Below are 139,631 nucleotides of genomic sequence, written 5' to 3'. Positions count from 1 at the left end.
ACCCTCCGTCTGCCACGGGACAGTTCCCGGCTGCGGGGACCCTGCCTCCCCTCCCGGCCTCCGTCCACCAGCGGCGAGTGAGAGAGACAGCAAGGCCTCCTGCCTCCTCCTGCCTCCTCCTGCCTCCTCCTGCCTCCCTTTGTCACCAGACAGTGAACCCCAGGAAGCCTGACAGACAACTGTGTCCGGGTCATGCTCCCTGAGCATGTAAACATGGGGGTCTGCACAGGGGTCCCAGGGCTGCCGTGACCGCGCCCCTCCCACCGGGGAGCTCTGGACAGCAGGAACACGCTCTCGGGCTGGAGGCCGGAGGTCTGAGAGCAGGTATCGGGGGCGTGACCCCTGTGAGGCCTCTGGGGAGACCCCTTCCTTCCCTCTCCAGCTTCTGGTGCCTCAGCCTGCCCCAGCGGGCTGCCCCGTCCCTCCAGACTGTCGCCGTCCTCCAACGGACGTCTCACCAGGGGTCCCTCTGCCTCTCCCCTCCTTGTAAGGGCGTCTCCCTGGGTCAAAAGTCCTCCCTAAATCTAGGGGTCTCCCCTCGAGAGCTCGTACTGAGGACACCCGCAAAGCTCCCACTGAGTATCAGATCACACTCCGAGGTTCAGGGAGACATGGGTTTCGGGAGGGGCCCATCCAACCCCCCGCGGCACAGCCTTCAAAGCCGACGGCATCCTTCACCACCCCTCTCCTGGCCACCGAAGCCATCCTGAGGGCAGCGCTCGGCCACGGCACCCTCCGTGCACGCCTGGGGGTTGTGGGGGAGAGGGGGGCGTCCGCAGGGGAGAGCAGGCCCCTCTCCCACCTTTCCCTCCCATGGCCAAAGGGCCACACCCGGGGGAGCGTAGCCTGGGCCACGAGGAGTCTGCGGACACTCTCACGAACAAGCCGAGGCTCTGGCACGTGTGGCTGCAGGGGTGACGTCTGGGCTGTGGGGCAGCAAAGCCCTGAGGGAACGGTCTGCAAATGCGTCCAGATGCGGGGTGGCTGGAACCCCGCAGGGGCCGCAGGGGCCGGGTCTGCAGGGACACAGCGCCTGAAGAGCCTGCCAAAGGCGTGGCGTCCTCCTCACCACCCGCCCGGCGCAGCCCCGACTCCCACTGAGCAGCGGGGGGCCCCGCACGGCCTGGAGGCCGCAGATGTGTCTGGAAGCTCCCCCTCGTCTTTCCTGAGCTCCGGGGTCTGCCGGTCGCTGGGTGCAGGAGATCTCCCCAGCAGGCTCACGGGGACTGTCCACCCACTCCTCCCTCCATGGCCGCTACCACCCCGGCCACACGGGCCCTTGCCCTCCCCGGAGACCCGGCTTTCTCAGCCTCCCCACGGAGAGCACGGCGGGGCCGGGGAGTTCCTCGTCGTGGGCGTCTGTCTGGCGAGCAGTGGGCTGTTTGCCTCCACCGCGAGATGCCAGGAGCGCCCACAATCCCACACCTGCGTCATGATAACCAAAAATGTCTCGAGATATGCCCACGTCCCCGGGACCCAAACTGCCGTCAGGGAGGCGCCCGCAGGCCCCAGACACAGCAAAGCAGCACCCGCAGCCCCGCTCCCTCCTGGCCACGGCGCAGTCCCTCCCACCTGCCCTGTTTGCATTCTCTCCACCCCCTTCCCCAAATCCAGCCCAAACTCTCTGTGTCGGGGTTCAGGGCCTCCCCCTCCACCCAGACCCTCAGAACAGTGCCCTCAGCATCCCCCCGAGGCCAGTCGGGCTGGCTTGCCTCCGACCTACTGACGAGCAGAACTTCTCCAAGGCCTGACCGGCTCCTCGCGCCAGCCAGCTGGAGCTCGAGATGGGCCGGTCCCGTCCGCTAGAGCTTTCTGAGATGATGGCGGTGCTGCGCGTGGTCTGCGCCGTCCAGGACGGCGGTCGCCAGCCACGTGTGGCCACTGACCGCTTGACGTGGGCCCGTGGGACTGAGGAGCTGGATTCTTACTCTCACGGGAAGTTAATGAACCGTCCAACGCAAGCCCCATATACGGAACGCAGCTCGCACTTTCTTGGATGCCCTCCCAGGTCACTGGGTGTCCATGTGGCGTTAGAACCTAACGAAATCGTTCAAAAATCCCATCATCCAGGCAGTCGGGATCTCGGGGGTGGCGCCCAGCCTTAGCCCTCTTACATCACCGCTTACACCCCACATGCGTGTAGGGTCGGGAACGGCGTGCTGGGCCTTGCTTACCTCCCCGCCCCCCCACACACCCCCAGCCCCAAACAACTCAGCCCATGCCTGTGGGTCCAAGGCCATCTCACCTTCTGCACCCTGACCCACGTCCCAGCTCCTCTGCCTGGAAGGCTCTCATCCACGGAATCTCGTGGCTGAGGCCTGGCTGGTGGTCTCAGGAAGCCATCTATGGGATGAGGGCAAGGAACAGGTGTGGATGGGGAGCCGTCCTGGGCCGGGAAGGGTTGAGTCCCTCAGAAAAGCCGGGTGGGGGCTCCTTGTCTCCAGACAGGCCGGGGGTGTGAGTGCTCACGGCAGGGCGAGCTGAGGGACGGCTCACGCAGGGTGGCGGCTTGCGATGCGGGCTCGGGCTCCTGGTAACGTCACGGTGCGCCCCACTCTGCCACCCACCTCCACACCTGCTCTTCCGACAGGCAAGACACAGATGACAGCCCCTCCCTCTGCAGGTTGTCGAGGGGTGAACACCCGGAAAACGCTTGGAACAGCACCTTGCCGTGGTACGCACTTGATCAATGTTATAATCATGCATCGTGTGATTCATAAAGCTCCATCGTGGGCAGAGCGCAGTCCCTGGTGTCTCCCACCTTCGCTCCTGCCTCTGATGTGAGCCCCGTCATCTCGGCCCCATTCTACAGATGAGGGCTGTGGGACCTGCCCCGAGGTCACACCGCCAACAGGTGACGTTCCGGAACTGAACTCAGGCAGCCGGGCTCCGGGGTGCCCCCTCCCTCCCCACGCATCCCCTGGCTGAGTCCTCGGGAGCTCGGCCCACCGGGATTTCTCCCCCATCTTACAGATGGAGAAAGAGGCCCAGGGATGTGCGGGGAAGCCGCCCAAGACGGCGCAGCGGGAGACGGGCAGGCCGGGCTCGGCGTCAAGGGCCGAGGAGGGCCCCTTGTGTCTTCTCGAAGCCGACGGTTTCGACAACACAGCTCACCAAATGGACAAAGGTTTCTGACTTGATCACCCAACCCTGTTGCCACGGTCTCTGGGCTCTTGCCTATTAATGACCGTTATTAATGTCCACTATCGCACGGATCATCGGATTTCTTCTTTTCTACCGGCCCTGGGTCCAAGCTGCAGTTCAGAGAAGGGACGGCGGACCCACCGCAACAGTGCGTCCCAGCGCGCTCACCCGCCTGCCCGGCTCGGTGTCCGAGGAGCCAGCCCGAGGCCCTGGCCCTGGAGCGGCAGCCAAGGCGGGGGTGGGCCTGATGGTTCTCCAGAAAGAGCCTGCTGTCGGCCCCTTGGAACACTTAGTGCCCCGGCGAGTGCCAGAGGCACTGGACGGGGATTAGGGACCTTGCTCCGGTCCCCACTGCCAATGATTGTCTGTCCCCTACTCACACCTGCAGGGTGAGGGAGCTCCAGGCCTGCCTTGGGATTCGGCACCTGCTCCCGCCAGCTTTGGGGTGGGGGGCGGGCAGGGAAGCCAGCTGAACATGTTTGCACCTGCACAGAGGGCTCACCTGGAGGCCCGCCACACCGCGTCAGTACGCCCTGAGAAGCAGGTGCTTTGTTGGGAACCCATGTATGAGCCCAAGGACAGCCCCCGGCTAAGTGTGACTGTCAGGCTCGGCCCTCCAGGGGAAATGCGGCCTCCGTACCCAGCCCCACCGCTCTGCCAACCCCCCCGTGCGGCTGGACGAGTGCGCACCACAGGTGCTAGCGGGGCAGAGCACATTCCGGGGTCCACATGCCCCGGGTCAGAAGAGCTGAGGGAGAGGCAGGAAGGGACAGTGCTGTCCGGCCTCAGGCCGACCTGAGTGAAGGGAAAATCCCAGCACCGAAGACAGTGCGGGGCCAGTGGCCACTGTGTCCTCGTCCACCCCACGGGGCCCTGGGGGCTCAGGTCAAGGTGGGGCTTGGGGGAGGGGCGTGCAAGGCTATGGCAACCACAGCCAAAAGGCCAAGGAAGGAACACGGGGAGCGTCCCAGGACAGAGAGGTCCCCTCTCCCCGAGGGTGGTGTCTGGGGACGCAGAGACATCCCCACCTGACTCCAGAAGGGACTGCTGGGACATCCGGCCGGTGAAGGGACTGGGGACACCTGGGGCGGCAGCCAGCCGCCCTCCCAGAAGAGCTAGGAAGAACAACGCACCCAACCAAAACGGGGATCTGAAAGCCAAACCCCAGGCCCGTGGGCAGATCCAGGTGGGGCCTGGGGCTCCGGGCTCTGAGGTCAGTGCGACACCAGGAATGACTCAGTCGGGGACAGCCAGATGGGGTCCAGCGGTCTCTTGTGCCAATTGGCTCAGAAATGCAGCCTCCTCCAGGAGCTGGGGGACCTTCCCTCCCGGACACGATGGCCCTCTGCACAAGGACAGGAGGGTCGGCAGGGACGGGCCCGACAGAAGCACCCCCAGCCCCGTGGACCCGTGTGCACCTGGCGTGGAGGTGGCCAGCGGAGCTCTGGGACCCGGAGAGCAGCAGGAACCCATCCGGGGTCATCCAGCCGGTAAGCAGCAGGCAGAGGCCAGACACCTGTGATGCCACGGGACGGAGAACGCACCCTCGCTCACACCCTCACGCTCCCCCGCCGGCCTCACACGCAGCCTTTCCCCGTCATGCGGCTCATGGCCTGTCTTCGGAGCACTGGCGTTACTGCTCAGCACCTGGGGCACCCTACAGGCTCGATCTCACAGAATGGAGTCCTCTTTCAGTTATAGGAAGGATTTGGAATCCCTCTCCTACAGGTAAGGGAGCGGAGGCTCAGAGAGCTTCGGTAACTCACTCGAGGTCACGCAGCCAGTTGACGGCAGAGCCGGGATTCGACCCCTTTGCTGAGACAACGCCCCTCCCACCCCCAGAACAAGTCTGCATCTCCACACACCTTCCCCGGCAGTGAGAGCCTGTGGGTGTCTGTCCTCTCTGGTCCCGGCCTGGAAGGACACACAACCAGGACACAGGCTTTCAACCTCCCCTTGTAAAATTCCCTGACTTCAGCGGTCAGGTGCAAATGCCCCAATGCCCACCCGAGGGAACCCCGAAAATCCAGGGGGGAAGGGTACTATCGCTCCAGACCTTCATCCGGGTTCAAATAAACATCCACATTCATCTGTCGACATGGGCACTAGATCAATGAGGTCACAACATCCCAAGAGTCTCCTTCATACAAGAACACCAACTGCAAGCAGGTTAATCAGACACAAACTGTGAAGTTTTAAAGTGGGAATATAGAGACAGAGACCCGTCAGCAGATGGACCCAGCAGAGCCTCGACCCACCTGTGCCCGGGGCAGGGGGCGGGGGACAGGCCGCCGGGAGCCACGGGGAGCAGCTGTGACTCAGTCTGACCGCTGACCCAGTCAGGCCGGGGAAGGCAGGCAGGAAATGTCAGGAGCCCGTCAGGGGAATGTGGCTCATCGATGTGGCATCCGCGCCTGCCTCTGGGGAGCTCCGAGAAGTGCTCTGAACGGAGCTGACAGGTCCGTGCATCGCCCGCTCTGACCACATCTCCCAGACGGGGCAGCCCGGCCCACAGCCGCTGGGACCCACGCCCCGGTATACATGGGACCCTGCGGGAGCAACGGGACACGGTACCTTCGCCAGATGATCACCGTCAATGCCCATCACCAAGCACCAACACGAGCCGGGCACCGTTCGACAGAGCCCCACTTAACCCCACGACAGCCCTGCAAGGTGTCTATCGCCGACCCCACTCAGAGACCGGGAACTGAGGCTGGGAGGAGGGAAGGCACCCCCCCAAGGTCATCCCGACCGGGAGAAAGTCGCATTCTGCTCCCACGTCCTGCAGTCAGACCTCACACGGGATGGACCTTCCACACCACGCCTTCAAGAAGATGCTTACCTCCCCACTAGACAGATGGGAAGACTGAGACCCAGAGGAGTCAAAATCCACAAAATCCCTTCCTTCCTCCTGAGTCCCAGGGCGGGGGCAGCACTGAGGAAATTCAGAGAAGGATATAGGTTGCATAACATCCCTCGTTCCCCGCCAGAAGCTGCCAACGCCCACCTTCCCCATTCACGAATCTGGGCGATGAGTGGTGGGAGTCGGGGAAGGATATTTAAAAAAAAAAAAAAAAAGTGTCTTCAGTCAGGGAATTTCACAGGATAATTATATAGTGAGGACACCAAATTAGCAGAGAGGGGCCTATCAGCCGCGGCAGCCACACGCCACCGCCTGTGTCCCCACGCGCACAGCCGCTCACGGCCTCCGGCGGAGCTCGGCCCCTGGAGCCTGGGTACACGCCGCTCTCCCACTCGCGGACACACGCTGTCGGGAGGGTCCTCTGAGGCCGGGACCCTCACGCCCATGCCCCACGGTTAGGGACCCGGAGGCCCCAGAAGAGAAGTTTTCCGTTTGAAGTCACACAACCACGGGCCCCGGTGTGTCCCCCAGCCCCGGCCCCGTGCCTCCCCGAAGCCCAGAGACAGAAATAGACCGGGCTCGGGCTTCCAGAGTCCAAAATAAAGGCACGCACAGTGCTGTGCGTTGTTGCCATGGTTAGAGATGAGAAGGGCTCTGTCACAGCACGGCAAATTAGCTAATAACGAGAGAGCAGCTCCCGGCAGGGGCACACGCCACGCGAGCAAATGGCTTTCCTAACGCGGTGGCAGGCTGGACCGCAGCGGCAGGGCGAGTGCCGGTAGTAAGTGGGGGCGGGGGGCTGGTAACGGTGGTGCTGGTGAGAGCCGGCACCGCGTGCTCTTCCCAGGCTGTCCCCACTGCTCCCGACTCCCGCCATCGCCAGACACAGTGTGGAAAAGGGCAGGCTCTCCACTGTCAGTCTTGCTTCGCGGGCCAGCGGGGAAGGGGTGGGCTCTCTCCGGGACCCACAGGGCGGCGGCATCTGGCCCTTTGTGGGATGTGCAGTCAGGCCTGGGGAAGTCCGGGGTGAAGCCGAAGGCAAGCGTCCCGTGAGATGTGGGGTGACTGGTCGGGGGGGGATCCACTCCGTGTCCTCAAGCTCCCGAGGTACCTGGTTCCCGCCCTTGCTGGGGCGGTGCCCCCATCCTCGTCCTCTGCAACACGGCTTCCTGGACCCTCCCAGCAGGAGGGGGAGAGCGACTCGCTTTGAATGCATTACTGGGCCATGAGGGTACGGAGGTCCATTGTCTCTGACCCATGAGACTTGTGTCTCCCGGCAGCATCCGTGAGACAGGCTAACTACGTCCGAGGAAACTGGGTAAAATCCCATCCCAGATCTAACACAACCAGGCCCGCGCCTCAGGACGCGCGGCAGCCTCTGTTCCCTCAGCCTGAAACGTTTCCCCTTGGCAGTCCGCACGGCTCCGTCTCTAACCGCTTCGGATCTGTGTCACCCCTGGTCCTGCAACTATCGAAGACGGATTAGCTACGCGAGGGTTTTGTCAGGGGAAACGTCTTCATGAAAGGAAATAAGGGTGAGCAGGGGAGGCCAGGGTGACCAAAGTCTGACCCTACAGAAGGAGAGAAGAGAGAAGACCTCATGGAAATGTTCGAGTTCTGGACAGGCTAAGGAAGTTTTGGCAAAATCCTGGAGCCCAAACTTGCTGACAAGGGGCCCCAGTCTCTCGGGAGAGGTCGGAAGCTGGCAGGAAGCCGCCTGGGGGAGACGCCTCTCCGAGCCACCTCTTCTCCCCTAGCAGCCTTCCCCCCGCCCTGCTTTGTGCCTTTTTGACTCCACCCGCCTGTCGCTGATTGTACGGTTACTCGCGTACTTGCCGGTTTTCTTTTCTTGCCACCAAAAGGCAAGCTTCACGGTGCGGGTATCTCCGCCCCCCAGACATGAAGAGCTTTCGTCGTCAGGCCACCCAGACCACACGTCATGGCAAATTCGACAAGAACCAAGAGGAAGTGAAATAGACACGAGGGGGGAGGCGGCAAAGAGGGAAGCGAGAAGGAACCGTGCCTGCGGGGTGGGGGCGGGGGGAGGGCTCCACCGCCCCGGAGACCTGTCGTCACAAAGGGACAGGAGCGGTCCACAAAGGGACAAACGGACGTCGTCACAAAGGGACAGGAGCGGTCTGCACCAGCTTCAGGCAGCTCAGAAGCCGGAAGGACGCCCCGCGTGGGAATCACCGTCACTGCTGTGTCCTCGGGTTGTGGAGTAGTGCCTGGCGCTTGCAAACATCGTTACATGAATGAATGAGTGAATGAGTGAACGAAGGAAATAAGAATGCTTCCTGGTAAGTACTAAAGGGCCACTTCCCGCTTCTTCCCCATGTCATGGACTAAACATCCGTGGCCACCCCAAATCCACAGTCAGAGCCCCTGAACATGATGGCATGTGCAGGTGTGGCCCCTGGGAGGGAAGGGGGTGGGATGGGGTCATGAAGGCGGGGACCCCGTGATGGCAACAGCGCCCTTATGCGAAGAGACACGGAGCGCTTCCTTCCTCCTGCACACCACGGAGGAAAGGCCATGTGACCGCAGGGCGCCAGGAGCCCATCCAGAAGCCAGGGGCCTCGCAGGAAACCGAATCAGCCAGCACCCGGAGCCTGGACGTTCGACCCCCAGAACTCTGGGAAACAAGTGTTGGTGTCTAAGCCACGCAGACCGCGGTATTCTGTCACGCAGCCCGGGATGGCCAAGAACCCAAGCCCATGGTCTGCTCACGCCGAAGAATGCTCCGGAACGAACGTCGTGTTCTCTGCAGGTCCGTGTATCCGCGTTTCTGGCTGCTGCTGATTCACGAGGGGACGGGAATGGCCTGTTTGTGGCTGGCGGTAGCAGGTATATAGGAGGGAGGGCAGGCGGACAACACCCTTTGGTCAAACCTCTACTATCCCACCCACTTCAATTCCGTCTCGGAAATCCCGGGACGCTCTCGCCCGCAGAGCCCTGATGACAGGGAAAGCGGGCTAGTCCCGTGGCCGAATCAGGCCGTGAGCTCCGGGGCAGTGTTCCCTACCTCGCTGCTACGGCAACAGAAGGCAGCTGCAGGTGCCCCCGGTCCCTGACACCAGGGCTGCACTCCCACTGCATCTGAACGAGGCTGTCGGGCTGGGGACCGGAGAAGCAAACACGGAGTGGCCCTCTGGAGCCCCAGGGGACGGCACGTGACTCTCCCTGGGGATGCCGCCCCCTGCCCTGGGGTGTGTGCTCGACCCCTTCGGGTGCTGGGGCAGCTGGGCACCCCAGAGCTCCCGTGACTCCCGTATGGGCAAGCACCGGGGGTTGGGATTCAAGCCGGACGCTTCCTGCAGACTCCGCTCCGCACCCCGCCGCCACCAGAAACTCAGGACTAGCCTCGACCGGGGGCCCAGCGCCCAGGCCCGGTACTTGCTCCACGTCCGCCTCTACGTCAAGGATGGAAGTCAGGCTGTCCCGCGCCCCCGTCTGCTGGCCCTGGGCCGCCCCTCAGGCCCCACTCTGGGCCCAGCCCCGGGGCGTCTCCGGGACCGCAAGGGTGGGCTGAGAGCACCACTCCCCGACCCCCGGCACAGCTTCTAGGCCCTGCGGTCACTCTCCGGGCTGAGGCCTGCGGTGGGCGCTTCTCCCTCCTGCCCCCCTCCAGCCCCCTCCCACCCTGTGGCCCCCGTCCCGGGCTGGGCCGCTTTCTCCTCTCCATTTGGCTTGTCACAGCCGCGTCCCCAACAGCCCCTGCCGCCTCATGGTCCTCCTAATGGGCCGGGTCATGGTTTGGGCTCAGGGATCCCACCTCGTTCCGCAGTCGGGACTCTTCCGACTCCCGGCCCCACCCTCCCCTGGCAAGACTCACCACTGATTCCTCAGAGCAGATCAAGAGTGGGGATGGTGGGAGGGGAGGCGGAGGGGCACTGCGGCCTGCCCGCATTCTCCTGGCTTCCCCATGCCCGCCCCCACCCCGAACCCTCCCTCCTCTAGGCCCACACAACAAGCCCCATACCCGTTAGCGCCAGTAAACGAATCCTTGCAGAACCAGCTGTCCCTCCTCCCAGGTGTGTCCCCGAGGCAGCTCTGCCCGGGCCAGGCCACCTGTCACGCCGGTAGAGGCGTCCTGGTGTGGTCAGCAGTGGGACCACCTGTGGCCACAAGCAGCAGAAACCCCGACCAGAACGTGTCACCCGCCTGTGACCCCAGCAGGGCCAGGTAGGGCAGTCCCGGCTGTGATCCGCTCGGCGGTTCAGCATTGTCATGGGCCCAGGTTCTGCCTGCTCTCGTCGCCGTCACGAGCTCGCGGTGGATCCCGCCCTGTCCCCGCGGCAGCCGTCGCGCGCACACCTGCCAGCACACAGCCGCGAGCCGGGGTTCTCACCTGTCACCCTCGGGGGCCGAACCCCCGCCGCCTTCCCGCCGCGCCTCACTGGCCGGACGGCCCGCGCGCATTCCTAAGCCGAGCCCTAAAGGGGCGTGGACACAGGTGATTGGCTGACGCAATGAGGGGTCACGCCCCCGGGGCGGGAGCAGGGCCCTGGGGTCTGCAGGTGGTGGGGGGGTGGCTGTGGGCGGTCACCCTCTCTGCCCGGGTGTCTGGGCTTAAAAGCCTCGGAGCAGGTGTGGCCGGTTCCCCTCGGAGGACAGGCCGGCGCGGAGGGCTAGGGTCGGGGAGCAGGGACGCGAGAAAAGGCACGGTGGCCCCAGACACGGGAGGCGTTATGTTGAGCCAAGAAAGGATGAACGCGGAACAATGGCGTTGGGGGTGGAAATGAAGAGGACACGTGCAGGAGAAATTGTAGCCTTAGACTCGGGAGCCCTGGTCTCTGCTTGGACGCAGAGGATGTGGGGCGAGGGGGTGAGTCATGGCTGGGAGTGGGCCAGCCAGGGCGCTTGGAGGGCAGGGGGGCCATTGGTGTACCTGGTGCTGTTCATGCTTATTCTGGATGACTGAGAGGGGGGCCGGCATGCATACGGGACCAGACGGTCTCCGAGGCTTTCCCTGCTCATCGGTCTGGTTTGTTCCACACAGCGACCCAGAGAGGCAGGCAAGGGGGCCGGCAGTGGGGTTCCCCTTTTACAGATGAAGACGCCGGTCCCTCCTGGCTGCATGGGACTCGGGTCCTCAGGGTGACAGAGGCTGGAGCTGGGACAACATCTGGGCCCCAGGACTGGGGGAAGTCAGGCTGATCTGGCCTGGGATCACCAAACTGATTTCCTGGTCCACGAGCCGTGGCAACTCTGAATTCTGAAGTCCTCTGCATGGACGGGTCCTGCGCTCACAGGCCTCGCTCCGGGCCCTGCACACAGTAGGCACCCCATAAGCCTCCAGCCTGACTTCCACTGAGTCAGGGCTCAGCCCTGGCCCCAGGAAATAACCGATTCCCTGAACAAGTGGACAAGGACCCTAGGGCCCCCCAGCCCCAGTGGTGAATCCCATCCCCCCAATGTTAAATTCAGCAGGAGCTCCAGATGAAAAGCTGGCATTGCCCCAGCCCGGGAGACCATCGTCAGGCAGCGGGTCCAAGGCAGCCGCCACACGTGGGGCCCTCTGGCCCCACAGTCAGGGTCCGGCACCTGGCATGGCAGCCTCACAGCTCTGCGTGGGGATGGACAGGGGGTGGCCAGGCATGAGGGTCAGTGTCAGTGTCCTGTGTCTCCTCCCCATCCCCCAGCCGGGCATCCGCCAGCCGGGCAGGTGAGCCTCATCAGCCCTGGATTCTTCCTCTGACCAAACACAGATGGAGCTCGCCAAGCTCCAAATTTATGCCAAAATTAGCAGCGGACTCAGGGAAACCGGTGCCCCGACCCGCACCGCCGGTGAGTGGCAGGCTGGGAAGTTGCTGTACTATCTCCCCTGCTCCTAGGCCGTCCTCCTGCCCAGGAGCCCCCTGCTGACTCAGCAGGGGCCACAGGCAGGCAGGACCCATGCCTTACAGACCCTCCTCTGAAAGCCATTGCCAGCTGGGGGAAGGAAATGGGGTGGGGGATGACACCTCCTAAGGGGGTCTCAGTTCCCAGGGCGTGACCCGTGCCCCCCTCAGCCACATCAGTGCCTGACTCTGCAGCCCCCCTGGGCAGAGCCAAGTCCCACCTGGCCCTACGTAGGGATCCTTGGGCCACCCCACTCCATCTTGGTGGCCTTGGACTGACCGGTGTCCTGGGGTGGGCAATGATGACCCCTTCCCCTTCATCCACCCGAGACAGCTTTTCACTCAAGAGTGAGTGCCGTGCATCAGCACAACGCTTGAATCGCAGATTGTGACTGGGCTCCCCAAGCCCTTGGATAGCCTCCCTGAATCCTTGCAAAAACAGTGTGAAGTAGGTACTACCCACTTTTAACCCATTTTGCATATTGGAAAACTGAGGCTTGTAGAGGTTAACTCACAGGATGGTGTGTGTCTGCGTCTGCACGATACCAGACCCCTGCTCTGAAAGGGCTTCAGGGCCTCCCCACCCCGGGGACCTGAGGCTGGTGCTACCACTGACCTCCCATGGTCTGTGCAGTAGAGCCTGGGATGAGCTCAGACTGTCACTGAGTGACCCTTGCTGGCTATGTGGGCCTGCGCACGTTCATCAGCCTCTCTGAGGCTCAGTTTCCCCATCTGTAGGGGAAGAAGGGCGGCTTTGTGATGTGTCCACTTGGCTAGGCTGCATGACATTTCCCAGGATCCACTTCCTTGTGTGTCTCCAATTAGGGTGGGCCACAGGAGACAGGTCCCAGCTGGGTCTTGCTACCCCCTATTTCCCCTCCTTCCAGCTCTCTCCCCTGCAGCCTGCTCTGTGGGATTCAAGGCCCAGCACCTGATGTAAATAAAGAGCCTTCCAGAGACTGCTTTACCTGCCCCACATTGTGAAGGTTAAAACCTGTAAGATAGATAGATGATTAGATAGATGGATGATAGAGAGACAGAGACAGATCGATGGATGATGGGTAGAAGATTAAACGGATAAATGGGTTGGAAGGGTGGGTGGATTGGTAAATTGATAGATTGATGGTGGATGGTGGATGGATGGATGGTGGATGGATGGATGGATGAATGGTGGATGGATGGTGGATGGATGGTGGATGGATGGTGGATGGGTGGATGGATGGTGGATGGATGGATGGGTGGGGGATGGTAGACGGATGGATAGATGGATGGATGGTTGGTGGATGGACGGTGGATGGATGATGGATGGTGGATGGTGGATGGTGGATGGTTGGTGGACGGATGGTGGATGGATGGATAGATGGATGGATGGTTGGTGGATGGATGGTGGATGGATGATGGATGGTGGATGGTGGATGGTTGGTGGATGGATGGTGGTTGGATGGATGGATGGATGGGGGATGGTAGATGGATGGTTGGTGGATGGTGGATGGTTGGTGGATGGATGGTGGATGGATGGATGGGGGATGGTAGATGGATGGATGGTGGATGGATGGTGGATGGATGGTGGATGGATGGTGGATGGATGGTGGATGGATGGATGGTGGATGGATGATGGATGGTGGATGGTGGATGGTGGATGGTTGGTGGATGGATGGTGGATGGATGGATGGGTGGGGGATGGTAGACGGATGGATAGATGGATGGATGGTTGATGGATGGATGGTGGATGGATGGTGGATGGATGATGGATGGTGGATGGTGGATGGTTGGTGGATGGATGGTGGTTGGATGGATGGATGGATGGATGGGGGATGGTAGATGGATGGATGGTGGATGGTGGATGGTTGGTGGATGGATGGTGGATGGATGATGGATGGTGGATGGATGGATGGATGGTAGATGGATGGATGGATGGGGGATGGATGGGGGATGGTGGGTGGATGGTGGATGGATGATGGATGGATGGTGGATGGATGGTGGATGGATGGTGGATGGATGGATGGTGGATGGATGATGGATGGATGGTGGATGGGTGGATGGATGGTGGATGGATGATGGATGGATGGTGGATGGATGGTGGATGGTGGATGGATGATGGATGGATGGTGGATGGATGGTGGATGGATGGTGGATGGATGGATGGTGGATGGATGATGGATGGATGGTGGATGGGTGGTGGATGGTGGATGGTGGATGGATGGTGGATGGGTGGTGGATGGATGGTGGATGGTGGATGGTGGATGGGTGGTGGATGGATGGTGGATGGATGGATGGATGGTGGATGGATGGATGGTGGATGGTGGATGGATGGTGGATGGATGGATGGATGGATGGATGGTGGATGGATGGTGGATGGGTGGATGGATGGATGGTGGATGGTGGATGGTGGATGGGTAGATGGATGGACGGTGGATGGATGGATGGATGGTGGATGGATGGATGGTGGATGGTGGATGGATGGTGGATGGATGGATGGATGGATGGATGGTGGATGGATGGTGGATGGGTGGATGGATGGATGGTGGATGGTGGATGGATGGTGGATGGATGGTGGATGGTGGATGGATGGTGGATGGATGGTGGATGGGTGGATGGATGGATGGTGGATGGTGGATGGATGGATGGATGGATGGTGGATGGATGGATGGATGGATGGATGGGTATATATACAGGTGAGTGACCCAAAGCCCTGCTGAGTGGAAAGGTAAGGAATATAGGAGTGTAAGTCCATATCAGGAAGATGAATTGGGAGAGTTTGTGTATTTTTTTTCCCCGCTCGTTTGCATTTTCTAATTTTTTTACTATATACAATAAAAAAAAAACTACAGAAATTTTAAACTAGAAAAGGCACGATTTTCAAAGCTCTTCTTCTCTCCGTAGGAAGGGGTGACTGCGTTCTGGATCCGGGGCCCCATTCAGCGTAACCCTGCAGTCCTGAATGAAGGCCGAGTAGGCAGTCAGCGCACCTGCAGCACGCGCGGGGACTGCGACGGCCCCGCGGCCACGCGTCTGATTTCAGCGCCGAGGATCAGAAAGCAGCCTTGGCTGGAGGCAGGGAGACCAGCCAGCAGGCTCTGGAAACGAAAGCGCTATTAGACCCTGTTGCCGTAGCAACCGCACAGCAAGCTCTTGTGTTGTTACCTCCTGAGAGAAAAGGCAGGACAAGAATTAAGGTAAAGTTACAGTACAATTTGGACTGTGGGTATTACCCTCCCTCCCCCACACCCCTGGAGCGCGCCCGGCGGGCTCCCAGAGAGCTCCGACGACGCCCTCTCTCCGCTAGTCCAGACACTAAACTTGAACTGGCAGGAGTGCGGTATTTGGGAACGGTCCTTACAGCGGTGCTTGCAAACCCGGCGAAGGACACCCTGGGCACTTTGCGGAAATGCAGAGTCTGCCTCAAAGGCAGGCCTGCGGACCACACTGAGTAGCACAGCCCTTGCCTGGACGGTCGAGCCTTTGTGGAGGAAGAATCCAGAACTCTCGTGCTTTGTTTCCGGCCGTCTCCTCGGGGTCCGGCCTGACACCTGACACGGGTCGGGAGGGGAAAAGGCAGGAGGAGGCTCAGGACGTGCTAGTGGGTCACACAAGCACGTGGGTGACTGGGTGAGTGCGGGGCTCTCACAGATCGGCCCTGTCGTCTTAGCTGAACTGGTACAGCGCTGAAACATGAGGAAAGAACGAGGCTTTCTTCTTGTCGGAACTCCTGGTTTTTACCTACTTTATCCTCCAGAGATCATTGTTAATACAGCCCTATTTTCCTGGTGTAACTGGGAGCATACTATGGGCATTGCTCAGTGTCTTGTGGGTTTAATCCTAATATTGGACTTTCTTCCCTATCTGCACTTAGAGATTCCTTTAAACAGCCCTATCGCATTCCATTCTGAACATACATCATCATCCCCTCCTGCTGGACATTCCTCATTTTACGAGTCTTGTTGTTTCAAAGCAGGCTGCCGTCAACAGCCTTGTAAACCCGTGTTTGTGCACATGAGAGTTAGCTGTTGGGTAAACACCTCCAGGGGTCTAGATGTGGCCGGTCAAAGAGTGGGATCGTGTCTATGGTGCTAGAGAGTGTTCAGCTGCCCCCAAAAGAAGTTGCACAGATTTTATTCTAACGATGTCTGTCTCCCTGTGCGTTTAACTGCTGTCCGTGTTCGGACCTTCTGCGTCTGGCCAGTGAACAGAGAGTACCTGATTCATTAGGTAGGAATGAGATTGTGCAACTTTCCCCATGTTTCTGTGCATTATATTAACCAGTGAAGTGCTATTTTATTTCAGAAAGTTACCGATTTTTTAATACTGATTGGAAATCAGCAGCCCCCCTGGATTCTTACCGCTGCTAGGAGCTCTTCTCCGTTGATTCCTTGGGTTTTCCAGTGACATAAGCGTAGCACTTGGAAAATGATCATTTTGCCTCTTTCTTTATGACCTTCACACCTTCGTGTCTTGTCATATTGTTGAGTGATACAGAAAGACTATCCGGTGGCAATGCTGATGGCCGCCGTTCGTGGTTGTTCTGGACCTCACGCGTGTCGATCTGTTTGTCATTAAGAATAACGCTACTTCTGGCTCGAGATGGAGTTTTGTCCTATTGAGGAAATATCTGTGCTTTTAGCTTTTTCCTCAATTCCTAGTTCATTAAAACATTGTTTAAAGCAGGCTCCACCCCAGCACAAAGCCCAACATGGGGCTCGAACTCACAACCGTGAGATCAGACCTGAGCTGAGATTGAAATTGCCCTTTTCCCAGAAAGTGATCCATTTTTCTCATATTTACCTGCATAAAGACAAATAAACACTCCCTTAAAACTTGTCTAATTTCCTCTGTCTGTGACTATTTTTCCATTCTCGCTTCTAATTTGGCGTATTTGTGCTTTGCGCCTTTCTGCTTGCGAGGCTTGCTGGCGCTTTACCTTCCTTGTTCTGAGCGCATTTTCCTCTTAATCTCCCCGCTTTTGGACTTACCTGCCAGTGCCCTGTTTTCTGAGCCGGTGCCTTGCGCTCCTGCTTCCGTTAACCCTTCCACGTCTTCTCCTTCCCGCTGCTTTCCTGGTGTGTTTCCAACCTCTTGGGTTGCGAGAACCAACTTCCAGCCCTTCGCGTTCCGCCGTGGAAGGCTCCGAGGACGGCGTCCGCTGTGACCCCCCAATCAGTGCCGGCCCACACGGCTCCACCTAAACTAACTTCCTCCGTGTGAGTTAGGATGAGACGAAGCTCAGAGCTCGGTTCCCCGGTGTGTTGGACACACGCTGACCATTCAGCAGCCCCAGGCGGCCAGCGGCGGCCGTGTCGCACGTCCCACGGGCAGAACCGTTCCTTCGCGGGACTCCTCCCGTGGCGCTGTGAGCCCCAGGTCTCCGCTCACGCCTGACACAGCTCCGCGTGGGCTCATTCAGAGCCCCGACGGGCAAACAGTGGCGCTGGGGCCCTGCACACCCTGTGGGCGGCTGGCGCCCGTGCTTCGTTTCTCAGCACATCTCAGCTTCCTCACATCCCAGCCCCGTCCTTCTCTCCATCGCGCTTTCCTCTGCTCGGCTCAGTAAGGCGGTGTCGCTACCAAGTCCTTGCTGCACCGTGGAGGCGAGTGATCGCGTACAGAAGCTCTCTGTGTCTCGATCTCCTCCTTTCTCAGATCGGGGTACGCGAAAAGCGGTCTCATCCCGTCGGTGCCTAGATTAAACAGATGAGGCGTCACAGTGTCTAGAACAGTGCCTGGTGCTCACTAAGTGCTCAGCAGACCACAGCTGACCCAGCTGTGGGCCACGTTGTCCCGGGTGGCGGGCCGCATGGCCACAGGCACCTGCGGGCTCACGCCACCCACGCCTCGCAGGACAGAGACGGCCTTCTGCAGGAGCTGAAACACCTCAGCGAGGACTCGGACAGCCCGATATGGGGCAGGTGCTCACCTTTGAAACAACCATGTGGTCCGGAACTTGCTCACTCGTCATTGCACTGGCCTGGCTCACGCACCCCAATTCTGCGGCCGGATAATACCAGCCACCATCGTTCGGAATAAGAACCCATCAAAACAACGGCATTTGAGGCAGGATGGTTTCCCAAAGAAAAAGAGGGTTACTCTCCCCAGAGGAAGGATCTGGAACCGCGGCGGAGTCGGCTACATGCCAGCCCTTGAACACCCACCGTGTGTACACACACGGGCACCCACTTCTTCCCACACACGTCATTTCTCAGGGCCCGCCAAACACAGCGCGACGGTCCTGCACGCACGAAATACGCACACACATGTCTGTCGGCTCCGGGCACGGCCCACGAGGACCACGCAACCCGTGATTACAGGATACACTGAACCAGCGCAAACACACGCAGTGTGCAGTGCCGGGGGGATGATGGTGCAGACACACGCACGCACACACGCCTGCTGGAAAAAGTGCACACGGGGAGATCAGCAAATGGTCTTCCTTGAGGAGTGTGAGCCACGCGCCACTCCCTGAGGGTCACGAGGACTCCATTCTCTGGTCTGTCCTAACGGGCGCCCCAACGTCTGCAAACTCCCCTTGTCCGTTATTCCCCACGGCCATGTGCTCGAGGGGCTTGGGGGACGGCTCCCGTTCTGAAGCATGTGTTGCCCTAAAGCCTGCGTCCTGTTGGCATAACTAAGAGGTCCTTGACGTTTCCTTTGGGTTTCAGCAAACACAGACCCACTTTGCCAGTTCTAAGGTATTAGACCACATAAACTCATTGAAAATGCTGATATTCAGCCTGAAAAAAAAAAAATGTTCTGTCGTCTTCTTTGAGCAGGAAATTCCACAATAGAAACCCTGCCGAGTTATGGTCTTTGAACTCAAACCCCTCTCTTGTCATTTCTGTCACTTAGAAAGAAACCCTCTAGAAATGTTAGACTCACCCGGCTGTGGGTACATAGAGTTTTCCTGCATTCTCATACTGAATCCGAGTTTCTTTGGAAATTTTTACAGAACGACTTGATTTAAGTACACTTGAAAATGATACAATGAAAACATTTCCAGGGATCTCCAACCCTTAGTTCCTTCATAACCTCACGCAAGCTGGAAAACCCACCTGTTCTCCAAAAGTTCAATGGGGACTAGACACCTACTTTTTGTACCGTACAAGGTGACGGAGGGGCGCAATCATCATTACGTTGTCAGACATCCCTGCCTCCGTAGCTCAGAGTCAACGTCAGCTAGCATTCTTTTTGAAAACCGAAGAAAATGCCAGTGTACCGACGCCAGGGCTCTGTCCGAGACCGCAGCTGGACTTCACTCATGCTACAGATGGGTCTCCCCACCCACGCTTCCTCGGGGGGGGGGGGGTGCTGTATAGAACGAATAAATGCGCTGCTTACGACGTACATTCGCCGTGCTTCTGTCGCACGGGTGCGCGCTGGCTGGACGGAGCAGGCTCGCAGTTACCCGGCTCTTCTGGTCAGCACCGACCACTGTGTCCATCAGGACTCCAGACTGATGGCACAGCAAAGGGGTTCATAGGGTCAGGGCCCTGCTCTCTGAGTGGTTGAGAAAGCCAAGACTTGAGTCTAAGGTTCTTAGATCGGGGACCAAAGCCGCACCACAGAACCCTCTTCCGCTGCCCCCTCTTGAGGCCACCTCACGCCAACAGTCAGATGCCTGGACGGCACCTGCCCCAGCAGACGGGGTGCACCGGGGGCTTCTCCCCACCTTGCTCTCTCTCACGTCAGAGCCTCAGGAGACAAGTCTGGTAGGTAGATATGAGGTCACGTGCCCGTGTCCTAGAAGCCAAGCTAGCTAGGAAGTGGGTCCCCAAGGGCCTTCCTTGGGAAAGCATGGGACTTGGAAGTCTGCAAGTTCTCTGAACTCGAAATGTTCTAAGCACCCATAAAATGTGGCCAATGTCTACTACAACCAGCAGAAGATATTTTCCAGCCAAGAAATCCACATGTGGAAACTTATACTACATAGGGCCCAAGTTCCAGATCTGTGGGAGGGACAGAGGTCGGCTCCCGCGTCCAGCAGACTGGCTGGTGGGTAAGTGCGATTGGGACCAAGAACCCTGCCTCAGCCTCCTTCCCCTCAAGTCTCATCAAGTCTTCCCTGAATGACCACTGTTGGATGGACGCGCTCGGCTCAGAAGGATGTTCTGCTCTCTACACGACGACAAGGAGACCCCGCTCCCGGCAGGGAATGCGGGACTTTCCTCGGCATTCTGAGCCCCCAGTCTCCCCCCGGCACACCGGGTCGGCTGTTCTCAATGTGACCAGTTGCTGGACTTGGGATCTGCAGGTTCGGGTTAATGGGTCGTCTCAGAGGCCCCTTTCTTTGCGCTCCTTCCCCCCTGCCGTTCAGGAGGTGTGGGGCTACAGTAGAGCCTGGATCTGGATTCCCGGGCTTCATCGGATGAACCGCGTTGTCCTTAGGTCCCGGGCCGCTCCCCCCCGGCGCCCCCCAAGACGGCGGCAGAGCAGCGAGCGAGACTCTCCCGGGAGACTCTCGCAGTGACGGGCACCGCGGAAGCCGCTGCGAGAGGGAACGCTGTCTTCTGTCCCATCCCACCCCGGCGACCAGCACCCCCACAGCCCTGCACCGACAGAATGCTGAGTTGGGGCCGATAACAGGGAACATTTGCCAGCCCTCCCACGGAGATCAGACTCAATAAGAAAGAAGGATGTTGTTTGAAAAAGAGTGGGTCTGCATTTGCATACCGTGATCCTGAAGGCTCCCCGGGAGCGTTCCGATCCAACTCTGATACGGAGGTTGGAAGAGAACAGGCCGGATTCTGATTCCGCCCTCCCCAGCGCGACACCGTCGAACAAGGCATAACGACGCCGAGCCGGTCTGACGGTGGACGCCGGTGGCCTGACCACATGATTCTATTTTCCTTTGTGTCTCTGAAATTAACTTTAAAGCACACGTTCGATACAAGCCGCAACCTCCCGCCTTTCCTCGTCCACTTCTGGCTCATCCGGCACTCACCTCCCCGGCACGGAGGAGCAGGCTCCCACCATCATTTCTTGATTTATCCGTTTACGGAGGTTGGAATCCTGCTGTGCTGGGTAGGGAAGGGGCTGTCCAAAGCCTCCCCCCTCCACCCTTCTCCAGCGTCCTGCTCTCCTTCCTCCTTTCTCTGGGCTACGACCTGAGCCGGCCACTAGCAACCAGGGCACCCACTTCCTTCCTCCCTGGGCCTCGGAGATCAGAGGTCGACACACACAATCAGCTCCCAGCTTTCGCCAAGGGGGGCCTGGAGCGCTCTCCGTCCCTCAGGGGGCACGGCTGAGCACGGCCCCGGCTTCCTCGTAGTGACCAGAACCAAGCGCTCTGGGGTTTCAGAGTGTGCTCCTGCCATACGGTCTCGAAAACGAGTCGCTTCTCAGAAGGAAGGCTAGTTTGGGGAGAAGTGAAGGTTTAAAATTCCCCCACAATATTACAGCTTCTCCAAGTTCTTTTCTTTCTAATAAGAGCTTCAGACAACCTACGTCTCCTGCTTGGTGATGAATTCGATCCTTTATGCTCAAAACATTCCGAGCCCCCTCTGGTCCTTGGGCAGGCTGGTACCTCGGGGTCCGGCCGGGAGGATGTCAGCCCAGGTGCTCCCCGCTGCCCTCAGGGGCCCGGGGCCTGGCTAGAGCGGCTTTTATTAGCTTCATTTTGACCCTAACTCTCACTTCTAGTGGGATTGAAATCCCAGCAGCATGGACTAGTGTCCCTGTTTCTGGAACCTTCTCTGTCTTCCTTCTGAATGCCAGTGACAGGGCAGCTTGGGTCTCGATGGCCCTTGGTAAGGACCTCATTGGTTTGAGTTTCTGGTGCCATCATGTTTCCCACAGGCTGGGAGAAGGTGCTTCGACCAGGGGACATTCAGAAAGTGGGAAGTGCGACTCCGAGATTAGGTTTTGTTTCAAAGATTCAAAATAACTTTGTTCCGTGGGTATAAAGTCAGAATGGGCCAGCATCTCCTTACGGAAGGGCTCCTTCCGCAGATACTGAGGAGTGGCAGGCCAGGCGGCGGGAAGGCAGCTGGGCTTGGAAATCCGTCAGTCGACACGAAGAGGCGGGAAGAATTCTTGGGAGACTCGGGGGTTTTCTGTCCGGACCTGCCTCCCAGGCTTCCTCGGGCCGTAGACGGTTCCAGGTCACCCGCACTCGGGTTTTCTGGAAGAGACTCTGCCAGGGACACAGGCCCACGGCTGCGACTCACGGAGGCACGGACCACACATTCCTGGGCCGTCGTCCACACAGGACCCCCCAGACTTGCGGCAGGCCCCCGTGCCCTAACCTGTGGGAAGTGTTGTTCCGCTGGGTCTGAGCAGAGTCTGGAAAATCGGGTGATTTTTGGTTTTTCTAAAAAGGCAAAAAAAATCCCAAACAAACAAACAAAAACCCCTACAACATTATCTGGTCAGAAACTCCTGTGTCCCTCAAGGCTGACGTCAGGAGACCCCTTCCAAGGCTGATCCCGAATGGGAGCCTCGTCTCCTCCGGCGGGCAGCAAGCGACGGGAGAACGAGACACACTCCTTCTCCGGCTCTAACCTCCCAGCGCCCCTTCCTCCGGGCGCTGAACAGAGTCTCCTCCTGATACCCTCCGCGAGCGCTGCTGTCAAATGTGTGCTTCTGGTGGGCGCTGGGGAAGCGTTACTAAAAACAAGTCTCCTCCCAACCAGGAAGCCGCCCCACAAAGGTAGAAGAGAAAGAAAATCTTATTATCGAGTAAGCATTAAAGCAGAATGTGGTCCGCATCTCGGGCAACCCGCCGAAACGCAGACCCAGAAGGAGCCGCACGCTCCACGAGGCCGCGCGTACGCCCCCGACGGCATCCCTGTCCTCGAGAGAAACGCAAGCCAGTCCTCCCGAACAAAAGGACGGAGACTGGGGGGTGGGCGACCAACTGTACCGGCCAACGGGCTTCACCGGAAGGGAAGACGAACGGCTCGCGTCCTAGGGCCCGGGATGGTTTTACAACGTGGCAGCTCCTGCTGTCCCCCAGAAACGGGGACCGGAGAGCACCGCCTGCCCAGACCATGACCTCTCAGAGACCACGACCTCCGGGTTCTCCACCAAGACAGGCCTGGACCCTGAAACTAGCAAGAGGATTATCTCGCTTCTAGAAAAGGTCTGCAAACACTTCAAAGAGGCAGAGAAGCACCCTACAAGTCTTCGAAGCGAAAGCTCCCAGAAACGGGAAGGGGAGAGATGCTCCTCTCGTGTTGAGAACCAAGTGTCCTGGTTTCGGTGTGTACTGACGGACCCCTCCACGGGCACGAAGAAACCACAGGCAAAACTTTCTTTTACAGTTGTTCTTTTAAAAAAGTAGATTCTGAGGTGCTCCTAGGTGGGGAGGGCAGGGAGAATTCCTTACAGCGGCGGCAGCGGGCGCGGAAGCCCCCACCGTTGGCGATGTCAGGCACTTCACGTGAACGGTTTGCCCATGTTCGAGCAGCTTCAAAAGTCAGCGACTGCGTCACCACCGGCAGTTGCCACGGAAGCCACGTTGGTGTTGTCTGATGCGGTGGGTGACGGCCGGTCGGGAGCTCCGGGTGCGGGAAGCGCATCTCTGCGTGGAGCGGCTCGCTGCCGGGCCACGTGCGGGCAGACCTCGGCTGAGCCGACCGCGTGGAATCCGGGTGTGAAAGTCAGGCGGGCGCAACCCGAGCCCTGACCAGCCGAGAGTCAGAAAACAGAGAAACGTTGAAAATTAGGGGGGCTTGGGCGTCTCCTCTCCCACGAGTCCTTACGGAGGGCCGGGCCGGGATCGGACCAGGCCGGCACGGAAAGGAGCGGTCACCGTGCGCTGCGCAGAGTTCCGGTGCCTGCGCCCACACCGTGTGCCCCGAGCCCTCCCTGCGCCGTGGTGCCATTTTGTGCGAGAACATGGAGGTTACGGAGGCAGAAGAGGCGCATCCAAGGTCGTGCCGGAGAAGGATCTAGGCTCTCAGCTCCCCCGTGGGAGACGATGTCAGATCCAAACGCACTGGCTTCCCTGGAGGGGGGTGGTGGGTGTCCAGCGAGAGGAGGGACTGGAAGAAGCATTACTGGTAAGTTTGGGTTCACCTTATCTGGTGAGATCCCAAGCAGGGGGGCGGCTGGTGGCACAGAGGGCAGCAGGGTGAGGACCGAGTCCGTTTCACTTACATTCTACCTCCAGGCCCTGGGACAGGGCTGTCCCTGAGACCCCACGTCCGTGTGCGGCACCCCCCACCGCGTCCCCGCTCAGCCTCACGTTGCAAGAATTCATTCAACAACCACTCAACAACTTTCCTCTGAGGACCTCCTGAGCGTCCGGCGCCCACGTCTGGTGGGACCTGGATCTGGAGGCCCGCTCCCCGTCTCCCGCCGCCCGCGCTGGGCCGCCTGTGGTCACGAACACATGCACTGGACGGGCCCCCTGATCTGTCCAGCTTTCTTCCCGGAATCCCGCCGAGTTAACTGTCCACCCTCGAAGTCTGATCTCCCAGCTGCATGGGAAGCAGCCTCTCGTGGGACGGGGTGGGAGCTTACAACGAAGGAAGCCCGGCTTTCATAAGGGCATCCCTGGGAGCCACGGTGACAGGGGCTGAGCCGGCTTCCCAGACCCGTGTCTTGTAGGTCCTGGCAGCACGGTCCACTGACTGCTCATGGGCTCGGGGTGCAGGTCGCATCCCGGAGCCTGGCCCCCCGTCCTGGGGGTGGGGTCCCAGAGCCCGCACCTTAGCTGAGACTCCCCAGGTCATTGTGGTGCTTCCTGAGGCCGGCTCCTTCCAGCCGATGGGTACGCGGGAGGCCCCCCGCCGTGTGCCACCTCGGCTGCCTTATTCTAGAACGGGGTCCCTCGCCTCGAGGTGCAGTAGGGGGACGACCGGTGCTGACGGAGCGCGGGCAGCCAAGGCAAGCGGCCTCTGCAGGAGCTAGGAATGTGGACAGAACAGACTGCTCCCTCATTAGGAGGGAAGGGGGTCTCCCTTAATCAGCTGTGACTGCCGGCAGCTGCCCTCACACAGGGGTGCCTTACCGGGGGCTCACTCAGGCCCGCCTCTATGCTCACTGGTCCGTGGCAATTCTCAATGTACTGACGACACTCACGAGTCGCCATGTGTGTCACAAATATGTTCCCCGGTTTTACATCACCTTTAAGCTTCCTTCCTGATGGGTTTGTAGATACAGAAGTACCTAACTTCTGGTTTTGGTGAAATCCATCCATACTTTACGGTTTTTGCCTTTGTGCTTATAAAACTTTTCTCAATCTGAGGTTAAATGAAAGTTTCACCCGTGGTCTCCAGTCTGCTGGTGACTCTCCTGCTCTAAACATTCAGGTAGTTCGTGCGTTTGGTGTGAGGGAGGGATCTGGCTCCCCCGGCAATGAGGGAGCTGTCCTGCCGGCCTGGGGCGCTGCCTTCCCAGTCCTGCGTCGCTGGTTTGAGGCGCTGCTGCCTCCGGCACTCGGCTCTTCGGGGCTCCTGGTCCGTGTTGCCATTTTCTCTTCCGTCCCAGTCATCCATCAACCCCTGTGCTGGAACAAAACTATTTCAGTTGTCATAGCGTAACACACTTTAGTACCTGCTTGGGGACACTCCCTTCTTTACTAACCATGCCTAAAATGTTCCTGGCTGTTCTCCTACATCCTTCGACGGGAGGCTTCCTTGGGAGTCAGAGGGAGCTGTCCTGCAGCATCACAGAGGACAGAGGACAGAGGATGCGCTTCCCGGTTCCGGGACCGGCGGGAAGAATATGAGAGTTAAGACCTGAGGGGACTGTGGTCCAAGCACACACGGCTTGTCTTGGTCTAGAATCGGAGACGACCTTGTTGCCGCGGGGGCGGGGGTGGTCTGCCGCCATCAGGCGAACGGACTCTGACCCAGAGGGAGGGTCTCCGCGTGCACACTGAGAAGCACTGACAAAACCACACCTGGGGTTACTCGGTCTGCCAGCAACGCGGAGGGCTCGGGAGGCTCTGGAAAGCGGGGTCTGCCCACGTCTGTACGGCCCGCTCGCTGAGGTGACCAGGGAACGTCCACAGGCTCCCATCCAGGCCAGGCTCCCAGTGCGGAGCTGCTAGATCTGAACAGGCTCGTGGACCATGAATGTCAGGGCCTGGAAAAAGAAGGCAAGAGGAAAGCCCGTCCTCCGGAGCTGTCGGGCGTGTGGACAGGGAAGGGAAATTCAGACTGTCCGAGGTACAGCTTCCCACGGGGACGGCGAGCAGGAGACAGCCGGTGCATCCGTGGACGCATCCGACCTCCTCCCTCTCAAGCAGGAGTTATAGCCGAGAAGAGGAGCAGGAGTGGCTGCCGATCAGCGGGCTGTGAGCAGGGCCGGATGCCCGCAGACGAGGGCCCGTGCATCCCTGGGCCCCGCGACTCAGTGGCCCCCCTCCCACAAATCGTAACCCTGCTCGGCTGCAGAAACGCACCGTACAAACCTCGGGGGCGTTTCCCAGAAATGTGTGTTTAAGTGGGTACAACAGATTCACTTTTCTTTCTTTCTTTTTTTTTTTTTTTAAGATTTTACTTATTTATTTGACAGAGAGAGAGAGAGCACAAGCAGGGGGAGCAGCACAGGGAGAAGCAGGCTCCCCGCTGAGCAGGGAGCCCGATGCGGGGCTCGATCCCAGAACCCTGAGATCATGACCTGAGCCGAAGGCAGACGCTTTACGGACTGAGCCACCCAGGTGCCCCCAGATTCAATTTTTTTTAATGTGCTTTTTCATTAACGGGGTATGTTCTGATCAGAAAATAATTTGTTTCTGAAATTATCCTGTTTTCAAAGGTTCCATGTTAACTGTTTGAGCTCTTTGAGCATTTTCATTATTAAAACAAAGAATTTAAGAAATCTAAATTCAGCTTCATAAATCTCCTTATTCACTGGATTTTTTTTTTTTTTGCATGAAACTGAGAGGCCTGTGTGGACATATACCGTGGTTTGTGAACAAAATGAATGGACATTTTTTTTGTCGGGTCTGCAAGGGGTCAGGAACAAGGATGTGCAGTACGGCGTTGGGGGCATCGGCCCGGGGTTGGAGGCCATCGGGGGTCCGTCCCTGGCAGAGCTGACAGCTGTGGGAGAAGCCCATCCAGAATGTTCTACAGCAGTTACCGTCAATAGGTTAGATAATAGTCTTTGAGCTACAAAGATAGATCTTGAAACAGAGGGCCGAGCGGAGAACCAGCAAGGAACGGTGGGACTTAGGCCAACACCGATAACACAATGACAAAATACACATCCACAAGATAGCCGTGCACGTGGACAAGCAGACACAGAGGACAACGACCAGGAAACACACGGGGACGCTCTCCCGTGGGGAGGATGGTAACGAGATCGGGGAACCCAGATCAAAAGGAAATAGAAGAATAAAAGACTATTTTAAAACACGTTTCCCGTGTCTTTTTCTTTTATGAGGGCTTCATATTTAAATTGTGGTTTTTTTCCTCTTCTAAATCAGGAAGAAAGGCTTACACCCACAGTATTCTGGAGAGAGATGAATATTCACCATCTAACTTCTGAAATTGACATTTATTTTGTGATTCAAGAAGAAAAGTTGGTGGGAACAAGTACACAACTAGGGAATTCAGCCCAGGAAACTGGGAGACCAAATTAGGTTTTATTAATCGAATGTGAAGAGGGAGAAATTTTAATTAGTGACTTTGCTTATTTTTATGGGAATTCATTTTGTGCCCTGCAGCTGGGCTGTGCATTCACCCCTGAATCGAAAAGCCTGTCGCCCAGACCTGACATTTTCACCCCGCGATGACTTTCGCCCACAGACGGCCGTGGGACCCACTGAGAAACCCCACGGACGGCCAGTCCCCGACAGCGCGCTCTGCTTCTGCTGGTACGAGGCGCTGGGACTCCCGCGCGGCCGTGTTTTCTGAGCCGCTTCTTCGCCGCCGAGACGAAACGGTTGGCAGCACCCGTCAGCCTCCTGATGAGGCCTCCCAGCTCCGAGGGGCCGGGGAGGGCCCTGAGCGGCCCATGGATTACTCCGAGCTCCCTGCGGCCTCCCGCGGCCCCGTCCGCGGAGCAGGGTTCACTGTTCTTGCTCTTGGGGGAGGACTCAGAAGTCCACTGCCCAGCGGGGAGCCGCCGCACTCCTTGCCGAGGCGTCCGGTGGCTCTGGTGGGGCACGGACCTCTCCGCCACTCCCGTCAAGCCCCGAAACAGAGAGGCGGCATGTCTCGCCCCGACTCCCCACTTCCTCCAACTGGGTCTGGGACAGACAGAGGAGGGGCCACAGCGGTGCTCACGGCCCGTGAGGAGGCAAGGCCCGGGGCGCTGGCCGGGCTATCCGGGGCTGCGTCTCTACCCCAAACAGCGGCTTCAGGCAGGAACCATTTTCCTTTGCTGCCGACGCCAAGAGTCAGGAGCGCAGACAGGTGGCAGGTGGGGTGGTCCTTGTGTCCGGGCGCTGCCCCTGCCTCCCGCTGGGGACTGGGCTCCAGGGGAGGTCCGGGTAGGCCACGGTCACCCATCCACTGGCTCGAGGCTTCTCGGTGTGGTCGGCCTCTCCCGCATGTGTCCCTCCAGCAGGACGCCGTGGGCTTCTTTACAGTCCGGTGGCTGGGTCCTGAGAGCAGAAACTGAGGCACCTCGCAAACCTCTGCTCGCAGCCCACTGGCTCACGTCCCCTTGGCCAAAGCGCATCACAGGGCCAACCTCAGAGTCGCTGTGGTAGTGACAGCAGGGGGACGTCCATCCTGGGAGGCACAGTTCCTTGGCAGCCACCAAAGGGACAGGCTAGCACGAGCCACAGTCACAGCTCTCACCGCCAGAGGACGCCGCTGGGTTGTGGGAGGCAGGGGCGGGGTGGGGGTGTGCGGGCAGCCCAGGGACCCAGGCAGGGGAGCCAGGGTGGCCCTGAGAAAGTCCGCAGCTGGATCGGCTCCAGGGGTCCTGGGACCACTGGCAGTGTGGCCGCTGCGGCCCAGAGACCATGGTGATGAGAGGCCCCCAGAAGTGGAAGTGAATTAGGGTGTCCTGGACAAGCCTCCCAAAACCCTCCCATGAGCTCCCTGCATCTGGGATGGGACCTGTGTGCCAAGGGGGGGATGGCCGCCAGCCCCCCTGCCCCTTGAGCGGGGGGTTCATGCCACCGTCAGAAGCCTCCAGCAAGGCTGCTCATGTCATGGTTCCCGCCCTCCTCTGTCCAGCCTCCCTCCCCGATAAGCCATGGACACCCAAACAGGACCTCCAGGTCTGCTTCCGAGGAAAACCAGGTTAGACGCTGCGGGTTTGGGGCCCACAGAGGACGGCAAGAGTCCCTCCCAGGACCTGACCCATGGTGCCCCGATCCTGGGTGCAAGGTCTGAGGTGGCTGCCAGCCGTCCCTGTTCTCCGGGGCCAGTGTGCCATTCCTGTCCTGGGAGATGAAGCCGGTCCCTGCTGTCCTTGATGCCATGCTGGCCCCAGGGCTGGCTTAGGCCAGGAGAAACGTCCTGTTCCAACTCCTGAACCCAGCCCTGGGTGAGCTCGTAGCTTCCCCTCCTCTACCTCTTGGAAACCAGTCTGGCTGGGGAGACCCAGCCAGTCCCCGAGGTCCTGCCAGCCCCGGAGGCCCCGGAGACGTCCAGGGGGAGAGGCTCAGAGGGCAGTGACACACAGACAGCTCCCTGAGTCTCTCTGGGTAAGAACCAGGCCCTCCTTCAGCCCCTGGGCAAGAGTCGTGTGCTGCCCTCCGAGGAGGTCCCCGCGTCAATGGTACGCGTGTGCGGCGTGGGGGCCGGGGGCTCGGAACAGCCTGTGCAGGCCCCGTGCCCCCCTGGCCTGCCGCCCACAGAGCAGGCCTCAGCCACACTGGCCCAGGCTGCTGAGTCACCCGCCTCCACTCGGCTGACCCCCGCCCCCGCCATGCCACGTCCAGCGCCACCACGGGCCGCCGGGGAAGCCACTGCGTGGGGCTCGGCTCAGCGGCCTCACTGGCTCCAGGGGGCGCCTTCCTCCTGGTGCACAGACCCCGCCCCGAGGGCGGGAAGCAGGGCCACCGTCCCCCTGTCCCCGCTGGCTGTGGACGAGGCAACCTGCCCTGCTCTGGACGCTGGGTGCAGTCAGAGCCATTGGGGGGCTTCTGGAGTCTGGCCAGCGGCTGGGAGGAGCCCGCCCGCCCTCTGTGGCTCCGGGGGTCCGGAAAGGCGACGGTGGGAAGAACAGTGCTCGCCGCCTCCGGGCTGGTGGGCTGGGGGGAGCCCTGGGACGCCGCCACCATCCTGCCGTCCCTGGGGGCCGCGTGTTCAGAAGAAGCTGGGGCAGATGCATGGACGGGCCCCTGGTGATATTTGATGGGGGCTCTGCCGACCTGAAGGTTCTAGCTCGGAGCTTCCTAACCCTGAGAGCCCTCTGCAGGTCGGTCAAAAGTCTGTCCGTCCTCGGTAGTCACGGTAGTCTGATTGTCTGCCTAGGCGGGCCTGGGTTCCTCTCGGCTCCTGAGGCCTCTCCCCGGAACCCTCCCCTGTGTATCCCAGCAGCACCCCTGGGGAGCCCATGGCTCTCCCTCCAAAAGTCCCAGACCCGGCGGCTGAGGTCACCCGTGGACATGCTGCCGCGCACGGAGGTCTGAGACTCCTGTCCCAGCTCCAGCCCCTGCCCTCTCTGTGGGACTCGGATTTGACAGCGCGCTCCGAGTCCCCTTGACGCCATCATCCGAAGTGAAGTCCGTCTCCCAGCCAGTCCCGACCAGCTCCAGCCAGCCCCGGCCTCCGGACCGCAGCCTCGGAGATGGGCTCGCTCAGTATCCCTTCTAGTAACAGCACCAGTCACAGGGGCCGGACGGCCAGCCCCTTCCTCCAGATGAGCCGTGGACGGAGGCGTTTTAACACCCGGACCACAGGCGGGGTGTCCCCTGGCTCCACACAGAAAGCAGTCGCCGCCCCCGCCTGTGCCGCACTCCAGCGTATCACGCTCAGACTCACAGACACTGTCCCTTACGGACATTTACTGAGCGGGCCCTGTGCTCGCAGCCACTGTGCAGAGCAGAGATCACCGTGTCTGCTCCAGGAGCGGGAACAGAGCCTGGGCCGGATGCAAGGCACCCAAACTCCCGGTCCTGGGGCTGGGGCGAGCCCAGGTGTCCGGCTGCCCCGCCCCCGCTCTGCCGGCAGCACCACGTCGTCTCGGCCTTTTCTTGGCCTTCTTGGGTCCTAGCAGGCCCAGCGGGTGCCTGACCCCTTTGAGACCCAGGAAAGGCTGTGCCAAGTGTCCCCAGGGCCCCTGCACTCTGTCCCCTGCGTCCATGCCGACCTGGTCCCCTTCTGTGATGCCTCCTTCTTAGTCTGGCCTTTTCCCTGATGAGACATCAGCTGTCTGGAGCCCTCACGCTGGAGCCTGCCTGGGGCCTCCTGCAGAGCTCTGTGTGCCCATCACCCCCCCCCCCAGCGCCCCGTCCTTCCACCCCCCTGCCCCCAGAACGGGCTCCCGCATTGGGCATGACCTGCCCCACCCTTTGAACGCAGGGGCTCAGCCCGCCCTTCTGTCCTGATTAAAGTCCAGAACGCCCCCTTCAGAATATCCCCCCTTTACTGAACATCCAGCCTGCAGGAGTAAAGGCAGGACTTATCGCCCCGAGGGGCTCAACAAGAAATAACGCTTGCCTAGACTGGTACGAGAAGGGTCACCCCCACGCTGCAGAGGGGAGCCTGAGGCCCAGAGGTGGAGGGAGGACAGGTCTGCCAGCCATTGGTGATTAGTACCTGGGATGGTTTCTGGGAGATGATGCGATAAAAATGTGGGGCTACGGTCCTATGGCTACAGCAGAGCTCACCTACATTTTTCACCACCAGAAAAAGGTATCCCTTCCTTGGACAGACCCCACTCTTCACCAGGGTGAAGGCTTGGCCAGCAGACTAAAGGCTAGATTTCAGGTCCCACTTGCCTCTTCAGCGAAGCATATTTGTGCAGTGAAACACCTGAGCAACTGTACGTGGCAGCCCCGCACATAGAACCCTGAAATTATTTGCTTAAGTGTCTGCTTCTTCAACCAGACTTAGGGCTCCTTGAGAGTGGGAGTCCTGCTTTATTAATCTTTGTACCTCTCCCAGTCCTGGCAAAAAGCCTGGCAACATAGGGGCTCACGGAAGCCTGTTGAATAAGTGAATGCATCAATGCATGAATGAGTGATTCTTTCTTCCACTTCACTACTTTCCTGGCATCTATTCGTCCCAGCGGTCCTGCCTGGATACAGCTTAATTTTCTTGAAGGTGTAATGACTGTGCTGTGCCTCAGTTGTCCCCATCTGTGACCTGACAGCACTAACTTCTACGTACTCTCCTCCTCGCAGGGGCGCTGAAGCAGCCGCGCGCTCTTACCTCCTTGGAGAAAGGTACAAGCTTTGGCTGGGCTCTGTGGACGAGATCCCCACGGTCCCCATAAATCCGCGTCTGCGCTCCTCTCTCCCGCGCGCCCCGCTGGCTGGCTGGAGTTATTCTGGGCTTTTCCTCAGGTGTCGCGGGTAACGCAGCCCTCACCGGTGACAAGCTGGCAGATTCACTTACAGAAAGCCGCTCCTGAAAGCTCCTAATGATGCCGTGAAGAGACAGGAGGCAGGAACCGGCCGTATCTGGTCTTCGGTTTAAGGCATAAATATCTGAAAATGAGTGATTCCTTGGAGTCCGCCTCCCAGACGGAACACTTAGTGCCTGGTTACATAAAGTGCTCCCAGAGGCGGGAGGTCGGGGCGGCGCGGCAGCGAGGGGAGCGAGGCCCCGTGGGGGTGTGCGTGGGGGCAGGCATGGGGGCGCCCGGGGGACCAGAGTGGGAACGCCAACTTCCGCTCACTCCACTGGGCACCTCCCTTGTGTCAGCACATCCCCGGGAGCTGCAGACGTGGCTGGAAGGGAAAGTTGCAAGCCCAGAAGGAGAGGGACCTCCCTCTCCTCTCCAGAGAGCCAGCCAGCCTCGGGAGAGCTGCCCCAGGGCAACGAGGGCAGGCGCGGGTTTTCTCCAGTCTGGGCTCTGGACCCAAAGCGCTTGTTGTGCATGGAAAGGGGGCCTGGGAGGCCGGGCAGAGGCTCAGCACCCCACCCCACCCCGGAGACAGGGAGCAGGGGCGGTGGGAGGGGCGCTGGGAATAGCTAGCCGCCTGCTCTCAGCTGCGGGGCGGGTCCTGACTTGCAGGGTGTACCGGTTTCTGTGCTGTGAGGACTTGAACCGAGCATGGTTTCAGGCACCAAGTAGAAGTTGGGAACGGGGTGCCGACAGCCGGCTCTCGTAAGCCGCTACAACACAGCACACCAGGGACACAGTAGCGTGCATCCCGTCCGTGCGGCACGTGGGGTGCATAGCAGCGGGACCTTCCACTGGGCGGCCCGTGGGCGCCGGGGACCGAAACCCAGGCTGCCGCAAACGGTCTCAGAGCCTGGCTCGGCGCGGAGGCAGAGAAGCCGCCACCACCCCGGGAATCAGCCACTTGGGCTGGAGCATAAGGCTGCGGGAGTGACCATATGGGACAGAAGAACACAAGTTCTGCTGACGTTTCTGGCCTGTGCAAACCGCCCTTCTCACCCCAACCAGGGGCTGCTCCAGGCAACCACAGTGACTGGGAGCTCATACCCATTTTTAATTTGGTTGACAAAAATAAAATCCTGGTTGTTCTTACACAAGCCTGCTGGGATGTGAATTCACAGCGCTGCAAAGAATGGGCGAGCCTTCTGATTTACGGGGGGGCGGGGGGTCACACCTCCAGGCTTCTCAGTCCAGGAGGGAAAAGGACACTAGCATTCACATGCACCCCACGGAACGTGATGCGGACCATGGGAAGGAGAGTGAGCACAGCACACGTTTCCGTGACTTCAGATCTGCAAGGAGTTTTCAGGTGCGAGAGCTGTCACTGTCCTCGGGACCTCACCAGGGTGACCTGAGTCCCATTTCACAGATTTGGATGCAGAGGCTCAGAGAGGCCCAAGGCCATTTGGTCCTTCCGTGCATTCTCCTGCCGCTCTCCTGTCTGCCACGCTCCGTGCTCTTGCCTTTACTGCCAAGAACTCTGCAAAAATAATTTCCGGGACTCCTGGGCAGCTCAGTCATTGAGCGTCTGCCTTCAGCTCAGGTCATGATCCCAGGGTCCTGGGATCAAGTCCCACATCGGGCTCCCTGCTCAGTGCGGATCTGCTTGTCCCTCTCTCTCTGTCCTCCCCCTCTCCAACCCCCCTCGTGCTTGCTCTCTCAAATAAATAAAATTTTTTTAAAAGAAAATCATTTGCAACCAAGAAGTCTCTTCCCAGCCAAATTATCAACAGAGGAATGGCAGATTAAAGGCATTTTCAGGCATCCCGAACCTCAAATTTCATATTTCCTACACACCGTTTCTTTGGGTATCGAATGTAAAACAAGAAAGAAAAACGCAGGATCCAGAAAGTAGAAGTTCCACCCCAAACTGCCTCCCTCCCACGCACAAACCTGGCCACACCCCTCTGTCTCCCACCTGCGTCGTTCTGTCACCGTGAGGACGCTCTGCACGCTCTCTGTTGGAACCTTCCAGGACACGACTCAGCCCCGAGCTGCTCTCATCCGGCTGAGTGCCCACGACATCCGTCCGGGTCGTCGGGTGAATTAACAGCTTGTTGCTCGCACCGTGACAGACTCCCATGGCGGGACCACATCACCGTTAGTGGGGTCGCAGTCACCAAGGGACGTTCTGGTCGTTTCCTGTTTGGACTATGGCAAGAAAGCTGCTGTAAGCATTTCTGGGCAGAGGTTTATGTGCACTAAGGTTTTCATTTCTCCGGGATGAAGGTCCAGAAGTGTGGTGTCTGGGTCACGTGGCGAGCACACGCATGGTCTTGTAAGAAGCTGCCAAACTCTCTTCCCGAGTACCTGCACCACTCCCCGTTCCCACCAGCAATGCAGGAGAGAGCCTGCCTTTCCCTGTCCCAGCCACCATTTGGTACTGTCACTATTTGTTGTTGGAACCGTGCCAGTGGCGCGGGATGATAACTCTCCACGGTAGTTTGCACCCCCACCATGAGCCATCCCCCCCAGCCATGCCACGCGCCATCCACACATGTGCCACACGCCATCCACACACCATCCACAGGCCGTGCCACACGCCATCCACATGCCATCCACACGTGTGCCACACGCCCTCTTCAGCTCATTGTCCCCTCACAGTCCTTGTCCACTTCCCACTTGTGTTGTCCCGACTCCTGTCATATGCTCGATGTGAGTCCTTCGTCGGGCGCGTGATTTGCAACTATTTTCTCCCCGTTTGGAACTTGCCCTTTTCTCCTCTCGACACAGTCATCTGTGACTTTAATGCCGTCCAAAGTACTGATTTTTCTCTAATAGACGGTCTTTTGGTTGTCAAACCTGAGAACTGTTCACCAAACCTGTGTCCTGTTTCCTCCTGAAAGTTTAACCCTTCTCGGGTTATTTTTCTACCTATGATCCATTTTTTTGAGTTAATCGTTTTGCACACAACATGAGGTTTAACTCAAAATCCACATTTTTGCCTACGGCTACCGACGGCCCAGCACCTCGGCCGAAAGTGTCGCCTTCTTCTGCTGTATTGCTTCTGCAGTTTTCTCAAAAATCGGTCGACTGAACTCGTTTGGGTCCATTTCTGGATTCTTCTGTCCCGCTCGTCTATGTGGCTCTCCCTCCGCCAACATCACACACCCATATAACATCTTAAATTGGGGGGGACTGACTTCCCCCACTTTCTTCTTCTTTGTAAAATCGTTTCGGGTATTCCGGGCCCTTCACGCTTCTGTGTGAATTTTACGGTTACCTTGTCTGTGCTGCAGAAAGTCTTGCTGGAACGCTGATAGGGACTGCATGACACCGGCCCATTCCAGGCCGTGCGCCCCACGGCCGCTGCTCTGAGAGTCCAGATCCCCATCTTTGGCCTCTGCTTTTAAAGGTACAATCCTTTGCGGATCTTGCGAGACTTGTAATGAACTGACAGTTACCCATAGCTAACTTTCTAGGCTTATAGGCTTAGAGTTCGTTTGGGGGACACCCAGACAGCAGGTAAAGCATTATTTCCGGGTGTGTCTGTGCCCGTGTTTCTGGAAAAGAAGAGCACTTGAGTGGGTGGCCCAAGTGAAGGTGATCACGCCGGCCGGTGGGGGTGGGGCGGCCTCCGACCCACGGAGGGTCTAACCAGGAACACGAAGGTGGAGGAAGGGGGACTTTGTTCTCTGCCCAAGCCTGGCCCTCTACCTCCTCCCGCCTCGGACGCTGATGCTCCTTCCTGGTTCCCGGGCCTTCGGACGTGGACCGGGACTTACACCACCCCCTCCCTGGTTCTCCAAACGAATACACCTCCCCTCCCCCTCCTCTAGCAAGTGTAAATGGTACCATATTTTCAATTTTGTGTTTCATGTACTTAATGCTATTTTATAGAAATATAATTACTTCTTACAGGTTCGTCTTGGATCCTGCGATCTCCACGAACGTACTTCTTGCTTCTAGGGTTATTTTTTCTTTATAGGTTCCTTGGGATTTTCTATGCGGACCCCCCATGTTGTCTGCAAGCAGGTGTGGTTTTCTGCCTTCCTTTCCGATCTGTGTGACTTCCACCTCCTTTTCTGGCCTTACTGGGCTCTCTAGAACTTCCAGCACCATGTGGATTTGCTAAGAATGAACATCAGTGCTACACAATCTGTTCCAGAAAATAAGAGAGGACGCTATACAAGACCAATATTATCCCGATAACAAAATCAGACGATTACACGTCAGAGCAGGAAAACCACAGGTCCGTCTCCTTCATGAATGTAGACGCAAAAATCCTTAATAAAATATTAACAGCTGGGGACCAGAAGTGTATAAAGAGAATTACACCCCAGGACCAGATGGGGTGCCCCCAGGGACATAGGTTGGATCAATACTTGAAAGCCCATCATCTGTATTAGCAACCTACCGCGCTAATAATGCACCCTAGTAACAGACTAGGAGAAAAATCACATTTTATTATCAACCCATATGGAAGACTATTTGAAGACATTCTCAGCACTTTGGCACTGCATGACAAAATCCCTCTGAAAACCAGGAATAAAGAGGAACTTCCTCAACCTAATAAAGAACATCCATATAAAAAACAAAACCCACGGCTAATATTAGACTTCAACGGTGAAAGCCTGACTGCTTTCCCCCAGGTTCAGGAACATGGCGAGAGCAGCTATTATTGAAGCTAGTGTACATCTGGGAATATTTTTTCCCGTTATGTAATCCCTGGGCTGGACGACGGGGAGAATCCAGAGGCAATCAGGAGAGTCAAAAAAGGGAGTGGGTCCCCGAGACGGTGGGCATGAGCCCCCCCACCCCACTCCTGGCTCGTGAGCCCTCAAAGATGACACGGGTGGGCTTTGGGGAGATGCCTCCCTCCGGGAGTTGTATCCCCGCCCAGCGTGGGGCCAGGGCAGCAGCAAGGGGCTGACTCTGTAGGGTCTCTAGGCAACCATCCAAGGAAGCTCGGGGTTCCCCACTCCCCCAGAGCAAAGCAGGGAGGGGTAAGCCAGACCAGTGTCTCCTGCCCGCGGTGGTACGGAGCTGCTGGCAGAAAGAAAGATCTGAAAACCCCAGGTACCGGGGATCGCGGTGCAAACCCTACAAACAGCATCTCACTGTCGATGACTTCCCACCCTCGGGGTCCCCCCACCCCCCGCCCAGCACTCACACACGGCACTGAAGAAAAGGAAGTGCGACTCCATGAGCTGAAAAGGCCGAACCACCTGGGCGTCCTGTCTGCCTCCCGTCAGAATCAGGCTCAAACTGGAAATGAAGTTTAGTTCCAGGAAAACACCTGCTTGCCCGTGAGCGCGGGCGGCCTGAGCGCCGGACAGCTGTGCGCACGGGAATGCCCCTCTGCCGTCACCTCTTGGCAACCTGGTGGAGAATGTCCAAGAAGGAAACCTAGAAAGCTCGATTTTGAGAAGTCGGATTCCTCCGATCCACTTAATGGGACCCTGGAATGGAGGAAGGAGTCCGAGGAGGGAAGGGAAAACCCTCGGGCTGAAGGAAAGCCGTGACGATGGGAAGACACGTTCCGGGCATCACAAGAACCGAGTGGCGTTCAGGAGAGGACCCCAGGGGCCCACAAAGCTGGGACGACAGTGTCGGCCCCGCAAGGGAGCACAAGGCTCCCCTCCTCCTGCCCTTCCACACTCAGCACCCGGAAATGTGGGGTCCAGTCCTTCCCTTAGAAGAGAAAGTCCATGCTTGCGGTTAAAAGGCCGCGCTCCGGAACTCTTATCCGCAAACGTCACGAGGATTCAGAGGGTTGGAAGAAGCAGAAACCAATGCTTCTTGCCTCCTGTCTGGACCCGTGACAGACTGAGTATGTGGTTAAGGACCGTCGGGCCCCGGCGCCGGCGAATGTCCCCTCACCCCAGCAAATCAGAACCCCTGGCAGAGTCGACCTTCCTCCTCGACAGAGAGCAGGTGGCGGCCGGGGACCCAAGCTGTTTGTTTCTGCCCGGCTCTGGGTTCTGCCCTCGGCTTCCTGCACACCCAGGCCCCTCACACAGGGCCTCGTGTCTGTCATCAGATGCTAGACGGAGCGTCCCACCGCCGGGCCCTGAAATCCTTCCCCAGGAGCTGAGGGCACTTTCCCCACCCTATGCCACACCGACCGGGTGAGGGGCAGGGACGCAGCCGGGCGGCCACCGGCACCCGGCACCTGACCCTGAGCACACACCGAGGCTGCTGTGCGTGGACACGGGAGCCGTTCTGAGTCTGTCCCCCTTCCCGGACTCCTCTGGGCTCAGCGGGGGGAAGGGGCTCCTAGATGAGACTAGACTTCAGCGCTTGCTGTCTCCAGATCGAGCCGCACAGCGAGCCCAGAAGGCAGAGCCGCCCTGCACGTTCGCTTTCAGCTGCCGATGGCTCTGATGGAGGCGAGTGCCAGGAACCCAACGGGTCTAGAGGGAGAAAAAAGGGAGGGGGGAGTTTGCTGGCTAATTTAACTGAAGAACAGATTCGGCTCCAGCTGGATGCATGCGGTTACACAACACTACCCAGACCCGGTCTCTTCCCTTCCGTCCACCATCTCTGCTTTTCTCACGTGGGCTTCAGTCTCACTCATGGGGGCAAGACAGCTGCCGCTGCGCCGGGGCTCGCATCACATGGTCTCAGCCTTCCCGGCACGTGGCTCGGGTCACATGACCTTCCCTGGTCCACTCACGAAGGCCAAGAGGGATGAAGCATTCTGATCGGCCAGGCCTGGAGCTGGGGGTGAAGTCACTCTTCCTCCCAACCAGGTGGACCGAGACGTGGGGAAGCGTTGCTGCTGCTGCTACTGTTACCAGAGGAGGAGATGCGCGGTAGGAGGGAGAACAGACGTCCCTTCGTCCATTCCGCTGGCCTTCGCTCCACACGAGGATGAAGCCCGGACCTGGGGCCCTGCCCTCTCCGTCGGCTGAAGCCCAGCAGTGAATGCTACCTGCCCTGGACGTGTCCCAGGCACCGTGTCCGGGATGCTGAGCCCTGTGTCCCCACGTGCAAACAGGGCGAGAGTTGCCAGTGACCGCCTCCCCCCGTGGGCAGCCAGTGGAGACCCGGCCGCCTGCCTCCCCACCGCATCAGCACCAGAGCAAGGCCAGAGCGGCTGAGGACCCGCGGGCTGGACCAAGGGCGGGGTCGGAGGGAGACGGTGCCCAGCCCCTGCTCGAGCCTCTCAGCAGCCTCTCCCCTGCGCCTGGCACCTTCAGCTCTGGCCAGGGACACATCACCACTGTGGGACTCCAAAAGGGTGGCCTTCCCTGGGCTCCCCACTCACCCCAGACCTCGGAGTCTGAGCTCCCCGTGCAGGCGTGCTCTCACTGGAGGGCCGGCACGCGCGGCTGCTGCTGGACCACCTGCCCCTGCTCCCCCACACCCTCCCCTGCCGCCTTTCCCCACCTGCCTCTGCATCTCCAAAGCTGGCCTCAGGGACCTCACTGGCGGGCTCCCAGCCCTCTGCCTCCCGGCTGGGTGTAGCCAATAGGAAGTAAAGCCGCAGATCCCGAGGGAGGGAGAAATGGGGTGTCACTCGGCCCCATCTCGGGGGCTGTCTGTGTCCCTGTACGGAAGGCTGCAGCTCCTATCCCCTGGCCCTGTCTCTGGCTCCAGCCCCGGCCCCTTCCCGCCAGTGTGGAAACAGTGTCCCACGGCTGCTGGGCCCAGGACGCCGCCCCACCCCTTGTGGCTTCCCCATACCCCGACCCCACTGTGTAAATGGCGCTCTTACTGACCTCTCCTGCTACCCGGAACGGGTCATCTGCTGCCCCCCAGCATCCTGTCCGAGGGGCCGGAGGCTGATGAGGCCCAGGCGGCACCCTGAGCCTCAGAGAGAATCATGGCCCTGGACACCCCTGGAGGAGCGGGGAGCAGCCCACGGCCCCTGGCGGGGGGGAGGCAGGCCCAGTCAGGGCCACGCAGGAAGTCGAGCAGGAACCGCTCGGGGCCAGCGTTTGGCTGAATGGGAAGCGGCTCCGTGTCCGGCCCTTGGACTTCAGCCTCCGGGACCACGCGGGGTGAGTGTCTGCTGTCGGTGAGCGGCACCCGGCTGCTGGAAGACCAGACCGAAGCCAGGAGAGCCGCCCTGCACCGTCGGACGAGCACGAACCCGGCCGCTGCGGAACCAGAGCCGCCGTCTTCGGGGTCCCTCATTACGGACCTGGTCTACGCCAGCCAAGACCCTGAAGCGACTGGGGGCGGGGGGGGGGGGGTGGGTTTCACGCAGCGCTTCTGGGCTCCTTCCCGACGTGCTCGAGGAGCCGGGCCAAGCGTAAGGCTCCGGAGGGCGCGGGCAGGCTGAGAAGTTACTTACTAAGCCACTGCCCGCTGCGGGCACCTCAATCATGAGAAAAAATTCCTTCGTTGATTTTCCTTTCTGACTGAAAAGAGCAAATCAGCCTGATGAGAATAGATTCATCTTAAAATCCCTCTGAATCCACTTTCTTCAACGCCTCTCTCATCTCAGCCCCCAGAGAATCAATACCCGGCCCGGGAACGGTTCCTCCCCTAGCGACTCAGGAAGCCCTCTCCCCCAGAATGTTCTGGAACTCTCTGTGACCGTGCCACGGGCGGGGGGCGGGGCGAGCTCTGGTAACAGCCCAAGGTGTGCCTTCTCTTGTAAACACCAGAGATTTTGACTGTGAGCGTCTCAGAAGTCTGCACGCATCCCTGTCCGATCTGTTCACTGTAGTAACTTTTTGTTACGAAAAGTAAAAAAAAAATAAGGATGGGGGAAAAAAAGAAAAATATTGAGTTAAAATGAGATGCAGAACACATATGCCTACTCCCCTCCCACTCCCCTAAAATGACTCAAAAGATCAGATTAGCTGGGCCTGGTTCCAGGGAAGGGGGGTAAATCTTTGACTTATTTTTCATGTTCTTGCCTGCTTATAAGTCAATTCTAGCTGTATAAATGTAACAAAACTTGATCCAGAGAGAGTGGAGCGGCGGGAATGGCGAGTCAAGACCCCAGAGACCTGAACTCTGCTTCCGGCTGGCCGCGACCCTCCTGGGTGACTCCGAGCGCGGCACTTCCCGACGGAAAGATGAGGAGGTGGGACTGACTTCTCCCTGTTTCCTACCGGCTCTGCATCTGTTAGGGTCCAGGAAGCAGAGAGAACATTCAAACTGGATCATTTGAGAGAGAAGTATCATAAAGGGACTATTCCCAAGTGCCTGGGCTGGGAGTAGGAAAGTCACCAGTCCTGAGGAGCAGAGGAGGGCGTCCGGCCACTGGGACCTGGAGACCGAGCCGGGCAGAGGGGAGGCGACAGCCACCTCACTCGCTCTCCCTCCAGGGAAGCGTGTCTCTAGGGCCAAACGCAGCCAGAAGCCCTTGATGGAGCTGGGACCAGGGACGGCTACGTCTGCCCCCAGCCCCCACCCCAGGGCATGGAGTTGGCAGAGAGGGACCGGGACGTGCCCGGCTCAGACTCGTACACAGGTGGCCGGGCTGCGGTCCTCTGTGCTCTGCTCAGGGAGGACGGACGGCTGCTTCTGGTCACTCGCTGTCAACCCCATACTCGGCAAGCTCACCCCTGAACCTTTCCCCTCCCAATTCTCAATGGGCCAGGAAGCCCAATACCCAAGTGCGCTAAGGTGAAGGGCAGTGCCCACGCGCATGCCGGTGTTGATTCATGGGGATGGGAGGTGCAGCACGGGCCACTGGCTGTCCTTCTGGCCACTCAGAGGCCCTTTATGTTTGCTGCTGCTAAGGTTTAGCGAGTCCCCGGGGGGGTGGACTGCACGGGGACACGGTGAACACTGGCCTCCTCAGCCCTGGTGCTCATGACCAGGCAGGTCGCATCTCCCAAGCACAGCTACCAGCTCCCCCGATCACAGACCAGAGATTCGTCCCCGGGGAATACGACTGAGTGAACTGACCTGCTAGACAGTCCTCGAACGGAGTGCGCGCCCTCTTTCCCAGGACCCGTGTTACAGTCACAAGACTGACCACGCAGGACACGAGAAAAACAGCAACGCATTTCAAATGTAGGAAGAGTACAAACCATGTATAATTATATATTATACTTAATATATTTAAATATGTTATGTATTTTATACAGTGCATATATTATGTATAATATGTAGAAAAAATATATTTTATATATGTAACTATATAGCAATGCCATTGAATCTGGGAAAAAATCTGCACTTAAAGGAAAGGGCATAGTCTTAAATACTAACCAGAAATAGTAAAAATGAATAAATTAGGCATTCAAGAAGTTGAAGGAAACAACAAACAGATCGAAAGAAAGCGGGAGAAAGAGTTTAGTAAAGACACAGGTGTGTGCGTTAACCAACTACAAAAATAGAGTTAATAAATAAATTTAAAGCCTTCACAACAAGAAGAATGAAATTAAAACCTTTGCAAAGAAAGACAGATCATTTAAAACAGAAAATCAGTACCTAAGAAAGGGAAAACAGATGGAGATAAATCAGAAAACTTGGTAAGTCAGTGTTCAGTCTATATAACAAATTGGAAAATGTAAACAAATGATCTTTGAAATTATAAATCACCAGGATTGACTCAAGAAGAGATAAACAAACAAAACAAAACAACGATCATGTAAAAAACCCCCAGGGTTAGATGGGAGTTATCTATTGGGAAATGTACTCCAACTGTCCAACTGGCAAGCCCAACACATAAATTAAAATTTTAAAAACGGGAAGAATTACGGATAGTAGTGGCTTACAAAATACATACAGGAATGGTAATAGTTTTCTTATATACTAATCATGTCCAGCTTTTTAAAAATAGGAAATGATCATATTTTTATTAGAAACAATCAAATGTAATACCCAGAAATAAATTAAACAGGAAATGTATAAGACAAATGTAAAGAAATGCATATAATTCTATCACAAAAATTTAAAGGACAAAATTTGGAGTGACACATTCTTTTCTTGAGTAAGAAGACAAAATGTCATAAGGTATTAATTATTCCTAAATTAATAAATGTTTTCAATGTCATTCCAGTAAAAATCTCAATGAGACTTTTCTGGAACTTGATAAAATTAGTAATGAATTAGCCTCTTTTAGTCAGGTGTAATTGACATGTAATGAATTAATCTTGAAGAATGAATGCAAGCGATATCTAGAACACTTACAAATGTAAAGCGATGGGAATGGTCCTGTTCTACCAGGTCTCAAGGTGGGTATTAAAGCAGGAAGAAAGAAAACCAGGTGTCGCTGGTGTAAGACAGACAGACAAAACAACAGGACAAAAATAGCATCTGAAATTGTCCCAAATACAGTTTACAGTGAGGGTACTACTTCACATCACTGGTGGAATTTGGATTATGCAAATGAGTGCTTTGGGGACAACTTACCAGACATTTGGGAAATTAGGAAAAATTAATAAGGAACCAGATCCCAGCCTCACTCTCAAAAATAAACTCCAGGGCATCTGGGTGGCTCAGTGGGTTAAAGCCTCTGCCTTCAGCTCGGGTCATGATCTCGGGGTCCTGGGATAGAGCCCCGCATCGGGCTCTCTGCTCAGCGGGGAGCCTGCTTCCTCCTCTCTCTGTCTGCCTCTCTGCCTGCTTGTGATCTCTGTCTGTCAAATAAATAAATAAAATCTTTAAAAAAAATAAAAAAATAAACTTCAAGGTAAAATTATGTGTGGAAAAATGAAATATAAATATCAAGAAATTTTCTATTTTTTAAAATATTTTATTTACTTATTTGACAGAGATCACAAGTTCGCAGAGAGGCAGGCAGAGAGAGAGGGGGAAGCAGTCTCCCCGCTGAGCAGAGAGCCCGATGCGGGGCTCGATCCCAGGACCCTGGGGTCATGACCTGAGCCGAAGGCAGAGGCTCAACCCACTGAGCCACCCAGGCACCCCAAAACCAAGAAATTTTCTTGAAGGAGCTGGGACACGGTTGGCGGGAGGGTGCAGGGAGAGTTCAAAGTCAGAAGCCATAAGGAAAAAGATTTGTCTACAATCTAAACCGTGATTAAAGGCAACAGACTGTGGAAATTATCTGCAACGTGCACGATGGCGATGGCAAGTATCCCTCGTGTCTGGAGCACAGTGACAATTCTACAAGAAAAATATTAACACGTCTGAAGAGAGGCGTTAACAAGAAACTCACAAAAGAAGGAACGCAAATGATCATAAACATTTAAAAAATGTCTAACCTCTCAAGCAATCAAAGAAGTACAACTTAATACAAGAAGGGGATATCATTTTGCCCTCTCCAAATGGGGAATTCTCAAGAGGCAGAGACCGTGGAGATCCAGGAGGGACAGGTGGCTGAAGTGGACGGCTCGTGCCCCCGTGACAGCCACGCACGGAGTAAAAGAGCTCCCTGGAAATCCGGTATACCACGTACCCGTGTTTCACACGCACACGGCTTAACCTCGAAACACCCCTTTCAGGAATTCGGCCCGAGGGAGGGAAGTGCGTCCACGAAGACGCGGAGCACGGTGTTATTCCCGAAAACCGTGACTCGGAAACAGCCTAAATGCCCAACCGTGAGAAAGCGACTCCTCAAATTCTCGGTCATACAAAGACACGGCCCCACGCGCGCTAAGCGAAGGGAGCCAGGGGGAGATGTCAAAGAGCCTGTGTTGCAAGAGGCCCGTTGGGTAAACAGATGAGCATTGAATTAGGGTTAGCATTACAGTGGAAGGTCAGACAGCAAAAAATAGAGGGGGGGAGAGAGAGGAACTACGCTCTTATTTTCTAGATTATGTTAATCTTTACAAAGACCCTTATTCCACTTACCCTCGGAATAATACAGCTGTTTTCACTGGCTGGGAGGTCGCGGTGCAAAGCCCTAGCGTCTGCCCGAGGAGGCGGTGTGGGCGGTGGCTGACGGAGCTGGCCCAGAAACCTCCGTTTCCAAAAACGCTTCTGACTCCACACTCTTAATTCTTCATTTTTTTTAGGTGACGAGAAGGTTATGTATATTTTTAATATGGTGTCCAAAGAGCAAATTTCCCTGACTGTGACACCTGCCACCCCACGGCACACACAGCCTTCCCGTATCCACAGTGCATGGCTGCGCATCTCCCGCACACACGGCGTGTCCCCACCAGGACTCAGCAGGACTTGCTATTTCTAAGGGGATCAAACCCACCAAAATACTCCTTAATTCTCCTCCTTGTTTCCTTATCTACAGACACCTGTTCCTCAAACTCAGGGGAAGACGGTCTTCCTCCTGCGGGAAAGGCACCTTGCGCCGGCCTGCGTTCCACACAGCGGAGACTGTGTTCTGCTCGTCACTGGGGCCCCGGTGGCCCAGCCCAAGGCCTGGCACAGACAAGAGGCCCAATGAACCCTGGGGGGACAGCTGTGTGTGAATGAATGAAGGAATGAATGAATGAACACATCCCATCTCCTCCCACCTCCCCAGCGCTCTAAATCCCGCAAAGCCGGTCCGTGGGGGCACAAGGCCACATCACAGGCGTTGGTGCCAAAGTGCCCTCAGACCCCGCCGGCGAGGAGAATCTGCTCCCGACCAACGAGACCCCCAGTGATACGCGGGTATAGACAGAGTCACGGGTTCTGTGACACGCTCCACGTTCCCCAACTTTGCTGCACATGAAAATCACCCATGAAAATGGACAACCCGCTCCAGCACTGCTGTGGGTGCTTGTCAAACGTCCCAGGGTGATTCCGAGGCGCAGTCCAGGTTCAAAAGGCAGGTACCATCATGGGTCTCTCCGTCACAGCAGCTGCCACAGGCCCAGCCTGGGCTCCCGCACCCCGGAGAGGTCCTGCCACCACTCCACCCCCGAAACCCGAGGAGCGCCCACTCAGCTGTACACAGACCCTGGGGACACACCGCCCAGCTCAAAACCCACCTCTGCCACGTCTGGGCAAGCCCCAACCCCTGGCACCTCCTTTTCCCCCACCTGCGCAGTGGAGCTGCGGGGGTGTGGCTAGCCAGCCTCCCGCGGGGGTCCAGGCAAGAGAGCCCCTGCCCCAAAGCGTTCTCTGCCTCTGTATCCGGCTGCCTAATAAAAGCTTTCCCACGAAGAACCTCACTCCTGGAAACTGCTTCCAATAAAGAGGACAAAAGAGAAGGAAAGGTGGTCGCAGTGTAGGGTCCCCCTGGGGACAACCCTGGCTGAATGTAGAGGCTTAGCCATCTCCCCACTTTGTTTTCATTACTCGCGGAGAACCATCAGCCTCGCTTGCTCCTTGCACTCAGTCCCCCCACCCCACCCCGCCCGGAGCCTGGGCACCGAGAGGACAGGCTAAGGTTGACACCGTTTCTCCCCAGCGCGCTCCCCCGGGAGGAACGCAGGCCCAAGCCACCGCGCCCGGACCGGGGGCCGCTCCGAACCCTCCCCACCGCGGGGTGTCTTCTCTTCGTGGATTCCGCGGGCCTACCCAGGACTACGTGATTCCCTTCCCTTGCGCCACACCAGGCTGTGTGTGTGCGTGTGAGTGTGTGTGCGCGCGCGCGCGTGAGCGTGTGTGTGAGTGTGCGCGCGCGCGCCGGGGAGGGAGCCTGCGGCTTCGCCGCTGAAACATGGTGTCGTTGCTCCCTTCCTCTCCGGGGCCGCGCGGCCGCCCTCCGCCCCTGCAGACCGGCTGGGCCAGGCCGGGCGCCACGCGGGGTCCCAGCGAGGCCGCTGCCCTCTGCGGCAGCCGGCGGTGCGCGCTCCCCGCCCCGGCGCCCAGGCTCGCCCGGAGGCCCGCGCGCCCTCCCGGTGCAGCATGCGGGCGCTGTGACGTTCTCGGATAAACGCCGCGCAACTGTGTAGGCGAGTGGGAGCTAAAAATAAGAACGGAAAGTCTATCGTTACGGTGTCATTGCGCCAGAGCGGCTATTTGAAGGCTCCCGTGGTCCCTGGCGCCTGCGTTTGAAGCCCGCCTGTAGGCTCGGGGGTATTTGCAGAGAACTCCCGGCAGCGGCTCGCCAGCCAGACCTCAGGGTGCAGGGGGCGGCGCGCGTCATGATGGCAACACTCAAAATAAAATAAAAAGAAATAAAATAAGCGCTCACCTAACCCTCCCCCCTCTCACCCCCGGTGCGTCCTCGGGCCGCTGGGAAGCCGCGGGGAGTGCGGCCGGACCCCGAAATGAATGTGACCCAGCGATTACGCAAAGAATAGGACCGAAAGCTGTTTCGGATCCATGTCGCCGACCGCCCTCCTCGGATTAGAAAAATAAAGTACCGGGGGGGCCGCCTTTGGGAGAGAAAATGACAACCGGGACTTCCCCCCCCACCCCGGTCCACAGTGCGCCGCGGCGGGGCGCAAAGACGCCGAGTCCCAGGGTGGCGCGCCTCCGGGGTGCCCCGGGGTTAAACGGACATTGATCTCATCTCGTTCTTAACACCCGAGGGGAACAGCGGACACCGGGGCAGAGGGGCAGCGCTCGCGCGTGTGCGTGTGCGCGCGTGTGCGTCCGGGGCGGGGGGAGGGCGCCGAGGGGCAGCCTGCGCGCCGCTCTGCGCCGGGCGGGCTGCGTGCGTGTCTCTGTCCGCGCGGCTGAGACCGGCTCTTCGAGGGATCCGCGTCACATGACTCCGCCTGCCCCCCGCCCGCGCGCCGCTCGCCAGTCCCTCCGTTCGCCCCGCGCCGGGGGAGGGTCGGCCGGCCTCTCCGGAGCCCCGGGGCGCTGAGGCGCGGAGAAGAGGTTCCGGCGGGGAACGGCACAGCTCGCTGCCAGAAGCCCCGGCTCCGCGCCGGATCCCGAGTGTAGATATTTGGGGGGAGGGGAGAGCGACCAGGAGCGAGCGGGCGAGCGAGCGCCGGAGAGAGGCAGCGCGCCGCGCGCACGGAAGGGGGCTGCCGGGGGCCGCCGGAGAAGATGTAAGCGCGTGGGGTCCAGCTGGCCTCCGAGCACCATGCAGAAGGGGATCCGGCTGAACGACGGCCACGTCGCGTCCCTGGGGCTGCTGGCGCGCAAGGACGGCACGCGCAAAGGCTACCTGAGCAAGCGGAGCTCGGACAACACAAAATGGCAAACCAAGTGGTTCGCGCTGCTGCAGAACCTGCTCTTCTACTTCGAGAGCGACTCGAGCTCGCGGCCCTCCGGGCTCTACCTGCTGGAGGGCTGCGTCTGCGACCGCGCGCCCTCCCCCAAGCCTGCGCTCTCGGCCAAGGAGCCGCTGGAGAAACAGGTGAGGCCAGCGCCGCGTCCGACCTCCCAGCCCCCCGGCCGCGGCCCCGGGCACCCCGGGCCCTCCGCCGGCAGATGGTGCCCGAACTTTGGTCCCTCCACTCTGGGCTCCCTCGGCGCGAGAGGAGGCTAGGCTCAAGCGGGCGGGTGACCCCGCCGTGGGCAGAGGGGCAGGGACTGCGGGCAGGAAGTAGGCGCCGGCTGCGGCTGCCCTTCACCGGGCGAGCTCCGTGGGAGGCAGGGACGCAGGGGCCGAGACGCGGGGGTGCTGAGAGCGGCGGGGTGCGGGAAGAAGAGGGGCTCCAGGAGACCAGACATGGGCTGGGCATGCGGACCCACATCCAGCCAGACATGGTGCCTCCCACCCCGCGACCCTCTCGGCCTCAGACAGCCCTGATCGTCTGCCCCCGGCCGGGGCAGGGCGGGACGGAGGCGTCTGAGCGCCGGGGCCCCTGCCCCGCCGCCGCCGGGAGTGGAGGAGAGGCTGCGCCGGGCAGCCAGGGTCGCCGGGGTGCCGTGGAGCAGCGACGGGCTCCCGGCGGGCCCCAGTCCCCAGCACCAGACCGACGCGTTCCAAGGACCCCTCTGGCGCACGGAGGCCAGGGCCCGGGGCTGCCGCGGAGGCCGCGGGACAGGCGGGCGCTGCTCTCCTCCCCCTCCCCCCTGCGCCGCCGCCGCCGCCGCCGCCGCCGCAGTCGCGGCCAACGCGCTGCCCTCGCGTTTCTGGAGCTGCAGGGCTCAGGGGCGGGCCTGGATCTGCCCCGGGGGCCCAGGTGGGGTGGAGGGAAGGAGGAGGACCAAGAGGGAGAGCGATGTTTAAGCTTGATGCGCTCCCCAAAGGCATCTGGTCATTCTCCTTGCCTCCAGGAAAGGAAAGTCAAAGATAGTAGGTCCTAAAATGTCATGGCTGGAAGGGACCTGAGATCCATGGTGGGGGGGGGGGGGTGCAACTAGCTGGTTATTGTCTGAAGAAGGATGCTGAGACCCACAGAGATGGTACTGCCCAGTGTCATACCAGGTGGCCGCTTCGGGTTTCCAAAAGACAGCTGAGATCTCAAAGCCCCTGCTGCATGCAGACTGGCCGGGTTGGAATTGGCCGGACTGGAAGCCCGGCTTGAAGTTGGCCACCTTGTTGTCAAGACCGGCCTGAGCCCGGCCTCTGCAGTCCACCTTTGCCTTCCCTGCCCTTGTCTGGTGGGTGCTGGGGGATGATTTCTGGGGACTGGCATATTTGGGGGTGGACCTCTGGGGACGCCAGGACACAGGGCAGGGAGAGGCTCCCAGCCGGCAAAACTGAGCAAAGAGCAGGCAGGTCCTTCGGCTCAACGGGGAGGAGGACTGACCCAAGAGAGCCAGACCCCGGCCAGGCCAGAGTTCTGCTTTCAGCCCTTGACAAACTGCCCTCACCAGCCTTCCAGAACTTCGCCAACCTTTGCCGGCCCAAGTCCACCTGTACCTCCCGGTGCCCCCCAGCCCCAGCCCTCCTGGAGCCCCCCTCCACCGTCAGTCCCCAACTCCAGAGCCCAGAGCTGAGTGCCCAGGGAATGCAGGGAGAGAGGGGTGCAGGAAGCTGAGTTGCCGCGGGGCTCACGGCACCTGTTCTCAGCCCTTCGGGAGCCAGAGCCAGGCCTGAGACTCCGTCTCAGCCCCGTGACCTCCTGGCTCTCTCTGCGACCTTAGCAAACGCCCTCAACTTCTCTGAGCCTCTGTGTTGTCATCTACAGAATGGGGATAAAAACGCCTACTGCCCCGAGATTTCCAGAGCACAGTTAGATAACGTACGTGAAAGTGTGCTCGGAACGCATTCGAGCTGGGTCTCGAGAAGCCGTAGCTGATCTGAAGAGCTGGGAACAGAGGCCACACGGAGAACGTTTCAGCTGAAGGGAAGCTCCGGGAGACCCGACAGCCCATCCTCCCCAGTGCGCAGACAGACAGAGAGAAGGCCAGAGGGCAGGTTTGCTGCCCGTGAGCAAAGTAAGTCAGGAGCAGACTCGGACCCAGCATTCACGCAGTGTCTAAGAATTCCTGAAAAGGGGATCCTACGTTCATTTCAAATGAGTCCTGGCCCGGGTATCAAACCGCACCAGCAGCAGATTTTAGAAGGGACAGGACTGCAGAGCCCACTGGTGGTGTGCGCACGTCCTCCCAGCTGTCGCCCCAGAACAGCCCGGGAGCCCCAGAGGAGAGCAGGACAGGGTGGAGAGGAGCAGGTGACAGCCGGATGCTGCCTGGCTCACGTGCCTATTGAGTGAGACATCTGCTCTGACATAGACCTTCCTTCCGTTTGAGTCCAGAGCCTGCTTCCTCGGCCCGTGGGCATCTATAAGAATCTGTAACATTTCCATTCTGTATCTTAGAGGAAAACCGGTCGTCCCAGCAGCTGCCCGATATGTCTCATGGGGTGAGGCGCCCCCCGACAGCCAGGCAGCCCTGGCGTTAGAACCATCCTGTCCCTGGGTCTGCCCTGCGTCTGGGCCCACAGGAAGCCTCGACTGCAGACCCGCTGGCCATGTGCCCTCACTAGGAGGCCTCGAGGATGCCGGCAGGTGGGCTGCACAGGCCCGGATGTGGTGAAGACCTGCTTGGAGCCGGGTGTCGTTTTGTCCAGGTCTAAGCAGGCGGCTTCCAGGCGGAAAGGCCAGGGCCAGGGAACCCGTCCAGCGGCAGGAGCGTGTCAGGGACTGAGCACACAGTGGGCGCGCAGAGTGTGCTTGTAGAGCTGAACTGGGAGCATCAGATGCTCATTCCTCCCCTGGTGTGCTGAGGGTTGGCAGGGCGCCAGCCCAGGACCCTGAGCTCCAGGCACGTGTTCACACGGCGTCCTGACGCCCGCTCTCCGGGGGCTTCTGTGGGAGTCTGACGGCACCTGGCGCAGCCCCCTTCCTGGAGCCCCGAGCTGGGATCCCACGTCTCACGCGGGCAGACTGGCCCAGCCCGTGCCCAGTGCTGCTCCAGGGCACCTGGGCCCTGCTGGCTCCGGGCTGACTTCCCGTCCCGCTTACAGAAGAGGAAACCTTGGGGCCGCTGCAGGCGGTGGCTGACGTGAGACTCCTTCCCGGGCTCTCTCCGTCTGCAGCCGCCCTGTCTTCATCACACCGCACGCCCTCCCGTTGCTCCAGCACATTCCCCCCCTCAGCCAATCAGAGAAACGCAAACCTGAACGGAGGGGGATAAGGTTTTGCTAACACAGCCCCCCTCGGACGGGAGCCTGGGGACTCAGACTGCGGCCCCCGAGAGGCTCCACCTTCCAGACGTGGCCCCCGCAGCAGTGAGGCCCCGAGGATGAACCGTTCCCTCCCCCAAACGTTTCTAGAGCTGAAAGGAGGTTGAAGAACTCAGTAATTGTACCTTAATTGGGACAAGGAAATACCAGGTCACCACCGGTCTGCTGGTGACGGTGCTGGGAAGGTGGTTCCGGACCGCGCAGGCGCGAGGCCACGCTGAGCTCTCACCGCCTTTTTCTGTGCAGCGAACATCGGGCTCTGGGGACCCGGGCTCTGCTAGGTCCTGTGGCTGTGGGGGCGAGAGAGCCATGTCCTCAGAGAGCCGCCAGGGCCTGGGTGGGGAGCCCTCCCCAGGTGGGTCCCTGCAGCTATGGCCAGGTGCTGGGGAGCCTCCCTCCCCGCCCCCGCCTGGGCTCCCCGCGGGCTTGCCCAACACCCCCACGGGGTCCCACCTCCCGCACTCCCGTGCCCCTCTGCACAGCCCCCACTCAAGGGACCTTCGCCTGGCGGGCACACATCCAGTGACCACAGCAAGCCTCTCAGAGCGACCGTGGCTCCCACTGCCTTCAGGGAAAGATGGGATCTGTCCTGGGGGACCCCCGGGGGCCGGCGTTCTGCCTTCCATGAGCCCTGACCCAGCTTCCCATCCTGCTCTTCCTCGCCCTACACAGGCCTCTTTTTCCCTACCTCAGGGCCTTAGCACCTGCTCCCTCTCCCTGGAAGGACCTCCCACCCCATGCATGTCAGTGACCTTGTCCTCCCCACCCCCGAGGTCCCAGACTCGGCCTCCCCCCCATGGACCCCAGGCTTTTTTTCCTCCACACCGTGGTCACAGTCTGCGATGACCATGAATTTCCAGGTACAGGAGAGCAGTGGGGGGTGCCAGCTGAGGTGGAGATATGGGGCGGTTGTAGCTGATAGTCGATGAGAGGGGTCGGAGCCCCGACTGGGCGAAGGAACCGGGTCTTTACGGCACAGACTCCGGTATCACCGCAGGACCCGCCATCCGGCTGGGCAGGATGGACTCCCACGTCCCTAGACCCATAAATACGGAGGAACAAAAAATGCGGTTTACCAAGCACCTACTGTGTGCCAAGCACCGGCTATGTGCCGGGCACCAGAGTGCCTGCTCTGCGTGAGCGCTCCCCTCAGTCCTCCCAGCAGCCCTGGGAGCTTGTCCCTGCTCACCCATTTTCGAGATAGCAACACTGAGGCTCAGCGCTGTCAGGTAACCTGCTCGAAGCTCTGGAGCGTGTGGGGACCGGCGGGCAGGTGACCGCAGAACCCGAACCCTCCTCCACCGGCCACTGGGCAGTTTGCGTTTGCCGTCCCCCGCCAAGGAAACAGAGCGTCACAGCACCTCAGAGTCCCTTGCTGCCGCTTCAGCGACTTGTGTGAATGAGCTCTGGTTTCTGCTTGGGGCGGAGCCTGGCAAGTCCGGTCCCATGAGCACCAAGGGAAGACCTAAAAGACAGGCATCCGCACCCCACAGTCCGGTTTCCCCAAGATCCGGGGGAGCCTGGAGCCGGCACCCGTGTGCATGCGGCCGGGAACGGGACTCAGCCCCCAGCGTGTGTGCAGGCGCGCCGGTGACGTCTGCACCCCGGGGGCCGGACCGCTGCCCACGCCCAGAGGCCTCCGTGAGGGCGCCTGTCGTGCCCTTGGACACACCCCCTGCCCACCCCCTCCCACGGAGGAGCTCACAGCCCTCCAGATGCGAAGCCCACTCGCCGGGGGGTGAGTTGCCCGCCTCTAGCAGCAAGGGTTCCCGGCCACACGGACGGGCTTTGGACCCCGGCCCCTCTTAGGTGGGGAAGGTCGTCAGGCTCCCAAGCCTCAGGTGGCCCGTCTGTGAGAGTGTAACAGCCTCGCCCGCATCCCTGTTCTGTGCGCTGCGAACCCCTTGCCGTGTGTCCCAAAGGGAGGCCCTTCCGGCCCCACTTTCCCGCCTGTGCCCGGACTTCTGCTCAGCAGAGCCGTGGCGCGGGTCCCAGGGGCCCTTGGTGGGTTCGGCGCGAGCCAACACCAGGCCCTGGCCCTGGACGCGAGGATGGGGTGGTGACTCCTCCCTCCGTTTTGGAGGGCTTTGAAAACGTCAAAGCAGGCTTGGCCCCGGGGTGCCTCTCTCCTCGCTGACGGCCACACCAGCCCCCAAACCTCTCGGGCCCGCTCCCTGTGGTTGCAGTGCGGGCGGCTGTCGCCCCTCCGCGGGACTCAGGGGGTGGCCCCTCGCTGTGCGCTTGTCAGGATGGACTGTGTTAAGCGGCAGCGACAACCAGGACCAGCATTAACATGGCGAGCGTGTTTCTTGTTCGTGTTCGACGAGCTGTGCGGGGGACGTGGGGATCGCTGGGGAGCCGGGCTGATGGAGATTCGTCCTGACACCGGCCTCCGCGGTCACCCCAGCTGAGCGGAGGGGTGAGCGCAGCTCCCCGGCGGCCCTGAGGCTCCCCCAGAAGTGGCCCACTCTGGCCACAGTCCAGTGGACAAGGCACGTCACGTGGCTGGCGCGCAGATGCCACGGGCAGGCGTCGACCCTCTGATGCCCGACTGCAGAGCCCAGGGGCCCCGCCGTCTCCCTCCATCCGCTGTGTCCTGCAGCCGCACGGCTGTGTGCAGTGAGACCTGTGTTAGCAGCACGTCCGCCCCACCCAGCTCGTACACACACAGAGCAGCGGGGACACAGGAGGGATCCTGCACAGTGGCCGTGTGGGAGCCACGTGTGTCCACACGGGAAGGGGCAGGTTCAAGCCAGGCCTTCCGTTTCCTTGCACTCAGTGACTGTCATCCCTGGCCGGTGTCGGGACCAGCCGTCGGCCACCCGGTTTCCCCCAAAGCAGCGAGGACAAGTCCGTCAAGGAGACAGCCTGGCCGGGAACAGACGGTGACCACCCCAGGTGGCCCGCGCTGCTGCCAAAGAGAGTCCGGGGTCCGAGGGAGTCCAGCAAGCGCAGCCCCGCCGGCCCGGGGGCATCACGGAAGCTCCACCAGGGGGACACGCAGGACGGGGTACGGGAGTTGTGGGGGCCCCTGAAGCCTGTGGCGCAGCTGCAGGGCCCGGCCGTCCCCGGGAGCGGCGTCCCGGCGGGTGCGTGACGGAAGCCGAAGGGCACCCGGGGCCGGCCTGGAGCTTGCTCCGCATTCAGCGAGCATCTCGAGCCGTGAGGCCGGGTCGGAAGAGGTTCCCAGAGGAGCAGCCACGCGGGACCTCTGTGGCCGTGGACCCACAGGCTGGAGTAACTTACCCGAGACGGAGCACTTCCGTGAGCCATGAGCCGTCACGTCGTCTGTTCCAAACAACCTGTGCGGCAGACGCTACCCTCCCACTTTGTGAAGGAGAGAGCAGACACTCAGGGGAGACGTCTCGAAGACCCCGAGGACAGGCAATAAGTGACCCATGTGAACCGAGGTCAGCGGTCTCCAAACCGAGGGGCGCCAGGTGAACTCCCAGAACACGGGTTTTGTGGAATGTGGGTCGATCTTCCAGAAGCTGAAAACAGAAGGACCCTGTGGCAGAAAAAGCCGCAGGAAGGTTCCTGCATTGCGGGAGTGCTCAGAGCCCCCAGGTCTCCCCGAAGAGTCCTAGACGGGATCGCGGGAAGCCAGGCTCCGCCCCCCACCCCCAGCATCACGGCCTGAGCCTGAGAAGCAACGTGTCACCTGCTTCGTGGTTTTGCTGCCGCCAATTAATAAGGCAGGCCCTGTGCCGCGGTGACAAACGTGTCCAGTCACCCGTCCAGCAGACGGAGGCTGCCCTGTGCCCGGGCCAAGGCACAGTGCCAAGCTCCGGGGGCATCTCTCGGTTGGAGATCCCTGGGTGGAAAGGAAGGAGCTCGCTCAGAGCAGCTTAGGCGACGGGGAGGACCCCCTCGGGACACCTGCAGCGGGAATTAAGGGAACACGTGCCGAAACCGTGTGCCCGGCCTCCACGGCCAGGACCAGGAACCAGCTCCCTGCCCGCCCCCCTGGCCGACGGTCCCCCGTCCCCGCCTCTCTCTAAGCCACGTCTGCGTCCTTCTCGATCTTCTTTCTTGGTCTTGGCCTCCACCACACACAGCTCATGGCTCGCGCCTGTCCGTGTCACTGCTCCAAACACCCGGGGACCTGGGGTGTGACCCGGGGCACATGCCCACCGCTGCTGGGGCTGCTCTCTGGGAGAAGTGCTTCTGCCGCAGCCGGCGCTGGAGCGTCAGAACCCGCTGGGGGGCTCTTAAAAATCCCAGTGCCCAAAACCCATGCCCCTGCCCCATCCCCCGGCCCCCGCGTTCTGCTCTCACAGGTCTGAGGAGGGACGCAAGCACTGCAGCCCAGACTGAGCCTGTCGAGCTCCTGGGAAAGAGCCCAGAAGGTCATCACAGAGCAAGCCGACCGTGGCTTTGCCCGGGAAGGGGCGGGGCCGTGGGAACACGTGGCCGCGTGCCTAGCAGCGCAGGGGGAGCACGAAGGAGGTGAGCTAAGTTCTGGCTAGGAGGGGCGCCCGGCCTTCCTGGAGGCCCTGTGTTTGTCACTGAGCCGTGAGGGGGCCGGTGTCCAGCTCCGCGGGGACACGGGCCGTAGTCATGCAGAAGTCACCCAGGCAGAGAGCGAAAGTGGGAAGAACGTCACTTTCCATGACCGATACCAGCTGTGTGCTCCTGGTCCTGGCACCACCCCAGGGACAGTGCGTGGTCCTGCCTGTGAGCCTGGCGCTCACAGGTCTCCTTTCTGGATCCGTCCCCTGTAACCTGCTGGGGGCAGGTGAAGGTCGACATGAGCGGTTCTCGGGCTTGGCTGCCCCTCCGAGTCCCGGGAGATGCGTGGGTGCACCCAGACCGATCCCACGAGAACGCGGGGTCCAGCCGTGGGGGAGACCCACGGGGACAGGGACACAGCGACCAGTGCTCTGTGGGAGCGGTCTGGCCTGGCCGCCCCGTGTGCTCCCGGACCCGTCACGGGACTCCTGAGGGGGTCTCAAGTCAAGACCTCACGCGGGGGCAGGCGCTGCTCTGTGCTGGGTATCCGTCGCGCCTCGGGGTCGATCCAGGAGCCTTGCTCCTACGACAAAGTCAGGTGTGGTCCACCGGTAGATTCTGCGGCGGCGGCTGCCATCCTGGGTCATTCCAGCAGCTCACGGGGCCTCTTGGGATTCAGACAGAAACGGACTCCCAGAGGCAGCCCCAGATCTGTTTCTGAGTTTATCCTGCATCCCTGATGTATCCTGTAGGGTGTGAGTCCTGATCCCGCCCAGGACCCTGGGGGGCCACGGGTGCAGCTCTGTGTTGCCCCAGAGAGTTCCCGGGGGTCCCCATAGTGAATTCCGGAATCGTGTGCTCTTCTGCCCAGGGAGCCTTCCTGAATGACTACGTGGTCATGTAGTCGTGGCAAGTGTGACTCAGGTCCTGTCCCGCGGCCCTGCTGAGGCCCCGTGTTGTTCTGGTCCTGGGACCCTGAGAAGCCTCGAGGGCATCCTCCTCGGTTGGGCATCATTCTGGGGGCACCCGAGGTGTGGTCCCACTGTCATCACGTGACCCCAGGACGTCCGCTGTCCAGTCTGCAGCCCTACCAGGGCCGTCGCTTGCCTCTGCATACCCTGGTCATTCAGGGGAGGCCCGGGGGTGGCTCAGCTTCCAAGGTGACCTGGGGTCTGTCTGACACCATCTGAGGCTGTGGGACCATCTTGAGCTCTGGTGGGACCCAGAGTCCCTGTTCCGTCTGATGCTGGCTGTGGGTTTTTCATATATGGCCTTTATTAGCTGGAGGTATGGTCCCTGTAACCCTCCTTTCTTAAGAGTTTTATCATAAATGGATGTTGAATTTTGTCGAGGGCTTTTCTGCGTCCATGGAGATGGTCATCTGATTCTGATCCTCATTCTGTTGACATGACATCTGACATTGATGGGTCTGTGGTTGTCGAACCGTCCTTGCATCCCTGGAACAGATCCCACTCAATCACGGTATATGATCCTTTCAACGTGTTCTTGATTTAGTTTGCTAATATTTTGTCGAGGATTTTTGTATGTAGGTTCATAGGGACATTGGCCTGCAATTTTCTCTTTTTGTGTGTGGTGTCCTTGTTTGGTTTTGGTATCAGGGTAATGCTGGCCTGGGAAATTGAGTTTGGAAGCATTCGCCCCTCTTCAGTGTTTTGCTCAGAGTTTGAGATGGACTGGTGTGAAATCTCTCCGTGTCCGGGAGCACCCACCAGGGAAGCAGGCCGGCCTTGGACATTTTGTGTTGGGAGGGTTTGATAACTGAATCAACCTCCTTACTGTGACTGGCCCGTTCAGATTTTCTATTTCTTCATGATTCGGTCTTGGAAGACTGCATGTTTCTTGGCATTTATCCGGCATTTCTAAGTCATCCCATTTGCCGGCGTATAATTGCACACCGTGGTCTCTCGTGATCCCTTGTACTTCTTCGGTACCAGTTGTGACTTCTGCTGTCTCATTCCTAGTTTTCTTGAGTTGAGCCTTCTCTCTTTTTTCTTACTGAGTCTAGTTAACGGTTTATCAGTTTTATTTATCTTTTCAAACAACCGTTTTCATTGATTTTTTTCTGTTGCCTTTTTAGTCTGAATTTCCACTTATCTCTGCCCTGACTTCACTGTCTCCTTCCTTCCGCGGACGTCGGGCTGTGCTCATTCCTCTTTTTCTAGCTCTTTAGGTGCAAAGTTTCCTTGTTTAATTGAGTTTGTCTTGTTTCTTGTCTCATTATGAATTTCCCTCCTGGAATGGCTTTTGCTGCACCCTACATAGTTTGACATGTTGTATCTTCACTTTCACTCATCTCAGGGGTTTTTGTCCTCTTGGATTTCCTCGTGGGTCCATTTGTTCACTAGTTTTTCATCTCGACATATTTGTGATTTTTTCTCCAGTTTTCTTTGGCAGCTGATTCCCAGCTTCACACGATTGTGGTGTCTGGAAAGACGCTCCGTATGCGTTCAGTCTTCTTAAATTCATTGAGACTTGTCTTGTGGCCTCACATATGTTCTCCCCTGGAGAATGTTCCATGCGCACTTGACAAGAATGTGTTTTCTGCTGGTTTGGGGCGGGATGTTCTGTGCAGAGCTGTCAAGTGCCTTTGGTCTAATGTGTCCTTTAAGGCCACTGTTTCCTCGTCGGTTTTCTGTCTGGAGGCGCCACCTGCCGAAGCAAGTGCGGTGTTCGTGTCCTCTGAGTTCTTGTGCTGCTGCAGGTTTCTCTTTCTAGGTCCTTAGTCTTTACTTTATGTGTCTCGGTGCACTTCTGTTGGGGACATAAATATTTACAAACCTTCCTGCTGGATGAACCCCTTTGTCATCGGTAACGCCCACCTGTGTCTGCTATTGCGGACTTTATTTTGAAGACTTCGGTCTGACGTAAGTGCAGCTACGCCAGCTTTCTCTGGGTTTCCACCTGCACGAGGCATCTCTTCCCATCCCTCCACTTTCGGTCCGCGTGTTCTTACGTCTGTGTGTCCTGACCTCTTGCGGGCAGCATACAGACGGGTCTTGTTTATTGCGTGAATCCATTCGGCCACTCTGTGCCTTCTGGTTGGAGAATCTAGTCCGTTTACACTTAAAGGACTTGCAGATAGCTGTGTACTTATCGCCATTTCTTCAATGTTTTCCGGATGTTTTGTATTTCCTCTGCCGCTTTCCTTGCTCTCTTCCCTTGTGGTTCAACACCTTTCTTTAGTGTTATGCTTAGATTTCTATCTCACTTACACTTGTGTATCAGCTACAGGTTTTGATTTGTGGTTACCATGTGGCTTACACATATCAGCCTACAGGCGCACCTCACAGCTGTTGGGGGTTCGGTCCCAGATCCCTACTACAGAGTGAATATCACAACAAGGCAAGTCAAATAAATGTTTTGGTTTCCCACACGTATTAAAGTCATGTTTGCCCTATGGTGTTGTCTATTCAGTGTGTGATAGCATGATGTATACAAAAGCAGTGTACCTTCCAGATACTAAAAATACTTTATTGCTAAAAAATTCTAACCACCATCTGAACCTGCAGCAAGTCAGAATTGCTGATCACAGATCACCGTAACAAGTATAACAGTAGTGAAAAGCTTGAAATATTGCAGGAATTACCAAAAGGTGACACAGAGACACAGGTTGAGCAAATGCTGTTGGAAAAATGGTTGATGTGGGGTTGTCACAAACCTTTACTTTGGAAAAATGCAATAGCTGTGAAGTGCAGTAAAGCAAAGCACAATAAAATGAGGTGTGTGTCTGTGTGTGTGTGTCTTTGTGTGTGTCTTTGTGTATGTGTCTGTGTGTGTGTCTGTGTGTGTGTCTGTGTCTGTGTGTGTCTGTGTGTGTCTGTGTGTGTGTCTGTGTCTGTCTGTGTGTGTGTGTCTGTGTCTGTGTGTGTCTGTGTCTGTGTGTGTGTGTGTCTGTGTGTGTGTCTGTGTCTGTGTGTGTCTGTGTGTGTATCTGTGTGTGTGTGTGTGTGCCCCAATCTCTGTGAAGTTGATGGCAAGTTCAGTTTGAACACATTCTGAAACTTTGCATTTCTTCTCGCTCTCCCCACATCTTATGCTTTGATGTCACATTTTACATCTTTTTATTTTGTGTATCCCTTAACTAATTGTTGTAGTCATAGTCATTTTTATTGCTTCTACTTTAACTTTCCTGCTGGCTTTATGAGTAACGAACCCCCTGCCTTTACAACATGTTTACCTTCACCAGTGAGATTCGTGCTATCATTTGTGCTTTTTTTTTTTTTTAAGATTTTATTTACTTATTTGACAGAGATCACAAGTAGGCAGGGTGGGGGGAGCAGGCTCCCCGCTGAGCAGAGAGCCCTATGTGGGGTTTGATCCCAGGACCCTGAGACCATGACCTGAGCCGAAGGCAGAGGCTTCACCCACGGAGCCCCCCAGGAAGCCCTCATTAGTGCTCTTGTCCCCAGTTAATGCCCTTTCTTTTCAGCTTCAGGAAGTCCCTTTAGTGGCTCCCATAGTCCTGCTCCGTGGTGGTGAACTCCCTTAGCTCCTGCTTGACTGGAAAACTTTCTCTCCCCCTCCGTTCTGAACAGTGACCCTCCCAGGTGGAGTCGTCTTGGTTGGAAGGTTTTTTCCCCTTCAACACCTGAATATATCCTGCTGCTCCCTCTGCCCTGCATAGTTTCTGCTGAAAACTCTTCTGATAGTTTTATGGGGATCCCTTGTACCTAAGGAGTTGTTTTCTCTGGATGCCTTGAAGGTCCTCCTTATCTTTAACTTTTGATGTTTCTATTATGATGTGTCACGGTGTGGGTCTCCTTGGGTTCGTGTTATTTGGGACTCTCTAGGCTTCCCAGGCCTGGGTGTGTGTTTTCTTCCCCAGGTCAGGGCCATTCTCAGCCATTATTTCTTTAAATACATTTTCTGTGGCTTTTGGGGGGACAGAAGTTTTCTTCTCTTTCTGGCACCTTTATTATGCAAACGTTGTTTCCCTTAATGTTTTTCCATAGGCCTCTTGAGTGGTCTTTGGTTTCTTAAATTCTTTATTCTTTTCACTGCTCTGTTTTAGAGTGTGCTCCCCTGACCGATCCTTTCTTCCGCTTCGTCGGCTCTTCTGTGGAAGCCCTTTATGCACTTTTTTTTCCAGTTCAGTTTTGTGTTCTTCACTCTGTGACTTCTGTTTGGTACCTTCTCGTGTTTTCTCTCTGTTGACATGCTCTCTGTTCATCTGTTCTTCTCCTGAGGTCAGTGAGCTGCTCTGTGAACTTGACTTTGAACTCTTTATCAGGTAAATTACCTGTCTCGGTTTCGTGAAAGTATTTTTCTAGAGTTTTATCTTGTTCTTTCGTTGGAAGCATCATCCTCTGTTTCCCTATTTTGCTTGGCTGTGTTGGCTTCCGTGTGTTAGGTGAAACAGCTCTCTCCCCTCTCTCTCCCCTCACCCTAACACCGTGGCCACAGGAAGCCCGGGGGTGGCTTTCAGTATGCTGTCTGGGCAGCGCCCCGGGGAGGTCGCCTGCCATGAACTGTCTCTCCAATTGCTTCAGTCCTGTGGGACCCAGAACCACAAGCCCCTGACCACCAGAGCCAGATGTCCAAGGGATGTCCCTTGGTGTGGACTGTGTACAGCCCACGGGGGCGGGGCCAGAGGGTGCCCAGAGCCTCCTGAAGGCTGTCGGGAGAGACGAGGAACCATCCCGAGCCTATCCAGAGCCCCGGAGAAAGACGCAGAGCACACACTCTCTTCCTGGCTGGGTCTTTCCCTCCCAGTGGGCGGGTGGAGAGGTGGGTAGGTGGGTGGAGCCGTGGAGGGACAGGCAGGGGGGCGGAGCCGTGGATGGACACACGGATTGTGCAGGTGCAGAGAGAGAGAGAGCGTGGAACTCAGGAAGACCAAGAGCCCGGTGTGTCCACCCACTACCCACTCCACGGAGGAGGGGCCTGAGCATCCCAGAGGAAGGGCCCCAACCGCCCCGGGCCGCACTGCGGTCGGACTCCACGCCCAGTGCCCTTTCTCTGACCAGGAGGCCACTTGCCCCTCTGAACTCTGGGTCCCCTGGCCCGTCGCTGTGAAAGAAGCCCGGGTGACTGGGGAGCCCAGGCACAGCCCCCGGGGCCCACCTCACCTCTCCAACCACAGCCCCTCCGTGAGAGGGCGGTCACCCACTCTACAGGTGTCTGCACCCCACAGAACACTGGGCCACACCTACAGGGGACTGGCCGCCTTCCTGTGCCTGCCCTGCCGGCAGCTGACTGGGTCTGTCTGCGCGCGGGCCTGGGGGCCCAACGTTTTCCTTCCATTGTTCTCAGTTCAAACTGCCTTTTCCTTAGCGTCTCCCAGGAGCCTGGAATTCACTCTTTCTCTCTGCATGTGGGGACCTTGTTCTTTCCCAGCGGATTTTACTTCCTCTCTCTGTGTCTGTGTCTCTGCCGCTCCCCTCTGTCTGTGTCTCTGTCTCCATCTCTGTCTCTGTCTCTGTCTCTGCATCTCTGTCACCAGTGTCTTTCACCATCTCTACGTCTCTGTCTCTGTCACCATCTCTACATCTCTGTCTCCATCTCGGTCTCTGTCTCTGTGTCTCTCCGTCCCCATCTCTGTCTCTATCTCCGAGTCTCCCGTCCCTCACCCCTCAGCCCCACGTAGAGCAAAGCCTTGCGCACGTGGCCACCGTGGTCAGGATTCGCAGTGACTCAGGAGGGCTGGGAGGACGTTTACTCTCCCTTCGGGGGCACTAGTCACTTGGTCCCGGGCTTATGGAGACCAGGTGTCGGGGGAAGGGCACACACAGAGGGAGCCTGCTGTCCCCACGCCCTCTGAGGCCCCCACAGGGCAGCCCAGGCCACGGGGGGCCACAGAAGCCCTGCTGGGCCACAAGCCACCCACTGTTTCCTGGAGGGGACCTTGTGCACTGCTGGGCATCTGGCCTCCGCGTCGCTGTGGAAGGGAGGGGATCCGTGTGACTCCTGGGCGGTGGGGGGGGGGGGGGGCGTGCTCCCAGCAAGGCCAGGTGTGCGCAGAGCCCAGGCCCAAGCCTGGGACCCCCCAGTGTCCCCTCTAGTAGAGGCTCCCAAGTGGCCCGGCCAGCACACCCCTTGTCCTCTGCCCTGAGGATGCCCCGGCTTTCCTCAGAGCTCCCTCCGGCACCACCAGTCGGCTCACCAGGAGCTGCAGTGACATTTCCAGGTCGTGCCCGCCCCCAGGCCCCCACACCCGCCCCGCCACCAGCCTGTGCTCCTGGACTTCCAGCCGCCCATCGCCGGCCGGGCGCTGTCTGCAAGGACAAGAGATGCAGGACACTTGTGAGAAGCCCGGCCACGGCCACGGGCTCAGCCTGGAGCAGGGGTGTCAGGATAGGACGCAGGCTGGGTAGAGGGATGGGTGGGCCAGCCTCGCCCTGGGGAGGTGACTGGGAGGGAGCAGGGAGGGAGCCTCTGGGAGCCGATCCTGCCCTGAGGGGAAGAGAGCTGACACTTGAAAGCCGAGGTCTCTGCTGGCGGATGTCCCTGCGGGCGGGCGGGCGAGGTGAGGTTCGGACCTGGAGGCTTCTAAGCCGGCTGCCTGTGGTTCCATTTCCTGCTGAGGAAGGATTGCAGCGGGTTTCGGGGAGCCTGGGGCCAGCAGCCCCGTGCTTCTCCACTACGTTGGCCTGGCCGACTGCGAAGCCCCTCACTCCCCACAGCTCAGAAGGGCCAGGCTCAGGGACCCGCGCCCACCTGGCCCCTCCGGGCACAGGCCGCTCTGCCTCCTGCCCCGCCCCTGGCAGCTTGGCAGGGAAGGAGACCCCCTGGGTGGGCCCATCCAGCACCAGGACATCCTCCCTGGGGACCCGAGGCAACCCACGGTACTGCTGAGTGTCCCCGCTTCTGAGTTAGGACCCAGAGTCCCACCTGTCTGTAGGCTCCGTGGGCTTTCTTCCCACGTCAGTGCCAAGCCCTGACTGGAGCGGACGGCAGGTACCTGGGGAAGGTCTGCTTTGCAGCTGTGTGGCCCTGGGCAAGGGGCACAACCTCTCTGTGCAAAACAGATCACAGAAACAGATCGGTTCCTGCCGAAGGCGGGAACCAATGAGCTTGTGGGAGATGAGCGCAGGGGTGTCCCTCATCTCTCGAGAGGCGGAACGTGCTGGGTACCTGCTGCTTCCTGGGCGGGGCGGCGGGCGCCCACCTGAACCTTCTGAATTCAGTTATTTGAGGCTGTAGCTGACATTTCGTTCCACAGCCCCAGTTATCTGTTTCCTAGGAAACAAGTGAGAGACGCTGACTCTCCAACCACACACACACGCACGCACGCACACACCCCGTGGCCGCCACCAAGACTAACAATTAACAGAAATACAGTAAATGTCAGCAGACGCTAAAAATAGTTTACACGCCGCACCTCGGGGGCTGCTCCCTGCCGCCCGGCGCCGCGGGGGCAGGGACGGGGACAGCGCCTCTCCATGACACACCACCGCACCGCGGCCCGGACACACCTCTGAGCGGCGGGCCTGAGGGTCCGTCTCTGCACCCCACCACCTGCCTCTCCCACCTCCAGCAGGATGAGACCCGAGGCGTGCACGGATGCTGTCCTCCCAGCCCGTCCCCCCGCTGGGCACCGCCACCGGGACCCTGCCCACTGCGTGTCTGGCACCTGTGTTCCCGTCGTCCAGCCCCTCGCACCCCGAACACACGGGGCACTCCAGATGCCTGTGCTGCCCCCACATTCCCTGTCCAGTGCACCTCAGACCTGGACCCGCTCTCCGCCGGCGGGGCAGCCATCCTGCACTCCCGGGCTGACCCGATGGGCTTTCTCTGTTCCCATCGCCCTTTGCTCTCACCTCCCTCCCAGTGATGACCGCAGCGAACAGGTGTGCTCGCTGGGCTGCGGGCATTGTGCGGGGAGCTGAGCTGCCTTAACCAGGACGATATAACAGATGTGCATGTGCTGTTGGCTGCTCTGCTTCCCGGGAGCTGGGGGGGGGGGGGTTGTCAAGTCACCTGCACCGCACAGCGGGGCTTCCGGGGGTGCTCCTCGGGGCCGTCTGTTCACGGCTTTCGCCCCAGGCCCGGAAGAGGGCTTGATAACTTCCTGGGAGCGGAATACAAGCTCACAGCCCTCAGCGGGAACCCGCGGGTCAGAGGCGGTGCTCCGTGGTGCTTTTGCCTTCCTCCCAGCACACCTGTGGTTTAAAACTGGCTTTTTTGCAATTTGTTGACAAATCAGGTTTTGCTTCCTTCCTACGATATCCTACGTATAGACTCTGTTCCATTGTACAAAGCCTGCCTTAGTCGAGTTTGAAAATGTTAACTAGAGCGGCCTTCCGCGGGCCCCAGTAACGAGTCTGCACCTGGGTGGTGTGGCCGCGAGCGCCCGGCCCGAGAGCCGGCCGGAGAGCCGCGCGGACACCCTGGTGACCAGAGCTGTCTTCTTCTCGGTGCAGCATTACTTCACCGTTAACTTCAGCCACGAGAACCAGAAAGCCCTGGAGCTGAGGACGGAGGATGCCAAGGATTGTGACGAGTGGGTGGCGGCCATCGCTCACGCCAGGTACGTCTTGCCCGCCCCACCGTCGCCGCCAAAGAGGCAGAACACGAGGGCCCCGCCAGGAGCAAACCCAGGCCCCGGGGGTGGGGGGCGGGGAAGGGAGGACGGGAGGGAGAAGGCGAGCGGTGAGGAGGGCTCTCGGCAGGGGTCCCCTCGGGTCCCAGAGCTCTGGGTCTGTGCCACCCTCCGTGCCCCCGGGAGCGGGGAGACCAGAGGAGCAGCCTCCCGCCGGCCTCCATGCACCGGCTCCTTCCTTTCCAGTAGGGGATCTGAGCCCGATTCGGTTGGGGTCAAGGATTTTATGGCTACCAAAGCCGAAGCCTGGGCTCCCAGCCAGCTGCAGCCGCGGATCTGCTGCGTGACCATGAACAGCTCCTGTCTCTCCTCGGAGCCTGTTTCCTGTTCTACAGAGGGAAATCTCTCAGCTTCTCTGAGCTTGCGGGTTCCAGAGCTCCTCCTCGCTCCCCGCAGGGCACGCCCCTCCCTGGAGGGCCAGACGGAGAGAAAAGTGAAGGTCTCTCCATGTATGCTGCAGAGAAAACGGGGCCGCACCGTGGATTGAGTCTTCTGGGGCGTGGGGAAGTGACAGGCTTATGGGCTGGGGTGTGGCTCCAGAGCTGACAGCCCCCTGACAGAGCCGAGTCTCATCCAAGGGCAGGGACCCCCAGAGTCACCCCTCTCGGCAGGCGGTCTCCCCGGCTCAGTGCCGAGTGGTGTGTTTCTGCGTCTCTCTGCTTGTTACGTGTAAGGTCCTGAGGGCAGAGACCAAGTCTGAGTCTTCGGGTCCGCGGGGCTTACAGGGGCAAGAGCGAGTGGACCGGGAGAAATCAAGGATGAATGAGCGGACGAGGATGGACGCAAGGTTGGACGTTGAATGGAAGATGAAAGATGGACGAATGGAGGGAGGATGCACGATACAGGGATGTGATTCGAGTACGTGTGACGGTGGATAGACCGGAATGAACGATGCAGGGGTGGTGCGCGCATGAGTGGACGGGTGGGAGGGTGGGTGGATGGATGGACGGATGGATGGATGCGTGGGTGGATGGATGCGTGGGTGGGTGGGTGGAGGGAGGGAGGGAGGGAGGGAGGGACGGGTGGGTGAGTGGATACCAGGGCCCTTCCCTGAGCCCTGGAACAAACCAGCTGACCAGAAACCCTTTACTATGGCCGTGGCACTGACTATGATCTTGAGGTCCGGCCATGTCCGTCCCTGCTCTCAGGGAGTGTCCAGTCCAGCCGCGGAGACCCGGTACTCACACATGAACTTATGGAGTCAGGCTCTGACTGTGGCGCTGGGCAGACAGGGATGGATGCGGGTGTCCCCCAGGGACATCACGTCCACTTTGGAAGACACTGGACATGTTCACCGCCAGCTCTTGTACACAAAGGCCCTGCTAGATGCAAGGCGCTGTGGGGGGAGACACCGCTTCCATCTGCAGAGCGATTTTGACCTGAGCCAGAGGACCAAGGGCGCAATGGGTTTGACTATGAGCGCTTTGGCCCCCGCACCCAGTCCCACCCCCGAGGCGCTGACTTAGGAGAGAGACTTCCAGGAATAATGAAGAGACCAAGTGTGGGTTGCGGAAGGTGAAGTGTAATCGGGTCATGACGGGTCTTGAACACCCAGCTGGGGAGTTGGGCCTTTACTCTGTGAACAGTGGGAGCTATCGAAGGTTTCACACCAGGGGAGTAACACGGCCAGAGCTACAGTTTCGAGTGGAAATTGTCAGCGTTGTGCAGGATGGATTCACGGCGGAAGAACCCAGACTCGGGAAGATCCGGGGGGCCTCCGTCCCCCCACCAGCCGCCAAGAGCAGGGTTGTTCTGAGAACCACATGAGTCTGTTGACCGCGAGGGGCTTTCTACATGTTGAAGCGATGCAGAACGCAGAGTTCTAATCGGTTGTACGTTCTGAGGACCAGGACTGCACTGGTTTATAAAATACATTGATACCCAAATGTTTCAGAGACCGTGAGACCCTGGAGTCTCGCCTGGCGGAGGTGACGGAGACCCAGTGGAGGCCGGGCTGGGGCGGGGCCCCGTAAGGCACACACGCAGGCAGGCGCACAAAATGGCTCAACCACTTCAGAAAATTGTTAGACAGTTGCTTAAAAAACCAAGCCATTTAAAGATTGCTAGGCCGGCTCCGAGACCAGCAACGTCAACCTTCCGGTGTTTATCTGAGGGAAGCAAAAACATCCACGACCGGTCCCGTGCACACAGCTTTGTGTATAGTAGTCCCCAGACCAGAAAGAGCCGAGGGGTCTGTCCGCAGACAGACAGATGTGCAGACAAGCCCCGGTCCGTCCAGGCGACCATATCGCCCAGCCCTGGAAAGGCGCCCGCCCCAAACACGTGTCACAAAACGCTGAACATCCAAGTCAGCGGGCAGAGGAGGAAAAGCCAGGTGCAGAATAGGGCACTCCGTCTGAGTCTAGTGACGTGAAACTGTGTCCCAGGCACAGCTCGCTTGTGGCGAAGGACTGAGCTGCAGTCGCCTGTGGGGTGGGGCTGGCTGGGGTGGGAGGGGGCTTGAGGGGGACGGAAGGTTCTTCCTCCCAGGGGCAGTATGCGCAGATCAAAGCCCGTCGGCCGTGCACTTCACCCCTGCACCTTCCAGTCTATGCACATTAAACCTCAAGTTTTAATGTGGAGTTCTGCAGCCCCAAACCTTGGACCTCCCCCTTCTGTGACCAGCAGAGAAAACCGCATCTCAGATGCTTCGAGTGATTAGGTCAGGCCCACCAAGGTCGTCTCCCCATCTCCAAGCCCGCTGTGTCCTCTAGCACCACAGGGGAGCAGGGGTGGAAGCACATCAGATCTGTGGTCCCGGGGATTCGGAGCCCTTGCACCCCGGCACGGGAGAGGCTGTCCTGGGGCTGACTTACACGCACTGTGTCGCTAGAGGGAAAGCGCAGACTGTGAGCCATATGCAGCCTCAGGCCCAGTCCATCGTGAGTGTGCATGAGTGTGAGGTGCGTGTGTGGGTCAGGAGGGAGCCTGGCTCTGTTCCACGGCTCTGTTGAGCAGTGAGCGGTGTTGCCCGAACCTTATTTGGTTTCTGTTTGCATTTAAGTACTAGATACCTTGTACGTACCGAGGTAAGCGCCGTGGGGTCCACAGCGTGCTCTCCCTGCCCGTGCATGCACCGTCCACACTTCAGGGAGGGCGCGGGTGTGAGCCGAGCAGCTCCCGCTGTCGGGGACTGGAGCCCCGTTCTAGCTCCAGCTGCCGCGCTCACACTGTCATTTAGGGGAAGGCACGTTCCCTCTCGGGCCTCCGTTTCTTCATGGGTCTTCTGTGGCTCCCAGGTTCCCGTCCAGCTCTGAGTCTGAGTCTCCAAAGGCAGCGCCGCCCAGAGAGGTGCTCGGTACCTCGTTACCGGAGGAGAGGGCGGGGGAGGCAGGGCAGCCCCAGTTGGCGGCCCAGGAGACCCTGCCCCACGCGAGCACCAGCATCCGCGACAAACCACCCGAGTCTCGGGTTCCCACAGCCCTGGAGTGCGGGGAAGTGCGGCAGCGTGAAGGCAGACCCCACCGCCTCTCCGCTGAGTTTCCTTGGCAAGTTCAGAGAACGGAGCCTCTTGGGAAGTGGGAGAATCTTCGAAACCTAATGTTCTCGTTCACACTCATTCTCGTAGGGGAGCCGAGTCCTTACCTTCGGTGAATGGTCCTGCCAAGCAGAGCCCACTCTCGCAGCCTCGCTGACCTGTAGATGGGGGGGAGGCCGGGACGGAGCCTTGACGTCGGGGTCAGGACCCTCCCCGGGGATACGCTCCAGGTCCACCGTGTGCCCGGCTCCCCCGCCCTGTCCACTCGCCCCGCCACCCCCTGCCGCCGTCAGGCCAGCGGGAGTCAGCCTCCTCCGGCCCCGTCAGGGGACCAGGCTTTCTCAGCCTCCCAAGGGCCCCCACTCCTGCCTCCGTGCAAGGCTGCTCCCACGCACGGCCGCCTGGGCTCCCATCATTGAGGCTGAGAGCACGTGTGTGCGGCTCCCGGGCCGGTGACGAAAGCCAGCATGGCTAGCCCGGCGCCCACTGACCCGCCGCGTCCAGGGCCACCAGAAAGCCATGTAAGAAGATGCCAGACGGGAAAGTGTCCCCTTGACTGGGCACGTGGGGAGCCCCTGGGTGACCCCCGACAGGGACCCCACTGCTGTGGGCGCCAGCAGCCGCCCCTGGCTGCCCCAGCCTAGGACCAAGTGGGGGGACAGATGTGGGGACGAGTGAGGACAGGCTACTCTCTGAACGACCCTTGCTGCATGGGTGGGAGGGGGCTGTTTGTCCCTCATGTGGAGGGACTCGGGGCTCCCGATGTGCCGAAGAGAGACAGCCCGTGGGACGGGGGCTGCCGCTGACACTGAAGGGACAGGCATTCAGGGCTTCGGGATGGGGCGAGCAGGGCCTCCGCCCTCTGACAGGAGGCGGGCCACGGTAATCCCAGCGCGAATGCACCACGTGTGCCGAACTGGCACAGCCCCGGGTGACAGATACGCAAACTACGGCACGAGTCTGAGGTCCCTGGGCTGCTGGATGTGCGAGCGAGCGAGGCCGCACCCAGCAAGCGGACTGGGTCTGAGGACGGGTCTTCCGCCAGAACCCACACCTGCAGGGCAGCGGCAGCTGTGAGGGGGAGGGGGGTGCTGGCGGGACGCAGCCGGGAGCCAGACGGTGACGTGGTGGGGGTGGGGGGCGAGGCCGGGAGGCTCTGGCCGCTGAGGTTGGAGGCCAGAAACCCGGGGCCGTGAAGCCAAGGGTGGCGGGAGGTCGGGGACGCAGGGGCAGGAAGGGGAAGGGAGGCTCCCGAGGGCACCAGGGAGGGGAGGGGAGGGCGGGGTGGGGGAAGGGACGGGTGAGTGAGGGGCAGGGTGGGCCTTCCCTCTGAGTCCCCGCCTGGCTTCCCCGCCTCCCGCCCCGACGCGCCCCGCTGAGAGCTTCCCTTGCGAAGCCCGTGGGCTCTCCTTTTCGGAACGGTGTTTCCCCAGCTCTGATGCCGCCAGGGGCCCTGCCTGTGCTGCGGGGTGTCGGGGAGAAGCCTGGCCCAGGACACAGCGGGCCCGGCTCCCCCTCAGAGGCCTGGAACCTGGCTGGTCTTCTAGGTCGCCCCCAGCCGTGATGCCCTGCGAGTCTGAGGCCTGTTAACATACACAATGCTGGGCTATCTCTTCTGCCCTTTGCTTATCCTTTGGGGGGCCCTGACCCTCTAGCCTTGTTGCCAGTCTCCCCCAACACAAGCCTCCTGGCCAAGACCACCCTTGGACGGGTGTGTGCCCAGAGCCCTGGGTTTGGCATCAGAGACCTGGCTGTGGGACACCCCCATGGTCTGGGTCGGAGAAGACAGCCTGGCGGCTGGAGTCAGAGCCAGCCCAGGAAAGAGGCAGGGGGAATGGGCTTCAGACAGAAGATCCGCCTGTGCAAAGGCCCCGGGGCCTCGGTGGGTGAGGCAGCCCCAGTGGGACCCACATGTCGGTGTGCAAGATGGGAGCTGGCAGGGAGGCCTCAGGCACTCTGTGTGGCAGCGGGACCTTCTCTGGAGTCCCGTCGCTGGGGGGTCCCACCTGGGGCTGGACTTGCGTATCTCGGGCCCGCAGCGTGGTGACCTGCACGTCCACCTGCCCGCAGCTACCGGACCCTGGCCACGGAGCACGAGGCGCTGATGCAGAAGTACCTGCACCTGCTGCAGATCGTGGAGACGGAGAAGACGGTGGCCAAGCAGCTGCGGCGGCAGATCGAGGACGGCGAGATCGAGATCGAGAGGCTGAAGGCGGAGGTGAGCGCCAGCTGGGCCCCGGCCCCCCCACGCCGGAGGGGCGGGGTGTGGGGACACGTGATGGGCAGAGCAGGATGGTGCACGGTCAGAGGGGGGTTCAAAGCCCACCTCTGCCCCCAAGCCCCGTGCCTCAGTTTGTCTGTCAGTAAGGTAGGTTTTTTTATCCTCACGTGGCAAGGTTTTGAGGTTGGTGCGAGATGAAGGGCGAGCTGCAGAGCACAGTGCCTAGGGCCACGCTGACTAAGCATTCGTTGTCGCCGGCCAGCACGGCAGGGGTGCGGGGCCCCTGGAGGGTCGGGGTCCAGGCAGGGGCTCTCCAGGCAGCCGTCTGGGGGCCGCGCTGTCGTCAGGCTGAGTCCGCTAGGACCGCGATACTGAGCGTGTCCGTGAAGCCATATCTCCCGGACCTCCGCGCCGACCTCCAGAGTTGGAACCAGGCTGTCCCGGCCTCCCAGGCAGTTCCTTCGACAGGAGAGCGGGCAGTGCTCTCCGCCCCGTAGGCGCCCCTGCCAGCTGTGTGCCCAGCACAGAAGGACCTGACCCCTTGCCCCACGGCGCACGTGGCACCATCTGGCCATGTCACCCCAGAGCCATGGGCTCTGTGCTGAGGGGAAGGGGAAGCATGGGCTCGGCTGGCGGCTCAGCTGAGTGATTTCCAGGGCCCAACGCAAGGGAAAACGCAAGGCTGCGGCCCGGACTGGGGAAGTCACCCCGTCCTCACAGCCCCTCACCCCAACCCGTGGCGGGCAGGTGACCCGCAACTTCAACCCCCACAACCTGTGCACTGGGGTGGGGGTCACCCACCGAGTGCACCCTGCTGTCTCGCGCCCTTCCCTGAGACCCCACGGATGCGCCCTGGACCCCCCCCCACACCCACACTGGGGGTCCCACAGGTGGAGTCCAGTGGCCCCGCCGATGCCAGCCTGTAGCCCCTGGACAGAGGGCAGTTGTGGAGGTGGGGAGCGGGCAGCGGGAGCCCGTCCCGGGGCTGGCGAGTGAGAGGTAGAACACACAAGCTAGGGTCCCGGAACCCCGCGCTGTGCTCCACTGTCCCGCCAGACGTCACTTACAAAACAGAAAATTCTAAGAGAAGAGCACCAAGTATTTCAGGATTGAAGCCTCGGAGCTGGGAGCCCCAAACATGGGTCCCGTCTGGCGCTCGTGAAGCCGGCTCTGCCCGGAACGGTCAGACCAGAAGTCACCAGTCCCGCCGTGTTGCTCCGTCGCAAAGCTGCAACGTCCCCTTGGGAGCTCAGGTTCGAGCAGACGCCAGAACTCAGCACGCCTCCTCCGGTCCTGCACCGGGCACCTCAGACGGGCCTCCCCAGCCCGCCCTCGACCACCCCGAGAAGATACCGGCTCAGCAGGCCGTCCGCCTGAGCTCTCACGGCTGGGCGGGGGTTGGGGGGCGAGCTGGGACGGGAGCCCGGGGCCGTCTGTCCGCTCGCAGCTGCGGGACAGGAGCTTGTCCCGCCTGTGAGCACCTGCTTCCTTCTGGTATCTTACCCAGCCCAGCACACACCCCCGAGTCTGGGCTACACCCCGTGAGGAACCCGGGACCTGGCCCCGGCCCCACATTATTGGCTTTATGAGCCAGGCTGCCCGGGGGCCTCTCACGCACTCACTCAGCCTGCAGCCCCCTGAGCAGCGCCCACGGCCTCATCCTCTTCCCCGGGCCTCCTCCTGTCCCATGCACTCCAACCAGCGCTGTGAGCCCTGCGCCCCGCGCCCTCGTCATCCCACCTTCCTGCCTCGTGGAATCCTGCAGGTCCCACGCCTCCTCCCGGCCAGGGGATGCTCACTGCCACTGCTCCCACGACGTCCCCGCCCCCGCCTGCCTCATCAGAGCCGGCTCCGCGCCCGTCCCCCGTGCCACCGGCCTGGTGGGGGCCCCTGGGGGGCCAGACTGCTCTCGCGCTCCCTCCTTACGCCTGACACGTGATACGTGGTCAGTGGATACATGGGCCTCACGGCTGGCCCAGAGGGACGGCCGTGCCTACCGCCAGGGTCTGGGAGCGATGACATCAGCGTTGTGCCGGAGCCGGCGGCGCGGACCCCGGCAGGAGCGAGCTCTTCTACCGCTGGGGAGGCCGTGGGGTCACGTGGCGTACGGCCTGGGAGGTTTCAGGGACGAGTGTGCCCTGTGTCACTGGGAGCAGAAGGCGGGTCCGTTGTGTGTGTGAGAGTGTGTGTCGGGGGCAGCAGAGGCCGAGTCGGTGGGAGTTTGGAGCAAGTGTCCACCTGAATGCGTTACACCCAGGGCAAGGGAGCCTTTAAAGAAGACCTAGAAAGAAAGCCGTCTTCGGGGAGCGCCGGGGCTGTAGTCTCTGTGTCACACGCACACACACTCCCCTGCGGGGCGGGGGGACACAGCCTGCCCCGGGGAAGTGGGCCGTGTGGGAGGCAGCAGGCCTCGGAACGTGACCGCTGGAGGGATCTGAAGACGCTGAGGGCCAACGCGAAGGGAGGGGCTTACGCAAGGTCGCTCCAAGGTCACCTGGGGGATGGAGTCCCTCACGGACTCGGGTCTCCTGGCTCCAGACCCTCGGCCCCACGCCTGCCCCGGGAGCCAGGTCTGAGGAAGGGGGTGTGGTCGCCAACCACGGTGTCGCCTGGATGGCCCCGAGCCGCCGCGGTCCCCCTGCCCTCCGCTGGCCAGACCCAGCTGCTCGAGCCTGTCCCGCACGTCCCCGAGGACACGCAGGGGCTCGCCTTCTGCCCTCCCCCTGCACTGCTCGGTGCCCCGTGGGAGACCGCCTCACGCGTCCATCAGGGTGACGGGGTCCTCGCCGCGGGGGCTTCAAGCAGCAAGGGTTGCTTCCGGCCTCACGCAGGGTGTGTACTAGGGGCTGCTCCCGAACGCTTGCTCGGAGTCGGGGACACAGCCGGCGGGCCCCCCGGGCTCACACGCAGGGAAGGGAACTGTGAGCGACGCCCACCGTGGCTCACTGACCGTGGACACAGCGCACCCCGGGACCAGGCCCGCGCTGCAGGGGCTGAGAAGCACGGTCCTGCCTCGTCCATCCGAGGAAGAGAACCAGAGTCCGCAGAAGCCGTAACGGCTGCCTGACTGCACCTCCGGCTTCCGTCCCCTGACACGGGCTCTCGTGCGCAGCGTGGAACGGACGTCCCGTAAGGTGTGGACACAGCAGGGGGCGGCTTCCAGAGCTGAGTCGGAAACCAGCTTACACACAGGACACAACCCCGCCCCCACGTCCCCGGCCCTTCCTACCACAGGAGTATCTCCCCGGGACCCCGCGTGGCGGGGTGCACGGGCGCTGGCTGCTCGCGGCCTGCCCGAGCCCACCGGCTGAGCGTCAGGAGTGCTGCAGGCTGCTCACTCGACTTGTGGCAGCTGGCTGCGGCCCCGGTGCGACTGCCCACCATGAACTTGGCAGGGGCTCTTGGCCGGGGTCTTTCCTTCAGAGAGCCGGTCGTTAGCATTTCACGGTCTCCTTTTCTTCGGGCCCCGCTGCATAATTGGCCAGACAGGGCACGAGGAAGAGCCCAGGGCCCTCAGAACATCTGGGCGGCTGCCGCCGAGCCCTCGGCCAAACCTGGGCCCGCGCGGGTCTGGGGCTCGACGCGGGTCACGCTCCCAGGCACCAGCCCTGAGGCTGCAGCCTGTGTGCCCCGCGGCTGCCTCTCCCTGTGAACACATGAGATCGCTCCCGAAGGGGGTCTGCCCCATACTGTGCGCCCCTGCTCTCTGGCTTACCCGACAACACCCCGTCAGGCCCCGATTCTTGTCACCACGCCACTGGAGACCTAAAGCAAAGGGGCATCCACCTCTGAGAAGACGCGTCCGCTCCGGGTGCGCCACTTGGCAGCATCTTGCTGTTTTAGCAGCGATCCTTCTCTGGTTGGGGCTGGAGGTGAATGTGCAGGGGTGAGGCAGGCCCAGCAGGGCACGGTGGGAGCGTAGATGCAGCGCTAATACGTCATTGGCTTGGAGTGCCCAGAGTCCTAGAGGCCTGACTCTGGAAGGGAGCGGCGAGAACGTCCGTGCAGGGTTTAGGTCAGTCCTGCAGACCAAGTTTGCCGTGATCCCGGCCCGGAAGGTGGGGCAGGGAGGAGACCGCTCTGGCGGGCGTGGGAGAGTGCAGCGGGCCTGCTGTCCGCACCGGGCTGCACCTGCACGCCTGGAGGCTCGCCTCCCGTGTCCCCCGCGGCCGTGGCCCGCCCCTGCTTCTGTGGCGCACCATGCCCTGTGTGCCCCGTGGCTCCGTCCACAGCATCCCCTCCGCTGGAAGTCCTCTGTCCCATAGCCCTCCTGTCGGACTCCTATTCATCCTTCAAAGCCTCTTGCGGATGGCCCCTGCTGCTTCCCTGGCGAGGCCCTCCCACCGCAGTGGCTGCACATCCGCTCTGGCCTTGTCCCGTTGGGCTGTCTGAACCCCTTGTTAGTCCGGGAGCGCATCCAGGGAGGGGTCTGGTGCCTCCACCTCCAGCTGCGTCTCGCCGGAGCCCCGCACAGAGACGTCACCAGGACATGTGGACGAGGTTGGCCCAGGAGGATAGAGATGGGCACCTGGATGGCTTGGAAGAGGCCAGAGGGGATTAAACGGGGAGGAGAGGAGGCTGCTTGAATGTAAGGAATACAGAGATCTTTAGCCAAACCTGGGCTGCTCACGAGAAGGAACACCCGAATAAATTTCCCGCCAGCCGCTGCGCAGACTGGGTTCAGGATTGAAGATGGCATCTTGGGGATGGTGGGCAGCAGTTGGGCTCAGTGCCCCAAAGCAGGGTGGCAGCGAAGGTTTGTCTGTGACGGGCCGAGAAAGACTGACTGTGGGTGGCAGGTGGGCAGGGGCCCGCCGAGACGCCAGGCGCAGAGCCAGGACGGGCAGCCAGTGCCGGACGCCAGCCAGGAGGTCGGGCAGGAGCCGGAATGCCCGCTCGCCGTGGCCATCATTGACAAGGGTCTGCTGAGCCGGCCTTGGGTGCCAGCCGGGCGAACAGGCGCAAAGCCAATGCCCCCCCCCAGAGGGTACCCGCGGGGTTTCGAGAAAGGCGGCCGTTGGGAGCTCCGTGGGGCTGGGGCTGCGGCCACCTCCCGACGCCCACTCCTGGCAGGAGGGAGCCACGGCCCAAGACCCCAGCACCCTGGAGTCTGCCCACCCAGCGAACTCCATACATGGGGTCTCCAGGGCCTGTGGTGCCAACCGAGCCTGACCTAGTTGTATCTATTTTTCGCCCCGGTCCCTGCTGAGGACTCGTCCCAGAACGCGTGTCTCTGAGAAGGGCGTGTCAGATCTAAACTCCGGCTGCACGTGTGCGCGCACACACACACGCACACACACACGCACACGTGTGCACGCAGACGCACACACACCACCATTGCGAAGAGAAGGGGGGTTCAGTGTGCAAAACTGGGGGGATGCTGACCGGGCATCTCCGCGTTCCTCAGCTAAGAGTCTGCCTGTGCGTGTGTGTGCGCGTGTGTGCGTGTGTGCACGTGTGTGTGCACGTGTGCCCCTTGGCCCTCTGGAGCACAAAGAGTCAGGCTTTATGGCGACCTGAGGATGTCCTCAGAATTAGAAAAACCCAGGGTGGGGGGAGGGGGGGCGACGTGAGAAAGCAGAGAGCCCCGCGCCGGCCGAGCGCCACTCAGATGTTTTCAGCCGCTCTGCGAGCATCGCGGGGGTAATTTTAGCAACCAGGGGAGTGGAGACCGGGGAACTGTTCCATTTTGCTTTCAAAGTGCTTGATTGTGAGAGCCCATTCATTCTGCGGTTCGGCAAGTGGCCTTGAGGGGACAGAGCCACGTGTTCTGCAGCACCAGCCGGCTAGGCGGCGGCGTCTGGAGGCGCCCGAGCTGCTATCTTTAGCTGTGCGAGACCCGGCGGGGGCAGCGTGCTCCTGGGGGCCAGCTCCGTGGCGCTGCTGTTGCCCGGGTTCTCCTGGAATTCGCGTCTGTGCCGAGTGCGCAGGTGTGTGCCGAGCACCAGGCCCTGGCGAGGCTCCGGGAGCGGGTGGACGGGAGCAGCAGCCCGAGACGGAGGCGCGAGCAGGCGGCACCTGCTCGGAGCGGCAGGGAGAGCGAGGCCCGGCTGTCCACGCAGGGAGGCCCAGGGGACCCGCCACCGTGTGGCCCGGGGCACCCCTTCTCCTGGGCACCGCCCTCCCGTTCCGTCCCTGAGGCCGTGCTGGACTCTGATGCCCACATCAGACGACGGGAGGCTTTCTAGGGCAGCGCAAGCGCCCCTCCCCACGGCTGGCCCATGTTTCTAGGCCGGCAGTGTCCACAGGGGGCTCCGGGGCAGAGAAGGGCTTCCGGGCAGCCCGCGGGGGAGGGGAGGCCAGGCTAGCAGAAAAACGCCGCATTTCTCTGATTCCAGCAGTTTTGTCTGAAAAAATAAGGGACTGCCCAAGTGTCCATTTACAGATGAAGGGATTGCAAACCAGGGTGTGTAAATACCTTGAGAAATTCCTCGGGCCTAACAAGGAAAGCCTGGTGACGCCCGCGGCAGCGTGCGCAGAGCCGGAGGGCCGTACCGGCACCAGGTGGGATTCCAGTCCCAGAATGAGGTCGGAGAGGAGTCAAGTTCATAGTCAGAAAGTCGGTGGGGGCTGGGGCGGGGGGAGGGGGGTGGGCAGGGAAACGTTGTTTCATGGGGACCGAGAAACACTGTTTCGTGGGAAGAGATGGGAAGTTCTGGAGATGGACGGTGGGCACGTATTTTAATGCCACTCAGCTGTGCACCTGAAATGGGTGAAGATGGTTAAGTTTGAGGTTAGCTTGCCAAAGTTAAAAACAAAGGGGCTGACGGTGTGGGGCGAAGGGAGGAGAACCGCAGACTGAGGCTTCTGGGGCACCAGCCACCCACAGCCCGGGCACCGGGGCTCCCAGTCCAGGGTCCCTCACTGTCCAGCTCCGCAGCCTCGCGCAGAGCAGGGGACGCACGCCGCAGGGCCCCTGGGGCAGGTGGCAGGGCGCTCGCTCACCCCTGAGACGCACGTCTCCGTTACAGATCGCATCCCTGCTCAAGGACAATGAGCGCATCCAGTCCGCCCAGACCGCCACCCCCAGCGACGAGGACAGTGACATCAAGAAGATCAAGAAGGTTTGTACCAGCCTTCCTAGAGAGCCTCCTGGCCCTGTCACCCCTGTCCCCCCGCCCCCAGTGCAGGCCGCCCCCACCCCAGCCTGCACAAGTCCCTGAGCAGCAGTGGTCCGGCGGGGTCTCCGAGCTGCCTGGGGATCATGGCTCCACCCTGACTTGTGGGTAGGACACGCTCCAAAGCAGAGGGAACCCAGACTGCGGGCTGCAGCTGCGGGCTTTTCTCACATCACGGGACAGGCCCTAAGGACCCCCCTGCCCCCGCGCCACAGACACGCCCCCCGCCCCCTCCTCATGCAGACCCTTCCTCTCACAGCTGCCCCCTCTAGTCCCACACACACCTCGGCAGAGGAGCCTCTGGTCCCCAGAGCTGTCCCTGCTGGTTTGCTCCGTGAGAGTCCAGAGGTCGTAGGAGGCCCCGGGGACCCGCCCAGTGGCCGGGGTGCCAACCAGCACCTTGGGCCAGCCAAGGGCAGCACAGGGAAGGGACGCGTGTGCGTGTGCAGGCTGCCAGGCTTGAAGCCGGGGAGCCCGAGTCACCCTAAGACAGACCGGTGAAACCCAACAACCCCGCACGTGGAGGTGGGTAGAAAGCCCCCGGCGCCCCCAGACCAGAAACCACACACGGGCGTCCCCCGGGCCGAGTTCAGCCTCCCGGCATGTTTGGGGTTTTGAGCCCACACAGTGTGTTTTTTGTTCTTCTTAATTTGTTGCCAGTGCTTTAAAAGCTAAACATTTCACATAAAAATCTGGATTTTGTTTCTCAAAAATAGAAATAGCTAACGTTCATTAAGCACTTCCTATGTGTCAGATGCTATTCCAGGAGCTGTACACAGATTAATTCATTCCTAACTGAGAACCCTCTGGGGTTTCGTTATTATCTGCGTTTCACATACGGGGAGACTGAGAGGCAGGGAGGCAAAGGGACTTGCCCAGGTCACACAGTTCCGTGTTTGCACGTGACGTTAAACCCCAGCCACCCAGCTCCAGACGCACGTCCTCCGGTCCCCAGACACAGGACCTCCTGGAAAACACGAGGAGGCACAGCCCAGGGCCCACCTCCCAAACAAGCCCCATTGGTCCCACCGGCCGGCCTCCTGCTTCTGGAGGACCCGCCAGGCCCCCGTGGCCTTGGAGTTTTCCACCAGGTCCCAGCCAAGCCCCACCCTGGCAGGGGTGCGCGGGCTCTCCCTCTGCCCTGTGGCACCACTGGGTTTCTCAGCCAGGACTGAGAAGCCCTTCTCGCTGGAGCATTGTAAGACCCAGCTGAAATCCTCCCCCATCCCTCGATTTTCACTGTCCTGGGGCCTCAGGGCAAGTGCTCCCTCGTAGAGAGAGCCTCCCTGTCTCGGAAGAGAGGGGTCTGAGCTCAGGGTTGGCCTCCTCCCCGGGGCACACCGCCCTGGCCGCAGACCTGCAGCGTGACCCCTGAACTTGCTGGTCGTGTCCCCCTTTCCGCTGAGACTAATGAGCCTCTGTGCCTGGTCCTCAGCCGGTGAGCCCGGCACCCCGGGGCACCCCCCCAGCGGCAGGAGCGCCTGAGCTCTGTGTGGCTGGGAATCAAGGTCCCCTCCCGAGTTCTTGCCGACACACGGCCGAGCCGAGCAGCCCGACTCTGAGATCGAGTGTCTGTGTTCATTTCCCCCCGGAGGAGGAGGAGAGACCTGGGCAGACGCCGGAACCTCTCAGAAGCGCTGATGAGGCCCCAAGAATGAGATTAACTCATTCGCCGTGTTCTGCTCAATGGGCTAATCGCCCTCTCTCCAGACGAGTGTTCACTGAAACTTCTAGGCTTTCAGGCCAGTCCTTAGCCGAGAGGCGGGGGGAGACCAGGCACAGCCTCGACCTCCGGCCTCGACCTCCGGCCTCGACCTCCGGCCGCTCCCACGACGCAGACTCGGGCCGCCCTTCTCCTCCTTCAGAGGGGGCGTCTGCAGCAACCCCGGGGGCTGGTTAGGAGGCAGAGGGCGGGGCGGGGGCCTGGCACCTGCATTTCCGGCGAAAGCTCCCGGGAGATGCTGACACCACCCCTGCCAGACCGCCCCGGGTCTACCGATGGGGCAACCGGCTCGGAGGGACCGGGCGGCTCGCCCAGGACTCCGCAGGCGGCGGCGGCAGGCCGGGCTTCCCTCCCGCACCCCAGCCGGCAGAGGGGGCCGGGGTGACCAAGCCTCGGTCCCTGCCCCCCGTGACGGAGCGCGCCCCCCCCCCCGTCCTCTCGCAGGTGCAGAGCTTCCTGCGGGGCTGGCTGTGTCGACGCAAGTGGAAGACGGTCATCCAGGACTACATCCGCTCGCCCCACGCCGACAGCATGCGCAAGAGGAACCAGGTGGTGTTCAGCATGCTGGAGGCCGAGGCCGAGTACGTGCAGCAGCTGCACATCCTGGTCAACAACTTCCTGCGCCCGCTGCGGATGGCCGCCAGCTCCAAGAAGCCCCCCATCACGCACGATGACGTCAGCAGCATCTTCCTGAACAGGTGCGCTCCCCCAGGGGCGGGGCCGAGGGGGCACGAGACCAGGCACAGCGGAGCCCCCGCGGGTCGCACCCGGCGCGGTGGAGCCAATGGCGCCCGAGGCGCGGAGGCCGCCAAGCCACTCGGCTCCAAGCCACCCCCTCACAAGTGTGGGTGCGGGGCACACAGAGGCCACGCAGCGGGGGGAGGCGCTCCACGGGGGCCCCGCGTGTTTGGAGATGCGTCTGATGGTCAGAACCGGCTGGGCTTAGGGGTGCCGTGGGCCGCGAGGGAGCCGAGGCCAGGGCTGCTGGAAACCCCTGGCGGGGTGCCAGCCCGGCCCCCCAGCAAAGGACCGTGGCTCCCACGGTGTCAGTGCTGACACTGAGAAGAGGGGCGGAAGGGTTTCGAGTTTTGAGTCGGGCTCCAAAGGCTAGCTGTGCTCCATTCCGCATCCTGACACGGCCATAATGGCCTGGAGGCCGGGCTCTGGGCCGCAGGGTCCACCTGCCCTGCAAACACACCTACTGCTCCCAAACAGCGACCGTGGCGTCCCTGTGGGCTCGCGGGGCCCCAGGAGGCCGAGCTGGCGGCTGCTCTTCCTCGGTCAGCATCTTTCTAAAAGGAGTTTAAGAAATGGTTTAAATAATGAGCTTCTCGGTGGGTGTTAAAATTGGGTGGACTGGATGAAAAGTGGCAGACGTGAAACACATAACCAGAGCACGATGTTCGAGTGGCCCCCCCGCCCCAGGAATTAGGGTGGGCCACCACGCGCCCCACGATGGCCCTTCAGCTGTGATCTTGCCAAGGTACGCCTCTCTCGGCTGCTTCACTCCGACTGGCCCTCACCCAGGCCCACCCTGCGACAGGACCCAGGGGTTGCCGGGTGGGGGGGCGCTGTGGGGCTGTCGGGAGGTGGGGGAGAGGCGCAGACGTCAGTCAGAGCTCCGGCTGGAGAGGCCCAGAGTCGTTGGGGTGGGCGGGCCTGAGGCCGTGGTGTGGACGCTGCACCAGGGTGGGCCAGGAAAGAGACAGGCCAACGGGGAGGGGAACAGCATTTGACCTCATGAGACTTTCTAGAAACAGAACCACATACATACATATAAGGTTTGCTTCTTAATATACACGTAGAAGACAATTTTTAAGCATTATGTAAATGCCTTTATTTCCCAAAGAAAGAAAATCCGTTACGTTTTTGTGAAATTCTGTGAAATCAGGTAACGCTTACTCCAGACACGACAGCGGGATCTTTCCGACACAGCGACAGGACGCGTCTCTTGCTGAGCACCCTGGGCGGTGCGGTGGGGTCCGTGGACGCGCACACGTGAGCACGGACATGGGAACCCACCCTGTGCTTCTCTGTCGGGAGCCTGGGGTAGATCCAGGGAACCGCATCTCCCTCAAGTGCCAGGGCCACGGGTCCCGGACAGCACCTGCAGGCCGCGCCCTGCCCTGGACAGCTCCGGGGAGAGGGGCGAACACTTGAAAATCCACGTGTAACTTTGGACTCCCGAACCTCAGCTCGGACAGCCTTCCTGGTAACATAGTCACACATTGTCTGCTTGTTAAATGGCTTATAGCCTATATCCTACAGCAGAGCAAGCTGGAGAGGAGAAAGCGCTTCAGAAAATCACAAGGGGAATACGTTCTCGGCGCCATTCTGTGTTTTTCAAGGAACTCTGCGGGTAGCGGCCGTGGGATTGGAACCCAGGCCGTGCGGGCCCCTGTGCGCGGGAGGCCTTGGTAGCCGTCCATGCTCGCATTTTAGGCCACGATTGCAAGCCTTTGCTGACCCCTTCTTACGGCCTCTAAGAAGGTTGTGCTTTGTGTCTCTTTACTCCTTCCATGATTTTCTTATTCTCTTCATCGATCTCTAATGGAGCTCTTTTAGCCTGGCGTCTGCGGTTACAAGTTTTCAGGCCAGCTCCCAGCCTTTGCTCAAAAGTTGTTTGAAAAAACAGCCCATGGTTTTTAACTTTCAGCGAGTGCCCGATCTGGTCGGAGGCCTTTACCTGAGAATAAACAGGAGGGAGGAAGCCCCCTCCTCTCCTGGCACCAACCGCCTGCAAGGGGCCGGGGGCCCACGGCGGACGGGCGCTCGCCGGCGCGGTCTCACTGACCCTGGTCCAGACCGCGGCAGCCGGAGCGGTTCTCCTGGCCTCCAGGAGCGACGCTGCCTCTTACAGGTGTTGGAGGATCCGAGAAAGGTTCATACGCAGCCTCGGGCCCGAGCTGTGCTTGCAGCCCTCCGTGGGAGCGAGACGCCGACGGAAGAGTCAAGCCCCGGAGATGCCCCGGGAGGACGGAACCCACACCGAACGTGGAGGGCACGCTTCCCTCCTCCTCTGTGAGGCCAGTGTCACTCCAGCGCCCGAAGCAAAGTCTGTCTCCTGTCAGATCTCAGAGACCCAGAACATCACCAGGTTGGATCCGGGAATACGTCGCGACCAAATGGGACTTACCCCCGGAACACAGGGATGGTTCGACAAGGAGAAGCCGTCCACGCCGTCCTGTTTTCTCACTGATTCAAGTTAGAGAACACGGTGAGCCTGTCTGGGGATGCAGGTGCTGTGCGCGGCTGGCTCCCTCCCCGGGCTCTGATCTCCGGCAGGAGCAGGCGGAGGTCTTCCCCTCCCCGCACCCGGGCCGGAGGAGGAACGGGCTGGGAGTGGTTGCCTTGCGGTCATCAGCAGGACCTTCACTGCCCCTGCTCTGAGCCCTCGGGTGCACAAGGAACGGAGGGCGGATGCTTCCCTTGCCGTCGTGACGACCACAGCCAGCACGTGGCGGGAGGGAACGTTCTGGATGGCGCTCACCGCGTCACGGTGGCGCTTCGCGGAACCTGCTTTGCACCTGCGTGCTTCCCAGTCTCCAGAGACACCCCATGAGGCTGGAGCTCAGAGAGGTTGCAGGGTGTACTCACGGGCACACAGCCATCGTGTGGGCTGCAGTTTTAGCCCAGCTCTCTTTCCTTTTAAGCTCCGTGATTCCCCACCACCCTGCTCAGTAGCAGGCTGGGACCCCAGCCCCTGGTCCCCCAGCCTTCTCCCTCTGCTCATGGCCACAAGGGTCTGAATGTGCACTCCGCCTCGCCCCTGCACGGCTGGAGAACCTTCCCTTGACCGTGAGCCCCGCTGTGAAGCAGCCCCCCGGGACATGAACGGCCTGGCGCTCCCGCCTCCGACCAGAGAGGCCGCCGCGCCACTTAGCAGAAGACATTCCCGCACAAAGCTTTCCCTGGATTTGCTTCCAGGCTGAGCAGTCCGGCCCCCTTGGAAACCTGATGCTAACTGGGTAGTTGCTGGAGCTGCAGAAGGATCCTTTCCAGGCTGGCGGATTCCTGGAGGTTGCTGCGGGGCAGGGAGGGGTTCACAGTGTGCACCGCCCCCCCCCCAAGCAGGGGACGAAAGATCTTCCGAGTAAACATGTGCGGGAGGTTTTCGTTCACCCGGACAGTAAGCTCGCAGACTGGGGCTGGTTCCTGCAGTGGGGACCATGCCCAGCCCCCCCCCCCCGCCCGGCGCTGGCACCACAGGCGTTGCCAGGGACCAGAGCCATCCCTCCGGGGGGCAGGTGGCTTATACATCGATGCCCACTCTGACCGACGGGCAGGGGCTTCTTGCCATCCTGGGTTGAGCAGGATGGTGAGACTGGGGGGAGGGCAGCATGCCACCATGGATTAGTCATGTCTGCACAGGAGGGAAGGTGGGTAACAGGCCATGTAGACGGACCAAGTGTGGGGCAGGAGTGCAGGGACCATGCTCTGCCCACCTACCCTGGACTGGCCTTGGGGAGTCACACTCCTTTCTGGGCTCAGGGAGCACCAGGCAGAATGAGCGCATCCCAGGTGTGCTCTGCAGACAGGTCACCGCCTCTCCCTCCAACGGTTTTCCCACCCTACCGTGCTTGACAGGTGTCTCCTACTCTGTCTTCACAACTTCTCTTGGCTGTCACAGCCCTGGCCACCACATGCCCCTTGCCACCAGGGGCTTAAGTCCCTGCTTGTGTTCCCAGGGCCCCCTGCTGCCCTTCGTGGGACCCGTCACACTTGAATAATGTCTTACCCTGTGTCTGGGTCCTTCTTGCTGTGGGTGGGGTCAAGGTCGTCATGGACAGCTGCCCCAGCTCCACACTGCACAATTCAGGGACGCTATTCGCATGGGCCAGGGATCAGCACGGTTTTTCTGTAGAGCGCCAGACGGGAGATACTTCAGACCTTGTGGGCCATGTGGTCTGTGCTGAAACGAAGTAGTCACAGGCAACCCATGAACGAATGTGGGTGACCGTGCTCTGATGAAACTTCACTACGAACACTAAAACATGAATGTCATGTATGTTCACATACGATGAAATGTTCTTTTGTTTTTTTCCAAACCGTTTCGGGATGTAAAAATGTCTCTGAGCGTGCAGACTGTGCAAGGACGGGGCGCGGCCGCCCCCTTGGAGAGAAGAGTTCAGTGTTACGGAGTCGCCAGCCTCACCGAAAATATCCTATACACGTGATATAGTTCCAGCCACAGTGCCGCTTAGCCCGATGATCTTGAAGTTGAGCTGAAGGAACAAACACGTATAAGTAGGTAACAGTGTTTCTGAGCAAGAACAATGAAAGAAACATGCCACACTTTAAATTGTTATAAAAGTTTATAAATGTATTAAAAAGAATGAAAACAGCCTGAGGGTTGTGCAAGAAAGATGGAAAGTCTAGAAGCAGACCTAAGACCATGTAAGAAGTCACAAGGGTAAGAAGCAGCAGAGAAAAGCGGCGGAGACGGCAGGCGTGTGTGATGGATGCGGTCGGCTGACCTCTCGGGGGAGGACGGCGCGTCTCCCTCCAGCTGACGCCTTTGAGCACTTTATGTAAAAATTAAGCAACGAAGTAGAACAGGTGAGCGTGCATGCAGAAGCAGAGGACGGAAAGAAAGGGTATGTCTCACAGGGCAAAATGGGAAAATTCCAAAAAATAAAAAGTTAGAACAGCCCACCCACGACCAGTGGTCCGATCGCTGAGCAAACGTGTTTACGATGTGTACGTTAGGTTGTGCGCTTACTATGCAGGGCTATCGGAAATTGAGAAGAGGAGAAATAATGACTGGACGTGGCTACAGAATTCCCAAAAGAAGGAATTCGAATGGACGATACGTGGAGAAAATGTTCGTGAACATAACCGTGATTTTTTTTAAAAAGCAAATCAAATCAGAATGAGATCATTTTATTTTCTTTTATCATTTATTTTCGGTAACGATGGTAGCTTCTGAGTCACAAGGTTACCGGTGAAATTCTCTCAGTTTGTACCTTAAAAAGGGAGGCTTCGTCAACCGTATTTTTATAGTCCCAGCTTACGATGTTCCTATCATGCTACTGGAATCCCCCGTGCAGTGTTGGAATTTAAGAAGGCTCGTTTCCTCCCCGATGCCTCCTGAGAAGTTCTCGCCTGGAGGGGCCTGAGAGACTCCCTGAGTGTTGCTGGGGCCGTGCTCAGGTAGCCCAGAGCTGCCTGGCTCCCTCAGGAACCCCTAAAAGCCCCCGATCCCCAGTCTCCCCTCCCAGATCGGATACTCTTCCTTCCCCTTGTGCATTCTCACACACACTCGGGTCAGTCTCTTGCCTTTAGCCTGTCCAAGTGGTCTTCACACGTGGCCGCCGACGCTCTTGGGATTGGTGTGCGTTTGTTCACTCAACGGACTAGTCAGGGGCCACAGAGAGACAGAACCTAGCCCTGTCAGAAGTCACTCTGTAGGGGACCTAAATTGAAAAGGCCTTCAGCCATGGGGGATGGCCCTGGTCAGGGAATCAGGTGTCTCCACGCTGGGGGGACCATTCTTACGGGACATCGGGGAGAAGACCGTCGAGTCTCCATACCGAGAGGACCCAGGCTCAGAATGGGGCTCAGAACGTTTCCTCCACCTGGAATCTTGTTCGCGTTCTCTCTGGCGCTGTGGCTTCCTTCCATCCTGCACGTCTGGCTGACGTGACCGAGTTACAGGCTTTGCTTTTCAGCCTGGAGGTGTCGTCCGTGTGTCTCTCTCCCCGACCCTCCCCTGAGCTTTCCCCTCTTCTCCCCCTGGGGTCTCGGGGCCCCTCCGTGCACGAGGGAGACCCCGCGTTCTGCTGCCCACGGGCCCTGCCCCCCAGCGCCTGCCACCCCTGCCCAGTCTTGTGGCTCCCGGGGACATAGGGCGCTGGGAGGGGGGACAGCCCAGGGGCTGGTGGGGGGCGTGAGAACAGAGGCTCAGAGGCTCAGGCTGCCCACCCCTTCCTCTTGGGGCTTCACTTTTCCTATCTAAGAATAAGGTGCGCGACCAGTCTCCCCGGTCTGGTTCAAGGCAAGCCCCAAACACACGGGGGACACCCCCAGGTCTCCAGGTGGTAGGGGCTGGGGTGGTGAGTGGCAGCAGAGAAGGACCAGCTGACAAGGACGGGGGTTGCCGGAGGAGACAGCAAGCTCCCTTGTCCTCGGAGGGTGAGCTGTGGGAACGGACTGGGGCTGCTCTGGGGCCGGCCGCCCGGGGAGCAGGGGGCGGGAAGGGGGTGCCCGCGCGCCGGCCTGGGGAGTGCGCAGTCCCCGCGCACTCTAGGTGGTGACAGAGCCGGTGCTGGGGGCACGCTAGGTTTTCCACTTCCCTAATTGTCGCACAGAGGGTGGTGGGGAGCTAGTGTTTACGGAGCGCCCACTATGCCCCAGGCGCGGACATCGTCCCGTTGCTTGCAGGGGTTACCTCACTTCCCCTCCCTATTTTGTGCAGAAAGATCTGCGGCCTCGCTCGCTCGCGGCCACACAGCCGGTGTCAGGACATAGGCAGGGCATGGCCCCACATCGTGTGGGTCTGAGTCGGCGGCCCTCTATGCACGTCGTCAGTGGCCTTTACTCCGTGCTCTCCAGAGCCCTGGGCTCCTCTGGGGTCCCCCAGGGTCGCTCCCAGATCCAAGAACTTGGGGAGCACAGGGAAGTTGGTGGCCCCTGACTAGGGAGCTCTCCTTGGGGCCGTCTTGAAACTCTCCTTGTAACAAAGGGACCTGTGTACTCGTCCAGCCCTGGGCCCCCCGAGCAACACAGGCCATGCTGATGGGCTTTCCCTGGGGGCTCCGCGGAGGAAGCGGCTTGCTTCTGGTGTCCGGGCCGGCCCCTGGCTGCTGGCTCGGGGCGGGGCCTCCTGCAGGGGCAGGAACTCCCCAGGGCACAGCTCACCCTGTGTTTCCCCGCAGTGAGACCATCATGTTCCTGCACCAGATCTTCTACCAAGGCCTGAAGGCCCGCATCTCGAGCTGGCCCACCCTGGTCCTGGGTGAGTAGCCCGCCCCCCAGCGTCCCTCCCCGGGGCCGCCCTCCAAGCCAGCGGCCCTCCCATCCTTGCGGAGCACAGTGGTGGCCCCTTACCAGCCCCCTGAATCCCTCAGGGGGAGAAGGGGAAACACATGTTGGCAAAAAACGTATTTCTAGGAGGAAACGATATATTTTTACTTATCTACTTTTCCCTCTTAAAAATAATATTGATGTGCCCGTTTGAGAAAATTTGAGAATCCAGAAAAGTAGAAAAGGTTTAAAAATATCAATCATGGTCCTTCCTCCGAAGATAACTGCCATAAACATCTCAGTGTGTTTTCTTCCAACTTTTTTCTATGCATAGATCTTGGATTTTTTTTCCCCATTTTACATAATTCCAAACATACTGAATTTAGATTTTGAATCTTGCTGTGGGGCGTTGTTTTTTTATTTATTTCCTTTTTTTTTTTTTTAACTTACTTGACAGCACACCTGTTTTTGTTATCCTGGACGCATGCTTTTTGATGACTGCGTAATTCTCCACAGCCCATCCCTGGCTTTTCAGAGTCGGTCCCAGTTCTTGTGACTGTGTGTGGCATTTCCTGCTGTTTGCAGAGCATTTCCTTGGGATAGGTTTCCACCCGTAGACTCTCTGGAACGAAGAGCTGCTCTGCCCTTGGGCTCTGGAGGCCTCGGGGAGGGGGGCACGTCAGAGACCCTCACTTTCCCCAAGGTCGGAACACAAGCCCGTCTGGGAAGACGGGGCTGCCCGCGGGGCGGTGGACAGCCCCACCCAGGAGCTCTCCTTCCGAGTCGGCTTTTCTTTCTTAGTGGGGTGTGTAAACCGTGGGGTCCGAGTGGAAGGGAGAGTTTGGGGAGACTGGTTGGGCTCTGGGGGCCTGAAAGGGCAGGAGGACCCTGGGGCCGCAGAGCTGGGGAGGTCTGGAAGGACGGGCAGAGGGACAGAGGGACAGACGGGTGAAGGGCCAGACTCAGGAGGGTGTGAGGTGTGGCGGGAAGCCTGGGACGGGGAGTCCGGAGACCTGGTTCCAGGCCCGCTGCGGACCCACCTGTGACCTCGGTCATCACCTCTGTCCCAGGGGGGACACTCTGGGAAGGAGGCCTCTTGGGGTCCGGCCATGCGACCGGGTGAGGGAGCCGGCACAGGGGCATTGGGGTCACCACACAGTTGCAGCGGGGGTGTCGTGGACCCCTCAGGAAGTCTGGAGCGGAGCTGGCCCCTCCGAGGCGTTGTGCTGTGAGGCTGGGGGCCCTTTACACGCCCGCCTGGGCCAGTCACCCCGTGAAGTGTGACCTGGGCCGGAGGCAGCCTCCCTCCGCGGAGAGGGGTTCCTGGCAGGAAGGACCCAGATGGGGAGCCCTCCGAGTGTGCCTCTTGGAGGGGCGGCGTTGCCGCAGTGCCCTCTGCACCGGCTCTCCGCGGCCCCCTGAGACCCGGGGCCAGACCGAGCGGCGTCTCTACAAGTGGGATTCTGCGGGGACCCGCCCTCTGGCCCTGGACGGGGCAGGGGTGCCGGAGCCCTCCCCAGCGCACCGCGCACCGCGGGGCTCCCCAGGACCCCGGCTCCCGCGGGGGGCGGGGGCTCTCGGGGGCGGGGCTCCCGCGGGGGGCGGGGCTCGCGGGGGCGGGGCTCCCGCGGGAGATGGGGCTCGCGGGGGCGGGGCTCGCGGGGGCGGGGCTCCCGCGGGAGATGGGGCTCGCGGGGGCGGGGCTCCCGCGGGGGGGGCGGGGGCTCGCGGGGGCGGGGCTCCCGCGGGAGATGGGGCTCGCGGGGGCGGGGCTCCCGCGGGGGGGGCGGGGGCTCGCGGGGGCGGGGGCTCGCGGGGGCGGGGCTCCCACGGGGGGGGCGGGGGCTCGCGGGAGATGGGGCTCGCGGGGGCGGGGCTCCCGCGGGAGATGGGGCTCGCGGGGGCGGGGCTCCCGCGGGAGATGGGGCTCGCGGGGGCGGGGCTCCCGCGGGAGATGGGGCTCGCGGGGGCGTGGCTCTCGCGGGGGCGGGGCTCCCGCGGGGGGCGGGGCCGGGCGGGGCGGAGCCGGCCCCGCTGAGCCCCGCCCCCTTGCAGCGGACCTGTTCGACATCCTGCTGCCCATGCTGAACATCTACCAGGAGTTCGTGCGCAACCACCAGTACAGCCTGCAGATCCTGGCGCACTGCAAGCAGAACCGCGACTTCGACAAGCTGCTCAAGCACTACGAGGCCAAGCCCGACTGCGAGGAGCGCACCCTGGAGACCTTCCTCACCTACCCCATGTTCCAGGTGAAGCCCCGCCCCGCCCCGGGCCGGGGGGAGGGGGGGCGGGGCGCAGGAGCGGGAGGGCCGGTCTCCCGGCGGCGCCCCTGGTCCTGAGCCCCCCGCCCGCCCTGCTCCTGGGCGCCCAGCCTCCCGCTCCTCGGGGCTCCGGTCCCCGGTGGGCCCCCGCCAGGCTCCGAGGGCGGCCCGTGTCCCTCCTGCCCCCAGCTCCTGGGGTCCTCGCAGCTGACGGTCGCTCTCGGCCTGCCCCTCTCTTCCTGTCCTTCTGTGCGGCTGCTCTGCTCCTCTGTCTCCACTCCTGCCTCTGTTCCTCTGTCCGTCTCTATCCCGGCCTCTGCCCCTCCCCACCCCCCACCCCTCCGTCCGTCCCCATCCCTGTCCCCCCGCCCCGCCCCAGATTCCCAGGTACATCCTGACGCTGCATGAGCTCCTGGCGCACACCCCTCACGAGCACGTGGAGCGCAACAGCCTGGACTACGCCAAGTCCAAACTGGAGGAGCTCTCCAGGTGAGCCCAACCCCCGGCCGACCCCGCGAGCCCGACCCCCGGCGGGCCCGACCCCCAGGCCAACCTGGCGAGCCTGACCTCTGGGCACACACCACACACCACCCCCCGCCCCCAGGAGCCAGGCCAGGGCCAAAGATGCCCCGCCGGGAGTCTCAGCCCCAGGTCATGAAAGCCGGTGTGTCCAGGGTAGGAACCAGAGGCAGGGCTCAGCCTACGGCAGCAGGAAAGGGAGACCCCACAGGCAGAGGCTCATGGCCCCGGGCAGGCTGATGTGCCTGGTATGTCCCTGGCATGGAGCCTTCAGAGAAGTACACTCATGGGGATCCGTTTCCTTGGTCCTCCAGTGCAGCCGTGTCCTCCCCCATGGCTCTGCACGCCCAGGGTTGTGGTCAGCAGCCCATGGTGTCAGTGGGGACACAAGCTGGGGGCCTCCGGTCAGGACCCCACACCCGCCCCCTCCCAGTCTCCAGAGCCTGGATGGTGCCAGGGGAGCCAGGGCAGCCTTCTCTCTGCAGGCGCAGCAGCCAAGGGGCCCAGGGGAGGAGCGGGCTGTGCTTCCAGGACCCTGGGGGAGAGGGATCGGGTCTCGGTCCAAACGGCTGGGCACCTAGGGGCCGCCCAGCACCCCTGGCGACACCCGGGACAGGAGATGATGGTGGCCGGTGACAGACGGTGGCTGTGGGGTGAGGGGGGAGCTCAGATTCCCGGACATTTTGAAGGTGGAACAGACAGGAGTCTCCGGCCGCTGAGCTGGAGCGGCGGAGGCGGGAGGGGGGTGGCAGGTCCTGGGCTGAGCCGCCAGGAGGCTGCAGGAAGGTGCAGGAGGGTGGCGTGGAGAGATGTCCTTCCTGTTTTGTGGACCAGAGACGGACCGCGGTGGCAGAGACAGCAGGAGGGGAGCAGGGCGTGAGAGTCCGGAGGTCAGGGGAGCGAGATGCCAGGGGTCGTCACAAGCCTGGGGAGACCACCTAGCGGCCCCGCACTGTGGCGGCAGACGTGAGGAGAGGCCTTGTGCCCAGAGACGGGCTGCCAGAAGCTGCGAAGGAGGGTTGGCCCGCAGGGTGTGGAGCCCGGCACAGCCCTGCCCGGGGCCCTAAGAGGCTTCCGGGGGCCAGTGAGAGGCTGCGGTCAGGCCACGGCTCCCCTAGGGCAGAGGCGGGACCCGGGACCAGGACGGTGCGAAGGGGTTAGCAGGGGCGTGAGTGCAGATTCACAGAACCTCTGTCCTTCAGTTGGCCGAATCCCGCCCCCTCTCCCCAGGGAGAACCCCTGGCGCCCCTGGGAGGCAGTGACGCTCTCTTTCATCTTGGGGCGCCCTGTTCTGGTGCACACAAGGGTGCAGAGGGGCACACGTGGGTCCAGGGGCTTGGCCCGAGGCCCCGATTGCCATCCCCCAGGGTCCACCCACCCCATCACCAGCACCTGCCCCTGCTCAGGTCCTAGCGCACAGCAGGGAGCTTTCCTGTCTCTGCGACACCAGCCCTTCCCCCTCTGCCTGCTTCAGGGGAGCTTCAGGCCCCTGGCTGTGTTCACAAACACCCTACCTCCCCGGGGACTGTCCTCCACCCGCCTCTGGGCCTGCCCCCGTCCTCCTCACCCCTACCCGCCGGGCTCCCAGCTCCGTCGTGGGCGTGAGCCCGCATCCGCGCGCAGCCTGGGACCCCGAGGCAGACCGCAGCCCGGGACTCGGTGGGCTGAGCAGCTGCGGGCCACGCGTGTCTCCCGGCAAGCCCGGGCTCGCTGCTTCACGAACGACCCCCTCCTGGGGGGGAGCCTCGGCAGGCGGTCCCGCCCCCTGTGGCTGCTTCCCGGGTCCCACGTCCCTCCAAGAGGCAGGCTGGGGCTAGGCTCTGAGGACAGACGGCGCCGCGGGGGGTGCCGAGGCCCATCCCGAAGCCCGGGTCCCACAGCTGGAAGAAACAACAGATAAAAATACTCTCTAAGTTAGGACCCGCCGATGGCAGCCCTTCACTGAATTGCCTGCCACGCGCCAGACACAGGCCAGTGCCTGAAACCCGTGATGTCCCCACCTCGTGCGGTCCTCCAGGTGGGGAGATGGGGGCCAGAGATGTCCGGCAAGGGCTCCGCGTGCTGATTCCACCTGCGCACGCCCAGCCTGACCGGTGTCCCTCCCGGTGTCCTGGGGTTTGACTGGGTAACGTCCCTGCGGGAACCGCCAGCCCTTAAGCTGTGGAATCAGCCTCTCCCGGAGCCGGCGGGGCACTTCTTCCAGACTTGCCGCAAAGTCACTCCTCGCCTTCATGCCCCTGGACATCCTCCGTCTCCCCCCTCCCCGCCCCCCCGCCGCGATGCTGCTTTAAAAGCGGGTAGATGGCGCCACCTGCTGGAGGTGAGGGGCGTTGCGGCAGTGCGGACAGGACAGAGTGGTCTCGTCTCAGACCGGTGACCTGCTGTGTCCTGCTTCCCTCCCAGACATGAACAGAAGGCAGTCTCTCCCTGAGCCAGCTGGATTGCCAGCGCTCCTAAATGTAGCCGCTCCATAAGGAAACGACCCTATAAAGGGCATTCTAGGGAAACAAACAGCAAGTGCAAAGACCCTGAGGCAGGGCCGAGCTGGTCTGGTCTGTGGGTGGAAACAAGGCCGTAGTGGACTGAGGGGAAGAGTAATGGACAAAGGGCGTTTGCCAAGCTCCCCTCTTCCTCCCTGTTCTGCCATTCTGTTGCACGTGGCTCAGACTTGGATCAGACAGACCTGTTTCCTGCTAACCTCCATTTCCTTTTCCCGGAAATGAGGACTCTTGCTTCCTGGGGTTTCCAGAAGACGATGAGACTATGCCTGCCTGGAGAGTGTGTAGCACACAAGGGGCCCTCGATTCACGACTGCAGGCTCCGAGAGTCCTGGGGCCAGGCTTTCTCGCTGGGTCTGGCCAGAGACTTGGCGTCGCCTCCTCCTGCCCCAACTGATTTCCCGTCCCCACAGGATAATGCACGACGAAGTGAGTGAGACAGAGAACATCCGGAAAAACCTTGCCATCGAGCGTATGATCATCGAAGGCTGCGAGATCCTGCTGGACACCAGCCAGACTTTTGTGAGACAAGGTACCCCCCACCCGGTCGCAGGTGGCCCTGCAGCAGGGGTGGGCTGCCCCCAGGACCCCTCCAGAGGGCGCGCCTGCAGGAGGTCTTGGGGCCACTGGAGGGCCGTGGGCGTCGCATCCACACGTGGACGCTGTAGGCCTCGCCGCGTCCTTCCCTCCAGAGGTAGACACGCTTCTCCCTAGGTGTCCGGTGTGTCTGTCATGTGTCCCAGCAAACACTGACCCGTGCTTTTCGGGGAGAGAGTAGGGTGCAGAGGATGAAGACAGATACAGACTGTTGGGTCACAAGCCTTTCCGGCAGAGGCAGTGTGGCTCAGTCCCTCTGTCCTCTGCTCGTGGTCCTTGGCCTCTTGGGGAACCGCGTCCGGGAGGCCCAGTCCCAGGGAGGGCCAGGGAGACGCTGGCTGCCCACGTGGGGACATTGGAGCTTTGATGCCCCTGAGGGTTCCACCTTCCAGAGCCCACGTTCTGTGGGCTACAGCTTCTACTTGCGTGCCCGGATGTCCTCTGTCCGGCCCTGGGACTCTCCGAGCAGAAGAGAGGCCCCGCCCCAGCCTGGCTGGCGGGTTTGCACACATCCTCAGCTCGGAGTTTTGCTCTGAGCCCCCGTGTGGCCCCTGTGCCCTTCCCCAGGCTCAGCCTGCTCCCCCGAGCCGCACCGGGCCCGCGCTGCCCACCCCCAAAGGATGACCCCTCCTGGCACAGGCAGCGTCCTCACAGGCTAGGAATCCACTCTGTTCCCCAAGCAGGGTGTTTCTTTCTCTCCCTCGGGGCTGTGCCAGACCTGGAACCAGGCAGGGGGATCCGGAAAGCCCTTTCTCACTCGTTAGACACGTGCCTCATTCATGCCGGGCCAACGCCAGGCTGCAGGGACACCCCAAGATGAGACCTGACGCACCTTCCGGAAGCAGACTGCAGGGAGAGGGGGCGGTGAGGAGACAGACGCAGGGCAGAGGTCCAGGCCACGATGGATGCGGGCGGGGGGCAGAGCAGGTGAGGGAGTCAGGGAGGGCTTCCCGGAGGGGAAGGACAGGTGGGGGTTCAGGGCCAGAGAGGAAGGGCTTCCCCACCAGGGAGCAGCTCTCGGAGCCACGGTCATGAGCTAGAGCTAGAGCGGCCGAGGCGGGACACGGCGCAGGGGAGGCGTGCGCGTGCCTGACCCGGAAGGCCTTGAGCAGGTGGGAACGGAGGCGTGTGGTGTGGGTGTCGGGGTGGGGCCAGAGCAGGGGTGCAGGGGGCTTCCTCCCCGGGGTCTGCTCCCAGCACAGGGTGTCCGGGATGGGGCCCGTCCGGCTCTGCGGCCCGTGAGCCATGCCTGATTGGTGATGTCCGCGTGGCGCGGGCCCCAGGGCTGTGCGTGGTGCTGATCCGTCTGGGCCAACCCCAGCTCCCCACGTGTGCTGCCCCCCAGGCCCCAGCCCAGCCCCGCACGCCTGTCACACGGCCCCTGCCCTGGAGGGCTCCTCCGCCCGCCAGGGCTCTGGCCGGGGCACTAGGGGGTCCTGCCGGGAGCCCTGCTCCACGTGCCTCCACCGTCTGGCTGGCAGGGCGGAGGGAACACCGCCTGGGGCACACACCTGCTGCCGGAGCCGGGACTCCCCGGTCCTGGCGTTGGGACCTGCTGCCGGAGCCGGGACTCCCCGGTCCTGGCGTTGGGACCTGCTGCAGCTGCCGAGCCGGCCAGAGGCAAGCGTGGCTCTGGGAGCAGGGCTCAGGGCTCACGGTGCGCCCTCCTCCCTCAGGCTCCCTCATCCAGGTGCCCATGTCTGAGAAAGGCAAGATCACCCGGGGCCGGCTGGGCTCCCTGTCCCTGAAGAAGGAGGGCGAGCGGCAGTGCTTCCTGTTCTCCAAGCACCTCATCATCTGCACCAGAGGCTCCGGGGGGAAACTGCACCTGACCAAGGTAGGGGCCGCTGCAGCTGGGCTCGCAGGGGCTGACCCGGGGCCCGGACGGTGGGCCAGGGCGTCAGAGAGGCTGACTGGGCTGGAGTGAGCTGGCCGCAGACGGGTTTTCTAGGGAGATCGTGGGGAGTGGGAGGGTGAGTAGTGTCGGGACACCCGCAGGACCCCCCCACAGGAGCCCCAACACCTGGTACCGGAGCAGAGAAGCCAGGAGGTCCAGTGGAAGCCCTGAGGGGGGCCCCTGTGTGGGGGGGGGCACGGCTGAGGGGGAGGGGCCGACAGAGACAGAGCGGCACCGGACCCCTTCCCTCCCTGGAGAGACGCTGACACAGCTGCTCCCAGGCCTTCGCCGGCACGACGGCGCGGGCACAAGAGCGCTGGGCACAGCCAGAGATCACACACGGGGCCGGCCCCACTCGAGACCCCACACACTCAGCTGACTGGCCCATCCGGAAAGGGAAGGGGGAACACTTACCCAGCAGGGGAGACGCTGTGATCCCGAAGCTGGTTTTCCCGGGGCGAGGCCTCTCCGTGGCCCTCCCGGTGAGTGGAGCCCTGCAATTTCCCCAAACGGGGAAACCCGACTGCATCATTTGTGGTGGGAGGGAACGCATCCCACCTTCCCCCCGACAACGAGATGGTCAAAAAGGAAAAAAGCGAAGAGGGATCGGCACCTCAAGCCCCTCCTGCTCCCTCACAGACCGCAGGGCCTTGGCTTGTGCTGTCCGGGTCTTTCTTTCCTGGAGGACCGCCTTCCTCTCCCGGCGCCTGCTCACATGCCGCTGGCCGTGAGGTGCCCCCCAGGCGGAGTGTCTGGCCCCCCAGCCCAGCGCGCTGCTTATCTCGCGGCTCTGAGCCCCGTGCCCCGTCTGCGGAGAAGGGTGCCTGTCCTCGGCGGGGGCTCTGCGGGCGCGCGGGCAGCGGGTGGCTGGTGCTGAGTCGAGGCCAAGCACGCGTGCCCGCGGGTACAGTCTCCGCTGCAGGCTCGCTTCGGCGGGTCCGCTGTCCGAACACACCGCAGCCTAGAAGGGACCCTAGCCTCCCGCGAGCTGCTATGGCGTCCGGCGCTGGCATCGGGGATGGTCCTGCTCCCGGGGACATGCGGCCCGGTTAGGGGTGGGCCGCGCCAGCGGAAATCCGCTCACAGCGAACACTGGAGTGCCCGCCGAATTCCAGATCGGGCCCTTTCCTTACTTCTGAGCTCCTGGGCTTCCACACGAGGCTCTGGCGGGCGGGTGGGCGTCCCCCAGCAGGCGGCCGGCCGCGGGCAGGCAGAGCGCAGACGGAGCCCGAAAGCGCGTGGCTTTCTGTTTGGGAGTTTTCTCCTATTTGGGCGGGGGCGGGGGAGCCATATAAGCCTCCCATGTCCCTCGGCGCGACGAGCACGGGGCTGCTGCTCGGCCGCCCCCAAGCCCGAGTACCCAGCGGCACAACAGGACTGGACCACCTGCTTCCGGGGCGCTGCGAGGGTCAGGAGAGCCGGTGCAGAGTGGGCGCGCGGAGCCCAGGACGCGGCAGGAGCTCGGCGGGCGTAGAGCGTGGTCGTTCTTGCCGTCCTGAGGGACTTACAGCAACGATGGCCACGAGCGCTTGCGTGGCGGCCACGAGCGCTTGCGTGGCGACCACGGCGGGCGGGGCGCTCTCCGGCCTGCTCTGTGGGCCCCCACCTCCTGGAACCACCCGTTGAAGCGGATCCTGGGACACCCCCCCCCCCGCCATCTGACGGGCGGAGGAATCAGGGCATCTTGAAGCCACCAGTGGCAAAGCAGGGATTTGAACCCACGCCGGCCGTCTGGCTCCGGGGCCAATGGTCTGAAACACAAGCGGGGAGACGGCTTCCCAACGCCCGGAGACACGTCCGTGAGAGTGAAGACCGCGGCAAGGTCTGCGGCAGGAAGACTGTCGGGCACCGTGGGGTGTGGCAGCTTGTCAAGTCTGGGGGCTCGCCCGAGGCCGCCGAAGCGCAGAGCGAGAACGCAGGGTTTGGGGCCCTCTGCATCCCGGGGACAGCCTGCTGCAAACAGCACGGCCGGCTCTCTGTGGCCACCAGTCCTTGTGTGACGTGTCCATGCCCAGTGACAAGCTGTCCCCGACAGAGGGCTCATGGCGTCCGCGGTCTCACCTCAGCTGCTGGCAGGGGCGGGGGTCTCACAGGGTCACGTCCAGGCCCGGGGGCTGTACCAGCGTTCCTGGGGTGGCCTCCCCACGTGGTCCAAGGGACACCCGGAGAGCAGGCAGGAGGTGCGGGCCACCCGAGAAGCAGGCCACCAGCCCGGCCCACACTCAAGGGAGAGGAAAGCTGACCTCACCTTTCCGGGGTGGGTATCAACATCTTCCACCACCCTCCATGGTCATGGCCACGGTTGTCACGGCACCGGGTGTCTCACGCCCGGGAGAGGCTTCCACACTCGAGGAAGGGGGGCACATTCCCAGGCGTCCCTCAGAACAGGCAGCCAGCAAGTGACCGGGTGAGGTCAGGCCTCGAGTCTCTCCCCGACCCCAGCACTAGCCGCCAGGTGACAGGGGGGCACCCTGTGGGTAAGACCCCTGTCCCGGATCTCATTGCACCTATAAGATCAGAACGGGACCATGACGCGTGTGGTCAACGGCCCCGTGTCCCTACCGGCAAAGAGATGATGTGGCCCAGACTCGGGGGTCCGCACTGTGCAGGCTCACGACCCCCCACGGCAGCCCTCCCTGACTCTCACTTGGCGGAGCCCGATGAGACGGTCCCACCTGATGCACTCCACGGGACTTCTTACACGAGGACGATGTCCCTCGACACGAAAACCGCCACACCCACGGGGAACACGACACGGGCACACACGTGTGCGTACGCGCGTGCACACCTGTAAGGCTGCGTCCCGCCCCGATCCACGGGGTTCTGTCCCCCGCGCGTCCCACTGCCTCAGGCCGGCCCTGCTGTCTTTCAGAACGGGGTCATCTCCCTGATCGACTGCACCCTGCTGGAGGACCCGGAGAACACGGAGGAAGACGGTAGGACCCCCACTCATCCCACCCCATCTGGCTGGGGGGGCGGGAGGGTGCTGGGGGGTGGCCGGCAGGTGGGAGCCCCCGTCCACTCTCCTGTTTCCCTCCACGCTGCTCGGGCCCCTGAACATGGGTGCCCCATTCAGTTTGGGGTCCCAGCTCCTCCGTGGGCGCCCCCCATTCACATGTCCACGGGTCCCGCCCACAGTGGCTCCCTTGGGTCCTGTGGAAGGGGTCAGGGAGGCACCGCTCTGTCCTCCAGTGGGAGACGTGGGGACACACAGGGTGGCCGCCTGGGCAGGGAGGGCGACTCGTGGGGGAAGGCGAGGGGCGGGCCAGCTGGTGTGCAGGGCTTCTGTGGGGTTTCCCTCCCCCGGCGTCACTGGGGGATGGGCTCATTGTTTTAGGTGGGGGGTGGGGCCACTACCGTCAATTGATTGGGCTGACGTTGGTCCTCGTGTCCCTTCTGCTCTGTCCCCCCGCCCTCTGTGGGGGGACCCTAACGGGACTCTGCGTCTTTGCCCTTCCCCAGACCGGGGTTCCTCAGAGCAGGGCTGTGTCTGAGCCGTCTCAGATCGGGGGTTTTGCCGAGGACGTGGGCCCCCGTCCGTCCACACTCACTCACACATTCCCGGTCGGCCTTTCCTGCCCCAGCCCGGGGAGCGAGGTCACGCAGCCCCCAAGGGAAGGACAAACACGTCATGCGGTCACCCAGAGCACTCTCGGTGCCTGACCTGCTCTAATCCCAGCCACGGCGGGGCCACGGGAAAGCCCCAGCTCAAGCGGCACGGTCGGACCCCAAGCCCTCTTCCCTCCAGGGCCAAGGGAGATAGAGACCTGGCCCCACGGGACCCCCAGACCACACGCTCACTCGCAGGCACCCTGCTTCCCAGAGCGGCCAGCACCGTCCCATCCCTGAGCCACCACCCAGCCCAACACGGAACCCTAAGACTCTCGAGGGTCAGAACTGGAAGGGTGGGACCGCAGAGACGTCCCGTCCCCTCTGTACAGGAGGACGTCTGCAGAGGGGCTGGGAAGGGCACCCTCGGGGTCACGTACCAGCAACGGCTGAGCAGGGCCCTGCCCCCTTCTGCCCCGCAGCGTACCTGAGCTAACGCGGGCGCCCTGGAAGGCACCGAGAACTGCTCTCGCTCAGCCTCCGAGGGTCCGCGAAGTTCTTGGGTTGGGAACAGCATCGAAATTACCCGGGATGTCGCTCTGGGGGGCTCTGCCCTGAGCTGAACGTCCGGTCTGGCCCGTAAACACTGACGATAGGAAATTCCCCTTCAGGCCCTGGGATCGCCTGGGGGCAGTGGGCGGGCCCGGAGGGGAGGCCGGTGCTAGCCCTGGCTTTCCCGTGGCTGCCGTGTGTCTGGGACGTCCTCACTCGGGACCTCAGCTGCCCGTCGGCGGAATGACGGCAGAGGCTGACCCCCCAACCCAGTCTCCCCGGATCCGCCGCTGGGACGGCCTCGGGGGTTTTGAGCTGCTTCTCAGTCTTTGCTTGTGTCTGGAGTGGGGGGCAGGGGACGTTCTCCCGGCAGCGAGGGGCCCCGTGCCTTCGCCGCGGGTAAGACGGGGAGGGGGCATGGCTGAGCTGTTTCCCGGCTCAGGAAGGGCCCCACTCACTCTGCCGACTCTGTGTTTTGCAACTGGAAGCCAAAGGAGCCAACCAAGACATAGACCGCCTGGATTTTAAGATTGGGGTGGAGCCCAAGGATTCCCCGCCTTTCACCGTCATCCTCGTGGCCTCATCCAGGCAGGAGAAGGCAGCGTGGACCAGTGACATCAGCCAGGTAAGCCGGGTCACCTGTCCCTGGAAGCATGTGGTCCCTTCGAGTCTGAGCTCTCCGAGCCCTGGGGGCAAGGCTCTAACGGAAAGGACACGAGTCCGGCCCCGGCCAAGGCTGAGGCCAGCCGTCCCCTCCCATGGGCAGAGTCTGGGCAGGCTGGGAACCCCTTGCACTGGGATCACACCTTACTGTGATTTTTAAAACTCCAGATTCTTGGGCTCCACGGGGCTTCCCCACTGCCCTAAATGTAAGTTTCAGGGACAAAGCCAGGGAATCCACATTTTAGCACATATGCCCCAGGACAATGGCACACACAGAAAAGTCTGAGCACCACCCCTGTGGGATGCTGGACATCACAGAGCTTCGGGACACAGGCAGGGCCCTCCAAGGCCTAGTGTCAGCTACACGGAGAGAAGGCTTGGCCTCCGTCCTTGACTGCGCGCCCGTCAGGGACCAGGGACCAGGAAGCACAGGGACCAGTGAGCAGCCCCAGAGGGCTGTGGGCTCCTGCGGGACTGGGACACAGACGGAGTCTGTAAGAGGCTGTCCGTGGCCCCGGACAGGACCAGCCTCTCCCTGGGTTATCGAAGCCCCGTCCCCGTAGCGGAGGAGCCCCTCCGGGCCGTCCGCCTGCAGCTGCCCCTGCAGACTGGGTGAGCCTTCTGGGGAGCAGCGGGCGGCGGGAGGAGGGGGACGGCCAAGCTGGGGGTTCCTGTCGCTCGAGGCAGGCGGCCTAGGGCGAAGGCTCTGCTCTATCTAGTGGTGGGTCCCCCCCCTGGTTCTTACGCCCCACTTCCAGGCTGCCCACACGGCCAGCTCCCCCAGCCCTCTGGCCTGCCTGCCCGTCTGGAAACGCCAGGAGAGCGAGGCAGGGGAGCACGCAGCGGGTGTCTGCCCCTTCTGTGTGCTAACACGTGTTCTCAGAGCTCCCAGTGTGCCCCGGAGAAAACCAAAAAACCGGGAACTAGGAAAGAGTGCCGAGGCCAGTGGGGGCCCCCGGCCCTCCCCCGGGCCTCCAATGCCTCCGGGGAGCCCTGTGCACAGCCAGACACCCTGCCTTGCGCTGCTGCGGGTAGAACCAGGGCTGAAGGGAGCCTCTGAGCCTCTGAGCCGCGGGCTGGAGACGCTGGGCTGGGAAGCGCAAGGAGAAGGAACCTCCCTCTGGCAGACCCCCTCCCAAAGAGCGGGGGGGAGGAGGGGGGGGCTAGCCCTGTCGGGACGCTGGTCCCCGGCAGGCAGACCGGGCAGGCCTCCCCCGCCCGGCCAGCTCCCCCGACACACGCTCGCTCGCAACCAGGGGATGCTGCGATGTGCCCGCGGCAGCGATGTGAGGGCTGGGGGCGGGGGCAGCGAGAGGGAAAGGGACCCCCGCAGAGATGTACTTTTCGTTCGGGAGGTACTTCTTATTCAAAGCAGAATGTGGATTTTGAGTTTCTCCGAGGCTGAGGGAAACGTGGGCTCCTGTTCCCCTAGTCCCAGCAGCCCGGCCTCTCCCAGATGGGGTTTCGGACGTGGAAACCGTCCGCAGCCCCAGAGTGTGGCCGAGGGGGGGCAGAGGACCCAGGGTGCGGGACGGCGCGCACAGGGTGTGGAGGCTGATGCCGGCCACAGTGGCCTGACCTGGACCCTCACGCCAGACCCCAGAGGTCAGCCGCCGAGCGGCCAGGTCGGGCGCCCCTGTTTGCCGGAAGCCCAGCGAGGTCAGCTTCACCCCTGCTCCGGAGTCAGGGGTGGGAAGGCCCAGGGAGGCGAGTCCCCAAAAGGTCGCCGGGGTCGGAGTTGGGCTCCGATGGGAAGGAAGGGAGGCTGCGGCCGACCAGCCCTTGCCCGGCGACGCTGCGGTGCGAGGACCCCGCTTCAGGCTGGGCCCGTGAGCCGCCCCCGGGCACAGCTGCTGTGGGGCCCGGGGTGGTGGCCGCAGCTCTGACCCTGCCCCAACCCCCACTTTCAGTGTGTGGATAATATCCGGTGCAACGGGCTGATGATGAACGCATTCGAGGAGAACTCCAAGGTCACCGTGCCGCAGATGATCAAGTAAGTAGTGCCCTGCAGCCGGCGGGCTCCCGACCCAGGGAAGACCATGGCCACAGCCACAGCCCGATGGGCTCGCAACCTGGGGATGGCCGCGGCCACGGCTACAGCCACAGCCACAGCGCAGCAGGCTCGTGACCCGGGGACGGCCACGGCCACAGCCCAGCAGGCTTGCGCCTGGGGACGGCTACACGGGGCATGGGAGCCTCCAGTCACGGGTCTCCCAGTCATACCGGGCTGTACCTTCAGGCCTTGGGGGCGTCTGTGTTTCTGTTTCTTTTACGCTAACGCACATTCCGACGAGGACTCCGGCTTCATTTTTGTTGTTTCCAAAACGTGGATTTGGGGGCTCGGCTATCGGCTGTTTAAGTGGTAACAGGAGTGAAGCTTGATGCGTTTATTTTAATAACTATTTTTTTCCTAATCACAACATGAGAGCATTTCAGAAACACGGGCTCAAGGACTGCGGCATCTGTCCGAGCAACCGCAGGGGCGAGGCAGGGCGTCCGTTGAGCCCGTGGTCGGAGCCCCCGGGGGCCCCCAGGCCCGCTGCTCACCCGCGGTGCGCTCTCCCCGCCTCGCCCTCCTTTCTGCCCCGGCCGCGCTCCGCATGAGATGGCGGACGGTCCCTTGGTGTTTCCGAGCTCAGACCCCGCGCTGTGGGCGGGAGAGGGTGACGCCTCCCCACCAGGAGAACGTGTTTTCTTGTTCGGGGGCACCGGGAGGTCGTGCGTGTGGTTTTGTTTCCCACACAAAGGGCTATAGCGTTCTGTGCGGTCCGGGGCGATGCCTCCCACGACCCGTTCGGGAGGCGCACGGAGCAATGTCCAGCGTCACCAGGTGTGCCCTGAGCCCGTGTCCCCGACACGACCGTGCCGGCCTGAGCCCGGGCGGCGGGAGTGGGAACTCGGCTGAATTCTTTCGGCGGCCCCGGTGCCACTGCGGGCGCCCGTCTCTCGGATGCAGCGAGGCCCAGGGCGGATTTTTCCGAATGCAAACACGACAGGCACGTGAGGAATCACGGTTAAGTGTGAGCCGGGCGCCCACTCATAGTCTCTGCCGAGGACATGTCATCCAAGCGGCGAAAGTGAGCCAGGCGTCCCCTGCGAAGGAAAAACAGCGCGTTTTTAACTATGACAGCGACAGAGTGAAGGGAGCGTGCACGGCACAGGGACCGTGCAAGGACCCGCCAGCCGTAGGCTCAGGCAGCAGTGGCCGAGCGCGGCGGCGTCCTGGTCCCGGGAGCGCCGTGGGAGCAGAAGCCATCGGGCGTGGTCTCTGCCCTCCCTGACCCTTTAGTGAGAGAAACACTCGTGGGTCTGAGAGGGTCTGGAGGTGAGAGGTGATGGCCCCTGGCATGGTGGGGCCGCAGAGAGGACGCCAGAGCTGACCGCGAGGATGAGGGTGGGGAAGGGCGCCCTGGGAGGAGGGAACAGCGTGAACAGAGGTGCAGAGGCAGGAAAGCACAAGTGTTGGGAATGATAATTAGCTCCGGGGGGGCGGCAGGATGGGCAGAGGGACTGTCACAGGGGGAGGCGACCGGCCTCCATGTCCACCACCAGACCGGCCTGCCCAGACGAGGGTCCTGGAACGGGAAGGCTCGTGGACCCTGGGAAGGAGCGGAGCCACAGCCCAGCGTGTCTGTTCTGAACACGTGTGAGGAGCCGGGGCTGGAGCGGGCGTCACGCTTGGTCACTCGACATCACTGGCCCCGGCAGCCTTCCCCACCCGTGCGTGGGCTGCACGGACCGGCAGGAGGCCTGACGGGGAGGAAAGCCCGTGGGCCGGCCGCACCCCTGCTGTCCCCACCGAGCTGTCCCGGCAGGTGTGTGGCCCCAGGCAGAGGGTAAAGGGCCGGATGGGTGTCGTGGGCATGAGCACTGAGTGTCCCCGTGCCTCGGGCACGTTGCGTCCTGAGTGGCGCCCACTGGGTCCTCCCATCCGTGGGTTCAGCACGCGTACGCTCCGCTGAGTTTGTGTGTGTCTGCATGTCTTGCTCGTAGCTTCCTCTCACTTTTCGTAGCGCGCTTGGGATTTCTTTTTTTTTTTTTTAATATTTTATTTATTTATTTGACAGACAGAGATCACAAGTAGGCAGAGAGGCAGGCAGAGAGAGAGAGGCGGAAGCAGGCTCCCCGCTGAGCAGAGAGCCCGATGCGGGGCTCGATCCCAGGACCCTGGGATCATGACCTGAGCCGAAGGCAGAGGCCTTAACCCACTGAGCCACCCAGGCACCCCGCACTTGGGATTTCTTACAGGATCTGCATCATGAACGATGGGGCAGAGGGGGCAGGAGTCAGACGAGGGTAACGTGACAGGCGAAGGGTTAGGGTCTCCGCCGGGCGCCACTCTGACGGGGAGCACGTGGGCACCGAGGGCCTGGCTGGACGGCCAGTGGGCGGGGACCGTCCCTGCATCGGTGCCCACAAGCCTCTGAGTCCCTGGTACAGCCCCCACATCAGACGGACTCAGGAGTGGCCCAATTCGGAGTTTGAAGCCCAAAGAGGCACGAAGCCCCGTGCTGCCTCCAGGCACAGCGCGTCCGGGCGCTCTGGTGTGTGGACGCGGGTGGACGCGGGCAAGAGGAGGGTCCAGCCGTGCAGGGAGCTGAGGACTCTCGCTGCGCCCGCCTTGGGTCCCAGGGCACTACAGCAGCCCCAACACGTGGCCTTGGGGACGGTGGTCCCGGGGTCGGGGTGTGGGGAGCACCCTCCCTGGAATCACGGCAGCTCAGCTACGGCCAGAGGCATCTCGCAACGGCCGTCCCTGCAGCACGCGTCCCCATCTTCCGGACAAGAGCCGCAGTCCAGCGTGGGTTCCCACAGGGGTTGGAGGCCCTGCGACCGGCAGTGGTGGCCGGTTCAGAACGGAGGCGACGGGTGACGGGAGATGTTTCCAGCCTTCTCTACCTGTCCAGAGGCAGAAGGAGCCCGGAGAGAAGGTGTTGGAGAAGGTGTTGGGAGCAAACGGCGCCGGAGGGGTCCGACGTGAGCAGCGCAGTCCGACACGGTCCCCGTGAGCATGCCGGGCCCGGGCTGGACACGCTTGGGCCCAGGCGCAGAAGGTGTCCCCGCTCTGGGGACAGACCCGACCGCCACATGGGAGCCCCTGGGCCGCAGGCTGGACACCGCCGACCGGGAGGGCCCCCTCCTGCAGACACATATCCTGCCTGGTCTTCTCTCGTCCCTTCCTCTGGAGACTCCCGGCACGGAGCTGGTCCCTCTCTGTGTCCCCCGGGGGGCTTACACTTTCCCTCGCCGGCCTCACCCCGTTGCCGCTGCCTGTCGGAGCCGGGACACTTTCTCGGGCGTGTGTGGGGCGTCCCTCCGCTGGCGTCCGAGCGCCCAGGCCTCTGGCTCCTTTGACGCCACGATCTCGTCCAGGAAACCTCTGTGATCTCAGACGATCCCGTGCTGTCCTGAGTCACGGCGGACCCAGAAGCCGAGGTCTTGTAAAGCGTCTGCGTCTTGCGGCAGTTTCCCCGGAAGGAGATGCTCCATCTGTTTCTTCCGGAAGGGCCGTCTGGACGGCAGGGTCTTCGCGGGCTCTGTGGCTCTTTCCTCCTCCTGAGAAGGAATCCCTGCTCGCTGACGGCACTCGATAAAGGTGGTTTCCTTTCCCAGGAATATTTTGAACCCCAGGGATGTGTCCAGAGAGGGCCCTGGAAGCGCTCCTGCACGGGAGACCCCCCAGGAGAACCCATGACCCCATGTACCACCCATGCCTGGTCCCGGAGGCCACTCACTTTGTTAAGCGTTTGCTAAAGCCTTGTGAGGTAGAGCTTCCTGTCCCCACGTCCCAGACCAGGGAAGGGAGGTGAGTCTTGTATCCGATGACACACGGGACACAAGTGACAGGTGTCATTCCAAACCACGCATTCTGACTCCAAGCCTTGCGTCCTTCACCAGACCGCGGGTGTGACACCCATTCTTGCCGTGACAACCTGTAGGAGCTGAATTCCTATGTCTTCGGGGCTTTTTCCCCGGAAGCTCGTTTTGACAAGATTTCCAGGCTTGTCCTTTATCTGCTCCTTCTGTGTCCGAGTCGCTCCCAGCGGCACACAAGGGAGACTTCAGGAGCCGCTGCCTGCGTAGGGAAGCATGGTGGCCCGTGTGCGCAGAGGAAGGGCAAAGACGGCGCGAGGAAGGAGACCTGAGGCCCCAGGGGTGAGGTGCCCTCGCTGGGCACCCGCCGGGAGTGGGCACCGTGTCTGACGCCAGGCTGCTCGCGGCTGCCGCACAACAGGGAGACCACGATTCCGAGATTCTCGACGTCCAGAAGCGAGAGACCACAGCTGCCAAGACAGGACAGGACCGCCCCATGAGACCAACAGAACGCCCCTCTCAGGGTCTCCCTGCCAGCAGGGGGGCGCTGCATGCGGGGCAGCAGTCGGAACCGCCGGCCACCGCCACGCCGGGAGAGGCCCCCGACCTCAGGCTCCCCGCTGAGAGGCATGTGGCCGTGCAAGCCCTGCCGTCGGGTCATCGGACCTGTGAGGCCGGGTCAGCTGCCCCCGACACCTGTCCCAGAGGACGGAGGCATCCCACCCCCAGATCCAACACAGAAGGTCCCGGAAAAGCCAGGTTGCTCCGCTGGGATCCCGCGCCGTCCGGAGGTCACTGCGGCCTGGGATGCGGGACTCGGGAAGGTCCAGGACCCCCGTCCAGCCCTGAGCGTCTTACTGTGGTCCAGTGCCTGAGGGCTGGCGATCTGCTGGCTGAAGACTGACCTTCGTACTTTAATAGGCAGCTGGGGGGCGTCAGGGGGGGCATGAGCTCTGCAGAGGCCGGCAGGGTAAAGGGACAGAGCTGCTAGGCAGGCCCCTCCCGCCTCCCGTCCAGCTGGGGGGTCCTCACCAACGGCCGCGGCAGCTGGCTTCGTCCTGAGCTGAAGGGAGGATGGCCGTGGGTGGGCCGCTGGTGGAGAAGTCACAGGGCAAGACGGCGGCACGGTTGTCAGAAAACGGGAGCGCCCTGGGGACCTAACTCGGCGACGCCCGGGTGCTGCGCTCGCTCATGCGACCTGATTCCTCGTATGGCTCTTCGTTTTGATTTGTGAGCTCGTTTTCCTGAGGGATTTATCCACGAAGGTCTTGGAGAGCCTGGCGGGGCGGGGCCCTGGCGCGCCCACAGCCTGGGGCCACTCTTCATACGGTTCGGGGGTCCCTGAGCACGATGTGGTATGTGGTCGTGTGCCCAAGCCATGCGGAGACAAAGGGCATGTTCTCAGGAGCGTCCGTGCCCCGTCCTCCCTTCCCTGGAGCCCGGGCTAACCCGGGACACTCACCCCTCCCTCCCACAGTGGGTAGAGTTTTCGGGGCCCCCACCCAGGGCCTCAGCCATCTGTGGGGTTCTCACCCCAACAGCCTCCCCCCCAGGACCCAGGCCTGGCCCTTCCCAGGGGAAACCCGAGGGCTCCGTATGCATAAGCGGCCAATGCCCCAAAGACACACGAAGCATCTGCTGGTTTCCCGATTCCTCTAGGAACGCCCTTAGAGCTTTCTGTTCCCGCTTGGTTTTTCCTGAGATGGAATTCACGGAGCATAAAGCTCTGCGTTTTTAAGCGTGCGGTTGGGGACTTCAGCGCATCACTGTGTTGTGCGAACCTCACGGCCGCCTGATTACAGATTGTCTCCATTACCCCCCGCCACGTGTTGGCGGTCCGTGCCCTCCCCCACCTCCCGGCCGCCAGCCGCCTGCTCTCCGTGTGGGTGGACCGGGCTGTTGGGGACGCGTCGTAGAAACGAAGTCCTAGGATGTGCGGACTTGGCTCCTGGATTCCCTCGCTCGGCGTGTCCTGCAGACCCGTGGTGGGGGCCCTTCCCGCACGCGGCGCCCGCTCCCAGCCGAGCCGCCCTCCACGCGCCCCGCCGGGCTGTTCCGTGAGCAGCGCGCGGACCCCGGGGTCGCCTCTCCCGTGCGGCTTTAGGAATAGCGGTGCCGTGAATGCTTGAGGACGGGTCGCCCTCCTCTTAGCCCAGCAACACGCCATCTGTGAGTTTGTTAGGTTTTGTCCAGAATTTCTAGGCGGATACGGGGCTGTTGCTGGGAGCCAGATCCGGCGTCCCGGCATCCCGTTCTTGCTCAGGGCCACCCTCCCACCTCTCCGGGGCCCCCGAGCAGGCCGGCCAGCCTCTAGCAGGTGTCCGTGCGTCCGTCTGTCCACCTGCCCGCGGCGGCTACGCGTCGGGGAGGCAGCGGCAGCCGGAGACGTGCGCGGGCTCGCCGGCGCAGACCGCCGTCTCCCCGGGGCCCTGCCTCCCCCGCAGGTCGGACGCCTCCCTCTACTGCGACGACGTGGACATCCGCTTCAGCAAGACCATGAACTCCTGCAAGGTGCTGCAGATCCGCTACGCCAGCGTGGGCCGGCTGCTGGAGAGGCTGACCGACCTGCGTTTCCTGAGCATCGACTTCCTCAACACCTTCCTGCACTCCTACCGCGTCTTCACCACGGCCGTCGTGGTGCTGGACAAGCTCATCACCATCTACAGGAAGCCCATCAGCGCCATCCCCGCCAGGTGGGCAGGTCCCTCCCGCCGCCGGGCCCCCGGGCCGTCCGGGCTGGGAGGGAAGCCGAGCGCGGGGCCCAGGCTGAGGCTGCGACCCGAGTCAGGGGCGAGCGGGGGGGGATGCGGGCTCCCCGGGAACCGCCCACCCTCTGTGCAGGGGCAGGGAGGGCTGGGCGGCCCGGGCCCCGCTGTCTTCCCCTCTGCCCGGGGGCTCTCGGGGTGGGGAGGGCGTCTCAAGGGTGCACGAGGCTCTCCCCACAGCACAGGGCTTCCCCGCCTTCCCATTTCAGAAAGGGGGGGGGTGGGCGGAAGGACGCAAAGAGAGGCCGAGACCCTCAGCCCTTCCCTGCTGGGACCCCACCCCACTGTGGAGAGAGGGGGAGCCCCCTCGGGTGCACGTGGGCCGGTGCGGCCTCGGGGAGGCAGTCCGCCTTGACCTCGCGTCAAGACCACCCGTCCAGCCCCAGCGCCACAGCGCGGCCCTGCCATCGGGCCAGCTGGGACCCGGAGAGGCCGGGAGACTCGTCCCCGGGCCCCCAAGCGTCAGGGCTGAGTGGGGGCCCGTCCGTGAGTTGGTGGAGCGGGCGGCGGCCCTCACTCTCCTTTCCCTCCTGTCCTCCTGCTGCCCTGCTCCGTCCGCTGTTCATCCGCCCGCCCCCAGCTCTGGCCAAGCCTCGAGGGGCCCGGCGGGTCACCGCGAGCCCTGGGTCCCTGCCAGGTGAGAATTCGGACAGGCGCAGCCCATGTCAGGGGGTCCGGGCTAGCCTGGCAGAGGCCTGGGGCAGCCCAGAGAGCCGGCCTGGGAGCCACAGGGTCGGTCCGGCTGCCGGGCACCCAGCCTCTGAGCCCAGCAGGAGCCTCCAGCCCCCCCCGCAACAAGTTCCCGGGGCGAGAGCAGCACGGAGCGAGGCCGGGCAGGGAGTGACCGCACGTGGGCCTGAAGCCCACAGAGACGCATGGGGAAGGGAGTTAGCCCGGGGACGGCAAAGCCACATCATGACGGCTGCTCTGTGGTCGTCCGAGTTCAGAGACCGGATCCAAGCCCCCAAGGGAGGTCACTGCTCTGGAAATGGGAGGGATCAGCAGGTGACTTCCTTTTCTGCCCAGACCTGCGCGGTGGCCAGGCCGGCCCATCCCAAGCCTCAGAGCCCCACTGAATGCCCCCCACCCCTGGGGTGAGACCGGGGACAGAGCTGCCACGTCCCACCAGCTTCCCAGGGCCACTGGGAGGCCAAGCTGGTCTCAAATGAGAGCCCGGGACGTGAGGAGGGGTCAGGAGGCCTGGAGGCTCTAACCACCCTTCTTCCCTACCCCCACCTCTGCAACCGAGCAGTCAGCCGCCCAGTGCCCCACCCCGATGCCCCAGCCCCCCACCTGCCCACACTGGCTCCCTGTCCACCTGCTCTGACCGTGTCTGGGCGGGGCAGATCTCGTTTCTCTGCTCTGAGCTTCTGGAACCTTCCCAACCCAAAAAAGCCGGTCAGACCACCCTGTGCAGGCTGGGTTCCCACTCAGAACACAGCACAGACACGTTGCCCACGTGTGAGTGATGGCATGTGTGACTACGAGCATGTCATCCACTTCCAGCCTGGCCCTGAGAGGTGGGCCCCGGCGTGCGCAGGGAGGGGCCTGACCAGGACGGCGGGGACACCCACTTTCCGCTCCCTGCCCCGGGCCTGCCCCCACTCCCATCTCTGAGCCTAGGCCTCCCCGTCTGTAAACACGGTCAGGACCTGGGTAAGGGTGAGATCAGAGCATGGGGGCAACCATCAGGCCCTGTGGATGGAGAGCCCGCGCCCCTGCTCAGACCCAAGAGGGGACACTGGCAGGTGCAGACCTCGCAGACCTCTGGCCATGGGCCGTGTCATCACACTGCCCCATGCCCCTCAAAGGCACCTGTTCAGAGGACCGGCCCAGCTGCCAGGGTCCCAAGAGCGTCACTTAAACTGGCTTCGCTTTTTGGGGCATCGAGCCAAAGGACAGAACCAGCCAGCGTGGGAAAGAGAAGGCTTTCCCTTGCAACAAGTAGCAAAAACACCAGGGACGTGTCCCAGAGCTGCGTCCCCCCAGAAACAATCTTGGGGAGTTTTAGGTTAAGGGCACTCGCATGTGGAGGGAGGGGCTCGTGCGAGCCAGAATTCAGCACGGAACTGAGGCAAAGCCGTCCTGAGCGGGCAGAGCGCAGGTCCCAGCTGAGAAAGGTCATGAGGCCTACGGGGGCCGGCGTCCGTTGCCCGCGCCCCCGTTGATCCTGGGTGTGGGTGCTCAGCGGGGTTCACTCAGGAATGTGTCGGGTCGGTCTGCACTTCTGAACGAGCGCCGGTGTATTGCCCCTGAAATAACGAGGCTGTCCCGCCTGGGAGGGCCTGTCTGTCCGCACCTTCGGTTCCCTTGAGATCCCTCCGCCCTGGGGTCTGTCCTGCAAGTTCAGCATCTCCCGGGCGGCTCTGCAAGGACCGGCTCAGGCGAGCGGTGCCGGGTGGGTGCAGACCCCGATGTGCCTGGGGCCCCTGTGTCCTGCTCCCCCTGGAGCCACCCCCAGAGACAGGGGGACCCCAGGCCTGAGAAGGCCACCAGACCCGCGCTGACCCTTGGTTGCCGTCCCCCGTCCGCCCCGCAGGTCACTGGAGCTCCTGTTCGCCAGTGGCCAGGGCAACAAGCTACTGTACGGCGACCCCCCCAAGTCCCCGCGCGCCACACGCAAGTTCTCGTCGCCACCGCCCCTGTCCATCACCAAGACGTCGTCGCCGAGCCGCCGGCGGAAGCTGTCCCTGAACATCCCCATCATCACGGGCGGCAAGGCCCTGGACCTGGCCGCCCTCGGCTGCAGCTCCAACGGCTACACCAGCCTGTACTCGGCCGTGTCGCCCTTCAGCAAAGCCACGCTGGACACCAGCAAGCTCTACGTGTCCAGCAGCCTTGCCAACAAGATCCCGGACGAGGGCGACACGGCCGCTGAGAAGCCGGAAGAGCCCGTAGCTCTCAGCAAGCAGAGTGAGTGGATGCGGCGAGCCGCCCCCTCGGCCCTACGCCTGCAGAGTGATCTCACAGGGGCTTCTCAGCCAGTGATCGAGGAGCCCCGGAACCCGCCTGATTGTGCACAAATCGTGTGTGTGCATGTGCATGCGCGTGCGTGCAGACCCTCATTTCTAAAGAGAAGACCTGCCCGGGTCTCAAAACGGTCACGTGTAACTTCACTCCCTTTTCAGCTGGGGATGCTGAGGACCAGAGAGGTTAAGAGTCTTTGACCAAGATCCCACTTTTAACACAATTCATCACTTTTCTCCAAAGTACGTAAACCACGAGTGTGCTAAGCTTGGGGAGACTGTAAGCTGTTGCCGAAACCAGAACACGTGATCGTGACCAGAAGCGCCGGAGTGCGAGCGCAGAGCGGGACTCCCTGGGCAGCGTGGCCCGATGGTCGCCCTGAGACGCTTCACGCCCGTGCACGCACGCACACGTGCACATACGGACACATGCACATACACGTACACGTGCTCATCCACAGACTCGTGCTCACAGGCACACGCATTGAGCAGACACACACACACTCGTGCACACATGTGCACACACGTACACCTCAGACACTTGCGGGCACACAGACACACGCATGTACACACGTGGGGGCGCAGGGCACGGCCCCTTGCCGCTCAGAGTGTGGTCTGTGACCGGCCTCATGGGCTTCCCCTGGGGGCCTATCAGCGCTGTGCAGCCCCCCTCCAGATCCCCGAGTCGACCCTCGCGTCCGAACGAGTCCCCATCGGAGCCCATGAGGGGCTGACCAGCCCGGGGAGAAAAGAGCCGTCTTGGAGACTCCCCACCCCCGCTGGCACAGGAGGGGCCCCACGGCCCCCACGGCCCCCAGAGCCGTCACGCCTCCGCCGGCGGGCAGATCCCAAACCCACTCTGTTCCGCTTCCGCCAGTTAGAGGCCTGGACTTCCAAACGAGGGACGGCTGATGACACACGACATCATTCCTTCTCTCTCCAGCCTCAGAAGTCTCAGTGAGAGAAGAGTCCGACAACGACCAAAACCAGAGTGACGACGGGGACACCGAGGCGTCACCGACCAAATCACCCACGACGCCAAAGTCGGTCAAAAGCAAAAATTCCTCAGGTACAGCTCAGCCCCGGGACGTTACAGACAGATCCCGGGAGGACGCGGGGGGCCCCGGCCGGGGGGAGGGGCGGTCTCACTAGTGCAGGTGAGGGACAAGGGACCCCGCATGCAAGACCGCTGCCGAGCGTCACAGCCCACGGGGCAACAGCGGGGCTCGGGCCACTCCGCCCGGCACGGTCACCCAGACTCCAGACCAGACGGTGCAGCCGACACAGGAGGGACCGGCGGGGGGCGGGGAGGGGCTTGTCCACTGGGTTCAGGGGCCAGGTGGTTCCCAGTTACCCACCGAGGTCCCCACGCGAGCCCTTGCTCACCTCACATCCCAGGACGGCCCCTCCCGCCCCTGCCCACAGACCCCCTGCCGTCCAGGCTGCCCAAGGAGACCCCATAGGTCCCACGGCCACCTAGCTTGGGCCCATGGCTATGGCTTCTCAGACTGACCACACTGCAAACATCAGAACTGAGTCTGGAGGGTTTGAGAGAAGCCGCTCGCTTCCTGCAGCACGAATACCATGAGCTCGTCCTGACTGTGGCTTGCTGTCCAGAGACCCAGAGAGGACGGGCTGGGTTTCCAGACTCAGGGGCTGGGGCTGCTACCACTAAACACGAAGTGTTATTCAGCCCGGGCATTCCACGGTGTGAGGCCGTGGACTTGCGGCCACGTCCTCTCCTCTAACGGGACACCCGCCGCTCGGAGTGGGTGTTACTGTCCCTACTGTGCAGAGAGGCGGGACTCGGTAACTAACACATGCGAGGCCACCCAGGGAGCCCGTCCCCCGCCCGTCACCCCGTCGTGCCCATGAGCCCGTCAGCCGCTGGACAGGTTACGTGTTCATCCCAAATAGCCCAAGAGCGTAAGGAAGCTCGTGATGCTGTCCCCAAGCAGCGTGGGCCGGCCGGGCCCCCGGGAGTAAAGCAGAGCCGTGGACAGGGCGCGAGCTGGGGCCTTCCGCAGACCGGCGCGGCTCCATGGAGAAGGCGGAGGGAGGCGGGGCTTTCCCTCCCCAAGACCGCCCTGGGGAATGGCCCCCCAAGGGGGATCGCTTGCCCCCCGCGGGACGTGAGCAGGGGAACGGCCCCCGACCTCCGCCTGCTAAGCTCCGGGGCCCGTGGGGACGGGCTGGCCGTCTTGGGGCTGCTCCGGTGCGGGGATCCCCGGTCCTCTGGCAGCTGAGGGGAGGCTAAGGGTCGGTTCCATCCCCTCCACAGAGTTCCCTCTGTTCTCCTACAACAACGGGGTTGTCATGACCTCGTGTCGGGAACTGGACAGCACGCGCAGCGCCCTGTCGGCGGCTTCTGCCTTTGCCATCGCCACGGCGGGAGCCAACGAGGGCGCCCCAAACAAGGAGAAGTACCGCAGGATGTCCCTGGCCAGCGCAGGTAGGCGGGCGGGGTCTGCGCCCTCTGCGGGCACAGCCCGGCCGCAGCCCCGGACACCATCCCCTCCCCCGGGTGTTCTGGGCTCGCTGCCCCCGGCCTTGGCCAGCACTGACCCCCGACCTGAAGGCCCCAACCGCCGGCACAGCAGCGGCCCGGCTGACCCGGGCCCAGGGCTTGGATCCAGACGAGCGCCGAGCCCCATTTCTTGTTCTCCTGTACCCTGTGTCCCCTGTGCCGCAGGGTTTCCCCCTGACCAGAGGAACGGGGACAAGGAGTTCGTGATCCGGCGAGCGGCCACCAACCGCGTCCTGAACGTGCTCCGCCACTGGGTCTCCAAACACTCTCAGGTGGGTGGGCGCCCCCCGTGCTGGCCCCCAGGAGCCGCTGCCAGGACCGCAAGCAGGACGGCCTCGGGGCAGCGGGAAGGGGCCTAGGGGCCGCTCCGGTGCCTGCCCTGGGAAGGCACCAACGACATTCCAGGGCCCTGGGGCCTGTGTCCGTCCACCTCTCTGCAGAGGGAACCTAGTAGGTCTGCACCCCCAGGGTCCTGGCCTTGGGGCACAGCCAGCCAGTTGACCCCTGGTCTTGCCCAGAGTTTTACACCCAAGGGTCTCTAGGATCCCCTGGTGCCCGCCCACACGGCCAGGGCAAAGGAAGACAAGGTCCCTGCGTGTGGCGGGACCGGGGGGCCATCTCCGGGCAGCCTGAGCAATGACCAGAGCCGCCGCCATGTCTCCCCCCTCAGGACTTCGAGACCAACGACGAGCTCAGATGCAAGGTGGTCAGCTTCCTGGAGGAGGTCATGCACGACCCCGAGCTGCTGACCCAGGAGAGGAAGGCCGCAGCCAACATCATCAGGTCTGGGCAGCCCCGGGCCCCTGGGCACGGCTCCTGCGTGGGGACCCAGCCCCGTCCCCACACGGCCAGCCAGGGGCAGGGAGCCAGGGAGGGCTCCCCTCCAGGTGGGCCAGCCTCAAGCAGGCGTGCAGGCGTCGGGGGGGCCCGAGCCACCGGAGGGCTGTGTGCCCCGTTTCTGCAGACGGGCCCCTGGGCAGGCATCTGTCTGTCCTTCCTCCGCTCAGACCTTGACCTCCTTGAGGCAGGACCTACGCCGGCCCCCTTGCACAGCCCCCAGCTCCTGTCTGGTCCGGGCGCCCTTGGTGGCAGCCGCCAGCCACCCAGGGCTGTTAAATCTTAATGGATTGAAAGTTCAGCTCCTCAGTCACATAGGCCACGTGGCACCCAGGGCTGCATGTGACGCCCAGATAAGGAGCATGGGCGCCCCTGCCCAGAGCCGAGCGGCCGGTACTGGCTGGCTCCCGTCTGCGGGCATCGGGGGCGAGTGCGGGACTTAAACAGCTACATCCACTTCGCCTTCCCGGGGCCAAGTGTCTCCCTCAGGAGGGCGCAGAGCCCCTGAGCCCACGGACGGAGCTCCGTCAGCCTGGGAGCTTGTCCCGGACGCCGCCTCCGCTGCCCCGAAGAGAACAGGCTGGCGTCGGGTGGCCCTGCGTGGAATGGCGCCCTCGCCATGGCCGGCAACGGCACCCCGGGCCAGACGCTCCATACACTGTCACCTGGCTGTCTGGTTCCCCGATAACGCCTTCTGCGGGGTGGACAGCCTGTTTGTCCATGCGCCCACGGCCGCCTCATCCCCCAGAGGTCACCATGCTGTCACAGTGTGGGCCACGCACTGTGGTCTGACTCGGGGTCCACCCTCACGCCCTACCACGGCCTGCTGCCCACTCTGCACTTGCCCGCCACCTCGTGCCCCCACCCACGGGCCGCCTCTGGGCCTCCCACTGGCTCTGTTCCTCCGTCTGGAAGGCTCTCCTGCCCACACCGCCCCCAGGCCTGGCGCTGCTTCCCCTTGTTCCTCCTGTCGTGTCACGGGCACTGGACACGGGCCCACCCTGTGCTGGGGCCCAAGCCACGGGGGTGGACAGATCAGACATCAGCCCGCTCTCAGGCTCCTGGCCCTGGGGTGGCAGGGGCCAAGCGTGCACACAGCCTTCCTGACAGCAGGACGCTGGGGCTGAGGGAGCCCCAGGAGAGGCCTCACCAGGCCGGAGGGGCAGGGAGCTGAATCCTGGAGGTCAGGCCATCAGGGAGATGTCCGTGACCAACGGGCAGTGGGCTCCGGCTCGGGAAAGTGCAGAGCAGAGCCGGGCAGCCCGCGGGGACCTGCGTGGGGAGGGGTGACACGGAGGGGAGGCAGGGGAACCTGCTCACGGGGCTCACCGTGCTGTCTCGTGCCCTAGGACTCTGACCCAGGAGGACCCGGGGGACAACCAGATCACACTAGAGGAGATCACGCAGCTGGTGAGCCGGGCCCCACGCACCTTGCAGCCCCCTCCAGCACGGGTCCCTGGGGCGCGGCCGGAAGACAGCGCCGCTGACGCAGAGCAGCAGAAACGTGTCTTCTGCCTGTTCTGCAGGCCAGGGGGGTTGAAGTCGGGTGTCGGCGGAAGACGCTCCCGGGGGGGCTTCCTACCTCTCCCAGTTTCCTGGAGCCCTGGGTGGCCCTCGGCGTGTGCCCCCGAACCTCTGCTCTCCGCCTCCTTGTTCCGGGTTATCCTCACCCCTGCGTCACTCTCCCCCAGCATGTCTCCCTGCGTCCAAGCTCCCCCATCCTGTGGAGACACCAGTCCTGTTGGACTGGGACCCACCCCAATGACCTCCTCTTAACCAGGGCACGTGTGCAAAGACCCTATTTCCAAATCAGCTGATGTTCCCAGACACCAGGGAGCAGGAGTTCAGCACCACTTTTTGGAGGGAGGGATTTCCACCTGTCACACCTCCGCGCCTCCCTCCCTCATCCTCTGCTCGCCGCCCCCCTCCCAGGCCCCGGTCCCGCCCCCACCGGGTGTTCTCTGCTCCGCGGTCCCTGGAGGAGGCTGGGGGCTTCCGGCTTGGCGGGGGCTGCTCCTGAGCGCTGACCCCCGGCCAGGCTCTCTTCAACAGCAGCCCGTCTACACCGCCAGCCCCGCACGCGGGATGACGCAGCAGGGTCGGGAGCGGTGCCGGGCCCCACCCAGGGCCGCAGGGTCCGAGCTAGGGTCCTCATCCGGCTCAGTCCCAACTCGAGAGCAAGCGTTAGTGCCTCGTCCCCAGGAGTCAGAGCCGCCGTCCCCCTACGCGGGCGCCCCCGGGGAGCGCTGTGCTTGCCGCGAGCCGTATGGGCTCATGGCGGCGGGGCACACGGTGGAGGGCGGGGGAGCGATGTGCTCCCGGGGCCCCCCTCCTCCGGGTCAGCGAAGTGGCCCCGGCATGCCGCCACAAGCCACCCCAGAGTCCGGGGCCCCCGCCACCGTGGTGGCAGGAAGCTGGAGGCCGACGGGCTCTGCCTGCCCCGAAGCCCCATGCTGGCTCACTTCCCGCACTGGCTGCCTGAGCGGCGGGCGCGGCCGTACCCAGGGTGAGGACAGAGGACTCCGGTTCCGGGCCCTCTGCTCCCCTCCCCGCCCCTCCCAGCTCTCCGGGGCCTGGGCCCCCACAGAGAGCCCCTGGGGCAGCTCCGGCCTGCAGCGGGCCCACACGCTGCCCCCCCCCCCAGCCGGCACTGAGGCTGGGCCCCGGGGCGGGAAAGGTGTTCGTGCAAAGACGCCACAAGGACCCTTGGGGCAGGACGCTGGCTGAGCCCTGGGAGTCTGGGCTCCTTCCCCAAGCGGTTACCGGCAGGGACCAACCACAGTGCTGAGCCCTCGAGAGCACGAGAGCCCCTTGTTTCCGGGCAAACATCCTGAGGCTCTTGCGGAACAAAGCACCGCTGAGCGGAGCCGCCCTCTGGCCCGCACTTGTTCCCGGAGCCCCGAGAGCGCGTGGGGGCACGTCCTGTGTGCACAGGCCCCAGTGGCCTCGCCAGAGAGCCTGAGGGCTGCTCACGGGGACACTCCGACGGGCCCCAAGGCAGGCGGGCAAGCTGTGCTTCCGGCCTCTCCTCCGGGGTCACCTTGTCTCCCAGGTGACCCAGAGGGAGCAGGGCTAGCTCCCTGCCTCCCCTGGCTTAGCCTTCTTGCGGCCCGGCCCCGCGGGCCTCTCCCCAGCCCAGGCCAGGCGCGGGCCCTCAGGCCTAGCAGCCGTCCTGGGCCCCCAGGAGAGACCTTAACCCAGGTGTCCTGGTGGCCCCTGCTGTTCTTGTCCCCAAGTCACCACTCATCACTCCCTGATGGTGTCATGCCCCCTGCCGTCGCATCCAGACCTCTGGTCCGGGGTCACCACGCCCAGGACCGCGTGGGAACTCTTCGTCTGCTTCCCTGCGTGCTGTCCCTGCCCCGTCGTGTGGCTGGAGCTCTCTGATGGCCAGGACTGTTTTCTGGTCCTTCTGCGTCCGGTGTCTAGCAGCGACGTTCAGTGGCTGCTTGCTGAGGGAGTGGGGGAGGGAGGGAGGGAGGCAGACAGTCTAGGAGAGGGCTTGCCCCCCTTGACAGGAGGTGGACTCTCTTCCCCTGTGAGCAGTTCAGGCGTGGGGGGCTCAGCCCGGCCCGAACTCAGCCGGGCTCCAGGCCAGGCGGCCCGTGTCCTGCCGACTGACGTGGGCCAGTCACAGTCCTCCCGACGCCTCTGTGGTCTCGGTCACGTCCGGGACAAGGTAGCCTCCTTGCGGCGGGAGTGCTGACTCACGGAGCACGGGCCCGCACACGCTCCCGCCGTGCCCTTCCCGCCCCCACCCAGGAGGAGGCTGAGATCGCACCAGAGAGGCAGCGGGAAAGCAGGAGGGCCTGACTCAGGACTTGCTCCCCTCAGGCGGAAGGCGTCAAGGCAGAGCCCTTTGAAAACCACTCGGCCCTAGAGATCGCGGAGCAGCTCACCCTGCTGGACCACCTCGTCTTCAAGAAGATCCCCTATGAGTGAGTGGGCGCGGGTGCGGGCCCCCCCCTGCTCCCAGCAGCTGACTGCGTGGCCTCCCTGGGACCCACGCCTGGACGTCCAGAGCCACGTGCTTCCACCGCGGGGGATCAGAAGCATGTGTGTCCGCAGGGATGTGGGACAGGAATGTGTTCTCTTCCCTGGCCCCAAGTTCTGCACGCACGTGCACACGCAGACACAGATGCTTTTCCAGGAGCGTCTTCCACTCAGCCCTCCTACTCCAGAGCTGTAAAAGAGGAGTGTGTGTGCATGAGTGTTAGTGTGCACACGCACGCGTGAGTGTGGGGGTGTGCGTGAACATGTAAGTGCGTGCACGCATGCTTGTGATTGCACACGTGTGTGGGTGTGTGAGTGTGCGCATGGGTGTGACTGCATGGGTGTGCACAGGCACGAATGTGGTTGTGCACTGTGTACGTGTGTACGCATGTGCACATGTGCATGGGTGAGTGTGAATGTGTGCACACCTGCTTGTGATTGTGCACACGTGTGCATGGATGTGCATATGTGTGCGTGGCTACATGCGCTGTGCGCTGTGGCTACGTTGTGCGCTGTGTACATGTGCGGGCGTGCAAGTGTACACGCGTGTGCCTTGGTGTGTGAGTGTGCATACATGAGTGTGCACACCTGTGCTTGGTTGCGTGTGAGTGTGCACACACACACGCCCCCAGAGCAGGGGGCGGGGCCAGCTCTGGATCTTGCGGGAGCCCAGAGGCTTGGCGTCCCCGCCCGGACTGTAGCCAGTCCCCCAAGTGCCGCTGGTAATCGCACCACTCAAGTGCACCCACGCCAGCCTCCCTCCGCGCACAGTGTGCCCGCGGCGTGCGTTAACAGCGCCTTCGGCAAGTGCACGGAATTCCCTCGCAGGGCGTGAAGCCACAGGGTGGTTTGCAGTTTTCATGTTTCCATCTAAAGCTGACGTAAACCGCCTTGTAAGGAAGTATTTGTCAGAGTTTCGGACAAGTGTCCGGGAATAGTCTCCCCAAATTGGGACCTCGAGATCTGAGGCTCTGACGCCCTCTAGGGCGTTTGGTCTCTGCTTCTGGAAACTTCCGCCGGTCGTCAGCAGGGAGAGGGTGGCTGCATCTTGGGCAGCGGCGGCGTCCGCCGGTGAAGCCTGATGGTTCTGCTGGGCTCCTCTGGGAGCAGAAGCAGAGAATCGCTCCCGTCCTGCCCAAAGCATGCGACCGGGGCCCCTCACCGTCCCTGCCAAAGGCAGAGCTTCCCCAGGGGCCCGGACCGTCTGTGGCCTTCCCACGGGGTCCTCCTCACCAGGACTCACACTGGCCTGCAGGCTCCTCGCCCCTCCGCCCCTAGGCTGCAGACCGGCCTCTCTGCACGGTGAGTTGAGGCGGGAGTGCTCCCCGTCGGGCCCGAGCTCCCGGGCAGGGCCCCCTGGACTCTGCCTCCCGGTAGATGCTGAGCCTTCCCACACGCGGGCTCTGGCCTCGGCCTGCCAGCAGCCGCGGGGGGAAAGCGGCCACGTCCCTGTTTCACAGATGAGGCCACTGAGGCCTTGAGCCGGGCCAAACCGAGCTAGATGCCAGCGCAGCGTCCCTTTCTGCCCGGGGCTCTGCGGGAGGGTCCTCCCCGAGCGGCAGAGCCCTCACGGCAAAGGGCTGAGCGGGACGGAGCTCATGGCGCGGGCGTCCTCACTTCCCGCAGGGAGTTCTTCGGACAGGGCTGGATGAAACTGGAGAAGAACGAAAGGACCCCTTACATCATGAAGACCACCAAGCATTTCAATGACGTGAGTACGGGGGCCGGGGGCAGTGCCGGTCTCTCCGGGTTCTTCTTCGCCAGGACCCTCGGGGAGCTGGGTGCACAGCAGGCTCCCCACGAGGCATGGGACACCCAGGGTTTGTAGGCGTCATACTCTCACACCAACCCTTAGCCCGCGTGGTGGACACAAACAGACCTAGGCTCTGAGGACGGACACCTGCGGTCTCCTGCTGAGCGTCTGGCTGGAGGCAGACGTGTCCCAGCGACTCCTCCACGGCCGCCCCGGCTCCAGCCCCCGCCCACACAGGGCCCCGTCCTGGCCCGCTCCGTACCAGCCCCGAGGGCACTCTGAGCAGTGTCGCGGCCCAAGTGAAGGCCCCTGATGGCTGGACGCGGGAGCGCCCGATTCTGCTTGTCCTGACCGCCTGGCCGGGGCTCCCTGGCCAATGCCCCGCACCGGGGAGGCTCCTTGGGCCCCAGGAGGAAAGGTGGGAGACCCCCTACACTGCAGCTCGGGAGGGGAGCCCTGTAGGGAACCCAGGAGCAGAGCAGGGGGCCTGTGTCCGAGTGGAGCAGGTGGGCGGGTCCCGGAAGCCGCTTCCCGGGCCCTCCCAGCCGCAGCTGTGCCCGGGACCCAGGGGAGCCGAGGGCTGGGACGTGACGTCAGCGCTGGCTGCCTGTCTGGCTCACGCCGGCCGTGGTGCCGCGGGCCCCATCATCACCGGCTCCTTTAACCCCGTCTCGCTTGTTTATGGTGGGGTGAACCGAGGCCCGAGGGCGTTAAGTTCCATCCCCGACATTACACAGTGGGACAGCCTGCTCTGAACCCACGCGGTCCACCTCTGAGGGCTGCCCACGTCACCACCTGGCATCTGGCCATGTCTCTTAAAACCCGTCATTTCGGCAGACACGGACCGTGTGCCTCCCCGAGGAGACCGTCACCGCCTGCAAATGTCTCTAGACCTTTCTCTGACCTTTGGCCTGTAATCGCTTTGCCTGGTTGAGTGGTACTGACTGGGCTCTCCGGCATCAGGGCTAGAACGAGGGCGAGGGACGGCGGGGCCCGGGTGCACCCACCCCCGTGCCCGCGTCACCCCTGCGGCCCTCGCGCACCCCTGCGGCCCCTTAGGACGGGCTGGGGTGCAGATGTTGTACTGACCTGGATGGTGCTTCCAGATCGCTTCTCCTGTTTTCCCGTTTGGGGTGACGGTGGTTTGTCGGCTGAAAGAAATGCTTTTCCTGGTTTGCTGGTGGTATTTACCGCGGATAAACGATGGATTTTATCAGTGATTCTTTCTGCACCTATTGAGTTGGGCGAACGGTCTTCGCCCTTCAGTCTGCGGAGGTAGGAAGGCCGGTTTCTCTCTGGCAGCAACTAGTAGTCGACTACCCCCACGTTCCGGGGACACAGTAACACGGCCGTGGTGCGTTAAACGAACGGGTGTGTGGTTTTCCTTCTCTTGTCGTGCATCTCTGGTTTTGGTGTCGAGGCTATACTGGGCTCGTAGCATAAGTTAGAAGATCCTCTTTTTTCTCTATGTTCTGGAAGATTTCACTGAGCTACTCCTTCAAAAAAAAGTTGTATAACGTATACATAAAACTGGTTTGGGGTTCAGTGTCTGTGATTGGAGGAAAAAAAAACTTTTATCACTTCAACATACTTAAGAGTTATAATGTATGGGCGCGCCTGGGTGGCTCAGTCATGAAGCCTCTGCCTTCAGCTCAGGTCATGATCCAGGATCCTGGGATCGAGCCCCACAGCAGGCTCCCTGCTCCGCGGGAAGCCTGCTTCTCCCTCTCCCACTCCCCCTGCTGTGTTCCCTCTCTCGCTGTGTCTCTCTCTGTCAAATAAACAAAATCTTTAAAAAAAAAAAAAAGGAGAAGAAGCAGCAGCGTTCTAACATACGCACTATTTTGTGTTATCCTTCCTTCCTGATTCTCTTCAGCGGTTTCCGTTCTTAAATAGTTTTACAATCCATCCTTTTGATGTACATCCTTCAGAAATTACTTTTCTTAAGATTTTATTTATTTATTTGAGAGAGAGAAAGAGAGAGGGAGCATGAGATGGGGAAGCTCAGAGGGAGAAGCAGACTCCTTGCTGAGCAGGGAGCCCGACTCGGGGCTCAATCCCAGGACCTTGGGATCATGACCTGAGCCGAAGGCAGGCACTTCACCAACTGAGCCACCCAGGTGCCCAGAAATTATTTTTGAGAAGAGTTCTTGGCAGTCAGGCCCTACAGTTTTTATTCATCTGTAAACGTCCTTTTACTACCTTAATTTGTTTAACAAACAGTCGTCTTTTTCTTACTTTTTTTAAGTAATTAGAGATTCACAGGAAATTGCAAAGAATGTTTTGGACCAATGCTCTGTCCCACGCCCCGGCTCCCTGACCGCCCCCAATCCCACCCGCATTGGATTTGTGCCCATGTGCTGGGGAATTTATATGTGAGACCAGGAGTGTGAGTCCTCGCCAAGCCCCAGTTGTACGGTGGAGACTCTCGCAGAGCTGGGCTCTCCTGTCTTCCTCTGGGGAACCGTGGACTTGCTCTGTCGGGTTGTCGGGAAACTCCCGTCGCTCATTTACTGGAGTGCATTAAAGTCACGTGTTAGTGTTGAAAATGGCATATTTATATTCCCATTTGGGATTTGGATCTTTTTCTTCATAATTCAAACCTTTAAAACCTTCGATAAGTTTTTTTCGTGTAGGATCTTCCAAGATTCGCATCAGTTTAGGTTCCAAGGTAATCCACACGTTCCCATTGGGTTTGTGAAGGTCTTTGTCATGGTGTTTTCTAGTTGGCACGGCCAATACATAGGAAAACTTCCCATTTTGGTGTGTTGAGTCTTTAAGCAGCCACCCTAGTGTGTTCCTGTTAGTTGTTCTGGTAACGTTTCAGCACACCGGGATTTGTCAGCCTTGCGATACTTACGCCTCTTATTTTTTCTTGTCTCATTGCATGGGCTTAAAGATCAGTAACTTGATTGCTTCAGAAATCATCCGCAATGAAGACATCAACGCGAGAGTGAGTGCCATCGAGAAGTGGGTGGCCGTGGCCGACATCTGTCGCTGCTTGCACAACTACAATGCCGTGCTGGAGATCACCTCGTCCATGAACCGCAGCGCAATATTCCGGCTGAAAAAGACGTGGCTCAAAGTCTCCAAGCAGGTGCGGGCGGGAGGCAGGCACCGTGGCCGGCCTGGGGCTGGGCTGGGCTGGGGCACCGGAGTGCTGGCCTCTGGACATCCGTAGGTGGGCAAAGGACAGGATGAGGGCCAACCATCCCAGCAGAACCTCTTCTCCTGTATCACCGGGACCAGGTATCTGGCCCACAAATGTGGCCCTGGTACTCACGGGATTTTAATGCCACTTAAACAATTAACACTGCAAAGTGGGACATGTAAGACAGTGACGACTGGTCCCCATGCTCTTCTCCTTGAGCTGGGACAAGAGTGGTGGCTTCATGTGGATGCCATTCCAGATCTACAGGGCTGCCGAGACGGTGGCCAGATGGTCCTGTAGGTTCCTTCCTGGGACTCAAGACTCACCAGCCCTTCTGGCCACCAGGGAGTCGGTGATCTTAAATGTGGGCTTGATCTTGATCCGTTCAGAGCACGATTCTGAAATGTGGCTTCTTCCTCGGGAATAAAGTTCCCCACGCTGAGGTCATGAGGGGGCAGCTCTCCTAAGAGGATCACACAGAGGCCACCTCTTTGGTGCACATGCTGGGCTCCTGGCCCCAGCCCGCACATGTGCAGGAGGCAGACAGGCTCTGCCAACACGAGGAACAAGCCTCTTCAGGCGCTGATACCTTGGCAGCAGTGTCTGTTGTCCTGCCACTGGGTGGGCTCTGGGGGGCACGGGGTCTCCAAGGGGCCTGTCCCATCTGGACCGCTCTGGACTTGCACACCGAGTGCCCCTCATGTTCTCTTTATTACCTGCCCCCCAACCTCATGCCAACAGTGGGACACGATCCTGTGCCTCCCAGGCAGCCATCACGTCCCTCCGTTCCTCCTCCTTATCTAAGCAGCCCAACCCGCAAGCCTGGGGCTCATCTCCCCAAACACAGACACGCCAGGGCCAGGACAAGAACAGGGGCTCCTGGAGAGCAGAGGCTGGAGCTCGGGACCTCAGGGGTGTAGGCCCATCTGGCCGTGCGTGGCCCCGCGGTGCTGTGATCTCCTGTAGCAGGGGGCCGAGCAGGCTGCTGTTGGACCCCGGAGTCATCCAAGCTGGCTTGGCCTGCCAGGGCTCAGGCAGGGCTGTCGGTGGAGTCGGACGGCCCAGTCCGGTCCTCCTGCCCTCAGCCCAGCCCCACTCGCCCTCCACACTGGGGGCTCCGAGCCTCTCTTGGCCTCGTTTTCCAGGATCACCCTTGGTCGGGAGTTGGGAGGGAACCACTTTGACCATCCCAGAGTCTTCTGTTCTCTTAGGGGAGTACAAATGGAGGGCAGTTAGAGGGCAAGGTGCATGCCCTGTCCTGCATTCTTGGATGCCATCCAGGACCTGGGTCCGAACGTCACAGGTACATCGGAAAGCGCACGCAGGCCTGCACACTGTGTGGCCAGCGGGTCCTGCTGGCTTCTCCCAGTCCTTCCGCGGGCTCCATGCATCTACACGGCACCTGGCCAGCCCCCAGCCAGGGATGGTCGCTGTCCCTCTGCCGGTGTCCCCTGGATGCTTGAGACCAGAAGGGCCTGAAATGCAGGCCCAGCAACAGGCTTCCGTCGTAGGCTTGACAGTGTTGGCCCAAGCCCAGGCCAGCCCGTGCCAGAGCCAAGCAGCCAGGCTGAGGTGGGGACCTCTGGCTCAGCTCCCCGTCCTCTCCCATCCTCCGCCCTCCTCATGAAAGCCCCCCCCCACCACGTGCAGTTGAGCGTCAGATCTGTGTGTCCCCTCCGGAGGACGGTCACCCTCTCGCAGGGATGGACGTATCTCTTTGGCCAACGATAGATACCTTGGGCCCCCTTGGGAGGGAGCAGCCTTGGCCATCCGGAAGCATTCGGATGGTGGACAGGAAGGGATGACTTCCAGGGGGCACCGTGATCATCTTGGTCCTCAATACCACGTCCAAGGCAGGCCCCTCGCTTGGCCTCTGGCTTTAGTGACATACTCCAGGGGCCCCTCTTTTCTGCTCGTGGGCAGAGATGCCCCAGATCCCGGGGCCCCGTGTCCCCTTGAGCTCCTGGCCCCGCCAGGAGGTGCTGGAGCTGCTTCAAGGCAGAGCTCGCTTTTGTAGGCAGCGGCTGCGGGAACGCAGTGAGTCTCAGGCTGCAAAATCCTTCCTGGACAGAGCGACGCCCCAGAAGAACACGGATGTGGAAGGAATCAAAGTGCCCGTCTCAGAGCCACAGATTGGCCCCAAGTGTATACCCCAAACCCCCAGAATATCCTCCCTGGGTTCTCACGACCACTGGCGGGGGATCCTTCCCCTGGAGCTCCGGGGCCCCCGGGGCCTCCTGACCTCGCTTCTGTGGGGCCCACAGTCCCAGGATATCCGACTGCTGCTGCCCTTAGGGAACACCCGGGCCTCCCCTCCCGTTCTCCAGATGTGAGCGTGGACGCCCAGCACTCTGCGGGTGCTGCCTGGCCCATGGGCTCGCTGAGGGGGTCACAGCGCCCAGCCAGGTCCCCGTCCAGGACTCTCAGCCCCACATCTGGCCCCACACCTTAGGTCCTTCCTCTAGAGGCGAGTGGGGCAGCAGAAAATTCTGGAAAAGGGCAGGGAGGACGCTGAGGGGCCAGAACGGAGGTGGCCTGGGCGTCCAGGCTTCAGGACAGATAGGTGAGGGCAGCCATCCCGGGAGGAAGTGGAACCCTGTGCCCTTGGCTGCGTGTGTCACTTTCACCAGCTCCAGAACACATCTCTGCTTTGAGCGGGGTTGGTGCAAGCCGGTGATTGACGCTTCCCGTCAGTCCGCGAGCAGCCTGAACGGGGTGCCCTGCCTGCTGTGCCCCTTGGGGAGCACATCTGGGTCTCTTCGCCCATCAGAAGGAACATGCTGTCGTTTTCTGTGGGCAGATTGCTCAGAAAATTCTGGCCCAATTATGGGTGCGGCCAGTGTGCCCTCAGCCACGGTCTGGACTGGGGGGATGGGAGCTGGAAAGAGAGCTCACTAGTCCACCGCCTGCCGTGTAAATGTGGGAGCTGGGGGCCCCCAAGGCACAGGCTCCCCAGCCCCGCAGGGAAGGGAGTGCCAAGCCAGACCCAGGCTGGACACGCTTCAGCCGATGCCAGTGGCCAGCTTGACGAGCAGTGGACAGGACCCTCGGCCGGCAGAGGGGAGGGCTCTTCCCCTGGAAGGCCTGTTTTTCTAGAGGATCGGCCCATCTGCCCTTGTCTTTCTCGATTCTTACACCGGCGTGGGGTCCTGAGAGCTACAGGTGAAGGGGAACCCCTCGGCCGCTCCCCTGGGCTTCGGTGCGCAAGAGAGGCTGTGCTCTGGAGGGGGGCTCCTTGCAGCGGCCACGTCCCAGCCCCACCCCCCAGGCTCGGGGTGCCCAGGGTTCCTGGGTCCCCCAAGCCCCACTTCTGTGTTTCTGAAGGGTGCGTGGACGCGGACGGATGCGTAGGACGCGGGTCTGTGTCTGAGCCTTCAGGAGGTGGGGGGTGAGCTTCCAGACTCCAGGGGTTCCCGGAACGTCCCGCCCCATGACGGGCAGAGCGGCTGGGGTCCTGGAGCCCCAAGGGCAGCCCGTGGAGCGTGGGCCGGCGCGTGGGCCTCGGGGCGTGCCGCGTGTTAGTAAATGCTTCTAATTCTTTCTAGACGAAAGCTTTGATTGATAAACTCCAAAAGCTTGTGTCATCAGAGGGCAGATTTAAGAATCTGAGAGAAGCTCTGAAAAAGTAAGTGTGTGTCATTTTGTCGCCGTTACCGTCTAAATCGCAGAACCGCATGGCAGACACATTCACAGGCCGCAGCGGCTGGAGCAGATCTGTCTGTCTGTCCGTCCATCTACCCACAAGACCCCGAGGCAGCCCAGACTGCCAGGGTGGGTCAGATCTGCCCTCTGTAGTCTGCCGGAGAAATCTCGGAGTCATGGTGGCATTTCCCGGGAGAGAGAGAGAGAGAGGAGGGGGACCTGGAAGGGGGCTGCTGTCCCCAGGAGCCACCAGCCGTGACCCCAGACGTCTCCAGGCCGACGCGCCCCCTGGCCCCACCGTTCAGTATTTCTGACATCAGGATGTGCCCTGATGTCAGTGTGTTTGTTTCATGGGATCGTGCCTCCTTTTTTTACTGAGAATTAGTCCTCAAAACCAGAGTGCCTTGTACAGAAAACAGCACCTTGGAATCAAAGAAAGGCCGTTTTCCCAACACCCGCTGCTCACTGTTGGCAGAGCTCCCCCCAGCCGCCTACCGTTTGCAGAGCCTCCCCGCCTCGGCCCTCTTGCCCTTAGACAGGATCGTCCTGGGTCGATGGCTGTCTCGTGCCTGCAGGGTGTCAGCCGCAGCCCCGGCCTCCATCCACAAGATGCCAGGGCGCCTCCCCACGTTCTGACCCCCAGAACTCCCGCGCTCATTGCCACTGTCCCCGTGGGGCGGTACCACCCCCCGGAGATCAGCGCGGCACGGAGAACCTCCCGCCTTGCCCCTCCGGAAGTGGACATGGGGGCCGTGGGGCCGTGGCATGGAGTGGCCTGCGAGGCCTGCGCTCCGTGGTTTGCCCATGGCCACTTCCAGGCGAGCTATCCCAGCACAGGAGAGCCCCAGCCCCTGGTGCCCACCTTGGCCACGCACTCCGGTGAGACAGGCTTGCAGTCACCCCCATAGCTGTGCGCTTTGGGCCACCGGGCTGGCCTCACCCCTCCTTCCCTGAACACCGTGGAGGGACCCCGGGCCACCCCTAGGGTCCCGGCTGCTTGCAGAGCCCACGAGCGCTGTCCTGCCGTCACGCCAGATCGCATGGTCACTGCCCCCCCAGCCTGGGGCCGGGGCAAACCCTCATCCCCGGCAGGCCCGCACACCAAGCTGCCAGCCCCACCCGCCCTCCGCCCTTTGCCAGCTCCGTGTGCCATTGCTGTACTCACCTCCACGTCCTCATCCAGATGTCCCACCCACATCTGTGCCGTCTCTCTGGTGCCCCTGGGCTGTGCTTATGGGGGTCGCCCCACTGTGCGTTCCCTAGCCTGTCTGCCCGCCCGGGCACCCCTCCATCCACCTCCCTCCCATGGCTTCCTCGTCCGTCTGCCACCTCCGTGCCTCCACGGCTCCTGTCCTGTCTCAGTGACCCTGTGCTGTCTTCCCTCCTCCCCATGGGCCTGTGTCAGTGCCTGGCCCAGGCGCCTCTGCTCCCACCACGCAGGGCAGCGGGGACATGGGGTCTCCGGGCATCCTGGGGACGGACGCCTTCATGCAAACCAGGTTCCTGCTTCATGGATGCGGGGGCCAAGCGCTGCAAGGGAAAGAGGTTGGGGAGACCCGGGGCGGAGGTGCCCTGCGTCCCTCCTCTGGAGGCGCTGTGGTTTCCCCATAGAGCTGTGCCGTGAGAAACCCTGGGGTCCGTCTCACCAGGCAGGGGGCAGTGGCAGCATAAGGAGCCGTGCTGAGCCTTAGCGAGTCGGTCCCAGCCCGCAGCACTGTTTCAACAAATGGCCTCATTACCTGTACCAGCCAAGGCTTCACCCCTGCATCCGACGCGGCTTCGCCTCGCCCACCTTTTCACACCCCCCCGGGTCCACGTGCGGCACTTGCCGTGGCCGCCTGTCAGTGCCCCGCCCAGACACCCAGAGCACAGCCGCAGCTGCCCCGTTCGTTCCCCAAACCCGCACCCTAACGGGCCCCGTGAAGCTGTCCCCTCCTGCCCGCCTGCCAGCCCTCAGAGCCTCCCCCAGCTCCAGGCCGCAGCGTTTGGCCGAGATCAAAATTTGTCGGGAAAACTTTGTCCCCAGCCCTTTCGGGGGTCACTTCTGGTTTGGCCCAGTCTTAACCCGGCCCACATTTGCCTTTCCGCACATCGGCTGTAATTTGGGTCCGCAGCGCTCCGGTAGGGGAGCCGGGGCCGGGCTTCTCCTGCAGGCGGCTGCCCGCGCGCGAGGGCCGGGAACAGCCATGGGGTCACCAGGCGGCTAGCTGGCCCAGCCCCTCCCCAGACCCCCTTCACGGGGGTGGAAATCCATCCGTCCGTGGGGCTATGCGGCGTCCAAGGGCTCCAACATACCAAATGCCTCTTCCCGCTTTGATTTTCTGCCCGCGACCACCCAGCAAACCCTGGTCTCCTGCTAATGAGGCGACAGAGCAGTTTGTGTCCAGGTGGCAAAAAACAGGATTGAACTCTGAGCTCCACCCCCACTTCTGCCCCACGGCAGTGTTTTCCCCCAAATCTGAGTACCTGATTCACTTGATCTGCATGCCGGAGGCTTGGACCCTGGCCCCGGGGGCTCGGGACCACACAGCCCGGCCCGAATGGCCCTCACAGCCTCCCTGGGGAGGAGAGGAGATCCTCAGCTGGAGGCAGCGGAGCGTGTGGGAGAGGGGCCCGCCCCCCTGCCGGGGCAGGGCAGAGGAGGGAGAAGGGACAGGTGACCCCACCGTGGCAAGCCCACCGGGCAGCCACACCTGACCTTCAGTTGCTGGTACCCTGTGGTCAGAGGAACCCCCGATCTTTTCCACTGGTCTGAGGCCTCCAGGAACACTGCGGCCACTTGGCTCCCCTCCCGACCCCCAGCCCAGACAAGAGGTGCTTCCCAGCCTCGGGTTACCAAGTTCCCGGGTCAAGTGTGGACTCAGCAGGGCGAGCTGGGAAGCCCCATCAGAGACTGCTGGCCCACAAGCTGCCAGCCCCTGCCGGCCCCCGACTTCCTTCTCTATCTTTGAACTCTGTCCCCATCCGCCCCCGAGCCTGTGCCTCAGGCTCACAGCGTGACAGGTGGGGTGTGGAAAGCCGGGCCTCTAACAGTCCCAGACCGTGTGTCTGACGGGACCCAGAGATGCCTGCCAGTGACCTGCTCAGGTCTTTTTTTTTTTTTTTTAATCACAACCCACAGTAAAAACATACATACATATTATGTTTAGAAATGCATGTGCACATAACAGGAATAAAACTTCACAAAACAACGTATACTTTTGGTCCAGGCAACGAACTCAGATTTTTTTTATTCTGATTTTTTTTCATTTAAAAAAAAAATCTGATCAACACTTGCTAAATTATTTTCAATGCCCAAGAAGGAGTCAAGACCTACAGCTCAAAAGCCAGTTGTCCCGAGCCCGCTCTCCGCATCTCCAGGGGCGCGTCTCCCACCCGCGTGCCAGCTGCACCCACATTCACTGAGCGGGTTTCCCTCTAAGTAACTCACGTTTTCCCCAAAATAAATGTGAATAAGAAGGAAAGTGGTTTCAGGGCAGTAAATGGAAAATCCCCTACTGGCCGTGATACAAAGTTCCCGCCAGAAACAGACACAATGTTGCTGAGCTCCCCGGGGGGAGCGTGGTGTTTGCCCACACTCACCCTGAGAGCTGCTGCTACTTGTTTAAAAAAGAAAGAAGTGGGGGAGGAAATGGCCCGTGTCCAAAAGCGTACTACCCCAGATGAAAATCGGGTGTTTCTTACCACAGGAATCAGTGTGATTTGATAGTGTCCAGGCATCCCCTAAACTCAACTTCTGAGCTCCTGAAACTGCCTTCCCAACCCGCTCCACGGTGTGAGGGGAGCCCCGGGACCCAGAGACCCGGCCGGCCGGGCTTCCACAACCAGCAGGCTCGGGGGAGGCCGGGTTTCTGTTCTTGCCCCTCCCCCAACCATTCTCTGCCGCCCCTGGTTCTAGAGGAACTAGAGCGACGGGTGTCACGTGGCGTCGAGGAGACCAAGGTCAGAGGGTCTAGGGAGGGGTCAGTTGTCACTACAGGCACGTGCAGAGAGGCCCCGGCACCTGTGTGCTGAGCTGCGAGGAGCCTCGGGACACAGTGAGGGTCCCCTGAGGGCATTCCCTGGGGCTCTGCCAGAAGGTGGGGGCCCCAGGACCCATCCCAAAATCAGCCCCTTTCCCAGCCCCACCCGGGGGCACCACCATAGGGCCGCACTCAAAGCCACGGATCAGAGCGGTGTGGTCCATCGCCCAAAATGTCCCCCCAGAATCACCTGTCATGGACACTGTCCCCCAGTCCCCTGCCCAGAAGCCACCTGCAGGAGGGTGACCTCAGAGGACCAGGGTTTCTTGCTTGGGTGCCCCAGGGCTTGGGCGGGCAGGACATCCTGCGGGGCCGGATGTGGAGGCAGAGAAATCTCAAGGAGCAGAAGGACGCTGGGGGCTGGGTCCATGGCTGGCGGAATGGGGTGACCGCTGCAGGGCTCTCAGGGAGGGGACCCCAGAGCAGGACTGGTTGGAGAGCTTCACTGGAGAGATGGGAAGGGGGCTCTTCCAGGACAGGGCAGAGAGGTAGGGGAGGCCGTTGTGGCTCAGGGAGCGAGGGGACCGTTGTGGAGAGGCTCCAGGCCCCGCTGGGACCATGTCACCCATCAGGTGACCTCTGACATGACACCCACCCAGAGGACCGAGCCTCGCAGCCAGCTGACCCTATAGGCCCGAGAGTTCCAAGGATTCTCAGTGAAGAGAAACTGCTTTGCCTCGTGTTTCTAAATGAAAAACTTCTGTTTAATGCCATTCGCTTCGAAGTTGTGACCCTCCCTGTGTCCCTTACCTGGGGATGTACCTCACCGACCTGGCCTTCATCGAAGAGGGGACGCCCAATTACACGGAGGACGGCCTGGTCAACTTCTCCAAGATGAGAATGGTGAGTTTCCCGGGGCAGTCCGGGGGCCTCCGAGCCCAGACCCGAGTCCAGGACCACCAGGCCTGCTCCGTCGGGCACGTGCTTCCCCGAGAGCCAGGGCTCCCCCCGAGGCACAGGCCGCATCCGGCAGGCCCTTGGGTGAGGCCGACAGGTCAAAGGGTAGGCGCTCGTGGCAAGGTACGTGCCACAAGCCGGAGGAGCGGCACGAGGCTCGGTGGGGGTCAGCGACCTAGCACGGTCACCCCGCGGGGGAAGGGCAGAGCTGGGTCTAGAACCGCATCTGTCCAAGCCAAGCCCTGTATCTTATCTGCACTCCTTTCACTGTCCATACGGCCATTGCTTCGTGGGGCCCCACAAGTCCCGGACACAGCCCCCATGGGGACAGGTTCCTGGGTCCAAGGAAAGCACCTGCTTCAGTGGGGCTTCCCCGAGGCGGCGTGTCTGGGGGTCAGGAGGCCGACCTCAGGCTTGGCTGTTGGTGCCCCTTCTGTGCTGCGAAGGGGCTTGGCAGTGGCGGGGGGTGGGGCACGGAGACAGCAAACTCTTCTTAAACTGCGCTCCTTCCCACAGATATCTCATATTATCCGAGAGATTCGCCAGTTTCAACAAACCGCGTATAAAATAGAGCACCAGGTGAAGGTAAGAGCCCCGCCCGGCCCTTCGGCGCTCACACAGGGGCTCCGTCTGGACCACCCTCCTTCCTCCCTTGTCGCTCGCCGGCTCCCCTGGGCTTCACGCCGCGGATGCAGCTCCGGGCTGATGTCGGCCTCCCGACCCCCGCTAATGATCCCGTCCAATCCCCACCCCCCCACCCCGCAGGCAAGGGAGGCGGCGTTTACAGCATCTTTGTGGAAAGGAATACGTCCCCTAGTAGACCCCTAGCGGGATCCCCATCTCTGGGCAAAAGTGAGCACAGCCCAGCTTTTTCCCTGTGACGTCGCAGCCCAGCGTACCTCGCTGCTCCGAGTCCTCCCTTCCTTCCTCAACAGCACGTCTCTGAGAGTGAGAGCGTTTGTCTGACAGCGGCAGAGAGACCTGTCTACGCAGCTCTCTGCCGTGATGGGCCTGTGGGTTGGTCCCGCCTTGGCCGGAAGGGAGGGAGCACACGCAGGTCCGGCAGGACGATGCTGCCCCTGCGGGCAAGACTGACTCCAGGGGGCGGGGAGGACCTGCGGGGGGCGGGGGGTGGCTGCAGCAGGCGGGCCTGACCCATGTGAGCCCGGGCTCCTGGGAGGATCCGGAACCTGGTCCTAAGGACCGTGGGAAGCCAGGAAAGGAGCTCACGGAACTAGTCGAATTTGCACGTTGGTCTTACTGCGTTCACTTCGCTGAACCGCGTGCCCCATTTTACAGATAAAGTCACTGAGACCTGCAGACCCAGACTCTGGCTTCTGATCCTATGACCTCTTCTCTGCCCAGAGATGCATCCCCTCTCATCCACAGCCGCTCAGCCTTCTAGCTCACAGTTCTCGGTGTCTAGCCCCAGACTGACCCCCATGTACCCCAGAAAGTCAAGCTGCACTTCCCTTTGCGGCAGACTTGCCCTCTGAGAATCTGTTTATGAGAGGAGTCCGTGGGGTTACCGATGGGTTGCCTTTCCCCTGGGTCTGTGCCCATCTGTCATTGCACACGTACATCTTGAACACGTGCCACGTGCCAGGCTCTGGAACGGGCCTGGGGCTCCTTCTCTCAAAACTCCACCTCCAGCCCCGATGTGCGACACACGGACATGTCACCGCCTAACAGACTCCTGTCCCTGATCGCTTCACGGGGGTGCTGTTTGCCGCCCGTCCCCCTCCCCGATGCAGAACTGTGCAGGGAGCTTGACCTTGAGCATGCTCGTGATGGAGAGCGCTAGCTGATCCGCGTGCGGGTGCCCAGGGGGCTGGAGGGTCCAGATTTCTGTAGGTTTATCCAGAAAGGGGTGTTCGCGGGAGGCTGGTGTGGGCCGACCCAGACTGTGATATCTGGAGTCCACTTTTTGGAGATGCCGGCGAGAGCCGTGAGTCACAGTCGTCACTGTATCTGCGACTAGGGGCCCGCGTCAGCCGCTCCCGTCCCCACAGTTGCATGGGGTCCAGGAGCCAAGCTGTTCGCGGCGGAGACCAGATTTCACTCAAGCGGTCACCCGGAGGTTCCCAAACACGGTGTAAGACGTGTGATGGGGTCTTCCTTCCGCCTGGGGTTTCTGAGCGAAAGCAACGAACCTTTGGTTCCAAGCGGCTGGCAGAGGAACGAGCCTTGGAAAGACGCTTGGTGAAGCTGGGGCTGCCCGGGGAGGTCTGGGCTCTGGTCGCTGGGGCAGCTCTGACTGCAGGAGCCCGGCCGCTCAGGTGGGGAGGGAGGAGGGAGGAATGAGCCCGGCCAGGCGTGGGGCCTCCGATTGTGCACAAGGAGGCTTTGCCCCAGAGTGAGCCGCGCGAGGCCAGACGGGGAGGCCTGGCCCTCACACAGCGCATTTCCACTTGCCTCTCTTGGGGTGGGCGGGGCTTGGTGCTCTGTCAACCTAGTGTTCAGACCTGTCTTTGCAACACGCGAAGCCCCAGACACCCACCATTAGATTCTACGCTTGACATGGCCAATTTTTTTTCAAAATCGGGGCACCTGGGTGGCTCCGTTGGTAAAGCGTCTGCCTCAGCTCAGGTCATGATCCCGGGGTCCTGGGTTCAAGCCCCACATCAGGCTCCCCACTTTGCAGGGAGTCTGCTTCTCCCTCTCCCTCTCCCTCCCCCTGTTCATGCTTTCCTCTCTCCAATAAATAAATGAAATCTTTAAAAAACATTAAAAAGCCTCAAACATGACATCTAGTGTTCCACCAGAGCAGCGGGCAGGGTCCTGCTGACCGCTGTGACTTAGCATGACCGTCAGGACGCTGTCAAACGACAGCACCAAGACACCAGCGTAAGGCCCGTGAGCCGGCCGGCCGCCCCTTGGGGTCCTGCGGCCGCTTCTCCTTCCGTGTCCTCCTCCCCTCAGGTGACCCAGTACCTGCTGGACCGGTCCTTCGTGATGGACGAGGACAGCCTGTACGAGTCGTCCCTGCGCATGGAGCCGAAGCTGCCCACCTGAGGCCACGGCCGCGCCACAGACACGCGCTGCAGGCCACGGCCGCGCCACGGACATGCGCTGTGTGCCGCTGTACATAGTCGCCTGGTTCCTGGACTTTCCTCTTTAGTATGTGCTTCTCCAAGAACACCAGTCCGTTCTCGTTCTTAGATTCCCGTAGACCGGAATAGGCGTCTCGGCTCCGTTTCCGACGTCGGCCCTCCCCGCGTCCCGCAGCGCCTGGCTCCTTCCGGCGACGGCGTCCGAGTCTTCCCTCCGTCTCTCGGAAGGGGGCACAGACCCCGCGCGGACGCAAGCCTGGGCACCATCCTGCTTCCGGCCCGCCCGGGCCGCTGTGTCCCCCGCCCCCCGCCCCGGGCGTCCTCCCAGCATGTTTCATGTTGTTGTTCTAACTGGGGGGGTGGGGGGAGGCGGGAGGGGACCGCACCCTGAAGTCCAGTCATTCACAGATCTTCCCGCTGACGGTGATGCCAATTTCCAAAGCAGCTTTTTCAGCCAAAATCCCAGGGGTCCGAGCTCCCCCGTCTCCCGGTCACCCGGACGGAGGGGCGTCCTCGGCACCGAGAACCACGCCCCGCGACACCAGCGCCGCCACCTCGTGCCGGCACCGCGCGCTCCTCGCTCTAGGACTCACAGCAGGTAGCATGAGTAGCCGTCTCCGTGAACCCGGCCGAGGCCCCGACACGTCCCCGGGGACACGGAGTCACCACATAAGGTCGCGCCGGCCTGCACGGACCGCGGTCCAGCCTCCACGGCAAGTCGGGGACACAGAACACGTCACTCCTCCTCTCTTAGCTGCCTAACGGTCTCTACAAGCTTACGTTGAGATGCCCTGAGTCCGTCTGCTTTGTGAAACTCGTACACCGTAGAGCTAGGGGGCCCATAACCGAGTGTTCTCCTCGCGCCCACCGCGGTCCTGAGCGCCCCCCGCGGGAGCGCGGTGCCGTCGCGCTCACTCTGGGACCGCCACCCCCGGCTTCCTGCCCGGCGCCGCGGAGAGACGCGGGCTCACCCGAGCGGCAGGCGGGCTCACGACGACAGACAGTTTTGCTATAAGCAATACCTAGTGGTGTGAGAATTCTATTTCAAGTCCTACAATATTTCAACTTATGGCTTGTTTGGAAAAAAAAAAGATATTTCCATTTTTGTAAAAATATATGTTTCCTGATTACCTCTTGCTAATAAATCTCTTCTATCTCAGGGTGAACAGTGTGTTTTGATGGGTTTCATTCATTCACTCACGGGGTATCTGAGGAGCCCCCTGCTCCTCACCAGACCCCTGGTGGGGGCCAGAGATCCAGAGCGACAAGGACACGGACCCTGCCCTTGGGGACTCGCGGTCTGATGAAGGAGACCGTTTCGGGGATCTGCTGCCCCTGGGACAAATCACCCCAACGCGTGAACGGCTTGGGACAGTTTCTGTGAGGTTTCCGTGTCCTGGGGGTTGAGGGCGGGCCTCTCCTGAGGTCACGGCCACAGCGGCTTGGGCTTCCCGAAGGCTTGACTGGGCGGGGCGTCCAGGAGTTGACGTTGGCTGGGGGCTGAGCTGGGGCTGTCCGCCCAGCACCCTCACCCGACCTCTCCCCGCGGCTTGGGCTCCCCAGGGCGGTCACTGGGTCCCAAGAGCCACCTTCCAAGAGACTTGGGCAAAAGCCGCAAGGTTGCTTACAAGCCGCCCTCAGACTTCCCACAACATCCCAGGGACCCAGCATGTCGCCAAGGCCGGCTGGGTCACAGGGGGAAGGGGACCGAGCTCTCCTCCTAACGGGAAGAGGAGCAAAGGGTCGGCAGCATCTTTCGGTCCGTGGAGACAGACCACTTCAGCGTCGCTCAGATGGGGCCGGGAGGGCCTTGGGGACCCCGAGGAGAAGAGGGCACATGGTGGGGGGTTGGAGAAAGCCGCACAGGGTTACGAGGAGGTGGCACAGGCGATGGTGACTCGCCAGGCAGGGCTGGTGGGAGGGTGCCCCAGGCCAAGACCGGCAAAAGCCCAGAAGCGTGAGAGAGTGTGCTTGCTCCGGAACAGCAAGCATGAGTGTGCAACACAGGGGTGGAGGTGAGATGGGGACTTGGGGCCACGGGAAGCCCTGGGGATGAGAATTCCCAGAGGGGAGGACAGCTCCTGGCCGGGGCCAGCGGAGCCATGGAGTGCGGCCATGGCCCAGCCACCACCCGAAGGAGGGCGAGCCGGAATGGGCCGAGGAAGAGGGGTCTGAGTCCCACGCCCGCGCCCCAGGGGAGCAGCTGGGAGCACCCCTGACTGTCTCCCATGGGGGTTGGGGCCAGCACGCTGCCCTCCGTTACAGGCACGAAGCCCAGAGTAAGGCAAGACACACTTGCGGACCCTCCCAGGGCTGCCTTCCCTGGGACCCGCGGCCCGCGGGTGCACCTGCCCCTCCCGCCTCGGCCCGCGCTCTTCATCCCACTTCTGCAGTGACCCGAGGAGGACGGCTCCACGGGGACCTGGCTGGCTGTGGCTGCCCGCTGCACCACTCACCTGCCGGTGAGCCAGCCAAGTCCCTCAACCTCTCTGAGCCTCAACGCCTTTCTCTGAAGAAGGGGGTGAGAACACTTCATCCTAGAACAGGCTGAACGAGCTCACACGGGGAAAGCGCTTAGCATGGGATGAACTGCTAACGGGGGGCGGGGGGGGAGCACATCCTGGGGTCCACAGGAGGATGGGCGGGAACCTCTAAATCCAAGCCGGCAGCCGTTACTCCTTCTGGCGTCAGAGGCCGCACTGGGCTCCATGGGCCTTGTCCACAGGGGCGTCCCTGAGGTCCAGGCCGTGGCCTTCCTCTGTGTCCTATGAAGGAAGGCAACGGGGTGTCCTCGGCCTCCGGGCTTCGGACGGGGACCACCTTGCCCTTCTCCCCGCTGAGAGCAGACCCTGAGACGGCGGCTGCTCCGGACCGGGGCTCGGAGTGGGTCCGTCCCTGGGGGGAAGGCGGCTTGTTGCAGGAGCGTTGCTCCCCACGGGGTATCACCGTGGGTCACGGGCGTGGGTAGAGAGGGGGCAGCAGCTCTACACGGCACAGTGCACTGCTCCCCACAGTTACCCAGAACGCCCCGCGAGCAGCCAGACTACCCAGGTTCAAGTCCCCCCTGGCCCCTCACCAGCCGCAGGACTTGGGCAGGTTATGTAGTGCTCTGTGCCTCAGTTTCCCCTTCTGTAAAGCGGGTCAACACTACCGTCTGCCTTGCAGCATTGCCGGGAAGACTCGGTGAGATGACGAGCACAAGGCAAGCTCGTGCCCCACAGCCCCTGGCCGTCAACCCTTCCTGAAACAGTCACAGAACGCTCGGACTCTGAGAACTCGGGGAGGAGCCATGCAACGGGGTCCCCAGCCCCCGCCAGGCGCTCGTTCTGCTGGGTAGGGGCAGTGGACAAGTCCTGGAAATGCCCAGGGCACGGTGGTAAGCGCCATGAGGACGCTTAGGTTAGGCAGGGGGTGGCGAGGAGGCCAAGACGCCTGACCTGACCCAGATGACACAAGGGGTGACGTCGGGGTCCCAGCCGCTGCTAGGTCACCACTCCCATGAAGGCAGGCGCTGGGGACCGGAGTCAGGCACTGGGCAGCGCTCAGAGCTGTTCTGGGGCTGGACTAAAGAGCGGCCAGAGGAACCCCTCCCCCACCCGGTGACAGATTTAAGGGGCTGCCAAAAACCTCTGCAAGAAAGGT

The 139,631-nt window shown here is 61.6% G+C and overlaps 1 protein-coding gene across 3 annotated transcripts; it reads left to right on the top strand.

Moving 5' to 3' along the window:
• Positions 1-47,689: 47,689 nt before the first annotated feature.
• RASGRF1 (Ras protein specific guanine nucleotide releasing factor 1) lies at positions 47,690-135,951 on the top strand (the record flags this gene model as incomplete). Of its 3 annotated transcripts, XM_080809471.1 has the most annotated exons (28): positions 48,017-48,292; positions 65,350-65,456; positions 71,077-71,224; positions 78,199-78,291; positions 80,513-80,766; positions 87,946-88,025; positions 90,089-90,282; positions 90,674-90,783; positions 93,725-93,843; positions 95,585-95,745; positions 98,678-98,741; positions 100,395-100,531; positions 102,480-102,562; positions 108,828-109,076; positions 109,729-109,785; positions 111,688-112,061; positions 113,058-113,183; positions 114,396-114,566; positions 114,807-114,913; positions 115,312-115,424; positions 116,828-116,888; positions 119,313-119,416; positions 121,098-121,182; positions 124,124-124,321; positions 127,921-128,000; positions 132,765-132,882; positions 133,453-133,521; positions 135,859-135,951. In XM_080809471.1, 28 exons carry the CDS (start codon positions 48,017-48,019, stop codon positions 135,949-135,951), a joined length of 3,831 nt encoding a protein of 1,276 aa, XP_080665597.1. The 3 variants fall into 3 exon arrangements, with proteins under 3 accessions (XP_080665596.1, XP_080665597.1, XP_080665598.1); XM_080809470.1 differs by lacking the exon at positions 109,729-109,785 and having other exon boundaries at positions 47,690-48,292; XM_080809472.1 differs by lacking the exon at positions 109,729-109,785 and having other exon boundaries at positions 111,688-112,106.
• Between the last annotated feature and the right edge of the window lie 3,680 nt (positions 135,952-139,631).

Source organism: Martes martes, assembly GCF_963455335.1.
Source record: "Martes martes genome assembly, chromosome: 7".
In the NCBI taxonomy this organism is placed as follows: Eukaryota; Metazoa; Chordata; class Mammalia; order Carnivora; family Mustelidae; genus Martes; species Martes martes.
The sequence above is the reverse complement of the archived record's forward strand: the minus strand, read 5'-3'. Positions and strand labels throughout refer to the sequence as shown.